This window comes from Phaethon aethereus (assembly GCF_964289735.1).
Source record: "Phaethon aethereus genome assembly, chromosome: 4".
In the NCBI taxonomy this organism is placed as follows: domain Eukaryota; kingdom Metazoa; phylum Chordata; class Aves; order Phaethontiformes; family Phaethontidae; genus Phaethon; species Phaethon aethereus.
Genome location: NC_138578.1, coordinates 73,529,193 through 73,673,371, shown reverse-complemented (window position 1 = coordinate 73,673,371; position 144,179 = coordinate 73,529,193). Strand labels below are relative to the sequence as shown.

Below are 144,179 nucleotides of genomic sequence, written 5' to 3'. Positions count from 1 at the left end.
AAATTTCAAAAGAATAGGATCACCTTACATATTTTTAAATAAAAATGAGGGATATATAGACCAGGGTCTACTCTGTCCCAAAGATAATCTGGGTGGTAACTTCTTGCCCCAGTAAACCAGTGGGGCTGCATTTCATTCTAAACGTAACTATGTCATTTCACTGCCTCAGCATTTCAAATAGAGAAGCAGCAGTAAGCTGCATTTTTTTCCAGAGATGACACTGAATGCAGTGTTTGATGAAATAAATCCCACACGACTTCTATTTTTTAAAGATGAAGTTTGTAAGAAATTAGTCCTGTGGTGTCATTCTAAGTGAATATTAAAACCTATTGGATTGTCCACTCTTCTTTATCATTTAGTAGAAAATTTTAGCAAAATATATCAAATTGTATTGATATGAGTTTGTCAGGGGTAGCTTGGAATAGATCTCAATTTTTCTAAATTGTGGAAATAGGCCCTCATTATTAGAAAAAAGTAGTAAAATTACCTCAGATGAGGAAATTGTTAGGGTAAAAAACGTACTTCTTGACACCATAGAACCTACATGAAAGAAAAGCCTTAGGAAAGCCCTAAATGCACAAAATTGGGCAAGGACTGGGGTAGAGCTTTCTTCTTCTTAGGTGTCAAAGCCAACAAAGCTTTAGACAAACAGCAATGAGAAGCCAGACTTCCTCAGTTCCAATGCTCATCAACCACCTCAAGCTACTTACCAGACATGAAAGAAAAAGAGAGGCCAAGAAGTCAGTGGAGGGAGTTACAAAATACTTGGTAGCACACAGCCTAAATTCTTTAATGACATTTTTAGTAAATGTTCTTGCTGCCAAATGCAGTTTGCTTCACCATCAGATCTGTCTCCATTAATAATGCGTAACTCCACTTCAAAATTATTCCTACAAAGCACTTTCTTAATAGCAGGCATTAGCTTCGTACATTGCTACAAAAGTCAGTAGAACTCGTTTTTTCTGAATGTATGGAGTTCTTTATCTGAACATTTGCAATTTAAAACATTGCTAAGAACTATGAGAATTCTTGACAGAAATCCATCCTGAGAGAGGTTAAAGTCAAATCACTGGAGACACTTTTCTATGATCCTGACCTGGGAAGAACGTTGCCCAATCTAGCCTATGATGGGAAAATATTTGAAACAGGGACAAATTTCTCATTGACCTCCTCTTCCCCCACTGAGCTCACATTCTTCACCTCCACTTCATAATTTTTCATAGAACCAGAAGAACAACATGGATTTTCTCCATATGTTTCTGCTCAACCTCTAGTTGCATTTGCAGAGAGGTTAACTTTCCAAATAAGAAGGGGCAAGAGTATAAGAATTCAGATGCTCAGAAGGTAGAAGGAGTACAAGGTCTGAAAAAAATGGAGATTTTCAAGAATACATTTTTCATGAGATTTCCTGGAGATCCTTCAACTGCTCCCCCAAAAAAGTGAAATATTTTTTCCTATCTTAATCATGTGTCACTTGATATCTACTTTCTGCTGAAATTATGTGACGTTTTGGAAATTAATAACTGTGAAGAAAAAAAAATGTGTGAGAAAAAAATAGACAAAAGGATTTGTTTCACCCACTCATTAACATCCCAGGAATGGTCTGTGACCCACCTTTGTTATCACTGTAAGCTAATACTAGTTATTATATATGTTAAATTGCAGATTAAATATTGTAGAATAAAACTTGGCTCCTACTGGGCATTTTAGAAGAATTTCTGTTTAAGCATCAGGTATTTATCTCTCTCTTTTTGCATCTCATTTATCTGCTAAACACTAAAAACATTAATAATGTGGTTATAATAACATCGTTATGTAAAAGGAACCAAGACGAGCACTAAGCTCAATCATGTGTAAAGTAAACAAACCGCAAACAGGCAGATGGCACATTTGGGACCTGACTCTGCCCTGTGAAGTCATTTACTGTTTTAAAACTGAAAGAGCAGTCTCTGCATGGTCTTCGTCACTGGTTTAGCAAAATCATTTTAAAACCACCTTTTTGCTCAAACTGGTACAACCCTGCTTGCAATGGCCATACTTCACAGGCTCTGTACATAAATTTATGAAGCACGGCTTTCAGATCTACGCTGATTTAACATTCAGGTAACTCCTTTACCTTTAATGTGTTTCCTTCCAATTCCCACCTGCAAGTCTGAGGGATAAGGAAGCCCGTTGCATTCATTTAATATTTTATTAATTGCATTTTAAGTCCACCGTATAACCACACACTGCTACTGGGAGGATGAAAGGAAACACTGTATTAAGATAATATTGATTCATTTAACCAGCATAAAATGAAGAAAAGGTCAAATTGGGGCAAAACTGGTGCAAGAAAACAAATCCCTGGCAGTTAACTGTTGTGATTCAGTTACCGGCAACTGCAGGAAGGGCAGGGGAAGAGACTCTCCAGTGCTCACTAAAGTGTGCCATTAGTCTGTTCTTTGGAGTCAACAGACTGCCTCGAGTTGGGTTTTGCCCCCTAGGCAATCATCACAATTAATTGGGCATGCAATTTGTCATAGACTAATTAAGTGACTTCTACTGCATTTATCACTGCTTGTAAAATGAAGGAGCTCATTCTGGCTTTTTATTCGTATCACAGGCAAGGCAGTTTAAAGCACATAGATACCTCACTTCCAGATGGGTACGCGGTTCCCAGCAGCTGAGTACCCTTGCACCCAGGAGGGAATGGCAGTCCACCCCAGTGGTCTGGGGCAGATGTGTTTGCATTAGCAAGAGTATTAGGCTGGTTTCTGCAGCAAAAGACCTTGATACACTTATGGATGTGGGGGGTGTGCCTGTGCATGCGTGCATGAGCAATTATCTCTACTCTCCACTGACTTTTGGTCAATCGCAACTGAAATTTGAGAAAGGGAGAAAGATCTCAAAAGAAACAAATCCTGCTAAGGCCACCACTGAGAAAGTGACTTTACAGAGAGTTTAGCCCTGCTTGGACGTGGGGGATCTTCTTGGGACTCTTCCTTGAGACACAAGTCAATAGGACACCAGACATCCTTGGTTCCTGTGCTCACAGTTATGTGTATTCACCACTGCTCCTCTGTGCTGTTATAACTTACTGCTGCCACCAAAATATTTGCTTTGAGCAGAAGCTCTGTTGTTTATTCCTACTGACATTGCTAGTTAAGCCAAGAGCATTCACATTTGGCTGCCTTTGCTGGTGCAACACATCCTACAACATTGAGCCAGTGTAGACATCCCGGTCTCCCCACCATTGTCTAAGGAAATAAGACCTGAGCCAACTCCTCGGCCCACCACTTCAAGGTCAATGTTGGTGTAGCCAGTCAGACAATTGAAAAGCTCCAGGGAACTGTGTACAATAGTTTTTATTATTCCAATGTTTAGCTGTGTGGAATTGTCTACAGAGGAATGAATTACATAAGGTGATGAAGGACGGAAGAATTTGAATCTAAATGATAAGAGGAAAAAAATTGTCCAGCATTGTTTCTGTAATTGGCATAAGAAAGCAATCACTTCTCCAGCAAGATAAGGCAGCTTAGCTACTTTATTTGATTATTAGGGCATCTTAGCAAGTATTTCTGTGTCCTCATAATGAGTACTCCCATATGCCCCAAAGGGTTGTGTGGTCTCTTCTCTTAGTCTGAACGCTGCAAGGTCGACTTTACACAGAGAAAATCAAGATTGCAAAAGCATTCCTCAAGATGAAGATATTTCCCATTTGGTCTTCAGCTGCTCATTGTATTTCCCACTCACTTAACCACAACATTTATTTTCATAAACCAAACTGCCAGGAGCATGCCTGCACCACCCTTTTGCATTTTTAACACAGACTAAAGAGAAGGAAACTGTCTTGTGCTATGCCAGTTTCAAATCTCTGTATTTACCTCCCCATTCAAACAGGTTTTCAGTCATCATTAAGGGTGGAGAATGTATTTAATGGTATAGCTATACTGCACATTACTATGTTGAGTCGTGATACGTTACCCAAGATACTGTTAAGCCAAGTACATATGAGCACTGGAAATTGTCTTACCATAGCCGCATTGAGCTCTTCAAAGCTTTTTTCCTCCTCATTTTTTGACATGCCACAAGTTTCTCCCTTTTGCAGCAGAACAGGAGCAAAGAGTCCCTGACCTTTACTCCACCACAAGATGTGTCCCTAAAGAAATATAAGACTTAAAGTTATCACACAGGCTAGTGTGATAAAGAAAAACTTTCTCACAGACCAATATGCAGTACCTGGTCCATGTCCACCCTTTGCCAAAATCCAATAGCCCATTCCTACCCAAGAAGACATTCAAACTTATGTTCAATGAGGGGCGAGTGGTCAGTTCCCAGAAGAGGAATTTCTGCATCACAGTTTCTGAAAGTTGTTCCTAGTCTTAGCAGTGGGGCTTAGCTTTATTTAGGTAGTAAATGACAACATCATCTTAATAAAGCTAAGAGCATTCAAATATCTGCAAAATATGGAAATCACTGCCTCAGAGTAGAATTGAAGCAAAGTACTTGACAAGAGTTTAACATAACGGTTGACATTAAATAGCTCATGAAGACATCTGCAACTATATAGTATGTTAAGGGATTATTTTAAAGGAGGTGCTGGTTTTTATACATCAGAACTGTGTGCCTTTATATAAGCTCACAACTTAAGATTTCCACCACTATCCATTACTGCATTTCTTCCTGTAACGGAGAATTTCTGAGAAATCCCTGAGCAGACAGGTCTTTCAGGGGAATGAATGTAGTGTATCACGTTTCTGTTGTTTCCCGTCAATGAAGTAGGCAAAGGCTGGATAAGGGTGGAGGGAGAAGCAGCAGGGGAAGCACTGCAGAGCAGTGTGGACCTGCCTGGGAGCATATATACTGCATGGGTGGTGTTACTGGACAACAACCTTTAAGGAAGTCACCCCTTCTACCTTAAAGTTATTCAAGCAATAGTGAGATGCACTTGAAATTGGAATTCAGTTCTGGATTTTGTAGAAAGTTACATGACTGTTCATGATTGTACCCACAAACTTGGCAGCTAAGGGCAGACATTTTAGGCCAGATGATTGTCCCAATCTCTAACAGATTTATTTACCTATCTCATGTTTCAATCTACAGTGGTCATCTTTGCGTAAAGAAAAGCTAAGCACAATAGCTGATACACCTTCAGGATTCTGTCATAGAGTATCTGCAAAAATAGCAACCATTATACCTCTGCTAAATGAAAATTTGGCTGTACAGACACTAGCCATGCAATGAAAAGATCGCATGCTCCTCTCACAACTCCTTCCTTGTCTCCTGAATATTTATATCTGTCAAGTCTCACACAAAATGTTTTTCTAATCAATCATTTAGGGTCTTTATAAGAAATTTGTAAACACACTCCCTGACTTGTAAAATATTCTGGACTCAGACCAAGTGCCAGTCTGCATGTTCGTAAAAAACATCACGGTAAGAGACTGGGATCCATTCTGTTTCATTTTTTTGTGATTGAACCAGACAGAGCTGTGCTCTCTTACCACTGCATATATGCTTCATACCAGCGACTGGGTTTTGGCAGAGTTTTTACATATAAACTTATATTTCTACATGATAAAGTGATATAAAAAGGATGTGCAACGGTCCTTGGTAGACTTTTCCAGTATCCTTTCAAGGGTGAGATCCTCAAGTAACACCTAACCCCTGGGTATTTGAAGACTACAGATTTCTTAGTTTTGCCAGTAAAGTTCTCCAGTAACCTACACACCTGCTTCTGTGTGTGCAAGAATTGTGCCAGAAATAGCCCCTATGTTGAAAAATATCTTATTCCCTACTTGGGATCCAGCCAGAGTTGGTATGAAGATGCTTGCATCTCTCTTGGTTTCAGCTTGGTTTCAGAGTTAATTTTCTTCATAGAAGCTAGTGTGAGGCTGTGTTTTGAATTTGGGATGAAAATGATGTTGATAACGTGCTGATGTTTTCAGTTGTTGCTAAGCAGTGAAGGGCTGTTCAGCTTGCCAACAAGGAGGTGGAGGGTGCACCGGGAGCTGGGAGGGGACACAGCTGGGACAGCTGACCCAGGCTGGCCAAAGAGATATTTCATACCATATGACGTCATGTTCAGTATATAAAGCTGGAGGAAGAAGAAAGAAGAGGAGGGACACACACATTTGGAGTTATGGCGTCTGTTTTCCTGAGTAACCGTTACACAGGATGGGGCCCTGCTTCCCTGGAGATGGCTGAACCCCCGCCTGCCCATGGGGAGTGGGGAATGAATTCCTTGCTTTGCTCTGCTTACGTGCGCTTCTTTTGCTTTACCTATTGAACTGTCTTTGTCTCAACCCATGAGTTCCCTCACTTTTACTCTTCCGATTCTCTCCCCCATCCCACTGTGGGGAAGTGAGCGAGCGGCTGCGTGGGGCTTAGTTGCCGGCTGCGGCTAAACCACGACAGTATCTGTCTTGGTTTCAGCCAGGATAGAGCTGGTTTTCTTCACAGAAGCTGGTGTGAGGCTGTGTTTTGAGTTTGGGATGAGAAACTGTTGATAACGTGCTGATGTTTTGGGTTGTCGCTAAGCAGTCAAGGACAGTCCAGCTTCTTGTGCTGGCCGGCCAGCGAGCAGGCTGGGGGTGCACGGGGAGCTGGGAGGGGACACAGCCGGGACAACTGTCCCAGGCTGGCCAGAGGGATATTCCATACCATATGATGTCATGCCCAGTACATAAACTGGAGTTGGCCGGGGGGTGGAAATCGCTGCTTGGGGGTGGGCTGTCGATCGCTGGGTGGTGAGCAATTTCTGTACTGGGCATCACTTGTTCTTGTACATTCCTTTGTCGGTATTATTATTGTTGTTATCATTGTTGTTTCCTTCTCTCTTTCTGTCCTATTAAACTGTGTTTATCTCAACCCATGAGTCTTTTCCCGATTCTCTCCCCCCTCCCACTGTGGGAGGGGGGAACGAGCGAGCGGCTGTGTGGTGCTTGGTTGCCGGCTGGGGCTAAACCACAACAGTATCTAAGGTCATCATCTCATAGCCAATGGGGAGATATACATGCAATATTGGGACAATCTATCCTATTTCAAAGCAGACATGAAGTAGACCTGTAGTTTAGATGGCTAATGACTTGAAAGTGCCTAATTCCCTGCATTAGCTATAAAGTAGAGCTATTATCTTGGTTGCATATATTTACATAAAAGTCTGGCAAGATGAAGCCCTCCACAGGTACTCCACCTCTTCACATGTCCAGTCTGGTAACTGTATTCAACACACTTCAATACCTCCTGAAAACAGAGAGCATAGGCATGATATAAGGTTCTGTCTCTTTGTCTTTTTTAATTGAAAACTTATTTATACAAAAAGCTTAAGAAATATCAAGTAGCTTACCCAGAATGTCTTAATGATCAGAATTAGATCAGATTAGTCCAGTTAGAAGGAAAATATGTGACCAGAGCACTTTTCATGGAGGGAAGAGCTGCAGATGTAGCAGCTACACTGTAAAGGTTGGGCTGTTGAAGACGGAGCTCTGCCTTCTCCAGCTGGGTTTTCAATGCAAGTTGCCACTGCCACTGGAGTTTTTCAGATGAGCAACATGAGTGCTGACTGGACCAAGCCTTTCAAGGGAGGTAGTCAGAAAAAAAAATCAAGCTTGTGAATGCCAGCACATACTGAAATAGGAGCTGTACCCCTGAGCATGACAGGACTGATGCTTTTGAACAAGCCAGCAAGTAGACATTTAAGTGAGCATTATTAAAATGAGAAGCAAAGTAACCAGCATACTTCTGGTTGCAGATTGCAGTTGCTGAGCAAGGGTTCTGAGATTTTAAAATTTGTATTTTCATTTTAGGCAATTCCTGTGCCTGAAATGAAATGGTGTTCTGGTCAGAAATGGATTTTCACATGTCCTCTACACGAATAGGACAAATGTATTGTTAGTGATTTTGACTGACTGCAGTGATTTATTTGCTAGAGACAGATTGATGTGTTCATTTTTTTAAGTAAGTTTTTCCTTTCTCCATTCCTTTCTTAACTTTATTGAAATAAATAGAAATTTTGTCAAAACAAACTTCTAATTTCCTGCTTACCTACTGGAGAACAGAAGTGTTGCCTAGAGCATGACATTAGCCCCACAACAATGTCATTTTATCTTGCCATGACTCTGTCTTGTGTTACCTTCCTGGAAAACCACTAAGCCTTACCGCTGCTTTAACCTGCTCAGGTCACACCTTTGATTTCATTAGCAATTCTGTTACTGAAGGTTTGCATCTTGTGAACTGTCTAAATTTGGTGTTTTACGTTAATAAAAGCAGCAGAACTGACTAAATCACTTTACAGCACTAATTTTTGGCAGAAAACACACATATTCATATTTTGGCCACATCAATGTTTCATTCAGTTTAGTTGATAAAAAATTAATGAAGAAAAATACTTAGGTTTTTTAACCCATCTCCTTTTGAAGTCTTTATTATTTGACTTGAAACAAGGTGTATTCATCATGTCTTAAAAAATCAGAACTAATTTAAACAAAAACAGTAGTATTTTTTTTGTTCCTAATGACTCAAATATCTTTTTGATAGCAACAGAAAATATTAAGTAGTATATTATATAACTTATAAGTCATTATTTTATTATATGTATTATATAAAAATACACCTACATGTATGTCTGTGTGCACATGTGTGTGTATATATGTATGGATGAGTGTGTGGGTGCATAAACTAAGAGATGTTCCAAATAAACATTCTGATTTTTGGAGTGCTGGTTTGTGACATTTTTAATTTAATAAATATAAAATCCTTTTCTGGTCTTGTTTTTAATTTAGAGGATTGTCCGTGTGGGTAAGAAAAAGAGTAAAACGCATTGTGGGTTAATAAAACTTGTGGCATTTCTGAAAACCTAAGGAGGAATCACATGACGGGCTCAGAGATGCAGAGACACCCGGGGACCTACCTCAGTGCTCTTCCGGCCCTGGCAGCAGGACACGATGCCTTCCCAGAGCTGAGCCTTGACAAGATGCTGTTTTATCAGTTCAGTTGAGCACTGCACAGACACAACCACCTTGCTTTGTTCTGCTCTCCCCAAAGTGTCGGTAACGTACCAGCTCAATTTAAGCATCTTCACTTGGGTAACGTAGTCGAGGCTGCGTTCAGAAGCACTTTGATGCATTGGATTTGTGAAACAAATGCAGCTACATCACACAACCTTCATCTGCCTAACTCGGGCCCTGCCTAGAGCTGCTAATGTCCAGAAAAAACTCCTATGAAGGCAAGGACTCCCTGCCATGACCTGTCCCACCTATCTGGGAGGATTAGCTGCCAGCCACAGGGAGCACGGCACGGAGGTGACCACTGGTCTGATCCAGACCAGTGTTTCCTGCGTTCCTCTCTACTGATCTGACTATCTCCACGGCAGGTAGCCCAGTTAGTCCAGCAAGAGTTTTACTGTGGATGCAGTCATATCACAGCAGAAGGGTATTTTTAGTTCTTCGCACAGGGAAATAGCTCTGCTAGCCTTTGGGCTAGTTCCTTCATTCCCCTTGGGTGGAAGCTGTGCCAGCCGAAGTATTCACCACCCTGCCACCCAAAAAGTCACCATGCCCCTGGTCTACTGATCACCTGCCCCGTCCTCTTATGGTCAAAATGAGCCAGCCTGGACAATGACTCTGTGCCAACTTGGTTTTTGTAAGAAAGATTTACATTTTTGCCTGAACAGGTTGATCAGAAGGGATGATAAAACAAGCCTTATCCATGACAATCCTTACCATTAGACGGATTTACTTCATACTAACTCCTGTACAGTCCAGTTTCTTAATTTCTCCTTGAAACTTGTAGTGTATTTATGATTAGATTGGGTATCACTTCCTCAGGACTGCACAGGAGATAAAATATTCTTCAAGGCTGAGTAGCAGTCATATCATCCAGTCCTCCAATACACAAGCTATTGGTTTGTCACCTTCTCCCTGGATTATATTAATGTAAAAAAATATGTTGCCTGTATTTCTTTCCTTGTACAAGTACGTCATCTGTCTCCCAGAGATTTACTCCTTCTATGGAGTAAAGGTTTTTGTTTGGCAGTCTGATTTTTTAGTAGATTTATGGACTATTTTATAACTACATTTGTGACTGACATTAAGGTCGGCTGAGACATACAAGGTATGACTTAATAATGTTCTTTTGAATACTGGGTTATATGGTTCAAATACATATTTAGCCGACATATTATTACAGACATAAAATGCTACTTAATGTCAGCCTAAGAGCTATGCTGTCTTATTTTTGTTTTAGTTAGCGGTACATTGCTTGCTACAATATATTGCTGCATAATTGTCTGTGATTTTTATCTATGAAACTTTATTTTCTGATGACAAATGTTATCTGTATTCCTGTTAAAGATGAATAAAGCAGTGAATTCTGAAGTCATTTTTTATTAATCTGACTTACATGGGTTTCACCAGTCTACTCATCGTTAATCATGTATTATTGCTATCATCTGCATTAGCTGTTACATGTGTAGGTTTTATAGGAAGTCACGTTTTAAAAGGGATCACTGCTATTGCACCTAAACTACTACCACTGTACAGCTGAGAAGAGTAGAATATAGTAAGCTGTGGATGTACTTGAATGAAGAATAACTCAGGGCTGTTTCAGCTAGCCTACTAGTCACTGATAGTCAAGCCAAAGTTAATGGAAATACATGTGAGAAGAGCTGCCATCGGTTTCCATTTGGTTGAAGAGGCCAAGAAGCCTTAAGACCCAGTCCTCACTTTATCAACACCTCTATGCATAGTCTTAAAAAATCCCTTAGCTTTTTCAACAGTTATTTGCTGAAAGGACAGCCAGCAACTTGGTAGGAGACACGTCAGTCCTGCTTATGTAGATTCACAAGCAAATTTTGTCCTCATCATTACAACACCTTTTTGTTTAAAGCCCTGATGCTTAGGGGAATTCAAAACCCATGTTAAATACCTGCTCATAATATAAAGGGCATATCATTCAGTGCAAAATTCATTGGAGCATGCAGACACTGTGTGGTGGGTTAACCCTGGCTGGCTGCCAAGTGACCACCATGCTGCTCTCTCGCTCCCCCTCCTCAGCAAGGCAGGGAAAGAAAATAGGACAAAAAAGTTTATGAGTCAAGATAAGGACATCAATTACCATCATAGGCAAAACAGATTTGACTTGGGGAAGATTAATTTAATTTGTTGCCAATTAAAAATAGGGTAAGATAGTCAGAAATAAAACCAAAGGTAAAACCACCTCCTCTCCACAGCCCTTCTCCCCAGGCTCAGCTTCACTCCTGACTCTTCTACCTCCTCCCCTCGAATGGCTCAGGGAGATGGGGAATGGGCGTTGTGGTCAGTCCATAACACTTCGTCTCTGATGCTCCTTCTCCTCATGCTGTTTCCTTGCTCCAGCGTGGGGTCCCTCCCATGGGAGACAGGCCTTCACAAACTGCTCCAGCATGGGTCCTTCCCATGGGGTACAGTCCATCAGGGAGAGACTGCTCCAGTGTGGGTCCTTAACGGGCTACAGGTCCTGCCTGAAATCCCCATCCTGCATGGGCTCCTCTCCATGGGCTGCAGCTCCTGCCAGGAGCTGCTCCTGTGTGGGATCTCCATGGGGTCACAGCTTCCTTCAGGGCACATCCACCCGCTCCATTGTTGGGTCCTCCCGGGTGCAGGTGGAGGTCTGCTCCACCACCATCCTCCATGGCCGCAGGGGCACAGCCGGCCTCCCCGTGGGCTTCCCCGGGGGCTGCCGGGGAACCTCTGCTCCGGCGCCTGGAGCCCTCCTGCCCCTCCTGCTCCTCCTACAATTTTCTCACTTCTCTCTCTCACAGCTGCTACATAGATTTTTACCCTTTTTAAAATATGTTATCATAGAGGTGCCACCAGCGTTGTTTTATTGCAAACAACCAGGAACAGCATTAACGCTAGGGAAGGGAGTCACAGATGAGGAGCAGGAGCACTCTTCTGTGGAGCTGAACTACCCCTCTGCAAAGTCAACAGCATAGAGGAGACCCCTGAGCGTGGGGCAGTGGCTGCCCCACGTGGGTAATGGGGCACAGAGCCTGGCTTGCCTGCTTGGGCTTAGCAGCAGAAGGAAGCAACAGGCAAAACTAATTTGGGATGTTCACACGATGCAGTGTGAAAAGGTCATGTTGGTTGCCCGAGTACAGGGCAGGCAGTGCTGTGCGTGCCAAGCAGCAAAGCTCAAATAGCTACGGCACGTCGCTCGCTGTAAGTGGGGAAACACAAAGCCTTCGGAGTCCAGCAGAGATTTAGAGCCTTTACTTGCTGAATTTCTGTGCCAAAAGTTACAATTATGTTCTTAAGTTCTTGTAAATTTACCCCTTAAACCGTTTGAGGTTTAATTTCTAATTATTGCAACACTGCTGTTTTTTTTATACACGTAGCTGTAGGATGAATGGTGGTGCCCAGCATATATTGCATAGCGTGTATTACATTGGATAGTCCGACGCTGCTCAGTGAATTTTTAATGACAAGTTAACAGCTTTTGCACTATGACAGGAAAACACTTTCCTTAAAACAGTAAAACAAATCTGATACTGTAATGTAAGACTTTTATGCAATTATTCAAAATAACAATTACTAATGAGGTAGAAAATAAGAACAAGCTTGTTTTTCACACACTAAATCACAGTTCCTAAAAGGTAAGGAATAGAAATTAGAAAGATCTTCCTCAGAATGTAGCTCGGTGCAAGCTGTAAAATGAAGTTTCCATCCTGCAGGAAAATGGTATTTTCAGATATGCTTCTGTGTCAATCATGAAAAGCTAAATATCCTGACTTCATCAGAAAGGAATTTCCCACTGCCTCTTTCTTGTAAATTTCACTGAATTACTATTTTTTAAACAAAAAAAAAATCCTAAAAAATGCTTAATCAGATCCAGCGTAGACCAATGCCAGTACTAATTGCATGAAAATAAAGAATATGCATCTTGTGGTAGAAAGAGAAAACTAAAAGGCATGCATGTGCATTATATTACTGAGTGCACAAAAATATTTAAATTCCATTTTGAAAGGAGAAAATTAAAAACAATATCAGCATCCACTATTACTATTTTTTTAACCCTGTTGTTAGAAGATGATATAACCCCTTAGAGAAATATTTAACTTCTAAGTCTCTTCTCCCATCATTTAAAATAATCTCTGATAACAAAGATGAGTTACAGACGTATACCCATGATTTTTTTTTTTGTTCTTGCCTCCTTTTGAAGTTAGGACCTATATACTGAAACTATAAATGTATTTCAAAGATATATATGTAAATCTATAAAAATACTTTAAAAATACTACATCCCTTTCCATAATCCAGCTCCACCATACACTGCAGTAGCAAGCACCTGCCAAAAATTCCTGTATTTACAAAATTATTTATTTGCCTGTTCAGTGATATGACCCCGCCTTGCCAGCTGGCTTTATGCACTATTCACATCTCTGGACGGGATGGGAAGGTGGTGTTACGCTTCCAAGTTCTGCCCATAAAGGCAGTCTGGGTCAGTCCTGGTGTTACAAGGAGGGGCTTACTGACGGTGTGCTGCAGAGGTGCTCAGCCTCTTCCCTTATACCACCATGGCCACGCTGACACCAGTGCCGCTGTACCGGTGTAACACGGGTGGTCCCTGGGAGCCAGGAGGGGCTGCCAAACTGGGGGGAAATCCCCCATCCATCGCACACTCATTTAAGCAGAGCTGGAACCAGAAACGACATGGCCACCAAAAAGCCCCTACAGAGAAGCCCTTTTTCTGGTGTCCCCCTGTGCGTGATGGGTGGCTGGATCAGCACACCTCCTTGCAGAGGTCTGGCTGCCCCATCAAGGAAGCTGACGTGAAGACCTTTGCCAGCACGACTTGAGACTACATGACGTCAGAAAAGACAAACATCAAACAGGTTCTCTCCTCCGACACGCTATGAAGACAAAGAGCAGAAGTATACTACAATCTTATATATACTATAAACTGTACTATATATTAACCTATACTATACTCCTTTTACATTGTGGTAGCTTCAAAAGACAGATCGTACGCAGTGAAGGCAGACAGTGTGAGAGTACCTCTGACAGGAGCTTTGTGAAAAGGTCTATCAGCTTCAGCTCAGGCTTCCATCCAAGCCGCCCAAACGCCTCCTTTCCCTGCTGTTCTTTGCCTCCTGACGCCTGAATCTTCAGTGCTTCGCTGCTGCGGGGGGATACCCACCCATCGCAGGGATCTCCCAGTCTGCCTGCAGGCATCACCGCAGAGACACACAGCCTTTTCTCATTTTGATGGCTGCTTTCGTAACGGTTAAAGACATCTCTGGCTTGTTTTTGAGTTGCAGTGCAATACTAGAGTGGTGGACGCAAAGAAATGGCACTGGCTTGGCAAACTGCTCGACAGCTGGTTTTCAGGACTTCAAAACAGACTGCAATATTGTTGTGGAGTGCTTCCCTTCAGCTGCTAAACTGAGGCATGAAAAGGAGAAGAACTGTATAAACACTATGAAAAATAATAGCAGGAAGAGCTTCTATTAGTAAGTGATTTTGACACTTAAATCTTTGTTTTCAGGCAATTAGTTTAAGACACCTTTCTCTTCTTTTCAATCTTTAGGAAAATAAAGATGCTCCTTCCTATACGTGGGTGGCCCAAGACTGGAACATCAGTTTGTTACAGGAGATGAAGATGTCAACAGCTGCAAACTTTTCTGCCTTTGTTTATTATTGTTATTTTTGATCTAAAAAGCTTTCATGAATGTAACAGACAGACTCAAATCTTCTTTGGTGTAATTCATGCACACTGCTTGTGATATTTTTTGTATGTGTTCTTGATTTTTTTCTGCCAAATGAATGAAAAAGAAATTGCAATATGACATAAGCAGAGCTTTCCCTTTGCTCTTTATGCTTGTAATGTTGTTAGTTAGATTTGCATGCTTTGACTTGTTGGGAAGATTCGTTGCTGGCAAAGTGATGAGGTCTGGACAGTTGGCAGGTCAGAACGTTTATTAACGTGATTGCTTTGTGGAGAAAATGTTTGGCTCCATGGTAGAGAAGATCCCCTCTGAAACGAATGTGGAGACTAGGAAATTAATTATTAAGGAGGATGTTACAAAAACATACATCAATACTGTTCAATATGTGGTTGGAAGGTAATTGAAAAAAAATTATGTAGACTCTGACTTAAAAGTAGAGGGAGTCTCATGAACGCACGCTGTAATTTCTGACAGCACCGTCTGGCTGCTGAACCTGTCAGCTCCAAAGCAGCCCTGGAAAAGGGCCAAGCCCCATCTGTAAGGCATGATGGAGACTGCCAGGGAACTTTGGTTGGTTTTCACTTCTTGCCTGCCTTACTTGTACTTCAGCTGTAGGAGGGCGTGTTTCACTGAAGCGATTCAATCCCTCTTCTTATTCAGAAAGTATTTAATACGCTCCTAACTTTATGTTCCATTAAACTCTGCACATGAGCATCTTCCAGGGAGGTGCATGAGAGAGCTGATCAGTGTGTTCATTTTCATATATTAATTACAGACTTGCCTACAGCTGATTAAATTTCACCACCACTTACAATCCTTTTAACTGTATTATAGTTGCCAGGTCGGTGGTTGGGTTTTTTTTTAAAACAAAACTAACTGATAATAAACACACATTTCTTCATTGAAATAAATATTGAAGAAGATTGATGTAATCCAGTCCAACATACAAATGCAAACCAATAGTTTATCTCCCATATAAATGTAGAACTGAATCTATATTAATGTCAAATAAAAATGGAAAGATGGTAGTAATTTTGGTTGCATTGTTATTTGGCTGGTTTTGACCAATCCATCCTTCCTTCCTTCCTTCCTTCCTTCCTTCCTTCCTTCCTTCCTTCCTTCCTTCCTTCCTTGTTTTTTTTAACCTCAAAGCACCAATAAAGATGTCCAAAATCCAATCTAAACTCAAATGGATTTTTGAGAGCCACACAGGGAATCCTGGAAGTCTTTTCCACCTCCAAGGAACTGAAAACTGAGAATTATATCTTTCAAAAAAATGAAATAGTTCCAGAAGACTGGGGCATACCTTTTCCCAAGAACCTCATAGTCGCTTCAATGCACTTTAATACATCCCATCTATACAGGCTGTTGCGTGTGAACTAGCAGAAGTCTGATCTTAACTTTCTCCCTGTTCGACACCTCTTTTTGTGGATGAGAGAGAGACACACAGGGAGGCTACTCTTGCTCTATCATACTGATTTCACATTAGTGGTATAGTGGTATAGAATACTAGTTTTCAAACTCTGTCAAATACAACACAACTTCACAATCTTGCCAGAAAATCATCTTTCCCAAGTCTTGACTGCCATCTGCAATTTTAACTCAGGACTCCAGGAAAGAAGTGCACAGTCATTCTGTTTTGCATTGCAGTGGCCTTGGGTTTACTGTGATTACCTGAAAAAAATTCTAAATAGCCCTGTGAGATTCTAGGAAACACTTGTAGAAAGCACCATTCTAAGTGTGCAAGATGTGTATAAAAAGAGCAGCTAATAGCCAGTCATGTGGCATACTGTTCGATTATTTTTACCACTGTTTTCACAGGATGGTGTCTTCAAAAAAAAATAACCATAGAAAGCAGTATTAATACCTATTACTGGAAATAAAGTCTGGAGGTGTATATCTTGCTTGCTTATCTTTGGCATATTTAGGATTCAGAGTTTCTTTAACTTGGCAAGCATGGGCAAGGAACACTTACCCATGTGCATGCAATACATTCACTCCCGTATAATTAATTTTGTTAATGCTATGAAATTCTTTTCTTTCATTTTTACATAGTCTCCAGACCTGAAGACATTCAAGCACATGAATAACAGATGCCTAACTTCAATCAGATTGCAACTGGGAATAAGGTACTTAGGCATGTGCAGCATCCAGCTGCAGAATTAAGATCGTTTATCTCTTGGGTTTTCTTAGGCAATCATCGTAGAGTAGTATAGAATCATAGAATACTTTGGGTTGGAAGGGACCTTAAAAGTCATCTAGTCCTGCAGTGAGCAGGGACATCTTCAACTAGATCAGGTTGCTCAGAGCCCCCTCCAACCTGACCTGGAATGTTTCCAGGGATGGGGCATCTACCACCTCTCTGGGCAACTGGTGCCAGGGTTTCACCACCCTCATTGTGAAAAATTTCTTCCTTAGATCTAGTCTAAATCTGCCCTCTTTTAGTTTAAAACCATTACTCCTTGTCCTATTGCAACAGGCCCTGCTAAAAGGTCTGCCCCCATCTTTCTTATAAGCCCCCTTTAAGTACTGGAAGGCTGCAATAAGGTCTCCCTGGAGCCTTCTCTTCTCCAGGCTGAACAACCCCCACTCTCTCAGCCTGTCCTCAGAGGAGAGGTGCACCATCCCTCTGATCAGTTTTGTGGCCTCCTCTGGACCCGCTCCAACAGGTCCATGTCTTTCCTGTGCTGAGGGGTCCAGAGCTGGATGCAGCACTGCAGGGGGGGTTTCACTAGAGCGGAGTAGAGGGGCAGAATCCCCTCCCTCGACCTGCTGGCCACACGGCTTTGGATGCAGCCCGGGACACGGTTGACCTTCTGGGCTGCGAGTGCACATTGCTGGCTGATGTCCAGCTTTTCACCCACCAGTACCCCCAAGTCCTTCTCGGCAGGGCTGCTCTTGATCCCTTCATCCCCCAGCCTGGACTGATGCCAGGGGTTGCCCTGACCCAGGTGCTGGACCCTGCACTTGGCCTGTTGAACCTCATGAGGTTCACACGGGCCCATTCCTTGAGCTTGTCCAGGTCCCTCTGGATGGCATCCCATCCCTCAAGGTCTGTCAGCTGCACCACTCAGTTTGGTGTCATCTGCAAACTTGCTGAGGGTGCACTCGATACCACTGTCTATGTCATTGATATTAAAGAGTACTGGTCCCAATATGGACCTCTGAGGGACACCACTCATCACCAATCTCCATCTGGACATTGAGCCATTGACCACTACCCTCTGGATGTGACCATCCAACCAATTCTTCATCCACCCAACAGTCCACTCCCCAAATCCATATCTCCCCAATTTAGAGGGAAGGGTTTGTGGGGGACCATGTCAAACGCCTTACAGAAATCCAGATAGATGACATCTGTAGCTCTTCTAGGTTGGTCAAGTAGGACTTGCCCTTGGTGAAACCATGATAGCTGTCTTGAATGACCTCCCTGTCTTCCATGTGCTTTAACATAGCTTCTAGGAGGATCTGTTCCATGATCTTCCCAGGCACAGAGGTGAGGCTGACAGGTCAGTAGTTCCCAGGGTACTCCTTGCTACCTTTTGTAAAAATGGGTGCAGTTTCCCTTTATTCCAGTCTCCAGGGACTTCACCTGACTACCAGGACTTTTCAAATATCATGGACAGCGGCCTAGCAACTACATCAGCCAATTCCCTCAGGACTCTGCAGTGCATCTTGTTGGGTCCCATAGACTTATGTATATTCAGGTTCCTCAGGTGGTTTCAAACCTGATCTTCTCTTACAGCGGGATGGACTTTGCTCCTCCAGTCCCCATCTTGCGGTCCATCCACTTGAGAGGTGTGGGAAGAGATACTGCCAGTGAAGACTGAGGCAAAGAATTTGTTGAGTACCACAGCCTTCTCCTCATCGGTGTTACCAGTTTTCCAGTCTTCCTCAGCAAGGGGGGTATGTTTTCTCTGACCTTCCTTTTCTGGCTGACATACCTGTAGAAGCCCTCTTGTTATTCTTTGCATCCTTTGCCCAGTTCAGCTCCAGCCATGCCATGGTCTGCTGTCATGGTTTAACCCCAGCCAACAACCAAGCCCCATGCAGCTGCTCGCTCACTCCCCCATGGTGAGATGGAGGAGAGAATCAGAAGAGTAAAAGTGAGGAAACTCATGGTTTGAGATTAAGACAGTTCAATAGGTAAAGCAAAAGCCGTGCACGCAAGCAAAGCAAAACAAGGAATTCATTCACCACTCCCCATGGGCAGGCAGGGGTTCAGCCATCTCCAGGGAAGCAGGGCTCCGTCACGCGTGACCGTTACTTGGCAAAACAGACACCATAACTCTGAATGTCCCTCCACCCCTTCCTTCTTCTTTACCCCAGCTTTATATACTGAGCGTGATGTCATATAGTATAGTTCTGCAGAACAGCCAAAGGATCAGGCCCAGCCAGCATGGGTTCATGAAAGGCAGGTCCTGCTTGACCGACCTGATCTCCTTCTATGACCAGGTGACCCGCCTAGTGGATGAGGGAAAGGCTGTGGACGTTGTCTACCTGGACTTTAGTAAAGCCTTTGACAGCGTCTCCCACAGCATTCTCCTGGAGAAACTGGCGGCTCGTGGCTTAGACGGGTTTACTCTTCGCTGGGTGAGGAACTGGCTGGATGGCCGAGCCCAGAGAGTTGTGGTGAACGGCGTTAAATCCGGCTGGCGGCCGGTCACGAGTGGTGTTCCCCAGGGCTCGGTTCTGGGACCAGTCTTGTTCAATATCTTTATAGATGATCTGGATGAGGGAATTGAGTGCTCCCTCAGTAAGTTTGCAGATGACACCAAGCTGAGTGGGAGTGTTGATCTGCTGGAGGGTAGGAGGGCTCTGCAGAGGGATCTGGACAGGCTGGATCGATGGGCAGAGGCCAACTGTATGAGGTTTAATAAGGCCAAGTGCAGGGTCCTGCACTTTGGCCACAACAACCCCATGCAATGCTACAGGCTTGGGGAGGAGTGGCTGGAGAGCAGCCTGGCGGAAAGGGACCTGGGGGTGCTGGTTGACAGCCGGCTGAATATGAGCCGGCAGTGTGCCCAGGTGGCCAAGAAGGCCAACAGCATCCTGGCCTGTATCAGGAATAGTGTGGCCAGCAGGAGTAGGGAAGTGATTGTGCCCCTGTACTCAGCACTGGTGAGGCCGCACCTTGAATACTGTGTTCAGTTTTGGGCCCCTCACTACAAGAAGGATGTTGAGGTGCTTGAGCGTGTCCAGAGAAGGGCAACGAAGCTGGTGAGGGGTCTGGAGCACAAGTCTTATGAGGAGCGGCTGAGGGAACTGGGGTTGTTTAGTCTGGAGAAGAGGAGGCTGAGGGGACACCTTATCGCTCTCTACAACTACCTGAAAGGGGGTTGTGGCGATGAGGGTGTTGGTCTCTTCTCCCAAGTAACTAGTGATAGGACAAGAGGAAATGGCCTCAAGTTGCGCCAGGGGAGGTTTAGATTGGATATTAGGAAAAATTTCTTCACTGAGAGAGTGGTCAGGCATTGGAACAGGCTGCCCAGGGAGGTGGTGGAGTCGCCATCCCTGGAAGTGTTCAAAAAACGTGTGGATGTGGCGCTTCAGGACATGGTTTAGGGGACATGATGGTTCTGGATTAATGGTTGGACTTGATGATCTTAAAGGTCCTTTCCAACCTAGTGATTCTGTGATTCTGTGAATATCTCTTTGGCCAGCCTGGGTCAGCTGTCCCAGCTGTGTCCCCTTCCAGCTCCCCGTGCACCCCCAGCCTGCTTGCTAGCAGGCCAGCACGAGAAGCTGGACTGTCCTTGACTACTTAGCAACAACACAAAACATCAGCACCTTATCAACATTTTCTTATCCCAAATCCAAAACATAGACTCACGCTAGCTTCTGTGAAGGAAATTAACTCCATCCTGGCTGAAAGCAGGACACCTTCCTAATCCCATCCCTACACAACTGGGCAGTATCCCTGTACTGTTCCAAGGATACCTCTCCCTGCTTCCACTGCATGTGCATTTCCTTCTTGTTCTTTAGTTTGACCATCAGGTCTTGACTCAGCCATGCCAGCCTTTTGCCTTCCTTTCCTGATTTCTTACACCTGGGGACTGAGAGCTCTTGCACTCTGTGGAAAACATCCTTAAAGATCTGCCAGCTCTGTTCTGCTCCCTTGTCCCTGAGGGCAATTTCCTAGGAGGTCCTATTGACTAACTCCCTGAAGAGCTGGAATTTTGCTCTCCTAAAATTCAGGGTCTTGACTTAACTTTTGGTCTGCCCCATATTCCTCAGGACTGCAAACTCCACCAGTGCATGATCACTGCAGCCCAGGCTGCCTCCAATCTTGACACTGCCAATTAGCTCACTTGCGTTGGTGAACAATAGGTCCAGTATCGCATCCCCTCTGATAGGGCTGTCTATTACCTGGCTTAAGAACTTATCCTCGATGTATTCCAGGAGTCTTCTGGATTGCCTACAGCTCACTGTGCTACTTTTCCAGCAGATGTTGGGTGGTTGAAGTCCCCCAGCAGGATGAGAGCCTGCAAGTGCAATGTGTCCTGTAGCTGGAGTGAGAAGCTTCGTTAATAGGCTACCCTTGATTGGGCAGCCTGTAGTAGACACCAACCACAAGGTTCCCTCTGTTGCCTCAGTCTCTGATTCTTACCCATAAGCTTTTGACCTGCTCATGGCTATTCCTCAGAGACAGCTCTTCACATTCTAACCATTTCTTGACGTAGAGGGCAATGCCTCTGCCCTTCCTTCCTCACCTGTCCCTTCTGAACAGCCTGTAGCCATCGATAGCTGCAGTCCCGTCGTGGGATTTGTCCCACCAAGTTTCAGTAATAGCAGCTAGGTCATAGCTTTCTAGCAGCACAGTGGTTTCCAGCTCCTCCTGTTTGTTGCCCATGCTGTGTGCATTGGTGTAGAGGAACTTCATCTGGCCTGTTGGCCGTGTCACCTTCTTAGAGGAACACCCCTTAATTCCTTTGAGGTATTTCACTGGTGTTTCCTTGTTGGCTCCAATTACCTCAGGAGCCCCTGGATCATCTCTGTCTCATCATCTTACCTAAGATGAGCAAAAAAGTTTTTAGAAATCAAAAGGCAATCCAGACAGCTAATTTATCAGCTCCTGCGGTAAGTACCTCAGCTCTAAACAATCACCTTATTCACACACTGGCATTTAGATGAGGAAACACTGTGAATATATAGAGTTCATTAACCAGTTCAAGCCAAAAGGAAGTGTGGGCCTATGTGTTTCATCAAAATTAAGGATATATGTTTGAATCCCCAAGAAACTCCATTACATCTGATGTCTGAGAGAGGACAGCATCTTGCAAGACTGCTATTCACCTAGCTTTACCCAACTGTCTTGGAAAAAAGTCATGATTTCTTTGGTGTCTACAAAGTCCATTAACAAGCACATGGACTCAAAACAGCACATGATGTTAACACCATAGTGTAATATGTCACATTTTAACCTAAATTCCTCAGGAATTATCTCATGTATTTTTCTACATCATAGGTTGTGTGTACTTTGAGCAGTAAAATATTTTTCAGTATTTTGCTGAAATAGATTAAAAATCTATTTGCTTAACAAATTAAAAACCTTTGAATTCTATTAACATCTAAATATGATAAAGACTGGATATTCAGACTCCTTGGAACAAAGCTTACTTTCCAATCATTTTTCTTGATTGGATGGGCCTACTCATGGAGGAAGGCTGTAAGGATTTAAAGTTTTTAATACGTATGTCTTCAAAGGTTAACTTCTGAAACTTTACTTGGGAAAATATGTTGTTATTTAATGACCCCTCATTGATACAGACCTGCTTATGAGCAACCTGTTCTACTGAACGTGCTTCTTATTCAGATGCAGATTTATTTCCAAATTCCTAATGATTTTTTTTTCTGTCTGAAATCAATGCTAATATCACATAATGGATTTTTAAAGAATCATTGTGAGCTGTATTAGAAGAGTTAATGAACTGAACATAATATGCTAAAATAATATAAAAAGAGGAAAAGCATTTTCTGAATGTTTCTGAAAGTTGTTTTTAGTATATAGTCATAAATGTGTTAAGACATGTACAAAAATGCATTAAAGGATCAGGAATAAATTTTTCTTGCAGGTACTTAGAACCTAATAAATAATAAATATGATGATTAACTACATGGGCAGAAAGTACAGAGCATTACCAAGAAAAAAACTACGTAAAACCTGGCCTTTGAACGGGGGTGCACCATTGTTTTTAATATATAAAAACACTTAAACACACTCAGTTGTGCGTGAAGAGAAAACAAAAGAAGTAAGCGCGCTTGAATTAACACCGTATTTTCAAATGAAACAGATTTAAATATTGCCAAGAGCAGTGAGGGTGTCTGGACTTGAGTGGAAGGGCAGCAGAGCGAGGTGAGCAGAGCACCGTGACGCTGTTCAATGCTGCTTGAGCAGCCACAGAGGTTTGTGCAGGTCTAGAGAGCTGAAGTAAGACCACCACCAGGGCTTCTCTCTGCCCGGCGGTGACCCCCCTCGAGCCTCGGGCTGCCCGTGTTGGGCCTGGGGGTCAAAAAGTTCCAGCGGGTCATATGGGTCATACATGTCTTCCATCGACCGGCGGAGGAGCTTGTTGGGCCAAGCCTCAACGGGTCGCAATACAAAGTCGACTCGCCCAGCCCGTTTCATCTTGGTGGGAAGGGTGACCCTCTTCATCACCCGGCTGTACCCCGCCGCTTGGGCGCTGATTATGTATGTCCCCGGGGGCAGGAGCCGCCAGTAGTCTCCATCAGCAGCTTAGGAAAGATAAAGACGCAACAAAACAAAACGGAGCTTAGTTTTTAGTCTTGCATCCTTTACAGTTACATACTCATATACACATGCATGCACAAGCATTTAAGGGGCAGGTTTTCAAAAGATCTCAGAGTCAGGGCGGCTCGGATTTTGAAAACAATTCAGGTACAAATGCTTGAATGACAAAAAGAGGCTCCACCTGTGAAAATCTGGCCTTTGGGAGCTAATGGAGTAAAATTCACATACAAAATGTCAGTAACTGCTGTGCCTGTATCACAGCAAAGGGAAGCTTTCCTTCATGCTGCTTTCCCAGGGGTAACAAGAAATAAGCCCAAAGAAATCAAATGAATGTATGTGAAACTTAAGAAAATGAAAGCAGAATCCAGGCTGTAAAATATATATATATACACACACACACACACACATATATATAGCATGTCTAAGGAGCTAAGAAATCCCTGCTTTTATTATATTACATTCAATTACTTTGCAGACATTATAGCACGTAAGACTATGAAGTCGGAGCTGCAGCTGGTATAAATTGCCATTAGTGTAAAATGGGTGTAAATTTCCTCCAGCTGAAGGTTAGAGCCTGCAGGCAAAAGCAGGGAATTTTTAAACAGAATATTTATCCTTCATTTTATATTTCCTTTATTTTGAATGGTAAGTTTCTCAACTCAGTTAATATTGGATTAATGCTGTTTTCTCATGGAATTCCTCAGTCTTTTTTAACATTGAAATTAAAAGACATTTTAATCATATGATATTCTTAACCCCACCTAACTCAAGAACAAATACTCCTTTTTCCTTCAGTGTAAACACATTTTTTATTTAATTCTTTAAAGGTCCACTGCCAATGGAAAGCCATTGTCTGTGAAGAAATTTGAAAAAGACTCTAATTCATGCCAGAGTCTCCTACCAGCCTCAAGAATCTGCATCATCTCCACTATTGTATCCCCTCTAATGTTAGTCTTTTTGAAAGCTGGAAAGCATCCACTACATTATAAACCATTCTGGTTTTCCGAATTGATTCAACAACTATCATTAGAGCAAAATGTTACCATTCACGTCTTCTATTTTGCACTCCTATGGTCTACCCTGTTCTCGCTGAAATCAATAATAAAATGAGAACATTAATTTCAGTGAGAGTCTAAAAGCTCAGAATTTTATGACTGTGAAAATTAACAGTTGCATATGCCTCAACACATGTTTACTAGCTAGCGACAGGTATAAAGTGAACATAATTCAACATTCTAGTTTTTTGCATTTGATATAGGTATTGACTAAAAATTGCATATATTTATGTTTTTCCACATGAAAAAAAAAAAAAGGATTGTGGGCCCTTCAATCACTGCACTTATTCCAGTTGTTAAAGTCAGTGTGGATCCTACTCTGATGTCTACACCTCATGCTCACAATATTTCAGCTAATTTGTTCTGTCAGGGCTCCGCACCTCCACATGCTGAGTTACAGCCCTTGAGCAGGGCTACTGCCATATTCCCCCAAACGTGAAACATAAAGGTGGATTTCTGAAACTCATTGAAGACTCATTGGCCTTGATAGACAGCACACGGTTCCAGGTGAAAGTTTTAATGGCAAGGACTATGTCATCCCAGAGACACGACAGACTCAACAACCAGTTTGTCAATGTCTTTTGCTATTCTAGAACCAAACCACAGCTGAGCCTTCAATTCTCCATTAAGGTGCCATTTCTGTCAAATATAACAGGACTTTTTCAGGTTAAGCTCTCAGTGCTTTCGCATTTTGAAAAAGCTCAAACTAAAAATATTACCTGTAGTGACATCATGCTGGATGCCCCTGACTGAAATACGAGCATTTTTTATTGGGTTGCCAAACTTATCAGACACAATTCCTTTTATCCCCCGATGAACCTGGCAAAGCAAAGCAAAGTTAGATGGGAGTCGTTTATTACATTACTCATCTTCTACAAGGAAACCCCTTTGGAGAGGAAACAACTTTCAAGAGGTTCAACCCATTATAGAGGCTCTCAAGGCACTAATGCCCCTACAGATCACAACCTCTATTTCAGGAGCTCCAAGGGGCTTGAGGGAAAGGGATAACTGAACAAGAGCTTTTTTGGGCTAGGTATGTGGCTCTGCATTGAGCGTCTCTTCTCTGCACAGGTCACTGGCACCTCATGATCTGACACAGTATTTAAAGACTGTTCTGAATGTCTGCCCTAGACCCAGAACCACAAAGAAATGAAAAGTTAGGGCTTTAAAAAACAATGACGCTCTAAACAAAGTGAGAAGGCATCACTGGTGCTATAAGTGAAGTTAATTCAGCATGAAGCAATGGCCCTTTAATCTATTCAAAGTGCAACACTAGAAGATGTGTGAAATAAATCAGAATCAAGCAGAATTATTAGCTTTCAGACAGCTGACAGTAGAATCAATTAATGCGGGTTGTATAAGGAAACCAGGTCTTTAGTATTAGTTGAAATATATAGTTTTCATTTTCTTTCACCACATCTAAAAGGATCCCGAAGTGCTTCGAGAAAAAGAACGAAAACTGAACAACTGTCCTGTGACAGACACACCGTTACTAATATAAAGTACAGCAGAAGCATAAGAATACAATAAGATGGATAATTCTATATTAGTATTCTTTGATTTAAAATCTTTAACACAATATTTGTGAATAATTCTCAAATACACTAATACAGATTACTCAATATATAATATTTAATAAAATTAGAAATTTGTTAATATTCTTATTAAATATCAGTGAATAGGAATAGGTGAGGGAATAGCTACTCATCATCGCTCTGCTGCCTACACTTAACTGCATGTCAGAATGTCATGATAGCAGTGTGTATAATATCCTTTTTCCCTTCTCTACAGGCACAGAACCCAGCTGCTTGAGCTGATGAGAAAGGTGCTTGATGACAAACTAAAGAGCGATGTGAATTCTGTCATACAAGGAGGTGCACAAACATCTCACTATATTTGAAGTTCAATGAAACAAAACAAAATAGGAAAAATCTAAGTATTTAAACATTAAACCCCTTAGGGTTCTTTTTTGCAACCTGCCGAAAAGAAAACATTTTCTATTGGAAATTCTATATGACCTTTAAAATGAAAAGTAATGCCATTTCAATTTTTCCCCTGAACTACTATGATGAGCTTGAGCTGTTCTTTACTTCACTTCCCCACACCCTGCTTTCTCTTCCTCTCATTTTTCTTTCCCCTTTATACTTTGTCACAAAAGAAGAATAGAAATACAGAAGAAAGCATCAAAACAATAAAAAAAATTATTTGCTTTTCTGTTGGAATATAGACATGTTTAAAAATAAATATTAAAACATCCACTTTTACAGTAATTCTTATTACAAAACTGGAAAAAAAAAGTCTAGTCTAATGGCAGAAGTTTTCTATTTAAGGTGAAGCAGTGTTGGCACTGCTCTTGTTAAATAGCTTTTCAGTACTGAGTGGAACTATTCACTGGAGGGTTTAGGAACTACTCAGTATAAGGACTTGAAAACTGTCCCTTCAGAACTATTATGATGAAGCACTGCAATTTGCTTTTCGGCATGGACTTGAGGATTTATCATATGGATAGAGGGTAAATCTGGTCAGAAGAGTCATCTCAGACCAAAATTTAATTTACAGTGTAGACATACTCAAAGTAGTATGACCTCATCCAACTTCAATAATAATTCTGCAATTACAACACAATAAAATAAAAATGATAAAATTGAAATTTCTTGAACAATGTTGATTTGTTTTATTTCAGTAAATATACTATTTTTTGTTTTGTCTCAAGTCTGTGCCACATAAGTTTGGGAGAGTGTTTTGATGCCAATCCTGATGGGGAGAAGAGATTGGTGTTTATGAAAATGAATTCTACTTCTGCGTGTTAAGCCAAGTAGATTTGTACACACACCAAACAGCCTGGTATATATCAGAATAAGAAAAGTTCCAATTGGTTATGGCAGACTTAATCCTTATCGGGAGTAATTCAGTCATCCTTATCTACAAAGTTGTTTTGCTTACTGTCCTGCATTTACTCAAAAAGCTTTTCCGGCATAGACTTCTACAGTATCTCACACTATAAAAATCTTTACATCTTGAAGACTTCAACTGCAATATATATGGATTTAACCCAGCTCCATTTGGATTCACTAAAACTCATTTTCATCAGACAGCTGTAAAATGAAATGAGTTTGGTGGTCTGTACTGTAGACTTTATTGAATGATAATACTTACCACAAGTAGCAAAAGGTTGCTTAGAAAGGCCATAAAAACACTCCTAACAATTTTAAATTACTGCGTACTCTATCAAAATAAGGCATGACAGAAAGCTAATCTACTAATGGCTGAGAGAAAGATGAGCAACTTCTGTTTCTGTGTTCACTTACTTATTGTCAGTGAGGTATTTGTTTTTGTTGAGCTTAAACTTATTATTAAAAATTACTTTTAAATGGCATGTTTTAATGCTCGCAGACATACAGTTGTTCCTTTAGAAGATCAGGCTTCAGACCTTTTTTAACTACTTTGGTCAAGAAATCAAGCTGAAAAGTGTGGAAACAGCATTTCTAGCAGGATACTTAGAACCTCCCCATTTCAGCTGAATCTAAATCTCCTGCTGCCATGCAGTAGGGTTTGGGCCACAAACGTGGAATATAGAAAGGAAAACGTTCCAAGAAGGTCTCTGAAAAGCAGATCGTGTTGGTTTATTCTTCAAGAGAAAGGCTGATCTTAAAGGTCTTTTCCAGCCTAAATGATTCTATGATTGTATGATTCATATTTTTCTGAATATATGTGTTTTCTCTAGCATTAGATTTTGGACAGTTGATTTATAAAGCATTTACAGACAATTCCCTTTTTCACTGTTTTCAAGGCCCTTACAGTTCTCAATCTCCATCCTCCTGCAACGTAGGCGAAGTATTTTCTGTGTGCCCTGTTAGACAAACTGAGATACTGGAGGCCCTGGTGGAACGTGATGGTTGATTCGATGCCATCTTGATAACTAACCCAGGAAACGGTAAAGAAATGAATATTGACAAATAATCAAGAAGAAAAACTGTAAGCACAAGGTCTGTAAAAGCAGAGCCATACCATTTCCATGTAATTCAGAAGGGCATCTCTGTTTTCATGCCAGATTGTAAACAGTTCTTCCTCCAAAGGAAACTTTTCGCATCCTACCTCCACAGTAACTTCAAAGCAATTTGTGTGAAGGTAATTAAAATCTGCCATACCTATAGGTTTAAAAAGAAAAAGGAGAGATCATGAGCAAGCCATCTAACCCTTAACTGGAGCTTTGCTGTTGCAGTCAGCGGAATGCAGTCCCTGTGGGCGTGGATTAATAGACTGTAGAGTGCATGGCCAATATATAAAAAGTATTTAAGAAATTCAGGATTCTACAACTAGTTTCAACTATGAATTAACTAATGACAATGACACTTCTTTCAGGTGAAAAAGCATAATTTTAAATTATTATTCACCTGACCAAGAAGTAGCGATAGAGAGATAAGGGTTGGTTAATCATGGTGATTGGATAATCGGCTGTATCAGAGGTGATTGCCAAGGGTCACCAGCAGAGAGATGACCTTTTGCCATTAGTATGTTCAAAACTGTTTCTGTACAAAAGACATTGGATATGATTTTCAGAAGAATGTTAGCCAAAGCTATTTAAACCTAATTCTCACTTGTGCCCCAAAGCTCTTGAAAGGCCTAGTTTCGACATAATTATTTGGGGATCTCGCTGAGTCCTATCTGAAAACGCAACTGAAGCACTGCTGAAAATTTTATGTACACTGATATTTCATCCATGCCAGTATTTCAGGAATCCTTAAGAAAGCTAAATACTATTATTGAAGAAATCAAATTAGCAACCTAAGCACAAATGAATGGGTTGTTTGTCTCTGTTGTAGTTTTCCCTGAAAATGAGTTTATTTAAACAGACTGAAAAAGCAACGCTTGCATGGCCTGCAAGACGGGTTCAAATTCATGCCGCTGAGGAATGAGAGCACAGCATTAAGCATTTATTTCTACATTTCAGATTTGAAAACTAGAATGATATTATATGCCATAACAAATTTGATCCTTGTATAACCTTAACTTCACAGGTCGTATCAGGGCTGAATACCTCCCATGGTATTTGAATATAAATATTACCAATGTACATTTTGCTACTTGAATCTCCTAGAAGTTACTTTTTACAGGGGTCTGACCTAAAGCAAATTGATATGAATGAAATTATTTCTTTCAAACTCTTGTGTCTCATAAAGGTCATATAGAGGTTTTACCTCACTTGATATGATGGTAAAGTGATTTTACCTCCAGTGAAGCTGTACCACTCAGCACCATTTATAATACCTCCGCGCTTTACAAAATTTCCACCGCAACGAAGTTCAGATCGGTCCGAGATGACTGGATGTGCATCTGCATAGGCTTTAGCCAGCAGCTTAAACATCTGTAACAAAAGGGTTTGAAATACATTTGCTTTTACAAACTGCAAACACTATCATTGCTGCTAGTAACTATTGCTGTTGTAAGCCCAGACAATGAGCCATCGTGCACCCTTGAGGCTGATGAAAGGGGTGAACCTCCATGCAAGCATATTCTGCCAGGAAATTTTCGCTTGTCTTTTTCTCCAAGGCCCTTCTGTGCAATCCAATATATTTAGCCAGAGATAACATTAAATACCAGTGTATTTTGTGATATTTGGCTTCAACCTATTACCGGGGGCAGGAGTAAAGGTCTTGTTTGATTGCACTTCAAGTCCCAGGTCTTAAAGTTTAAATTAGCTCTCCCCATTACGTTTTAGCTCTTGCTATTTTTAGTCTTTTAAAAATACCTACACCAGCCTCAGCCCAGCCAGATCTTCGCATTGGCCACTGCTGTTTAAAATAGACGGTGTTGATTTGCTTTGCACTTACCACTCACACAGGACAACCTGCCTGTTTGAGCTCAATGACAGTTGCTTCTTTGTGGGGCAGAAACCATTCCTAAAAAGTGAAGGGTAGGATGTGGTGATGGAGGATGTCACCACTGATTTCCTAGGAGTGATGAGGAGCAGAGGAGTCACCACTCAGAAAGGAAAAGTGACAGGTACATGTAGTGAAGACAGAAGAAACAGCAGTGATCTGCAGAAACCATTTATTTGAATCAGGTTCCTGCCGGTTTTCTCCAATGTTTATTCCAAATTTGCACAGAAATCCCCCCTTCTCCTTTTTGTCTATTTGAACCTCATCTACAAAAGCTATAATTTCAGATTTCAACATTGACATGACAGCAGTTATCAAATCCTACCAGGTCCTACTACTCAGCATCATGAGTCTCATTGCATGTTGCTTAAGACAAAACAACATGTGTAAAAAGCTGGGTGGCTAAAATCCTATTTTTAGAAGTGATCCTAAAACTTTATCCTTGATGTTGTCATCAAGGACAAAGACCAAAATGACCAAGCATATCACTTTGAACTAATGTTTATGAATGTTTCTAATAATCACAAAGCTGAGCCAATTATGGGATCAGGTGGGTGACCAAGGAAAGGTGGAGAGTGATATGTAAGTGTAAAGACAATTTACCAAAATACTTCTGATGACCAGACACTAAAAATTCTGACTTTATATATAATGTTTTTGCCTCTCACTTCACTTTCTATGTGTCTAAGTATTGCTCAGCCCAGACAATTAAGTCTCCTTCAAAGTTCTGCTAGAAAAAAATGAATGTTAATTAACTATGTTAAGAAGAACTCTTACTGCCAATAATTTCGGGCTAGGCCTGATATCTTTAATCTTTATGGGAATTTGGGTCCAGTTCTGAAACTTCTGTGGAAGATGTTTGCTAAAAGTTTAGAAGGTGCCTATGTGACTTAGGAGTGTGTTTCTCATCTTTCCCAAAGACATCTGCAGATGTTTTATTTCCAGTGACTAAGTGTTTCTTCTCTTGTTTCACACCAAGAGGCATAAGACTTTTGCCTGGCCACTGGTGCAAGTGAATGAAGATGGGTGGTAGTGGGAAGAGAAAGTGAGAAACCCAAAATCAAGTGAACTTGATTAAAAAAAAAAGTTAAACTTAAAAAAAAAAAAAGTTAAGATGTGCTCAAATAGCAATATATTTATTATCTCCTAGCAGCTAAGGTATGACTAGTCACGGACCTCAAAAAACCTTACGACATTTAGGTGTAATACAGTGGAACAAAAAGGGAAAAAACAGAGTTGTCCTTGACTTCGGAAGTGTGATGTTTCATTTGGTAAGATGGGCTCAGTGCTGTTACCTTGGCCAGCACTTTTACCCCACTGACTGTCACAGGTTGGGTTTTTAGAGGGACGGAAGGGAACATTTCCACTGACCAAGGGGAGTGAACTCGACTTGGTGTACACCCTTCTGCTCCTCTGAACACCGGCATCAATGCAGTTTCTTGTGTAACACAAAGCAACAAAAGTCTGCTAAAACATCTCCACAAACGCCAAAAAATGGGAAAGTTCTGGATTAGCTGAGCTGAACCAGATGTAAGAATATGAGTGTAAGGAATGGTGCAGCTTTGACACTCCAGCAGGTACCAGCCCAGGCTGCGACGCAAGTTAGAGAGGCTTGAAATCCGCAGTGTCTTGGAGCAGCTGCCGAGAGGATCCTCGTGTTACCACACATACACCGTGAGGGACATGGGGAGGTGGCAGCTCCCAGACGCGTTGTCAAACAGGGCAACGTGCTTTGAATGTACTTCACAGAACTTGACTTTTTAATTTCTGGCCATTGCATCTGCACTGCAGCATTTCACCCTGGGCTGCAGCCAAGGGGGCAAACTTGCCTCGTTTCCCCTTGCATGGCAAATTCGACAGGTCAGCGGTCAGAACAAGGGTTATGGCTAACGTATAGCAGCTAAAACAAGCTGCTGTATTTCAGGATGCAGGTTCCCCAGCAGCAGCAGCTGCAGATGACATTACTTAAATGCAGGCCACTTCACAGCTACAGGTTTTGTAACTTTCTGGGAAAAATTTAAAGTGATACTGATAGTGTTGTTAAAGGTTCCTATGCTGACTCATTTGAAAAATTAGCTGTATGTTTAAACAGATGTATGTTTAAATATATATAAATGTTTTTAAATAAATTAAATATATATAAATATAAATAAATTAAATATGTATAAACATACATGTCCCATGTATGTTTTAAACTTCCGAGATTGTAGCTAACTTCCCAGGCTTCGCAGCCACTGACTATGCAGCAGTCAGGCAGCGTCAGATCCTCTGCCTTACACCGTCGCAAACCAGGGATGCCATCAGGGCTTGCCCAGTTGTGTGCTGCGTTGGGATGGAGCGCTTTGTCCGTGTGACTGCATTGTTTCACTGAAAACACACATGCTGGCCCTGACGGGAGATGATGGAGGGACTGCGGTCCTCCCGTCCCACAGCTGAACTGTTTGATATGGCACACGTGGCCATATTCTTCCACCATCTACACGTAAATCAGGATACCCCTAGCCTGGGCGATGGGATCTAAGGCACAGGTTTATGATTTCCCCTAGTCCTCAGCAAGAGCTTCTGTGGCTTTCATTAAAACCCACCAGGTATTTCTTATATGGGCTTTTTACTGTGCAGTGCCTGGTTTATTTTACTGCTAAATCGTTGTCATACACGCATAGTCAGTAGGTATTGCACAGCTCAGAACAAATGGAATCATATAGAAAATGTTTAATAGTCATGAATACTTAAATATTTAATAGGTGCTGGTGAGAACTGTCACTTTAGAAGAAGTCAGCCCAGACGTATGCTCAAAGATAACGGATGTTTCAAGTCAAAGGTCAACTTCTGACTGTTTTCAACCATTGTTTGTTAGATAAAGAACCACTTTCTCTTAACAGTCCAGGGACATTATTAACATCAGTTAGAAGGCTGAAAAACTAGCTGTTCTCCTAGTGGGCATGTTGGCAATGAATACTAGATTGAGGAAACCAAAGGGAAATAGGAAAGATGGCAAAAAATTTCACAGAAGATTTACAGTGAGTCCCAAATGGGGAACTTTACAGGGACAGAGAAGGAAAAACCATTCCCATTCATCTGACCTGGAATAAATGTGACGAGGCTGCCACCATATGGCAGCCAGTCTTTTTTTTTCCTACAGATTTCAAAGGAAAATAACACTGCTGGCCAGGCTTGTTCCTTTTCTTTTGGAAATCACTGGTAAACATATCATAGCCTTCATCTTTTAAATAGTAAAAAACCTGGCTTTTCCTAACCTGTGAAATCATGTTTGGCCTCAGAAAACATGGGTAAATCTTTACAGAGCAAGTCGACTGTGTGCAAATGATCCTGTATTTTAAAGCACATTAAATAAGTGTATAAATTATATTATATATGTATATATACATGCATTACATATAAAAACATGTGATCTATTCTATATTTCATACATACATGCATACATATACACAGATCTATACAATCTAAAAAAATCAAAGTTTGTTACTTGTTAAAGGAAAAAGTTTCCACAGTTCCACACGTGGAAACCATACTGATACGCTCACCCTGCAAAACCAATATTACCTTCTCATCAGGTGTAGGGGAGAACATTTTTTCTTCCATAGGATGCCTTGAATAGTCATAAGGATAGGTGACAACCAGCTCACCCCCATGGAGGCTGGCAGAGAGCACAAATGGGATAGACCTCAACCACTTCATGACTGCTTTTGTCTCAGGGGCCACCTGAAATCCAGGAGAAAAAATCAGCTGTGAGTAGTCATGCAGCTCCGAAGGGATTTGGTCCTGGGCAGGATGAAGCCTGGTGGAGAAGGGAGTGTGTCAGAAAGGAGAATGCTGAGGTTCTTTGGCTTTTCCATCCCAAAAGTTAATGGGGGAAGAGCACCATTTTGCTCCAGGGAACAGATGAGACACACTGTTCACTGTGGAAAAACTGGAAAAAAAAGAGAAACTTTGAAAGGAGAACAACTTTTTATTACGGTGATTATTTTCAGCAGTTAAAAGTGATGATGGCAGCATTTTGGACTTGAAAAATCATGGCATTGTACCACTACTTGCAAACCAGACTCCTTATCTACTTTCATTTCTGAATCAGCGGGGTTGACTTTGGATGGATAAACTGGACTACAGGGATCAATTTGTAATTCTCAGCACTTGTTGGAAATAGATTGTCTCCTTTGCTCTCCTTTGGTCCAGGCTCCTCTGCAAATAAATGAAAACTAATGTATTTAATGCACAGCGATGACTGCAGTTTACCTGCAGCGAAATGCTGCAGGTAAGTCATGAAATTCGTCTTTCTGGCCGCCCGCGCTGGGTCACCGCGGCCGAGGCAGCGGGCAGCGGACCCCAGCGGCGCTCGGGCACCCGTCATCCCCCGGCGCGCAGGAGGCTCCTCCATCCCCTTCTTCCGAGGAGTAATTTCTCGGACCGGCTCCGGTGTTAGGTGATTCTTAGGGGTAACAGTGTCATCTGGTGGCCGGTCCCTGCAAGCCCAGACACACGCCAGTGTCCTTGGAGGAGGTGAGGTTCTTTTCCTCGCAGCTAGTGAAGATACCCAGGGGACAAATGGGTGCAGGCAGAGGCTGCTAATCCGGACTCTGCTTTGCACAAGTGCAGATATGCAGGTTTTAAAAAAATGAGCAAGATCTGTTACGACAAACTTAGCCCAGCATCTATATAGGGCTGCTAATACTGCGTATCACCTTTTGCTTTGATTCCATCAGCTGTGAGAAAATCAGCCAGCCAGCATCCCAGAGTGGCTAATAACTAGTAACGGTGAATCAAGTCAGCCATGTGCAGGAAAAAAACACACAAAAAAAACAACAAACAAACCGACCAGCCAAAAACCCTGAAGACCTACATATTAGGGTTGCAATAATAGTAATTCCTGTTTTCTTTGGATCAGTCCCTATTCTGCTGTTGGGAAATCACAGCTTTGGGGGTGCAGTTGGTAGCCCAAACTTAGGTGTGGAGCAGAGGGAAACACTGTGAAGCAAAGGTGCACCATGGATGTATCACAGATCCCAATAATGAGGTAGAAAGCAAAAGGTCTCAGGAAAAGGCATGTCTGTATACAGTTTTACCTGGAATGATTTAAGAAGATATCACCCTGCCTATTCCTGACCTAGACAGGAGGCTACCTCCCCTCAGATGCCATAGTTATTAACTAAGTCCTCCTAGTTTCTTTAAAACCTCCTCCAGGTTTCTTTAAAACACCATTCTGTAGCTGTTGAGCTGAACTAGTGCCTCCAGCCACTGCAGCTGTGCTACTTGAAAAGGCTGTACCTTGTGCTTAGGAAGAAATAGGAACCCGAGGGTTCCCACTGCTGTAAGGTGAATCATTAAATTGCTAGTTTGTGGTTAGCATACGAACACAAGTCAGACTGTGCCACTTGTCCTCAGGAGAAACAGGCCAGGTCCATTTTATCTGTCAACATAGTGGTAGCCACTGAACCTCTGTATTGTAGAACCTTTGAACCTCGGTATTATAAAGAGGCAACTTAAATGTAAGAGGAGATGTAACAGGTAAAGTCTGACCGACTCAGGAACACACTTTGAACACCAGAAACCTAACCAAGGGTTCTTGTATAATTGGGAAGATTACAACTAGAGTTTCCAGGAAGGTAATGACCTGAAATACATCTTTAAAAAGAGCAGATAAAGGGCACTCCAAAAGGAAAGGACAAATGCCCTGCACTTTTTGCAGTCTGACTCACCGCCTCACACAACACAGAGGTGGGAGGAGAAAACAGCCCACCAGGCTTTGTGACAAGGAACCTGGCAGCGTCTGAAGAACACTACCTGAAGCAGCAGAACAAAACCTGAAGTATTTGCTTTTCCAGTCTTTGTACAGTGCCCTGGCATGGTCTGATAACAATCTTTATCCCAAGGGAATTTGGGACTGAACAAGCCACTCTCAGCTGAACAGTGAAAGCGCTTTGTTCATCCTTTGAGTCCATCTCTTCTGAAGAGCAGAAGACCCCAGGTGACTTGTAAGGGGCTGCCTGCCCTACGGGCCCCTGCTTGGGGTTTCACGGGGGGGGCTGAGGAGCTGGCAACAAGCCTGCATCCTCCAAGCCCCGCAGCATCAGCACTCCCCAGGAGGATGCTGCCCCAAACTCTCAGCAGCTCCCTGCCCTGCCTGCAGCTGCGCCAGCTCCCGCTGCCCAGCCAGAGAGGGCATGCCTGACGCCAGAATCAGCCCTGCTTTCAAACAGGAGTCTCCGGCCTCGATAAGAAGATTTTTAAGTGCCATCTACGATTCTGTGAGCAAGGGTGAAATGCATAGTTTTAGTCAGAACGCTCCTAAGTTCAGTCCCTCCCCCTGATTAACCAACTTGCTCACTAGATACCTGCACAACCCACAGGACACCACTGTGTCACAGAGCCAACGTCTTATTGAAGCGAATGCGGTGGAAAATCGGGAGTTTCAATGTCACTATTTTTATCCTAATAGCATTTCAGTGACATCATGTACAATGATTAAGGTTTTGAAATGTGCACATCCTGGTTCAGCTCCACCGGATGATATCAGATGCTGCCTGTGTCACTCTGGCCTTTGACTATTCATAGATTTTTCCTTTAATGTGGGTTTTGTGGATTTTGATTTTTTTTTTTCCACCGGGGCCCTTGCTTTTTAGTCAGAGGAGATCAATTTTAAAGTATCCATCTCACAAGAACGATTTGGGGCACAATTAGAAAGCAGCTAAATTATTTCTGTGTATGTACAGGGACTGACCATTACCATTTTTAAACCTGAATCTCATTTCTGTCAATTATATTATGATTAGTCACTGTCTCCATGGCTTTCAAAGATTTCTTTTTTCTCTTTTAGAAGCAACCAGGCTCATTTTCCTGAAGACTATGCCAGCCTCCACTGGCACAGACCTCCAAATTCTGTTTGAATCAAGCCAATTTGACTGACTTAATTTCAGATGAAGCCTGAAGTCTCCCAGTCTGACCCCTCAGACCACTTATTACAATAATTCATAATAGCGGGGAACAAAAAGCACTGTACAGCAAGGGTTACAGGGAGGCAGGAGCTCTCCTGAGTTTATGGGAATGGCTGGGAGCTCGTTTTCCATTTTCTGATCTTTATACAATGCCCTCCAATACTCAGATAATTACTTTAATAAGGCAGGTAATAAACACTATTAAGTACATGAAAGCTGAGAAGCTGGTGTTGAAACATCCAATCTAATGCTTTCGCATGCACAAAGCTGGCTACTCTAAGAGCCATGGGTTCATCTGCCTGACAAAATTGAAGCTCGTTATGGGAGAGCTGATTTGGCTGCCCTGTGATGCCACCGGCGGAGGAGAGGGACTCGAGGCTGTGAGACTGCTTACTGCCAGGTCTCTGAACCATGTGGAACTGCAGTCGTCAAGGAGATTTTGTGGTGTCATCCAGGTCACAGGCAAATTGGTTCCCTCATTTGTTCTGTAAAGAACACAGATTTGGAGATGCTTTGGGTGTTGTTTAGGTCAGGACCCACATTGGGGTCAGGAGAGCATCCAGAGTTTCCCTGAGGTTTGGTGTTCCGAGGAATGAATCATTGAACCGTCGCCTTATTTCTTCTTCAAAAACAAGAAAAGGTTTGCAGGAGAAGGGATGTATTTATACCCCAGGGTCTGGACCCACCAAGGCAGAGCTCTGACAGAGGGTGGCTGTGTGCCAAGCTTCCTGGTCCCTTGCCTATGGTGACAGACACTCCACCGTGACTGGCACGCTGTATCTGGGGCAGAGCTGGCCACGGCAGTGGGGTAACTGTGGGAGAAATGTTAGGCTGTCTCCAGCCAGTCCTTTATAAACTGTTATGATGTTGCACAGCATCTATGAAAGCTAAATACATGGTTGTAAAAATGACTTCTGCAAGTGGCTGTCTACCATTGACCATCCCAAAGACCATCAGAAGGGCCAGGGCAGAAGCAGGACTTGGAGGAGGGAGCAGGGAGGCTAGAGCCAGAAAATCCAGAGTTATGGGGACTCTGGGCTGCACAGTGTGGGACAAGCTCACAGTTTGCACCAGCTACTGACACAAAGAGAAGCCAAAGATGTTTTTTCCTTCCTCCTGCACCTCTGCATGCAGAGAGAAAGTGGGCATATGGCTGGAGGGAGATTTCCATCCATTCCTTCATATCTCAAAGTCTGCTGCACAACCATTATGTCCAGTCTGAAAGGGCAAAAGCAGCTTTCCTGGATACCTCCATGGAAAACCAAAGCCATTTTCAATGACTTTTTTAGGCATGCCACGCACTCCTGTAGCTTGTCTGAATATAACTTAGTGGATGATACAGCGCATGAAAGAGCTCCCAGGAGGCTGGCACCCTCACTACTGATTCTGCAAAGGGCCATGCAACGAAAGGCCTCTGTCTGGTAAGTAAGATGTTACAGACACAATTTCGCTCATCAACCATACCTTTATGGACAGGCTGGTGGCTGTGCTTGGTGGCTGAGCTACACAACCTCAGCAAGAACTGAAGTCAGTGGTTGTGAGTTCACGTTCTGAAGACAGAAAACAAATCCTTGTAAACATCTGCCCAAGGAAAGCACGTACATGTATGTGGGTCAAAAAGCCTGGAAGATAACAGACCTGAAGTTGCATGGAATGGCCAACCTCGACAAGGTTGAGAGCAAGGCAATGCTTGCTCTCAAATCAGGAACCCAGTGAGAAGATGCGACCAAGAGAGATGGGCTCTGCAAGAGGGTTTGGAATAGCCAGTGACTCTCAGTAAGCTAGAAACATATAAATGTAGTGCAGCCAGCTCAGAGCTCACACCTGCAACACTCAGGTCCACTCTGCAAACAACATGGTTCCACACCAGGTATCTGCAAGGTTGGGCCTAACCTTCCTCCTGAGTCTTCAGTTGTTCATACATCATTCATGTGTTGAAGAAAACTTTCATTTTGATAGCTACACATGGTTCTTAGATGTACAGCCATGAAAACTATTATACACAAATGGGATGAACTAAAACTATTATCTCTCTAGACTTTTCTCCTAAGACCCCTTTCTTTTTCAGCTGTTTTCATTTGACCTCAGGCTCTGGTCTACATGCTCTCAACCCTTCTTTCCCATCTGAGGTTCTGCACTCTACTTGCATTTACCAGCTGACTGTTATCTCACATTATTCAGTAAAAACTTGGAAACTATTAAGCCTGTGATGTTAAACTCATGTAGAAATCTAGTGACATGAGCTGGGATCTCTATGATTACATGCATAGAATAGAATAAACTTCTTGAGCTTATTTATGTTGAAAATCAGTGGTCTAATACAATGTGCATTACTGAGCTTTTCACAGCCTTGCGTCCTCATATGCACATTAGCCTGAGAAAGTGAGATGCTTTTATCCAGATTTCACTACCGTGAGATGGGGTACCAAAACACTGGGGCAGCATCAGAGATGGCTTTGGGATTTAGACCTGGCCTCATATGAGATCACCTGCAGCAGAGTAGAAAATGGAAGTATTGTCTCTCAAATCTTCTGCTATTACACCAGCTGCTGAAACCATCCTGTTCCCATCTATTTGAGGCTTTGTGCTAGCAATAAAAATTGAATTAGAATAAAATGAGTTTAAAAGCAGAAGAAAAGTAGAGCTCCCGATATCAGAACTACTGATTTGGCGTCCTGTGTTTCTTCTTTTGAGGGGAACTAAGTTCCCAAGCAAGTTGCTAGCATCAGAGGCTGCCAGACTGCCAGCAACACAGGTAGGACAGAGCTTTGCATCCCTGGACATCACATAACACAAAGCGTAGTGACGATGAGTGCAAGACCTCGCAGTGCTGCCTCCATCCTGCTCCCCGGGGCTGGAGGCAGCAGCAACTCTCCCTTCCAGCACCACTGATGCCTGACAGGCTGTTTGCATTGCTCCAGCTGGTTACTGTCATTTATAAACACCCTTTTTGTGGAAAGCTGATGCCACGCAACTTCACATGAAGCCTTTGTATGTTTTCCAAGGCAGAAACCACTATTGCACCAAACCTGTGGAGGGTTTAGTGCAATGAGAGCCAAGTCCATAAAGTCTTTTAACATGCTACTGAAGTTTAAATCATGAATCATTACACACTTGTGACCCCTCCTAAAAGTAATTATTCTTCAACTAAAATAGCAAAATCCAAATTATCCACAAAATTTCCTCATGATTTGTGACACCTGCCTCTTTGGCCAGACCCACAGCAGGATTTTTCATGCCAGTTCTGAGCCTGTAAGGTTTATTCCTGCTTATAAAACCCGATTACCAGAAAATAACTTCAGATCAAGCAATCTCAGGTTCTTAATTCCTGAGTTGCTCTGTAGTATATGTGATTTATAAAATCGGTAATTCATACCTTACCCCACCAGTAGGATTGTGGAATGGGGATGTGGTCAAGGCGGGACCCCCGAATCCCAGCTCTTCTGTAAGCCTCAGATGTCAAATCAGGGAAATTTCTGTTCAGGTCCAAGTTCTGAGCTGTCTGTCGGCCGATGACCCATCCATTGTAACCAGCTCCCTAATTTGTAACATAGAAGCCAACCTCAGAATAACTTCCTGTCGCAAAATATCACTTTGTGGGAATTTTTTAAAATGCCATTTTAATCAAGGGGAAGTTTTAAAAGAAGTAAACGGAAAATGTCCATGCTGTTAAAAAACACACAGTTATTAATAACTTTTTATCCCCATGATCACGAACACACTCACTAGCATGCAGGAAGCATTTCACTCACTAGCGATGTGACGCATGTGAGGAACACAGCAGCTTCTTACTCAGCACAGAGCAGCATGCAGAGTGGGTTAGAGAAGGAGAAAAAGAAAATACAGCTGACGCTCCAAGACAAGATGAGGCAGAATGCAATAACCCCAGACTCATACAACAGAGAGAGCTCAGCTGAGCAATGCAGGAGAAGAAAGGTCCTATTTTCATGCTAATAGTGCTAGTGATAAAAGTGAGGTGAAAAGAAGAAGAACGTCAGAAGTTTTGCTTTCATAGGTCTCCTTCAGTCACCAGCTGATCTCTGAAAACTACCATCCATTATGAAAGCGTGGCAGTACAGAAAATATTCACATTTTATTATACCTGCTCTTCTAACAGAGGAAGAACATCTATTCCAGAGTATTAAACTACATTTCCTTATAAAATAATTTAACTGCAATTACAGTGACTCAGTGGGCATTTTGTTCTAGGACTGATAGCAGCTAGTGCTAAATGTGTGAAAAAGTAACACAGTCACTCCCACGTTATCGCATGCAGGCAGCAAAAATGACAAATGTGGCTCTGATTTCCTCTTAGCTCTGTTCGCATCATCTTTGGAAAGCAGCCTACCACCAAACCAGCCTGGGAGTCTGGCTGCCAATTATTAATGCTCCCTCCCACACCTGACACTCCCCTCCCAGTTTGTCCTTTCCCACGGGGAATTTTAGAAACATGAAACCCTGAACATTTCCTTATAAAAAGTCAATTACCTCTTCTGCAGCCAGTTCGTACCCATCAGGGTTGAGTGAAGGCAGGAGATGAATTCTGGTATTATTAATCAAAGTCTGGATGCGAGGGTTCCCGAGAAGATACTCCGAACACAGATACTGCGCGAGGTATATTAGCAGTTCTTTCCCCACAACTTCATTTCCATGCATATTGCCAATGTACTTAAACTCTGGCTTGACTGTGGAATATGAAGTAACGAGATGCTTTAATTTGATTATACCTGAATGGCTTCCAAAAGCAGAGTAACCCAAATAGCTTACCAATGAGTCAGAAATTATTGACATTAATTTAACATATACGTTCCTGTAAATAGCACACCAGTTCCAGGTGAATTTCCCTCCGTTACAAGTCAGTTCAGTGACAATTTAAATAGTGTGAAATAAAGCAAGTCCCTACTTTCAGGATGCCAAACCATAAGAGGTAATCATTGGTCTGAGCTTTTGCTGGACTCATCACTAATTGTGAACAAAGAATGTTGCAATCAAAAATGTCAAGCCATGGCTGGGAAGGAACAAAATACACCCCTGGCACTCTCACTTACCTTGGGCGGCTTCAATGCCTTATATTGTCACAGATCTTAGAAACAACCTGCAGGTGTGTAAGATATTACCCCTCTATTCGGAACAGAAAGTAGGTCATGCATAAAAAGTGTCTTTTAGGCTAAACAGCCTTGGAATAAGACTATTAGAGACATATAACTTCACAATTCCCCACAGTTACTCTCTCAATTTCCATCCATCCTTAGAGACTAATGGAAAGTAGAAAATTAATGCACTTTGGAGACATCTTTTCCAGTCTATCCCTTCACGTTCATCTTTGATCCCGGCCAGCCTCGAGCACGAGACACTGGAGGAGGGCTGGCACAGAGCTGTTATGCCAGCTTGTTCAAGCTGGCAAAGTCTCCAGCTCTAGAGATACTTCCACCCTCTTCTACGGCGTCCTAAGCAGCATGAAACAACAGATTTAGAAGGAAATTCTAGGTAATGTGTTAAACTACCATCTTTCTTTTATCATGCCATATCACAGTTTTAATTTAAAAGCCTGATTCATAGGCTTTGTGTTTTCTTGACAAATGGATTATCAGCTTAAAAAGACACCTGTAACTTCTTCTCTTTACACAAGCGAGGAAGGACGATAGGCCATATAGATATAGATAATGTAGATCTTTGCTGTGTTAAAGAAGTCTACTGGGATCTTGATCAAGTTTAAAGGCACCTCAAAATACCTCTACAGCACGCAAGGCAGCATGGCTGAGCGTAAACAAAGCTAACTCAAGTCTTCGCTGTCTTCTCTGCCTCCCCTGCAGCAGAGCACACAGTGGACACAGTAGCTTGGCCTGAGATGATAACTTCAATAAAGTATTAAGTCAGGTGATGCTGGAGCTAGTCTGATGAGAAGCAACCTGAGGTTCTTGGTAGGCAGCAATGGCCATAGCAGTCCACCAGATTTAGTCAGGTACTATATTTGAGCTCGGAGCTACTCCCCAAGAAAATCATCTGCATTTTGAAGAATTTAGAATGTTTAAAAATCTGGCCCTTGCTGTCTCAGTGATGAATCTACAAAACTGAGATCAGTACTGTTCCCCTTTGCAGAACACTTGTGAGAACTCATATCCTAAAGGTGTTCAGGTACTATGATAACATAAATTCCTGGTATTATTCACCTGTTTCACGGACAGGTATTGCACTGACCCAAATCTCTGATCAGGAGGATTGTTTTCTATGCTGCATTGATTTATTTTATGTCAATGTCATTCTGCATCTAAGGTCTTCTCACAAGCTGTACGTATTTTAGGATGTGAAGGACTATGTTTAGCCTAGGCACAGGCATTACTTGTAGGAAGTGTGTAGGGTTTGATGGGCCAGTGATAAATAAAAGGAGACTGAAGAAGTGGTAGATGATGGAGAGGGCAGGTCAAAAAAGGATAGAAAACTATCCAAACTTCTTTGTATGCTGGGCACAAATAAATAATAGCCATATCACTGCAACCAGGTACATGGTCATACATCTGGGAACAAGGAATGGTCATAAACTGAGGTCATAAAGTTAGGAAATTACAGCCAGACTATAATTGCTACAGTGAATCATCAGCTATCACTGTAATTCAGGAACACAAAGGAGGAGAAATGTTTTTGAAAAAATGCTTTTTACAGTTCAAGTGATATCCCATTAAAAAGACCTGTTTTCACTCACAGAATTTGGAGTTCCCTCAAGCAACCTGAACAACACTGATATAACTCACGCAGTTCATGGTGTCCAGGCTTGGTTGAAAACTCAATCACAAAAAGATCCTTCCCTTCAAAACTGCGACCTATGCTGTAAGTTGTTGCAATATGGGAGCATTTAGAAGCAGTCTTCTTCAACGTGCTCACCATTTGGGAATATGAATGATGTTTGAACTGAATAAAAGTTGCTGGCAAGTCTGAAGGCAAATCTTCTTCAAAATCTACTTCTCCTGCAAAAAAAAATTGTAACGCAGTGCTTAAAACCATGGTGCTCAGAGGACTGCATGAATGCCTGTACTTCTCCACAGAATATCTTTTTCAGTAGTAGAATTATAGAAAATACAGCCACAATCAAAATCTTTAATCTATATAGTACATCCTACACTGTTTATTGTGACATATTTTGTTTGCAAAACCATACCAATACATATGCACACAGAGAACTATTTTGTGAAACTTCTGGTTATAATTTGAACTCTGGCATGCTTAGCACATTTTAGTCACAAAACATACATATTTTTCCCTTTGAATCTGGTGGATCAAATTAATTTTTTATGAGATTCAGCTGTCTTCAGCTGTCTGAACCTCCTTCATCCAAACAAAAATCTGTGACAATCACTAATGAGATTATTTTAATGAGCTGTTAAGCTTGTCAAGCAGTCATGAATTCATGAGTGCATTAAAGTTTCAGTTTTTAAATAAAATATTTCAAATACACAGACAGCTATCACACAGGGCAGGGCTTATCTAAATGCACATTGGCAGTCCAAACATCTAGCTCTGAGCTGCCTGTCTTGATGCTCTTTGCATATGGGGGAGAGAAACAGGTGCTTCTTGAGCACAGTTTGATTAAGTGTTTGAAATAGGTGGAACAAAATGAACCACACCTTATAGGTGTCTACAAGAAGACAAGCTGAGATGACAAGCGGAGAGATTTAGTGCCATAGACATGTCAAGCTGAGTCAGATGAGACCCTTCCCATCCAGACAAGTAAGATGTGTCAGCAGAACTTCCTCCTTTACCTCGCAGCTTTGCCAGCGGGTCAAAACATCCCTCTTCTTCCCCCGCGAAAAAGCGGTCGCAGTCTAAGAAATAGGGCCAAGCCATGTCTATTGCATCAAAAGCAGGGAGGCAATTTTTTTTCAGGTTTTCGCAGACATGCCTGCAGGGCTTTATAACTTTGTCCTTTTCACACTGCGGGGCCAGCACCGAGCAGCCCAGGAGCCGCAGGTCGGGATTGCATTCTCCCTGGAGCAAGTTGTGCAGCACGCTGATGAGAATGTACTCAGAGCTGTACTCAATCACTTCTCGAGTCTTCTGATCCAGGAAATTAGGATACATCGTTTGAGTATAGGCAACATCAGTACAAGAACTTAAGGCGATGTCCACGCATTTTGCTATGAAAAGGACATGAACATGTGAAAACAACCTGGCTTCACTGACACTCTGAATATCTCAAAGACAACATAACAAACAACATGTCCAATGAACTTATGTTTTTTTTGTTCGCAGATAGACTGGAGGCAGTTTGCAATACTCTCGAATGAATTTGATATCTAAAACCACTTACAGAAAGATGATGGAAAGAATGCTTGGTCTTGAGATTGCAGACAGTTTAAAGCAAGTAGATGTCACTCAGAATTCAAATGATATCTGACAATGTGATGGAGCATCAGGGGTTATCTGTTTGATAAGCACTGCTCTTAAAATAAGATCTATTTTGTTAATTCAATACCTGAACAGCAATAAAAGGGCAAATCCCTGGCCAGAAAACACTGAAATAGCTTGGAAACCATCAAAATTAATAAAGCCTGGTTTCCAAAGGAAAGGCTGTCTTATAATTAAATCTTATCTGATTAAAATTAAGAATACAGTTTGAACTTACTAAACACCAGAGAATCCATAGGAGAGAAAAATCCTCTGTTGAGGTGTGAATTTGCTGGTGTCTAACGTAAGAAAACTCAGATTCCTGAATAAAATGTATTTGTGATGTCACTCTCTCCCCCGTCCTTGCCTTTTAGTATGGATTTACTGATGAGCTGTGAGGTCATATAGATTTTTTTTCTTTAGTGGGGAAGGTATCAGCAAGATATCTCTCTTCTTTGCTTGGCCCCACAAAATTTGTAAGACTTTAAATCTTTAGATCTCTAAAACCACAGCCCCTTTGTGAAGTTTGATTGAAATTGCCCAGAATGTTCAAAGGTTGTTCAGGGACTTGACTCACAGGCAACCATAAATGTGCTTACACATATATTCTCATAGACCTAATACACTTTAAGAAACCAGGTTAAGAGGTCTTAGGAAGCATAAATGTTGGGAATACCTTCAACTCACTCCGAGGTGAAAAGGGAGGAATAGAGAGACGTCTCTTCATAAAATTACTGGCTATTACAGTAATGGGCCTGTGTCTGAGCCTCCTCTTGCTAATGTCTCTGGCTGGTAACAAATACCATTGTCACAGCAGCAAAATCCTACCTTGTGTGAAAGAGATCATCTCTCTAGGAACAAGACCTACCATAGCACCAATATTAGAAAACTTGTCAGGAAATAATGGGGAAATACTTAAGGTTTTGAGATTCTCCAAGGACAGCAAGTGAAGTCATGTCATACCTTTCTGTACAGTTTGGCATTGACCTGCAAATAAAGAGGAAAAAATTAGCATTATGGGGCAGGTATCCATGTTACCTTGTCTTAGAAGTTGTCCAGTCTGGTAGCCCCACAGAGGCTGCTGCAACTCTATGTCCTGAGGTCCAGCCAAGGACAAGCTCGTATTCCTAATAGGAATGTGTCATATATAAACCGAAAGAGAAAACACAGGCAAACACAACCAGCACCAAAAGTGTCATCCTGTTCCCTTTCTGGTTAATCAGGATGAAAGACCACTGATGGAAAAGACGTACAGGTGGATCCCTCCAGTAGCTTGGCTTAGACACACTGGATCCCCCAGTAGCTAGGCTCAGTTTAGCCAGTGGCTGTCCCCTGGGTCCACTGATCTCCCACTTGCCTCATGAGCTGACACACATGTTAGTGTCTCTGGTAGCTGGGCCAGACCTAGGGTCTCACTGGTAGCCAAGCCCCAGACACCGTGGTCTTCCCAGTAGCTGGTTTGGACCTCCTGGTTCCTCCAGTCGACAGCTCTGAGACCTTCTGGTCTCTTCATTATGCAGCTCAGGATCACAGCAGCTCAAATACCCAGCTCCCAAGTCTTTTGTCCTGTCCACTGCTAGTCCAGCTTGGTGTTTGCTAGCAATTGCACCCACTGCCATACACACACAAGACACATGCACTCTGGTCCCTCCAGCTGCTGCACCCCAGACATGCAAGCCCCTCTGACCTGTGGTCTCACACCAGTCACTGGCATGTGGAGCCCCATATGTGCCCATCCACACACAAAAAAAGAGGGTACCTCACCCAGGCAAAGAATTGGGAATGGAGTTTACTAAAAAGACAGGGCAGACTTCAGGGATCAGGTGCAGGGCATGGCTGGACAAACACACTGACCAGCCAGTCTTTGATCCACTTTAAAAAGGAGGACTTGACAATACATCTGAAGCGTGGTTGTGCAAGAAATCAGGCCTGTGTTTGAGAAAGATGTTGAGCTGCCCAGCCCTGACAACCTGATAATATTTCTAGGCATGTTTAAAAACCTTGAGTTGGGTGCCTAGGAAATTTCAGTAATGAAAATACATGTCTTTAGTAATCTGGGTTAGTCCAAAAGTCCATGTGAGTCCTTCTGTACATACCAAGATGCCTTATGGATCTTCCCCTAACAAATGTATTGGTTCCACATAATGCTGTGCATATCTTTCTTGTAAAGCATTTAAGCCTTTGGTGGATATGAGGGGATGTATTTCTTCCCTATCCTACTTCATCCTATCTCTAGCAACTGCATTTTATAATCCTTTTAATAACATCTTAAAACTAATTATTTCCCTCCCCAACTACTCTCATGGGAAAGCTTTTCCAAAAGCTCTCTCCTCTAATGGCTAGAAATTGCCTTTTAATTTCCTGCCTAAAAGTATTCTGGCCAGTTTGTACTCATGTGTTGCTGTGCCAGCATTGTCCTTTAGCTTAAGTAGCTCTCCGCACTCCCTGGTGCATGCCTTCATCGTGTGTTTGCAGAGAGCAATCAGATCCCATTGGCTTCCTATTTACTAGATCAAATAAATCAAACCTCTTGATTTTGAAGGAACGTCATTTGATGACCCTGGAGAGGTCTTTTTTGCTCCTGTAGCCAATGATTCTACATTGCCCTTCCCTGATACCGGCAACTAAAGAAAAAGCTGGTACCAAGGTATCGGAGATGTTTTCACCAGTGCCTCATAGGAGCTAAGCTGTCACGTGCAAGCTTTTTAAATACCAATGGGTCTGTTTTCCTTGGGATGTATTGGGGATCTAGTTATGTTGCTATTTCTTCTAACTCTCACTGGCAGGGACAGGCATCTAGCTTCTTGCTAAGTGAATTGAGCATTTGTCCTCCTAAGACCAAATTCATTAAGTTTTCTTTTTTTTCTTACTAAGGAAAGTTTAAACTGCTTCTCCTGGCGTATTTGTTCAAATGTAATCATCTGCATATGTGTTGCTAATGAGTTGATCATTCTTTAGCCAAAATAAAGTCATTATAATGAGAACAAAATTAACCTTGGAATTTTTTATCTTGGAGGGAGACATTTAATTGGAAATGAGTCTGGTTCTATATCATGAATTGTCATTGATCCACATTATGTCATAAAATAAATGAGGGATCAGAACTAGCAGAAACAGCCCATCTCCAACACCAACAAGTTCTGGTAAGTAGCAAGCTGGAAGAAATTATATCCATACAAACTCCTTTCCTGGCTTGGTACATTATGCTAATAGCAATAATCAGTACCTGGTTCGTCAACAGTGCCTTCCGTTACAGGATTTCAGTGTTTCCCTTAGTTAGGCACAATCCCCTCAGTGAGTTAGTTATCAAGGTCAAGGCATTTCTAAAAAGGCTTCATCTCAGCCAGATACTGCATGTAGTTTTACATCTGGGGATAATTAAGGAATAGCATTTTGTACAGTGCTGGCTGAGAAACAGAAAGCAGTGAATGCTTGCTAGAAGAGCTCCAGCAATTAATCCTACTGATAAAATTGGATGTCACTTCCTCCCCAAATCTGGATAGTCTTATATCCCAATGCCATCACACCCACAACAACTTGTGAGACCTTGGACACAAGTCTGGAGCCAGCCAAATGTTCCATACAGAGGGGAAAACTTAGTGTGGATGGGACCGGCTTGAGTTCAGCCATGTCCCAAGAAGCAGAGTGACACTCTCTCTGGTTATCAGTCACCAGGGTCATTAGCAATGAATGCCCTTCATTACCTTGAAGGGTGGGTAAGAAATATGTGACACTTTTTTCTCCTCAGCACAAAATGACTGTATTGTAGCTATTATTTTAGACTAGAGGGTCGTGTGTGCTGAGAGCAGTTCTTCGTGGGTTCATTTGGGGAATAAGAATGGTCTTTCCACAACTGCTCACATCTCCTCAAAGGGAAGAGCCACGTTGCCTTTGCTGGCTCTGTGACCAAGCTACAAATGTCCTTTTTGTTTGTGTCTCTGACATGCATGGATTAAATAGTGAAACTGAGGCAGACAAAACCTTCCAGACTGCCATTACTGCAGAGTGCTATAGCCATCAGTCAGTTTGATACGTGGCACAAGCCTATTTCTCAGTGGTGTCTCAGTATTCTGCTTATTCAGCTGGAGCAAAAAGGTATTCTGGCAACAAGCTGGAACAAGCGAAGGAAACCAAAGGGAAAATGCAGCAGGCAGGGTCTGGGCATGATGCTGCTGCTTCCCTCTGCTCTGGCTCCCCGAGCAGCAGCAGTCTTGCTGCGTTTAGCAGATGCCTCTTTCTCCCCAGCTGGGCAGGAGAGGTGCCGGGAAGCAATGGATAGCTGATGGAAGAGACAGGCAGAACTTCGTTAAGTTTCCCTGAGTCATACGCAGTAGCTGCGTTCACAAGAGGACTGGGTTGTTTTGTGAGCAGGAGTAGATGGTAGCACAGGAGAGCTGAAGGCAGCTCTGGTTTCAGATTGCTACCTGGTTTCTATACTTTGTTATTTTTGCCATACTTATAGGGAGATACAATCTATTAATCTATTTATTGATCTATTAACATGGTTATTACCCATTAATGAAGACACTGAAGATGATAGATTTATTTTTTAAATAGGGAACCCAAATCCATATAAACCTTCTCCATGGCAGCTAAGTTTTTCATCTCGGTGTGTGATAAGCAAGGGTGATTCTTCAACAAAGGAGAAAGTTTTTCTACTACTTTTGGCCCAGGACATCCCTCAAAAACTCAGAGGTACCAAGACTCACTCATCGACTAGCAGCAAAGCTGACTCCTTTTCCTGGGTCCTAAACCTCAATCCAAGCCTAACCTTGGATCTAAGCCTCACATTTTTGCAGCATACCATGCTGTTTTCTCCCTGTCTCCCTCTGCGACAGACACCTATGCAGCTTCTTCTGCTGTCTGAGGCCAGCTCTGCCCAAACTGTAACATGTCTCCCCACCACACGTCCCTGCAAGCTGCCATATGATCCATACATCAGCCACAGCTCTGTCTGGTAAACACCCAGGAGTGAAACAGCTTGAGCTTCCACGTTATCAGGCATTAATATACATAAATGCAAAAGAGAAAAGGTCTGGTTTATACCAGACCCTGCTTTATACTGAGTCTTAAATGTGCTATGTGTGCTGATGTGGTGTTTGGACTTTCCCTATGTTTCCTAATGCCAATGCTGGTGTATGTTTTGGAGGGTGCGGCTCTTCAAGAGCCAAAGATAATTCTCCAGTATGCATACTTATACAAATAAGCGTGGATGCACGTAGCTGGCCAGAGCCTGCCTGCCTGTAGAGCGGGCGGCAGGAAACTCTCCCAGCCCAGCTCCCGAGCTGCAGCTGCATGCTCTGCTCCTGCAGCCCTGCACCCGCGGGTCTGGGTCTCTGCACCCAGAAATGACCAGCAAATCCCCATCCCCACATGTTACAGCTCCTTTTGTCAAAGCTCCGGCAATGCCAGAAGAGTTCAGCTGCTCCCTTTCTCTTTCTCGTAAGAGGAATGACAGGGAATGACACACAGAGAGTTTCTCAGGTCTCGAGATTAACTTGGCAGCCTTCAGTCGCTGCTTCTTTTGTGCTTGAAAGAGCCTAAACCTCTTCCATTTTTTGAGCAGAGGCTTCCGTGAGCTCAGAGGAAGACAGTGCCGCCTCCTCTCATAGTCCCATCCATGGACAGGTTGGTACAGAAGGATGTTTTTCTTCCTGACCAGAAGTGCCTTCTTCAATTTTTTATGTTTAGTTTTGTACTCTAGCTATTCCACCAGAGTTACAAAAGCCCTTTCGGTACCACAGCTTCTATTTAAGAGTATGGATAAAATAACTTATTGAAGAGGAGAAAAGCCATTTCAAGCTTTCTGAGCCCTCTCTATAATATACGCTTCTGGTTTTAATTTGCAAAGGCAAGCTTGCAAATCTACAATGCAGCACATACATATTTTACTGCCAAGCTTACATTTTTTCCCCTTGATGATTCAGCACTGAAAGAAGCAAGCTGCTGTGATTAACCCTAACCCAGACAATAGAGCTCAACAGCTACTTCCAGTGCCATGGCTTGGCAGCTTGCCTTTTTGAGAGCAAAGCCAACAGGAGACTTGAGGATATGGAATAAGCCCAAGGGCCGGTTTTAAATTCAACGTATCTAAATCATTCGGTGAGGTTTACACAATTGCATTGTTATGACCGACAGATTAAACAACTTAGATAATTTACCTTGTACAGACCAGCACAACCCCTACCAGCTTTCTGGGTTTCTTACAATACTGTTTTAAATTGGAAGACATATGCATTCATTTTAGTCTGCTTATCACCAAAACCTCTGCTTTTCTAAACAAGCATTTCAGTTTCTGATCATATTACTATTACTCTCCTTGTGGTTCTGAATGGTTCATCGAGCCAGTCTGTGCAATGATAACCTGCCTTGTAATGTTAAAGGGACAAAACTTAGTACCAGCGGTAACACACAAACACTGCTGGGCTGGACCACTGTGCAAAACGTCGCAACAGCACCTGCAAATGGCGAAGCACAGCCTGCCTCCGGAGCCAGCTCCCAGCCACAGCACAGGGGCAAGAGCAGGACAAGATCCATTATAGAATACTATAAAGGAACAGAATTTCCAGAAGGAAGGTGCAGGAGGAGTGGAGAAATATGGGGACTCATGGCAGAGGAATGAGGCAGCGAGTAGCTTGGCTAGAGGGAAAACGGTCGAGCGGAGAGCCCAGGAGAGCAGGCAGCTACGTATCTACGGCGTACATGCAGGGGCAGACGTGGAGATGATCCCCAGCCACAGAAAAAGAATTCCAGGAAAACTGGATGAGAGAGGAGAGATTGCAAAAAGCAGCCCTTGTGGTTAAATCCTTTTTCTGGATACGCCAAAGCTTTTGTGAGTAGAGAGCTGAATTCCTGTTACTAATCTTCCACTCCAGCACTTGCGGTAACTGCCCCGGGGGAGCGACGTGTTTGCCGACGGGCAGAAGCTATATGCGGGAGCCCGACGTGCGGGCCGTGAGACGAGCCCCATTTTAGCCCTGCTCCCTCACATGAAGAAGCCTGAAAGCACCTGAAAGAGATTAATGCCTAATCTGCCTTCACTTTGCAGAGCAAGATCACAGCAGGAAGATGCGAGCCAGAGTTTGTTATTAATCACCCTTCTTTCTAAGCCACCTGCTGCCTGGCATTCGGTTAAACACCCGTTTTTATTGAATTACTGAAGGTGTTCCCACAGCCGCGACACTGCAGTTGGCTCTTCCAGGACTGTTTCTCTCACAGGACTGGTCTGGGGCCTGCGAGAAGATGCTGAAGCTTTCCCACGGGTGACTGGAGTTCACGCAACCTGCAGACCACAGGTCAAAATCTGTGTGGATGCGCACCAAGACCTGCCACTCGGCAACGGCTCAAAGCCAGCCACGGTGGTGGCCAGTAATTCTGCCCTGTTTCTAATTGTCCAACTCCAACTCAAACAGGGACAAAGTTGTAGGAGCCTAAAAGAACTGTCGAAGAGTATTTCTGTCTGCCTGCCTGTCCCCACCGCCTGTCTCGGTGCCTCCAGTGACAGGATCCCTGGTGTCACCCCAGCTGTGTCTCTGGCCAGTAAGTGCTGCTCCAGGGAGTCCTCTCAGCTGAAAATCCTGAACAGAAGCATAATTCCCCCAAAAAACCCACTAAATGCCCTTTTTTGGCCTCAGCTGAGATCTTTTCCAAGGTGTGAGGGAAAAATTACCAATTGGGAAAACAAAACACAGCAAAGACTATGACAACAAAATGGCCCAGCAGTTGCCAAATTGGCTGAAGACTTGCTGGGCTGCACGTGTGGCTGGGCTGCTGCTGAACATGGATTCGCTGTGCACCAAAATGATCTGGAGACATACAGAGACCATCTCTGAGTGTCTGGTCACTGAAGGAAGGAAAAATCAGCTCAGACCTGGGGGATGCAGGCGTTAAAACAACAGCTGGGGTGAGAAGGTGGAATAGGTCAGGAAATCTCTGCAACTATCGTCTAAAGGATCAAATTTTTGTCAGGGTGACTAGGGAAGGGTGAAAACACTTACTAGGCTGCCAGTCTGGAGCTGTGATGCCTCCGTAGCTTTACTTTGTGACCATATACTCTTTATAGCTCAGCTCCCATTCTCTAAGGACGCAGTACTCTCTAAGTGCTTTGGCCAACAGCTTACCACAGAGTCAGAAGCTTACCAACTCTGTTGAATGCCACGGGACAGAAGATCATGCCTGAAAAATTAAGTTTTTAATCTTTGGTGCTACAACCCTTCCAAAATATTTGCCAAAACATCATTCCATCCTCTTTAAACACAGTCTGTGCAGCCTCCTAGCATAACTCTTGTCTTTTCATTAGTTTAGATGTATGAGAACTATTGTAATTAATATCCCATCTGGTTCTTTTGTAGGTAGCTCAGTTCTAGCCAAATGTGGAATTTTTGTGTTACAAAAGATTGACGGTTATTTCAACAGCCTTGACTTAAGTCTGTGCCTTAATCTCATATTGTCTCCTAGATAAGGGTGCCCTGTTTTAACACTGTAAAACTGAAATAGTGTCAATTAAATCGATGGAGTTACAACAGGATTAAAAAAAGGGATTGAAATATCAGTTTTATTTGTGCAATGGGCCTTAAACCTTAAGGCCTTAAAATCCATTGACCTGTGACAGCTGCATCCAACTGGGAGTGTGACTCTGTCCAAACAAGATTCAACAGTCATAAAAGCTCTGGATCATAAAAGCCCAACAAAGAGGCCAGGACATGGCCCACCAGCCTCAAACACCATGTTCACAACATGATAGGCAACTTCTGCACGGTACTTCCATGCTCAGCCCCACCTCAGAAAATGGCACCTGTGACATTTATCCAACATTTGGTCCAGGCTTGAGGTGAGGATGGCCCTTACATGGCCTGGGCAGCCCAAAATAGACCATGGTAGTTATCAACCAGCCAGCATCCCCAAACAACCACTGATTGTCTGTGTGAAGGGAAAGGCAACCAGGTCATCAGGCCGAGTCAGCATGCATTTATGAAAGGCAGGTCCTGCTTGACCAACCTGATCTCCTTCTATGACAAGGTGACCCTCTTAGTGGATGAGGGAAAGGCTGTGGATGTTGTCTACCTGGACTTTAGTAAAGCCTTTGAGATGGTTTCCCATGGCATTCTCCTGGGGAAACTGGCTGGTCCTGGCTTGGACAGGCATACTCTTTGCTGGGTAAAAACTTGGCTGGATGGCCAGACCCAAAGAGTTGTGGTGAACAGAGTTAAATCCAATTGGTGGCCGGTCACAAGCGGTGTTCCTCAGGACTCAGTACTGGGGCCAGTTCTCTTTAATATCTTTATTAATGATCTGGACAAGGGGATTGAGTGCTCCCTCAGTAAGTTTGCAGACAACACCAAGTTGGGAAGTCTTATGAGGGGCGGCTGAGGGAACCGGGGCTGCTTAGTCTGGAGAAGAGGAGGCTGAAGGGAAACCTTATCACTCTCTACAACTATCTGAAAGGGGGTTGTAAGCGAGGTGGGTGTTGGTCTCTTCTCCCAAGTAACAAGCAATAGGACAAGAGGAAACAGCCTCAAGTTGTGCTGGAGGAATTTAAATTGGATATTAGGCAAAATTTCTTCACTAAAAGGGTTGTCAAGCATTGGAACAGACTGCCCAGGGAAGTGGTTGCATCACCGTTCCTGGAGGTATTTAAAAGACATGTAGATGTGGCACTCAGGGACGTGGTTTAGTGGTGGACTTAGCAGTGCTAGGTTTATGGTTGGACTTCATGATCTTAAAGGTCTTTTCCAACCTAAACAATTCTATGATTCTAACTGTTAGTGTTACTAAGTCTCACTAAAATCCTAGATGTGCCTCAGGGCAATGGGGGTTTTGTTCAAGTTTTGACTTCTATGTATTTACACACCCACACTTTAAAAATGTCTGAACAAATATTCTGAAGAAAACTTTGCCTTCAGATTAAAATCATGCATAAACTATTTCAGCAGTAAAAGGATATACCTGTGTATTATAATTTCAATATAAACTTACTTTCCCCACGTAAGTGGCTGTTTCTGATCCCATTTCCCACATCAAAAGTAGCTGAAGATCAGTATTGCTAAAATAATAATTGTGTAGAAATACTAGAGTCAGTGGCAGGAATCCAGAGCAGCTCACATGACTCAGTGATGACAACCGGGTTTACGAGAGCTGGAATTTCTCATCTTGTGATTGTGCATGATGTAGACGCTAGTTCTGCATTTTTTTGTTTTGGCAAGACTTGGACACATCCATCTCGGGTGCAGCAGGAGAGATTCCTACTACAGCTTGGGCTTTCCCACACGTGATGGCACGGCACTGTGGCCACGCTCCATGCCTGCGCCTGCCCGTGCCAGTCCCAGAGGGATGAGGGGCCCAGCTGGCACCACTGGCCCTGGGGCGGAGGAGCAGACCCCAGCCCACTGCCAGGGCACCCGCTGCGGTCACACGTGAGAGCAGCAGTAGCTGGGGGGGCTCTGCCTGTGTGTGTGCACACACAGACATGGGTTTCACCAGGAAACAAGCATTAGAAATGTCCACAGCAGATTAACTAATAGACTCAGGTCCCATGAAGCTGGGGCCAGCGTGAAGCTCACGGAAGGAAATAGCTTTTCCCTTTTTCGCTTTCACTTAGCAAACACCATGGCACGCTGTGGAGATGGGAACGGCAGAGAAGGAGAGGTGTAGCATCTATATGTGAAGCCACTTTTTCTGTCAGGCTGACTTTCCAGAAGACAATCACTCTTAATACCATAGCTTAGAGAGGAGCCAGTGCCACAAAATCTGTTCTGGGCTCCAGAAGAAATACAGTACCTGTCCCCTGCATCCCACGCTGGTGGTTTCCCCTCCCCCCCCAGCTCTCTTCCTTGTACCTCCCCACTCCCTCCCATCTCCAGCAGTTAACCTCAGAGACCCTCAGGGTGGGGCAATGCCTGGCTGAGGAGCAGAGCGAGCCAGGGTGATGGGAGACGCCGGGGTGCTTGGGGGAGGAGGAGGCCCACAGGTGAGAAGGGTCCCAGCCAGGGCTACGTGGGGGGCAGCGCCCCAGCTGCTCTCCCACCTCCACAGCTCCAGACCGAAGATCCCCGGCCCTCAGCAGTGTACCCGAAACACCTTTCAAACGTTCGGACAGGGATCGAGGGTGGAGGAGGTTGGCAAAAAGGCTCGAGCATCCTTTTTGCCTCTAAACCCAGCCCGGCGTCTCCCCAGAGGCCGCCTGCACCGGCTGCGGAGCCCGCACGGTGGCACCACAGGCGGCGGCAGCGCCCGGCTCTCGCCTCCCCGCTCAGCCCCGGGGGTTCGCACCCACTCGTGCTCGGGCGTACCGCTGCCCCGGAGGTCCCCAGTAAAGCGCGCTCTGAACGCGAGTGGTCAGGGACGGTTTCACCGCTGTTACTTTGCAGCCTTCGCCTGAGCCCTGGTAGCATCTCAACGGCAGAGCTGGCCCCAGCTGCGAGGAAAATCGCCTGCTTTTACTATTTCAAGGCATGTGACTTCAGCCTGCTTCTACTTTGTTTTAATTTTTGCTGTCAGTGGTGGTAAAGTGCTGTATTTATCTAATTACCACTGGAACGCATCAGTCAGCAGCAGAGAAATAACACAACTCAGATAAAACAGGAACCTGTGCTATGAGCTCCCTCCACCAAAGGCTGGCCACCTTTCAGGGGAAACATACCGAGCTGTGCTTTTCTTACCCAAACTAGAGGCTAAGATGCCAGTGAAACTCGTTATGATCTGGAAGCGCTGCCTTGCACTGGGGCAACGTAGCATCTTGTCGCTGAGGAGATAGTGGCTCCCCAGGGATACTGGGCACGGTCGGGGACAAAGGAGCTCCCCTCTCTCAGCACCAGGGTTCCCAGCTGCTGCTCAAAAAGGTCCCCACAGTGTGTGTCATGCCCGTGCCATATTGTGGGGCTGGCTGACAGTAATCATCTCCTTATTTTACTAAACAGAAAAGCACAACGCATTTTGTAAGGATCTTGGTATCGTTAGCCATGTTTCATTTTGGTTTCTTATTTAAAAAGAAAAATGAGTCACAGCAGAGCAAATATCACCGAGAAGTCCAGGCAGCCTGCAGTAACCAGTTGCAGCCTTGCTGCGAGTCAGACAGCAACACTGGTTCCCACTGCCCTTCTCTCTCACACCAGCAGCTCCAGGCTGGTCTCCTCCTGCAGGACACCGCAGGCCTGGCCACTGAGATCCACAGAGATTTGCATAAGGGGTCCCAAAACGTGGAAGAGACTCCCACTGCTACAGCTGAAGACATAACCTACTGCCCTGGATGTTGAGAGGAGACCCCTGCAAGGCCTCCTCGGGAACATGTTCAGCACAAGTCCCATTTCTTTTCATGTGGGCTGACATGATCTTATCTCCCCTTGAGAAATCTGGCAGGTCTCTCAGTGTCCATGTTGCTACTTTATTCCCTGGTCCAACATCCCTCCAGTGCGAAGTGTGCCCTTTCCTCACACTGCACACCGAGTTGTGACGTTGGCAGCTCGCTTTCCCCACCACTAACCATCCCTCTATTCATCAGTCTAGTCCCACCACGTGCAAGGTGTATTTCCATTGCCTGTGATTCCTCAAGCCCTCCCCTAAAGACAGCACAGTTGCCAACACACACAAAACATTCTGCCACAGCAGAGTTATCCCTTGATGATGCCTACATTTGTGGTTGCCAGGATTAATATCCCTTGATGATCCCTACATTTGTGGTTGCCAGGATTAATACCCCTTGGCAAAACTTTGATCAGCTGGAACTGGAGCAGAATCATACCTCACAGAGAAAGGGAATGCTGCAAACCACACAGCCTCTCCCTGTAATTGGCTGTAAATAGTCTACAACTCTTCTCTTTGTGCAGCTTTATCCAAAAATAAAATCCCTTCAGGCTGCGGTAGACCTCACTTTGATGTTCGTGGGAATACGAACTCAAATGATATGCAGTACACGGCACATGGACTGCATTGTGTAGCAGTTCAATGCCAGTGACAGTTTACAGCTTATATTTAAGCACTGAAATATAGCTGAACTTCCTTGGGTAACATTAAGGTCATTTTCAGGTTAACTTATCCCTTCCTATATTCCCATAAAATAAATATTTTTCTGAATCATTTTGAGTTTGAACCCTCTGAAAATAGTTTTCCAGGAATAGACCTTGTCACTACACTGGAATTCACTGCTCTGTTGTCCCTACATAAATGAAATCTGAATTAAGCCCACATGATTAAAAACACCATGTGTTTTTAAAAGATACTGTTAATATTTTTTATTAATCAGATCGTTACTGAACCAAAAGCTTTCAATCCGTTCAGCAGCATGTTCCTATCTAACCTTTATTCTGATGGGTAAGTCTGCTTTTCCAGCCAGAAAAACTCATACAAATTCCATATTGCTTATAGCAAGCTAAAACACACCCTACAGCTGTCAGATCCTAATAAATCTTCTCATACTTTGGACTCAAAATAAGTGACCTAAAGCTAAATGTAAGGAGAAGATTTTTTTTTTCTTAAGTAGAAAAGCACATAGAAGGTCGAAAGTTCACCTTCTTGCAATCCGACTACCACATTCCTAGAAGGCAAGGCCAGAGATGGGGCAAATCCTCTGCGTTCCGCACGGCAGCAAAGGGGATCCTACCACCTGGGAACTCTGTAAATTGAAAGAAAGACACATCTGCACGTGGCCTTAAAAGGCAGCGATGGGGAAACTTTACATTGCCTTACATCACAGACTGGTTTTTCTGTTGCAGAGCCACACCACCGCCTGCCTTCCCATCCACGCTTCCCAAGCACAGCCCCAGTTTCACCACTGGCAGCCTGCAGATTTCCCAAGAGCCGATCCCCTCGTCTCTAGGGGAGAGTGACACCTCCTGCCTCCCTCGTCTCAGAGCTGGAGACCTTTACTCTGTTCACCTCCAAGAGAAGGAAGGGGAGAGGAAGGGTGGTTTTGGGGTGGTTAGCCTTACCTAGGGTCTCCTGGCCGGTCTCACAGCGGGGCGCCGGCTCGGTGGCCCTAAGCAGCCCGCCGAGGAGGAGCAGGAGCTTCAGGACCATGCTGGAGCCCCTCGTGCGGGCAGCAGAGTGATGTGGCACTCGCTGCCTGGTGGAGCGGCTCCGCGCTCAGAGCCTCCGCGCGGCTCTGGCTCTCCAAGCCGCAGAGGAAATCGGCGCGCTGCGAGGGCATGCCCACGTCTCACAGTATATGCAATCCAGGCGTCAGATTTCAGCGAGCATTTGAGCTTGGAAAGCACAAGGCTTTGAGACAGAGAGGGAGGAGGAAGGCGCTCCCCCTCCCCTCTGCCTTCCAGCCCTTTCCCTGTTGCAGCTTGGTTTACAGTTTCATAAACACTTTGAGCGCAGGGGGGTCCCTGCAGGGATGCGCCTGCCGGCTCCTCAGCCAAGGGTCCGACGCCTTCGGTCTTCACCCGGCAGTTTTCCTAAGGGGCATGGGAGCATCGTTAAAGCATGGCTCGGAGAAGCCGAGAGCGACTGCCTGGGGAGAGCAGGGGGAGAAGCAGCAGAAAAAAAGCAAACAATTGAAAGCAACTTTCCTCCCAAAGAATGGTATTTCATAACCCACTTAACTGCCAGTTTAAAACAAAACACGACAGTGTAGGGAGTCTAAGCCACGTTCTCTCCAGCACAGCGAGAATGGGAACCCTTAAAATAACCACCAGGATTCCCCTCGCATTTATTTAAGATCCAGTCTACAGAAACAAACTTGGTGGGATATCAGTCTTTTCTGTCTATTCTTAAAAAAACAAATAACTTCACAAAAATGTAGATAAGACCCCAGAAGAGCAATACAGCCTCTAACTGGATAGTCAATCTATATTAAGTTTGTCTTAAATTGTTTGGGGGTGTGGGTGGTTGGGTGTGGGTTTTTTTTTCTCCCAGGGAAGTATGGATTGTATGTTTTTATCCCTATGCAACAGGTATAGTGGAGAAGCTTGCCTTAGGTAAGATGTGGACTCCTCATTTCTTACCTACACATCAAAAAATATCCTGTATCACAGGAAAAGGATTTTTTCTTCAAAAAAATCTATACCAAAACAGACCAAAGCCGCCTATCTTTCCAGGCAGTGTGTGTTCCTTTGCGGACAGATACCTGCTTACGCGTGGGAGCAGAGAATCTGTCCTTGCAGTCGGAGCACGCTGGCCCCTGCTGATTGCTGTCAGAGAGGTTTGCAGGGAGCTATGGTGCTATATGATAATGTAATCAAATACATCCCCCTGTAGGGAAACACACAAAAGAGCCTGACAGGGCAGGAGGAAGCCATATGCGTCTCAAAAAGCAATCGGTGTCTCATCATATTTGAAAGAGGTTACACTGCTGGATGGATCGGGAAGCTCCGCAGTAAAGTACATCCTCTGCTGCCGGGCTCTGCAGGGGATGGTGGCTTTTCTTGCCTCCAGTATTTTCTACCAGATCTGGAAACTGCGGAGTCTGCCCTGGGACAAAACAGCACCAAAGCCCATCAGGGTTCAAAGAACAAACTTCTACAGAGAAGAATATTATTTAGCTACCTATTTTCTGCCCTGATCACACAGCAGCACGCCTGGACTCCCCCCCCAAAAAAAAAGGTACTAACATAGCTCTGAAAATGTGGTCTCCAAGGGCAGGAGTACTTCACCTTCTGCCCAGCTCCCCGCAGCCTGCGGTCGGTCGCTCTGAACACCAATCTGCCACCTTCGTACCTGACGTGCTCAGCTACAGCCGAGGGAGCGTCCCAGCCCAAGCCTTGCTGCGTGCCTGGGACACGCTTTTTGTGTTAAAGGGAAAAAGTGTGAGTTTCAGGCTGCCCGGATCTAGCATAAGTGATGAAGCTAAATTCTTTACGGCAAAACAGGCTGTGGAGATTATACCTACAAACAGAAGCTGACCCATGGTCCTTCGAAATGCTGCCTTGGAATATTCTGCAGCCCTTAAGCGTGTGGAGTAACATCTCTCCAATACATCCCAATGCTTTCTGAGGTGAGCTCTGCTGCAGAACTAATCCTTCAGAAATTGTAATCCAGTCAGCTTTCCTCTTTTATTGTTTTTCCCTTTCTTGCTGGCATTGTTGTTTCTGCCTATAATTTCTCATTTGGTTTCCCATCCTTCAGCCTAGTCACTATATCCTCGAGTGTCTCTTCCCCCACACCTCAGGCCACCAGTCCCAGTTTAGGTGCTGCATACTTTAAGATCACATATTTTAAAATACCAGCAAACTTAAGTCCACTTTACCAGTATCCCCCAGAACATTTTGCAAACTGCTGACGCCTGCTTTCAGCAGCTTTAGTAGCCCTACTGTGATACTTCACATTCATCCTATGCTCCATACTTTATCTCAAATACCAATGAGACAAAGTCCCACCACACTGGGAATACTGATTTGGTGTCATTTGGGAATGCCCAGTCATTATTTCCCTGCGTTAAAGGACTGTGATAGACATTATATCATTTATTGTTCTCAAGAATATTGTATCCATCTAATATTATTTGTATTATTTGTGCATTGATTTCCACCACACCATCCCCAGTTCAATGAGCTTTTGAGCCTTTATATCAATTAATCAGAATGAAATGGAGACCGTATTTTCTCTGCCTTGCATAAGGCAGTACAACCTAGTGATTAACTTGGATGAGCTCTGGAACAAAAAGAACATTGTGTCTCATCATCATAGCAATATGCTCAGCCTGATTAGCCTTGCCAAGGGTCAGGACTCCTTGGCCTCAGGTCAGGCCCTCCAGAACCAGAGCTACCACCTTTACACACAGGAGCAGACATGGTACCCTCACTCCTGTGGGTCACCTTGGGGTTCATCACATTGTCTAGGGCTGCAGAGTGTCTTTAAGGGGCCACCACCTCAGATGAGAGGAGCAGAGCTCTACCCACTCTTTGTGCTTCCAAGGCTGTATCCTGCCCCACACCGTAATCGTACACATCAGGCTGCCTAGGAGCCCTTTTAAGCTCTTGTCTTTCCCTTTTGATTTTTCTTTACTTCATCCTTAAAAGATGAAGAGGAATTATTGGGCTAGAGAAGAAACAGAGGCTTTTGGCATTGCTATCAGAGATTACCCATACCTGAGGTCTGCACATCTAGGTCTGTTCCAAACATGAGAAAGGGAGTTAGCCTGGCTCAGGGTTAGCTCATCCCCTGCAACACCTGGGGTATGGTGTGCCATATGGCCCCTATACAAACCAACATATGGCCAAGTAAGCTCTGCACAGGTATGCACAATGAAGGAGCGCTTGGTTCAGTAAGTTATCTGGTTAAGGACTATCCACTACAACAGAATAAACGAGTAGCAAGAAAAGTGATAAATTAAACCCACAGACACTCAGGAATTAACAAGCAGGTGATGAGTGAGACAGTAACAAGGACCAAAACGTGTTGGTCACTGACTGATGGGCCATTAAAGCAATGATTTGTGCACAGCCTTGAAGAGGGTCAACATGAACTATGTCTCTGATAAGAAATATAAAATGTAATTGTCGTTAGTATTGTGGGATATCAGAAGGGACTCTGGGGACTGTGCAAAACTTATTACGGCATGCTTAGGGGAAGGGGCAAAGGCAGGGAAAGGGAAGGACCAGAGCGGCTCAGGGAGGCACACGTGTCGCAAATCAGGGAGCAGGGGGATGAAGGGGACAGCTACATGCGGGCAGGCGGCCGGGCAGAGCGCTCCTCTGAGCCCTGTGCCTGGGCCCTGCAGTCCAGCCTGTTTTCATATTAAACCCTTTTTAAACACCCCCCCGCCCCATGTAACCTCCTTCTCTGACCTAGGTGTGAATGCCGAAAACTCAAAGTGCCAGCAACTGGAGAGACCAAGGTATAAGCTGCAGGATCTAAGCATCAGCAACTGGAGAGACCTGGATGAGTTTCTATACCCCAAGTGAATATAATCCCGTGTCCATGTGTGTGCATATGTAGTTTGTTAGCAAACTTCAGTCTGGATTAGCAGGCAAGAAGGAGAAGACTTGCATCTGGAAAGATTCAAGGTCTGAATCAGTGGCTGGGGAAGGGGCCCAGGGTGCAGACATTGACCAAGAGCTTATGCTGGTATTTGAGGGATCTGTGAATGTGAGCGTATGGTGAACCCAGAGAATGGGAGCATGTCTGCCTTCACTAGTGACCTTCAGTCCTGAACAGCCCGGAAAGGGCAACAGGACTGAGCTCTCTGTACTTACATTTATGTGAGCGCAGTTGGTAAAGACAGGGCTGCTCTGGCATCGTGCATGTGTATATATGTGTGTCACCGTGGGACTCGTCCTTGCTGCTGGCTGAACCTGCAGTTGGGAACAGCAGCAGCTGCACCCACAGGTCGGAGACAGGGAGGCTCCTGGGGGTCAGAGCACACCCCTGAAGGGGGACCCCCCAGGTCCCAGGTGCCTGGATCTGGCACTCACAAACATCACATCCTTAACAAGCTCCACGGCACAACTAAACAAAACCCTCAATTGCTGGCACCCAAAAATCTCTGAACTTCTTTGTTTCTCAGCTTCTACAGGCCTTTTTTATCCAAGAAGGATGTCTATTTGGTACCAAGATTTAAAAAAAATGTACAGCACAAGTAGGGTAGATGGGGGTCTAAGAATGACATTAAGGTAATTAGCAACAAAGGTGAATTTATCAGTTTGTCACCACCATGGTTGCATGCCATAAAGCATGGAGAACAGAAGGTCTACAAGAGTTATTTCATTTACTCTTACCTTAGATTGCCTATTCTTTTCCTCCTTTCCAAGGGGTTTGATCCCAAGCTTTATAGTGTGTCTTTCAGTCAAGCTTTGTCCTTTCCCTGGCCATGGTTGCCTCCTCTGGGTTCCCCTGTCGAGCCACAACCTTTCTGGGGTGGACAGTAATTCAGCTATTGCTTCTCCCACCCATACAGTATTTCCAGCCACCCAGCATTTTCACCCTGTTCGACTACTTTTCAGCCCATTATTAGTACTCTGTCACTCGTCCTTCTCATATATTTGTTGTGTGTTAACACTGACTGCATCAAATGGGTCTACTAGCAGGTATTGCACAGGTGCATGACCAAAACCAAAAAGCATTAAAAAGTGGCTAAGGAAGGAATAGCTGGGAATAGAGGGACTTCTCACCTCTGTCTTTTCATTTCTGGGCTTTAGGTTCATTTCTTGTAGGCTTTCCAGGGAGCTGACAGCAAGTTGTGTCTTAGGCTTAAATATGATATACTCACTCCAGTTCTAAAAGAGTCTTAAAAATAAACAAACAAATCCCAGAGTGATGAGCAGATGTAGCAGCATCAGCTCGGTTTAATCATTTGCACTTGAATCACTGCAATAAGGTTAAGTTAAATAATTTTACTAGTTCTTATCATGGACTACCTCTTCCCTGGTCAGACCTTTCTGTTAGCCTGCAGTCCACAGTACAGCAGCAATCCAGAAATCCTCAGACAGGACTAAATACCAAAACTGGTTTATGTCTTTGGCAGCTATATATTTAATCCCATAGGTGGGATTAAATACAGTACATTTAACTTGCATTCTCATGATCCTTACTACTGACAAAGAAATTTATTAGAGGGATATATCAGACTCAGACTGTTTTTCATTTTATTTTGACTCTGCTAAAAAGAAGCTGAACAATAAACAGAAGCAGTTCTGTCTAGATAACAGTTTTCTGAAGGACAAATAGACTGAGAGCAGATTAAAATTCTACTTAACAGCTTGTTTTTCTCTCCCCCACTAGGTGCTAGTGAAGCTGGTAGAATGGTGCGTGGCAGCACGTCACATCTGCTCCAGTACAGGCAGCAGGCATAGTTTTAGTACTTTACAGTAGTTTAAATTAATCCAGGAGATGTTTTCACCCGCACAGCAGAAACCAGTCCCCATCCTGCTTTTTCTTCCTCTTTCAGTTTCTGCAGAGCAGGGCAGAGGAGAGGATCTGCTCTCGGGACAGACAGGGAGTGAATTAGCAACTTCCTGCAAAGCAACAGCAACTTTCTTTAAAAAAAAAAAAAAACCCAACAAACAAACCCAAACTATTCTGCTTATCTTTGCAAGACTTTATACCCATATGCCCTGATTGTGCTTCATGCAACAGCAGAGACCTGAGAAAGGTCCACGAGGGCTTATCTTTCAGCTTCTACGTGCTAAGTTAAAGAGAGGAAAACACATTTGTTCTCTAAACAAATATTTCTAGTTCAAATTAACATGCATGTGGATAAGAGAAATAGCTAATTTACTGTAAAGATACACAGACTATTCTGAGCTCTGCATTTGGTAAGAGGAGCAGATATTTTGGGATGTTTTTCTTTGCCTTCTGGGACCATCTACATTATGTTTGGGGAGCCTTTTAACTTTCTCACAGAATTTTTTCAGCAGTGCTTTTCATCTCAACTATCAATTTGTTCCCCTAGTGACCCACAAGTCTAAATCACCTTTAGAAACTATCTAAGAACCAGAAATTCGATGGAGAGACTGAGAGTAAAGAAAAAGACCACAAAACCAAGGGTTTTCTTGTTTTCTCTACACTGTACCCTAAGAGTTTAACCTAGAATGGGTCATGGACTGCAATTTTCTACATGTCTCAAATACTTCACACATTCTGTGTAGCCTCTAACAGTTATTTATCATTATTGACAAGTCCATATTTGTACCAGCGCACTAGGGGAGGAGGAGTAATGTTCTGGTAGACCTCCCCAGGTCAAACAAGTCTAACCATGCTCCAAAAATTAATTTTCCTCTTACTGCTCCAAAATCGGATTTTATTTATTTTCTTTTTATTTCTGACATTTTGTCTTGTTTTGCCAATTTCTTTCCCCCAGTTTTTCCTAATACACCAGAAACAAAAGTGATGAACATGTGGGTTTTTTTCCAGCTATTAATATTAGGGTCACAGATATTTCTTTCCTCCCTAGTTAATTACAATAAATATAAATTAAAAAATTTGCATCATTTAAATTCAATACAAGTACTGCCAGTGATAATTAAATTCTGTTTTCATCTTCTGACTTGTCACAGATTAACTAAGTCAATGACCCACAAAATTAGTTCCTTATATCACTTCCAGGTCATCCACTGAACTGATCCTATCATAATGCAGAGGAATGCAATTAAAGCAGGAGAAGGCTTTGCCGTCCTAGTAAGATTCAACTGAATATATACCTTTCTTTTAGCATAAACTTCATGTGATCTCTGTGCTTGCGTGGGCTAATCAGTAAGAAATAAAGTCGCTCAGAAAGTTTCTTTTGATGACAGGAGAAAATGATGCGTAGTTAAAATTCAGCCATGATCAAAGGCACGAGCGATACAAAAAACTGGAAGGGAATCTGGCACCAGGTGGTAGAACAAGACAAAGGGACAACAGTAATACGATTCTATATCCAGGATGTACAAAATAACATGCACTTATCACCAAACCCTGATATAAGCATACAATATTATTTAAATTTAACCATTAAAAAGGCAGAACTGACATGAGGACCCTCTTATCCTCTCAAAGCCTCCCTCCTATTGTTCCCACATATAAAGTGGCAAAGCAGGATTACTGCTAAGGGGTTACTGGTAATGCATTTTGTGGTCTTAGTTGAAGACGAGGCTCCAAGGTGACTTTGCCTGACTCCCGTAAAGCAAGAAAAATAATACAAATAAGTTGGTGAATTATAGAACTAAATATATAATGGCTACAAGGAAAAATAAATGTGCTCAAAAAAGATCTGTGCTGAGAACTAAAGGTCTTTCTTTTCTTCTGATCGCAGATGGAGTATTAAAAATTAATATAAGCTCTACCAGAAAAGAACTTGACAGTCCTATTTTGAGACTCATTTCATCTCTTTTCCCTGTCTCACAGAACATTAATGCCAAAACATTCAAAAGAAGTCCTCTAGGGCTTGCTTTGCACATTCACAAAGGTGCTGGGAAGCATTTTGAGAAAGTGACTTTGAGTGCTTTAGTTTGTAGATACCTGATGGGGAAACACTTAACAGACCCCAGTTCCTTAAACACAGATCCTCAGCACTTTCCAAAAATATCAGGCTCCCCAAGGCTGACACTCTCCAGAAAATGGGTGTCAAAACCAGACAGCAAGGACCAGTAACCATTTTGGATGATATTGGCATGAGAGCTCTCAGGATTTCAACTTTGCTTTCAGAAATAAACTCCCAAGGCAAATCAAGACCTAAGCCTCACAAAGTCAGGAGAAACAGGCTGTTAAACTAATTAAAACTGGATGTTTTAAAAGGTATTTAGGCACTTTAAAATTACATAACAGTTTACTGAGAGTCTATGTCCAATTAAATATCTGGGCAGTGATAATTTTTAAATGTTTTAAGATTTGTTTTCTATCCAAGTCTTTAGAGTGGTATGGCCTAAGTTCCCTGTAAAAAGAGAGTCTTTTAACAGATATGGAATTTTAGTTCAGTTTTCATTTTTTTCTTTTATTCAAAGAATTTACAAACCATCAGTGCAAACTACAGAGAGAAAATATAAAACACTTGTAAGGTCCGTTTTTTCCAGACAGTCCTTGGAAGACATTCTCTCTAGCTTGTTGTATTCAGGTGAGCTCCACTTGCCATGCTCACACTGTCCTTTGAGGGCAATTCAGCACATCTTCAAAGACCAAAGGTGCTGGATAGGGATAGCAAAGGTGGAGAGACCAGGTTGGAGACCATCCTTGGGACCATGGAGGATGCCAGCATGTTCATCAGCATGATACCCAGCCCTACGTAGGCATTGCAAGCAGCCTGCAGGTTCTACAGAGAGCAAGCTGACTCAAGGCTGTTCTCCCAGCTTTATCGAAGTGTACATGGCCATGCCAGACATGTATGCAGCATCTCAGCTCCGTTAGTTATTTAAGAAAGTCATTAGTATCTAGATACGGACATCTATGTCAAGTGTAGTTTGTAACAATCGGGGCGGGGGAAGGTGTCATTGGTTCAGGGCAACCTCATGTGACTTGTTCCAGGGTTCAGCTGAAGTCCCACACAGCACTGCTACATGCCACTCTTCTGACACGTTGTTGTGCATCCAAGGACATTGAAAGCATGAGTGTTTTCATTTCAGAAAAAGCATTAACAAGTTGGAAGGGATTTGGAGAGAGGTAACAAATAGCATTGACTCATCATGAGAAATAATTTGAGCTATTGAATGTGGGTTTTTCTTGGCCAAATAATGATTAATTGGATATTCAGGAGCCGTCTACAAGTATTTCAAGTATGTAAGATACATCTGAAAAAATAAGTTGTATAGGACAGGCCTATGAAGGGTCAAGAAAGCAAGAACTGTGCAGAGAGGGAGAGTAAAGGAAAGGCTATTGGGTCTTAAACACCAGCCACAGGTTAAACTCTGGGAACAATACCAGCCGTGGGCTAATATCTGGGAACAGCTCCATGAGTTTGTCAAATCCTTCCCCCTACTTTTCAAAAGAGCCAGTATTTTGGACTAAAACCTCTGCCAGTGTAAATTCATCTAGTGGTACTGATATCATGATATTGTTCTGGTTAAAGATCCAATCCAGAACTGTGAAGTTTTGTACAGATGTGAGAAATGCCATATCATCCATACATCAAACTAAACTCTATGGGAGAGGTTTCTTCTCCACTCCTTCAGCCTACATGGCTTCAGAACAAGGCCCTTAGCATTTCAAAAGCTGTCGTTAGTAGTCCTTGCCACACTATTAGTTCCCTATGACAACAAGGGATTTGTATTTTTCTAATTTCCCTCAACTGTTCATTTCACTGAGTTATTCTCTGTTCTTTTACTGTGATTAGGGAACAAAAAAGAACTAGTAGGTCATCAAAAATATTAACTTTACTTGTCAAAATTTTAATTAGTCAGGGTCTTCCTTTAAACTACCACTGAACAGGATACCGTTGGAGCACAGATACTCAGAGAAATTCCTGCAGGAACTGAATATTTCCATTTTCCTACCAATTATTGTACTAGGCACAGCTCTCAATAGACCCTTCTTTCTCCTTGAAGTAAACTACATTGCACCAGGAGGCAAGTCTAACATCCAGCTTTCCTCTGAGAAAGATGTCAGCATGTCAAGAAACCTTGCTAGCTCAGAGCAAGCCATTTACATACTCCACCTTATGTTGGACCTGTTTAGCTTCAAGTTGCCAAGCAACAGCTACCCTCAAGACTCATCAAATCAATGCAGCAGCAGTATAGGAAATTGCAAGGCAAAAGGTCCTGGGATCCATTTATCTGCTTTTTTGCAGGTTCATATCATCATATCATGTACAATTGAAAGTCAGAAAGTGACTGACGCTAAGGGCCGAACCTGAGAGCGTCAGCTTTGGAATTAGAGTCTATGAGCTTCCCGGGCAATAACAGGCGTTTAGCCAATGCAGAAAAAGTCCAGAGAAACCCACTATGCATCCCCATTGGGTAGGCTGCATGTCTATCCAATCTCTCCTTCACTAGGCTTACTGGGACAGTAGGTAGGAAGTTTTCTTGAAGCTCCAAAAGTAAGAATTTTGTTTTTATGGAGAATTCGTGCTGAACACCTTCTTGACTCAGCCATAAATGGATACTTTATAGTCTTATATGAAAGGGAAAATAAGACAGTAGTGATATTACTCTTCTGTGTGCCACTGACTGCAGAGATTGGTAGGCTGTAATCCCAAGGGACAAGATAGATTCAGTAAGACTCTTAGTTTGATTCCTTTGCTTATTTTCATTGTTGAGCACAAAAAAAAAAGAGGGGGACAACTTGCTTTCTAGTTTAATTAATTTGCATGTTACAATCCTGCTGAGCTGCACAAAATTAAAAGCTGAAAAGACTGTGAGTGGAAAACTAAAAAACAACAAACCCCACAGAAAACCAAAACCACAGAAAAACATGTGAGAATGCCACCACAATAGCCTGAGGGAATGCATCAAGGAAAGGAGTCTGAATAACCTGGCTTTCAGGTGACAGGAGAAACCAGGGGACAGGTAGAGACTTCAAAAGATGATGGAGGTGGAGGATGCACGGGGATTGACTCAGCCCTCAGCAGTTGCAAAGGGAGCACAGACTAGCAGAGATGCAAAGAGCAAATATTGGTGTTCCTGTGTCTGTTCAGCTCTAAACTCAGAAATGAAAATAACTGAGTAGGTGGGAATTTACAAATAATATGAATAAACAGGATTTTTAAGAAGGAAGGAACAAACCCTGAATTTGAATGACTTCTCAGAACCCCTGTCGCAGTGTTCCTCTGGGTCTAGAAGAAAGGGGTTTATAAGTGCCAAATTAATTTTGTTGGAGTAACTGCGTCTGCTCAGCAAGCCCAGGTATCCATCAGAGATGACAGCAGGGATATACAGAGAGACATGAGAAAGCTTAGGGAAAAACAGGGCTCAGAGCTGTAAGTGACTGTCAGAGGACTGGAGTGCAACTTGCGCTACAGCCACACCGTCTGCATTTGCAGTCTGCTTAATATCTTTATGTTATCATTTGAATAAAAACTTACACCTCTCAGATTACATTTCCATGCAGTGCTACTAATGTGTTTTACTAGGATATATAAGAATCCAAGGATTTTTTTTTTTTTTTTTTAATGTGATTAATTCAGTGAATAGACTTCTTAACTGAGCTGGTCTTAAATGGTCTTTTGGAAGGATTTCTACAAATTCAGACTTGGACTCTTCTGATGAAAACCTTCAAGTAAAATCTTGGCTTACCTCCACTTGAAGTAAGTGAAGCAAGGATCTTACCCTTAACAGATTTTCCCCTTCAGTTATGCCTCTGCCCTCTAAGAAAATGACTGGGGTGTAACACAAATATAACATATAAGCAGCCCTTCATCAGGCTGATGGAGCAGGAGCATCATCACCACCTTTGTAACAAGAGCCCTACCCACTAAACTTCAGCATCATGTACGCTGAGTTCACACTCTTCCATACATAGCATCTCAAATTCTCATTTGTACAAAGAGCAGGACCGCTTTCTACCCATATTCCAGCCTGGACAAAGTGACATTCTCCAAGGGGAAGAGAGATCCCAGGCTGATATCTCACACCCAGAGAAGACCATTTAAGTTCCATCTAGAAAAACATAAAAAGGAGCTGTGGCTTCAACAAATGCAGCTGGGTTTTATGAGTAAGAGGTGTCTGTCACTGCTTTTTACATGGTACAGGTGTGGCAAGGTCCTCAGGATGGGAGAAGGAACATCTTGTTCTTGTACCCTAAATAGTTTTCTCCCAGAAATTCAGCTCCACTCTCAACTCTGAGGTGTCCCCAGCTATCGCGAGCAGCAGATTTTTATATGCCTGAGAACCTCTGAGCAACAGATCAAAAGACAGATTCAGGACGCAGGTGTTTGTCTTCCATTCCTAGGTATCTTCTGAACTGTGTTTCATGCAATTTGATCCTTTCTTGGCTCTGTGGTCTTTCATCTGTCTGTTCCTCGGGCCTCCTGAGAAAAGCAGTTCTAGTACCTCCCTGGCTTCCAGCAAGGTAGTAAAAATAAAAAGATAATGAAGTATTCAGACCACTCTGTGGAGAGCCCAAAGGTATTTTAAATACCTAAAGCAGGCTTCATCAGTAACAACAATAAAAGTCTGATTAGGTGAAAAGCCAGATTTCAAGCTGGAAGCCAGCCTGTTATGCACCCGTAAGGAGTGACCACCAGTCATTTGTAAAATAAAGGTCATGTATCACCAATCAACATTTTGTTTTACCATGAAAAAGGACAAATATGAAACAGAAGACCTAAAATATGTTTAAATATTCTTGTGAAGATGCACACACAAACCCAATCTCCAGTCCCATGCCATGGAGCAAGGGCACTGAGCAATTTATTGGGTTTCAATAAAACATTCTGAAAATGTGCCTCAGGGCTGACAGCTACAAGAAGAGAACAGAGTAGTTGGATATGTAAAGACAGGAATTATAGAAGTGAAAAGAGGTAGTAATGAGTCTGCCACTTAAGGTCAGGCTCCACTGAAATACAATTAGAGTTCTAAGCCTTGAGTTGAAAAAAAATTCAAACTGAGAAAGTGAGTTAAGTAAAGCTACTCTAGGGTTAGGCATGAGGAGCAGGGCTCTTCTTGGAAAACGTTTCACGATTTCAATCCATTTGGACTGAGATTCTGGTTTGGAAGCTTAAACACATGCTGGATAATTTGCTTAAATTTGCTGGATGCAAACCTGTATATGCCATGTGCAAACAGCAGGATGCAGTGAAGTGCATGAAACATGCACGACAAGTAACTTAGGTTATGTCCCAAAAGGGACGGTTTGGGGTTTTGTTTGGAGAGTTTTTACTGTCCCCAGTGGGCTGTTCAGCAGCTTGCACAGGCAATATGTGATAGTGGATTGGACTCAAATAAAGATGCTTCAATTATGCTTTATAACATTTCTGAAGGTATCTGGTTAAAAAAGTGGTGTGAGTGGACTGGAATCATCCGTAGTTCTCAACATGCAAAAAATACCTGTAAACTGTATGGAGACTATGACGTTTAACATAGATGCTTTGCAATATGTTTCCTTTGCACAGAGAAGGTGTAAGAAGCCCAGCTGAGAGCAACTCATGGTTTGTGCTTTGCTCACTTGCAAAAAAGGGCAGAAGCACCTCATTTGCATCATGCACCCTCACGTCCTGGCAAGGAAAACCTGCTGCTAAAGGGAGAAGAACCAGGGATATGCAGAAATGGGACCAGTCATCAGCCTGTGTCGCATCCAAAAGCCACAGGTAAAAGCAGCTCCAGCTCAGGGAAGGAGCTGGTTGCATATACAGTGCCAGGTGACATTTTGCTCTCCCAGGCTTCTGGCACCAAAAGATATTCATATATTCACCACCTTTCTTAAGGTCATCTCTGCTGTGTCTCCAGCTGAGCCGTTAAATATTAATCGGACGTGCTTTCCAAAAATAAAAAGCAGAACCTCTAATTTACTTGTGTAATTAACACCTCCCAGAAATCAGGTGTCCTCCTGAAGCAGACTGAACGAGCCATTTGCACTTCACAGTCCTGAAATATGTTATATGTTTTTAAGACAGACACACAGTTGCTTGTTCAAGTGCACATAATTATTTTGGGGAGAAAAAAAAAAGCCTTAAATAGAACAGAAAATATTCCCTCCAGGTGATGTAGTTAAACCTTCCCACTCACACAGGTTAGCTCTCAAGTTTTTTGTTGTTGTTGGTGGTGGTGGGTGGTTTTGTTTTTTAAGCACTTTACCTAGATGAGTTTGAACATCTTGTCACAGATCATTTTATTCAACAAGTCTCAATGATGTTAAATTTCTCAGAGGTCAAATTTTAACCCATAGTTATAAAAAGTACAATCTCTCTCTGGTTGTATAAGCGCACTTAGATTAAAGAACTTTGATTCTCACATGCTTAACCATATAATGAGCGTAACATTGCAATTAGCTCTGAAAATTAAGTTCAGTACCATCGTCACTCATGTTACGACAAGGTAAATATGTATTCAGTAATCACTGAGCTGAGCAGCTTATTTGCAAAAGTTTATTAGGTGCTAATTTACCCAGATGAATAACATGCCTGCTCTTCAGTGAGGCTAAGGAATTTGTGGAGTGAAAATCCACAGAACCCAAGGTCCTCATCGCTCGGCTGCCATCTAAGCTCAGAGACATACAAGTTTTCAGCATTGCACAACCCAAGAAAACTAGTTTTGGTTTTGCGTTTGGGCTGAAGCATATCCATCTTGTCAGGATTTAACAGGCTGGAATCCAGCTCATACCTAAACCTTTTGGGAATCTGTAGTCTAAGCGCTGCTTTGCCTTTATTGCCTCAGAAACTCTGCCTGACTGTCAGTCTCAGAGTTAACCAGCAATATAGGTGTTAGGCAAAAAAAAAAAAAAAAAATCCAACCAACAACCCAAAAACAAAGACCTTTTTTTCTTCGGAAGAGGTGACTTTCAGATAAATAAATGTCATGGCACTCACTTAGGAAATAGGGCATGCAGACTTGCTTCCCTCCTCTGTAAAGGCAGATTCAAAACTCCATCCTGGATCTCATCAGAACATATCCAAATCATCAGGTTTAGAAATATTTAGGTGGAGGTGTGTTAAGAAAAAAAATTGAAGTTGAATGTCTCCTGAGTTGCATGGACTAATTAAAGGTTTGTCGTGCTGCAGAGCTTATACTCTGACCGCGATTAAGGTCAGGGTGTCACCCAGGGAAGGTGCAGTTCCCAACTCCAGTCTCTGCAGGCAAAATGCAAGTTTGGAGAAGGGGAGAGGACTTTTTTTCTGAATTAGATTTCAACGAGGAGCTGAAGCTCCACAGCCCAGGAAATTATTCTGGGCCTTGCTGCTACTGCTCTGAGGATATTATGCTCTTGCATACTCTTTTAACAGCTTGACATCTTTTTCCCTAAGCAGTCACAGGTGGGTGACAGCTCCTTCTGCTGTAGGAAGTCATAGTATCAGGCCGTTCCTGCTGACCCTCGTGGCGTTTCCAACTCCACAACACACCTGCCAGGTATTTGCCAGTCTCTTGTCTCCTAGCAAAAGCCACTTCAGGCCATTGGGCAGGAAATACCGATAAAGTTTCCTGGAGTACAACCTTTGAGTTGGCAACGTGTGTCAATGGCAAGATGCCATTTTGGATATCACACTTCAGCTTTTTTGGAAATCTTCTGATCCAGACTAGACCCTACTGTCAGGACTGTGTATCCAATGTTTGTTTTATCTAAAATATCAGTAAGAGGGAATCCATGACCTTGCCACTTCTGGCGAATGCTCCCACCATGAAAGATATATGTTCTTACCTCCAGTATAGCACTAAATCCTTTGATCCCTTTTGCAGCACCCAAAAAACTGGGGAAAAGTATAGGTTCCCTCTACCTCCTCCTATCCCCTAACAACCCAGAGCATGGTGAATGAAGCACCAAGCTAAAAGGAGTTTTTCCTGCATCAGGAAGCTGGGGGAATGAAACTGGGACCTCTCACGGAATGCTTCTTGCTCGGTTAGAAGAGTAGAGCAAGCCCTTCTCTTGTGGGGAGCGGAGAGGTGTGGTGAGAAGGGAGAAAAAAAAATTTACCCGCAGAACTGACTGTGCATACTAACCAGAGGAAGATGCCTTCTGGTGATGCTAAACAAGGCACTTGAACTGCCTTGCAAATCAAGACTGAGAGGACTACAGGTGTCCTCGCCCTTCCTTAGTTTCTGCTCACAATGGAACAATAGTAATAACAAAGAGTCAGTAAATAAGATTAAAATGCCTGTTTCTCTCCATCTGTACAGTAATTTTATTTTGTCTTTATGTTTGGATCATACCATAGACCTTAGCTTCCTAATTCTCTATGGATATTAAATCTAAAAGATGACCTGCAACACTCAGTACAGGCTCAAAATCTTTTACTTTTTTTCCCATTTAGACCTGAGCACCTCTGGAAATGTTCAATCCTTTGTGAGGTTGAGTGGTATTGTAAAGTGTGTGCATGACAACACCCTCAACTGACATGAACAAGCTTCATTAATTAACTTAATAGCAGATGTAGCAGTTTAACTATGGTCTGGTTTATACCTTTAAAATGTGGCTTATAGCTTAATAGTTTTAGAAGTTTATTAGCATAATAGCTTTCAAGTTTATTATTTTTATTTCCTCTACTCTTTTCTTGGTATTAAGGTAGAAAAAAAACCAAAGCAAAGCTTTATTTCATTTGTAGGTCTTAGAGGTGACAAGTTAATACTCTTAACTATATGTAACATATGCCTTTCTTAAAGTGAGCACCATTTTGTTTAGGAAACCAAAGGTAAGCTAACAATTGTAGGTATTATTAAACTCATGTTTATTCACATATAAATGCTGTAGTCTATCAAAACTTTTTGGCACAAAACCAACTGAAAAATAACTGAGAATCTAGCATCCCTCCTAGCCCCCACAAGAAATCTGGTGCTTATGTTGCAGCTGAATTAAAAGACTGGAGCATCAGGTTTTGCAGTGGCATGGCAGAGGGGGGAGGCATGTGGAGGCAGACAGAAAGACAGTAAAACTGGAAAGATTCCATAGACAACTTTTTTTTCTGAAATACTGTATTTACACAAAATTGGAGAGAGTACAAATACTTTACTAAGAAGACAAAACCATTATAGTACATTCAATTTAAACACAGGCAGAACTATAGATGCAAAACACAGAGGCCTAAGGTACTTGCATGGCAAAAAAGACCCAACCCCAAAACTATCAGAAAGGCCTCGGAGATTAAAAGCAGGAGATAAGAGAACATTGTATTTGTTAGGCAGCATCACCTTTCCTTGACTTCAACGGGATTGCAAGAAGGCGCTCTCATTCCTCATTGTGGATGGTGGGAAAAACCCTCTGGAAGTGCTGCCTGCTCAACACTGATTTCACAAAACAGTGAAACATGTACTTAATTTTCAACTTGGGAACGAAGATGTTTTCCTTCAAAGAAAATTATATTTGTGCCTAATCACATGCTTATATGTATAGTTTGACCAGGAATAGCCTTCTCAATGCTTAATAGGGTCAAGTCCATTGTTACATAAAAAATAAGTGTTCTTTACTGTCTTCTTTCTTTTTTTTTCTTAAAATATATTTTAGAATTGCTTTAATTTTCCCTTTATGTACTCAATTAGAAAATAGTAGCTTATTGAACGCCATAGAATATTTTGATTCATGTCTTATATAATCAAAGGAATATTGTTCAAAAATAATTCCCACATTTTTCCAAAGCCTGCTTAGATCTAAAAATAAATAAAAGAGAAAAATACATATACTAATAAAGCAGCTTTGTGTTTCTGGGCATTTGGCAGCAGGTCCCTTATAATATCTCTCAGATATCTCTTGGTACAAGTTAAAATCACCAGATTAATTGATCATTATAAAAGAAAAGATTGTACAATATTATTACAATACACCAAATATAGCCGATGCGTGAAATATTTTACACATTATATATCCCTTGAAAAGAATTAATATATTTTAGCCTGTTCTTCAAAAACAGATAGCTTCTGAAGTAATATATCTTAAACACAGTGGTATCTGTCACTTCTACTGTCTAATTTTTTTTTTCTGAATAAAAGCATGTTTGAATAGGTCTACTAGCTCAGTGATGGAACTACGGTGCTATTTAACTAAATTCCGTACATGTCCTTGTTACTGTTGCTGCAGTTATTGTAATCGCATACCACTGAAGTGCTAAATATTAGTAGCTCAGATATGTGGACTTTGGTTATGCTTGATAGAATACTGGCATATCAAATATAAGTACCAATTCCTAAAGGCTATGTTACAATCATGATGCCTAGTAATAAATAATAATAATAACAATCTCAGATTCAAAGTGCTGACCCATATCACTCACTTGAGGCACCAATACAATAAATCAATCTATTAAAAGACTTATTTGTAATGTTCGAAACTAACAGAGCAGATCGAGGGCTGCCAAGTTACGTGGGCAGCACTGAGGGCTCTGAACCTCTCATTCCAACCTGGGGATTCCCATGGTCCCAGAAGACACTGGTATATCACATCTGATGTGGGATGCTCCAAAACATACCAAGTCTTCAGACATGAAATATTAAAAGCACTCTAAGCTTCTCTAAAGACTCTAAAGGCTCTCTTAATACCCCTCAAGCCTACTTCATTCACTCAGGGACAAGGCTTTGCCATATATTGTATGTGGCTGCAGACCAGGGAGGAGCCTTTCATGGAAGTCCACAATGATACGCAGCACATTAGTGCAGCTTTCACGCCCTGGGGACACTGTCACCACAAGAGGGAAAAGGCAGCTTTCCAGCAGCAGCAAACACCTGTCTTGCTCAAAGGGGAATGCTTTTCGTGTTGTTAGTTTGTTCTGTGCAAGCAGTAATCGTTTTCAGTGTCGAGAGAGCTGTTGTACCCCGACGATGGATACAGGTCCCTCTTAAGTATCCTATTGACGATGTTGATCAGAACTTTTTTGTACTGTTGACGTAAAAGTGAGTAAACAAATGGATCTGATGCAGCCTTACTGTAGGTGAGGCACTTGCTTATAATTCCCCAGTAGTAATTTATGGTAACAAAAGGAAGGAGCTCTATCAACCTGTTAAACATTAAAGAGAGATGGAAACACTTGAGTATTATATTCACACTGAGCCCAGTGCTCAACTCATGCTTCATGAAACATTAAAGTAACACTTATTTTCTTACAGTACACAGTCCCTGCAGGAGAAGGGCCCTTTACTTACTTAATTCTTGGGTTCAATAAAGGCAAAGGGAACTTTCCTAGCAAGGCCACTGGGAAACAACCATCATTCCCTCTATGGAAAGAGAGAACAAGTGTGTTTTCAATGTTAATGCTCCTATACATGAGAGATAAGAAAATGCTGCACTTCATTGCTCACTTTCTGAATTTAGAGAGTTGTGCTGATAAGTGGTCAAAACCTTAGTGACATAATTGACTACCCCTCTCCCATGGCAAGCTTGAGATAGGCACATGTGACTTGGGGCATCCAGGCTCACCCAACTCAGTTGCCCAAGTACAGCTGTCTAGTGACACTTGAGACATTTGCGCATAATCCACTTGGCATCAGGCTGCTGGTCCTGGAAGTTGTATGACAATCTCTGTAAAGCTTTTGGATACTATGCAGCATCTCAAATGACACCAGAAGCCTGGTCTAGATCACTGAATCCACACCCTCTGATACAGAACAGTGACCCTGAATTACACCACTGCTGTGAATTATCACATATGCAAAGACAATTCATGTTAGACCATTGTAGTATGAAGAACAACACAGCAGTACCTCAGAGGGATTTGGGTGGCACCTGCTATCCCGTAGTATTGCTTAGAAGCACAACTGCATCTACTTACCTGCGAAAGCTTCTGCGTGCACTTGGCTGACCGCTACTTTGGCCAAAGAAAACAAGGAGACAACAATTTTATCATCATTATGTGACCAGCCAGCTGTCTCCAAACCTGTGTCTCCTGGTCTGTGCTTCACGGATGATTAGTGGCCTCAGCACCTCAGTTGAGATGAGTGTATTAATCATGGGGGGAGAAGTTGCAACTAAGTTAAACAATTTTTCCACAGAAGTGAGAGCAAATTTTCAGATTATTCCAGCAAATGTCTGGCATAAAGCTCATCTGCAGTGGGCAAACTCCTCAGGAAGGAACAGGGTGAAAAGGTTTTTGTTATCTTTACATCTTTTGTGAAACCTTTTGCAGGAGCAAGAACATACTATTTTGCTATATTCATTCCAGAAGAAAAAAAAAAAATAGTGTGAGATAAAAAAGCCCTTTTCTTTACCCTGAAACATCACTGTTTGAAGATGTAAGATCAGAAGTTTTCTCACGGCTTGAAGAACCTTTTGGCCTCTTTCCAAAATGCAGAGCTTCCAACTTGCACGGTGTTGACTTTTGAAGCTGTTCTAGTCCCTCCACATAGAAAAGCTGACTTACCACCACTAGGACTGAACATTGCAACAAGTGGTTGAACTCTGACAGGAAAATTTCTCATTTGTATGTGTAAAAGTGAAATAATTCCTATGGCAAGTGCATTTAAAAAACAGATTACTTCCGTTTAGAAGCTGCGTGGAAAAAATTCCACTGAATTCAAAACAGAGAGTGCAGGAAGACACAAAATGCGAGGAATAAATAAAGGCATCAGACAAAAAATGTGAGAAATAAATAAATGTACGATAAATGACAGTTGCTGCATGGTTGCTTAGGTTTATCCCATCCTGTATATCATCCTAATACAAGAAATATATATGTGATATTTACACAATTGATGTTTTTATAAAGACACTAAGAAGACTAAGGTATCTTTCAATCACGAAAATAGATGTATTCCCTTTAATGTATTATGGGCCCAAACAGAAGAAAAATTACACAGATTTTAATAAGATAAAGTGCCTGGCCGAATCAAGTCAGCCTTAGAAATATCCATCTGAATGCATCTTTAGTACCATTTTCTTGTTTTCAGTGCTTTTACAGAAAAGATGAAATTCATCTGTCGGCTCTTAGTGAACAGACGAATACATTGCTAATGATCATAATCTCATTCACATTTCTGAAACGAGGAGCAAATACTGAACTCATCACACAACCTGAGTCACCAGGCCAAAGAGCAAGAAAACAAAGTAGGAGATGTCTCACATTGCCTCCATCAAGATTGCTTTCTGTGCTACCCCCACCAAAACAAGAATGGGGGAAGAACGGAGAAATGGGCATGGCAAGTCCTCCAACCTCACCTCCACCATCACCTTTTATCTAATGCTGCCTGGACACTTGCCATTGGGGCAAAGAGAACCTTGAGGATGTCCTCCCCAAATACTTCCCATTTTGCTGTCACTGAACCACCTCGGTCCTTGTGACTGAGGCAGACGTTGTACCTTAACACACACATTTATATACACTAAGCCTCAGTCTTCTCTCTGTTGACACAGCGAAGTACCAGTTTGTCACACACAGAAAATGCACCATCTCACATTTGTGGAATGCAAGGTCTGAAGAAGGAAGTCGCTTTTATTTTAGAAGTTTGTGAGAAATATCTCCACCCTGAAAAATGTGGCAATGCTGGAATTTGCTGAGCTTGGTTATGTTCAGATGGAAGAGAAGATAGCAAAATGCACTTTGCTCAGTATAATTATGTCCTGATTATGGCAAAAGTGAGTAGAAAATGACTCAGAATGTACTGAACAGTGATCAATTAACCTTTTAACTCTGTGATGTAATGTTAATATTTGTAATAATCCTTTCAACTGCAGGAAAAAAATGCAGTTATCCAGGCAATCAGTCAGGAATCCCTTTCAACATCTAAATGGGAACTGAAAGAAATGTCATTCTAAAGGTTAAAAACCATGTCATTTTTTGTGCACTGGCCTCAATCTGTCCCACTACCCATGTAAGAAAAGGGCAACGACAGTGATCGTAAGTGGCCTATATATATGTGGCTGTGTAAGATCAATACACTAAAGCTGGCCAATTGCTGTAAGCTGGTGTGGCTGCAGACCCGGGGAGCTTGGCAGCAACACTGAGGAAGTCCTCACCAGAGTGGTTTTGCAAACACTAGTGCACCGTCCTCGACAGAAGTCAGTTCTCTTCAAGTGTGTCTTGAATACACTGTGAAGTGGGAAATATTTTAAAGAATCACTAGTGAAAGATGTAGCCCATTTCAGTTTAGAGATGAAAGGCTAAATCCTGACATGCTGCAATTCAGTGGAGTTATGTTGACTTCCAGCTCACTGATTTATGCAAGATTTAAAAATAATAACCATATGTTGTATAAAAACTATGCAAGTATGGAATGAGACTGATACATGACTATTAAAAAAGGGGCAAACCACCAGGGTGAATGCCAATGATTCTGACCAGTTGAAGAGCATGATGTTGCCTATACATTTTATTATTGGTTTTCCTGGGAGGGAACTTTCACACCTCATCACAAGGCCATGCTGCACCATAAGCAATATATTTACAGACATTAATGTTTCCAGACACAAAGCTTATCTGACAAGTTATCAGCCTGGATGAATTTAAATTATGTCACCTCAGCTTCCAATAGCAGCAATTTGGCCTTATGCCTTTAAAAGAAAAAAAAAAGACCTGAGCTAATCAGGAAATGCTGGCTGCTTTCCTCTCTATTGCTCAGCTTGTGCTAATAAAGGGTGGCGAGTCTTTTAAACTGCTTTCATCTCCCACTGGCATGTAATTAATTCCTGGTACTTGTCCTAAAAGCCTCTTACTCTTGGCAGAGGCACCCAGAACGGGCTGCAATGAGGAAAGGAGAGCCAGGGCTGCCGAGGCTTCCCCCAGCGGGCTGGGCGTGCGGGCAGGGTCAGCCCCAGGTCTCCATCAGGCTCTGGGACCCCAAAATTAGCTGTAGTCCGCGCCCCCCCCCGGCACCTGCGCATCAGAGGGCATACCGGACCTGGGAAGTCCCCCACCCCAACAGACGATACTAACCTGGTGATAATGTAAGGACCAAAACAGATCACGAACGACCCTATAAAAATACTGATTTTCTTAGTAGCCCGCTGCCGCCTCCGTTTCTGCTCATTAAGACAGCGCTGCTTCACACTGCAAGGGGAAAGAGCAGTCGGTGGGTTAAGGCAAGAAGCGAGGACGCGAGATGTGAGCCCAGGGGAGAGGGGAAGGACCCGCTCCCGGCCCTTGCCCCGAGGGAGAGCAAGGCAGGGCAGCCCCGGCCCCGGGGGAGGGCAGGGCAGCCCCGGTCCCGCGGAGCCTGGGGACGATGGCACTCGCCAAAGCAGCGGCTCGCTGCGAAAGGGAACTCGGGTAAGTGGGAGCACCCGGCGAGAGGGACTAGCATTTAAACAAAGCAGGCTACAAATGCACAAACTATCGTCTTCTGGCACTATAAGCGGCGTCTGAAACTAGAGGCAGAAGGGATCGCCGGGCGGCCGCGGCAGGCAGGAGCGCAGGAAAGGGTGCTGGGGAGGCAGGACATCCTCTCCGCCCGCGTATCTACCGCAAGCGCCCCGGGACTGTGAATACGAACACGCACTCATTACCTGGGGTGGATATCCACCAGCAAAACCAGAGTCTGCATGGTGATAATGTCTATCCGCTTGCAGTGGAACCGGGCAACTTTCAACACCTTTAAATAGGTGAAACACAAGATCACCAGCGACAGCATGAAACTGGTGGAGTGAAAGACGATGGTGAACACTGTAAACCTTCTCCGCTCCGTCTCTTCCTTCAGGTGCAAGGTGCAAGAGGCATAAACGCTGCTGTAATCTACCCACGAGTAAAACAAGGATACCAAGGGGAACGTGAGAGAGTGGAGCCAGGAGTAGCCCATCAGTATCACAGCGTCCTTATACCGCATCTTGCTGGTGTAGCTTAAGGGGAACACCACGGCAATCCATTTGTCGATGCTGAGCGCTGCCATGCTCAGCATCGTGTTGGAAGTCAGGAAAGTTTCCAGGAAACCCACCGCTTTGCAGACGCAGCCCCCGAGGGGTTGCTGGTTCCTCAGGATCCCCAGCAGGGTAAAAGGCATGTTCAGGACGGTGAGGAGCAGGTTGCAAAAGGATAAGTTCACCAGGAAAACCCCGGCGACCTGCTTGCGGATCTCCGTACTGTAGACGAAGCATAGCAGCACCAGGAGGTTGGAGAGCAAGGAGACAACCAGCACCAGCACGAGGAGCAGCGCCAGCAGCCCGCCTGCCAAGTCCATCTCTCAGCGGGTCGCCTGGAGCGGGCGAGGGCGGGAGGAAGGGGGCATCCGAGCCGGCACCGCAGCCTCGCCTGCCGCCGCCCGCGGCCGCCCGCGCATGTTGCCGGCGGGGGCCGGGGGAGCGGGGAGCAGAGCCGGGGTCAGCGGGTGTAGGGAGAGGAGCAGAGGCAGGGGAGCCGAGCCGAAGGTGCCGAGAGAGGGGCGAGCGGAGCGGGGCTGGGTGGTCGGGGCAGAGGACCCGCGGCGGAGCAGGGCCGGGGGTTCCTGATAGCGGTGCCAGGCAGTGGGAGAGAGGGGTCCGGGACGAGTGGGGCCGGAGCCGAGGGTATGGGCGCCGGGTCACCCGGGAATCGGAGCCGGCGCTAGAAGGTCCGGGGCGCCCGGGGACCGGTGCCGGGGCAGCGGGGCGGGGGGCAGCGGGGCGGCGGTAGCGGGGCGGGGGCAGCCGGGGCCGGGGCGGGGGGCGCGGTGCTCGCTGCGCGCTGTCCGCGGTGCTGAAGCGGGCGCTGCCCCGACGGCCGCGCCGCCCTCGCCCCAAGCCGCGCTCGGCGGTGCCCGCCGCGCCGGCGGCCTCCCCGTGGCCCGCCGCGGGTCCCCGCTCCGCCGGGCGCACGGCCTCCTTCAGGCACTGAGCATCTTCCCCCGGTGCCCAGCCCCTGAAATACTCCAGCCGCGGAGCCTCCCGCGGCGACTCATGCGCAGACGAGCCGCTGCGAGGCACAGGCTCAGCCGGGGATGGCGGAGTGGGTCTGATCCACGCTCGGACAGCAGGCGGGAGCAACGGGAAGCCCAACTTTCCACTGATGCGCAGCTCAGGAAGGGTCAGACCTGGCAACAAGTTGCCAGTAGTTTAATCACTGTGGTCAGGCACCCCCTGAGCGCAGCCCCCTGCCCATCCAGCATTCCTGGAGCCTGTCGAAAAGCTAGCGCCTTGGAAGGTTCCCCCCCTCAAAGGGATTACTTGCCCTTTTCCCCCTTTTTATTTCACAGCGGCTAGAGGAGCTATGGGTGCTCTGTGGGTATTCTCAATGTCCCCATCGGCCAGCAATGATGGATGTTGGTTGTTTAGAGACTTCACTTTGGCCTCTTGGCCTCACACTTTTAAAGCCCCAGCTGGCTGAACAAGTGCCCACATTAAGGTGGTGCTGGCACATTCTGCAGGAAACTAAAGTCTCTCTCTTACCATTTTCCATTTACACTGTTAACGTGGCAGTGCGATGGTAAGAAAAGTTCTTTCTCTTTTCACATTATGGCAAAAGCTGAAAAGAGAGACATTAAAGAGGCCAGAAATTCTCCCTCTGCACTTGTCAGGAATGTGGATCACATGGCTAATTCCCAAAGATGCCACAAATCTTTGCCTTAGATTAAAAAAAAAAAAATAGAAAAGAAAAAAAGGAGGAGTAAATTTTGGTGCATCAAAACACTGGTACAGAAAAAAGCTGCCATGTCTGATCACTGTCACATTTTACAGTTGATTGCCAGAACTGACATGAAGAAAAAGGAGAAGAAAAGGTAGCTTTCCTGCTATCCAAAATGACTATTAACATCCTAAGGAAATGTTGTATTGTATATATTGTTCCTACAACGTAGCCTTGTCACGCAAGTGTGACCATTGTGTGAATAACTACACATAAAACTGCTTGCAAGAGCCTGAAGGCAATGTTTGGGGTTTCTTTTTTTCTTTTTTCTTTTTTCTTTTTCCTACAGCAGTTACAATTTTTGGATCAAACCCTAATTGAAAAGCTTGCTATGGTAAGTTATACGTCTTAAGGAAAGAGCAAAGCAACAAGACGTGAGATGTGTTATTTGGAAGAGAACCAGTGCTGTATTATTCTTCAGGATGGAAAGAAAACAAATGTTTTCTTTGATCAGAAAACTGTCATTTCCAAAGTTAAAAAAGCACAGATACATTTGACAGCGCTTATGCTTGACAAACAAAAATCCAATATATATCTGTGTAAGCATTTGAGAAAAATAATCTATAAAAGCATGGCAATCCCAGTTCTCTCAGAGTTCAGTTGTGGCATTTCTATCATCAGGGAACCAACACTGCAGAGCCAAACACTGCACAGAGGGTTGGGAAGAACTGAATCGTCATGGGAGAAGCTGGCTGTATCCATGCAGAGCAGAGGTTCTGCAATTACTCCCTCTCTCACAGCAGCAATTCTTAAGGTTCCTGCTAGTCAAAACCCATCTATGAGCTACCTTTCATTTAATAGTATCACAAGGTTATGGAGCTTTTATGTTAGCCCTCTGGGATTAGAGGCTGTCTGTGTAGTGATGTCAGGTGGGGTAGATGCTATTTTATATCATCACAGAAACAACCTAGATGTGCTGTTCTCTTACTGTGATAGCTACTTGAGAAGCTATTTCCTGTTGGATCCAGACAGAAGGCAACTTCTGTCTCTTTCTTCCTCTGCACTGCAAATACACACATCATTTCTCTCATACAGTCTCTTCAAATTAAGAATTGATTGTTTCTGAAAACTAAGGGAGAAAGAACACATCAAAATAAGACAAAGAAAAAAAGAAGTTGCAAGTAGCAGAAATCTAGGAAAAAAAAAATTCTGCTTTTTCACATACACAGTGAGTTGTATGGTCCCCTGCAACAGTATCCTGGTCTCAAAGAACCAAGTAGGGATGACGTTGTTAGATTCCCCCTTTGTTTTCAGTTCGCTTTGTCAATGTGACAAATTAAGCATATGCGTAACTTCTTGTGGGATATGGGTCCTCTGCTGACTCCTTCCCATTTACAGGCAGGAACCCATAACACTTCATACCAGCCACCTTTCAGTCTGATGTTCAAATGCCCATTTACAGCTTACAAGGCTGAAAACAGTCACCGGTGTGAGACCAGAAGGCTTGAACTTGCCACTGTGGATTTGCAAAAGTAGGCATCTGCCACCTTAGCCCCTGCAAACATATACACTTATGCTACCTTTTTGCATATAAGCAACCATACATAAACCACTGCAAATGCTCACAATGGTCATACTAAACACACATATTTTCTCAATCAGGATCTTACAGTATTTACTTTCATAGTCAAGGATGTTGTCGTGATTGAAACTGGGGACTGTGGAGACTGCTGCAATACAAATAAGAAAAGGGAAAAAAAAGGAGGTGCTTGTCATTAATTATCATTTAATGGACATAGACTATTCAGGAGAGATTAGGTAAATATTTGAGACTTTTATTATAGTAGCTGCATCATTCATTAAATCTACACATTCATTTGTTTTAAATACTGACCACAGCTTATTGGATTTAATGGTTAATGGATTGTATTTATTGGAAAGGAATAGGGGACAACTCAAATTCCCTTTTAGTTTCACTCCAGGAGAGATGTGCCATGCAAATTTCAATGTAGATCACAACTGGGCATAATTCAGCTCTAATCAATGTATTCTGCAATGACTAGGAACACATTTAATTTGGTTCTAATTTTAAGAACCATGAAAGAAGGAGGTCTCAAACAAATTATATGAAATAATTTGCAAGTACAGAGAAAAGCAACCCTTTCCCTCAGATTCTCTTATAATAGGTGAAGAGAGGGATATTAAATTATATGAACCAATACGGGGGGAAATGGAATGAGTCATGGAACTGATGTTGAGAACAAAGCTTTTCACTTCTAGGCCACTTGCTAAAATGTGACCGATTTCAAAAGTGAGCAAGAATGATTAATACCCATGAGATTTTTCAGTATGCTCTGTAAAGAGCTCTGGTAATCATAGTTCCCGACAAACACATGGAATTATCTTCTTACCACCACAATGGCAGCAGGCATGTTATTGTTGTCATGTTAGTTTTAGTTAATGAAGCTTTAGCTAAAGTCCTTCAGTCCATCAAGAATCAGCAGCAACTTAATTTTTTTTTACTGCCTCATTATTTTTTATTCCCTCTTTCTTTTCAGGGTCCTGCTTTATTATGATTTGAACTGTAGGGTTTTTGAGCAAGCAGGGCGTTCCCACCTGCTAGACTAACACAGCTTTTATTCTTTCTGGAACAATAAGACAAATAAGCAAATAGACAGTAGTAACATAATAACTGAAATGCTGTTAGTCTCTTCAGAAAAGATGCAAGACCTGACTCATCAGTCTAATACAATTCTGCAACACTGTTCCCATGGCAGAATTCCAGTGGGCATCTTTGCCACCTGTGGAACAGCTTTTTCATAAAGGTCTTCCTAAAATGGAATAAAGCCAAACTGAAGGTCTACACATTCTTCCTCTAGACCCTACTTTGCAGGGAAAAAAATTGGAGCAGTAAAAAGCATGTGTATTTATCATAACTACCTGGGAAAGGAGAAGAACAAAAGAAATATGAAGTTCAACCATGCAGTACTTCTGCCAACTGAAATTACTTCAAAATTGCTTAAATATTGTAATGAAGAATCTCATAGTTCAACAGATAATCTTGCGGTTGTATTAAAACTACACACTTGCAAAAATCTTTCCATTCATGTTTGCCTTCATGCAAACTAGACATATTCCTACAGTCTAAAAAAATTCAAGCAGAGAATATTTGATTTTGGAGGATGGAACTGAGGTTTGAAGAAACAGGTAAAAATACCAAAAGAATAACTGGTGAGACCACACCTTGAATACTGTGTTGAGTTTTGGGCCCCTCACTACAAGAAAGAGGTTGAGGTGCTGGAGTGTATCCAAAAAGGGCAATGAAGCTGATGAAGGGTCTAGAGCATAAGTCTTATGAGAAGCAGCAGAGGAAAATGGGGTTGTTTAGCCTGGAGAAAAGGAGGCTGAGGGGAGATCTTATCACTCTCTACAACTACCTGAAAGGAGGTTGTGGTGACTTAGGTGTCAGCCTCTTTTCCCAAGCAACAAATGATAGGACAAGACCAAACAGCCTCAAGTTGTGCCAGGGGAATTTAAAGTGGATATTAGGAAACTTTCTTCACTGAAAGGGTTGTCAAGCATTGGAACAGGCTGCCCAGGGAAGTGGTTGAGGCACTGTTCCTGGAGGTATTTAAAAGACATGTAGATGTGGCACTCAGGGACATGGTTTAGTGGTGGGCTTGACAGTCTTAGTTTTACAGTTGGACTTGATGATCTTAAGGGTCTTTTCCAACCTAGATGATTCTATGATTCTATTCTTGATGTTTCTTAATGGAAATGGAAGTGCACAGGTATTGGAGGATGAAAGGAAAACAGTAAAATATTCACAGAATTCCAAACAGTTTCAGCTGAGACAGAATTCTAAACATGGATATGTATGGATATGTGCCAATGCTTCCTCTTTCTCCCACCAATGCATTTTGTCTTCCTCTTTCACAATACAAGTCAACAGGTGCAGGTAGAACCAGCATTCTAGATCACAACATTCAGCTTCAGAATAAAGCTGACCAGATTTTCCTAGAGTACAATGCAGAAATGTGAATGCAGAAATAGGCTATTCTACTGAGCAGCAAAATATATTGATTTCAGCAAAGTTTGTGTCAGGAAGTAAACAAACACTAACTAGCTTTTACACCCAACAGCTTTACAGCTATAATGCAGGTCTGAAATATTAATGGAGGAATACTGTTCCCTCGAGCAAATGGCACAAGACCTTTAATCTTTGTCTTCTATAACTCAGTGTCAAGTTCTTCAAAATACCTGGACTATGCCAGTGCTTTCCTCAGACTAGTTCTACAACAGAGTTACTCCTGATTTAATGGAATATTCAGGACTTGGGACATAATCACAACTTTTCAAAGGTAGAATTCTCCTGCAGTCTTGAGAAAAAATAAAATGGTGAGTGGATTCCTACTAAATCCCAATGTAAGAGTGTATGGAGCCTCCTTCCATTTTCATCTATTTTGTCCACTTCTCAAGGCTTTGGTATATTGACAGATTTCAACCTGACAGGAATGAAGATTAAAGTGCGTTTTTCTTGCTATTTTTCCAGTGCCTCACAAACACAGTGGTTCATACTAGCAGTGCTGTACTAACACCAGCTTGTTATAAAACTTATCAAAGCTGCAGGCATGTGGATGAAATTCCCAGGAGTCTTTTACTGGCATTTTCAACAAATGTGACAATGTTTAACACTCCCAGGAGCCAGCAAACATTAAATGGCATTTTTCAGAAACTGCTGAGGCAATTTATTTACTGTTGCAATGAAGTTCCAGGAGCCAACATATGAAAAAACCAGCACATGTTCTTCAGCTGTACTGTAGAAATTCTCCTTTTCCTGCCTTACTTGCTCAAAATCCCCCCCACATCTTACACAGATGGTTTGATTCTGCTTTCCTTGAGTCAATGCCTTAAAGATAAGTCCCTTAAAGCCACTGGGAAAACCAACATGGTGGAAATGAAAGCAATCAAATATAAGGCTGCAGAAGCTCTATGAAGCTTCTACGATGGGGGCCATTTTGGTTAAAGTTATTTATTATGCAGAGCACTCTCAGCAAGCACGTCAAGAAAAAAATTAACCCCACCTTGTGCAGTGGAAAGACTGATCAGGCAGAGATCGCGGCTGAGCTGCTCAGGGGCAGAGATGCACAAAGCCCTTTGGAAGGCTGTAGAGGAAGGAGGGCACGCACACAGCCGAGAGCTCTTTCCTAAGGTGTTTGCTCGGGAGCGGTTTAAACAGACGCTGAATCAAAGGAACAGAGAGCGCTGGGCTTGTGGGGTGGACAAGTCGCCGTGGGTTGAACTCAGACGTGACCGGAGCAGCCGCAGCGTGGCAAATTGCTCTGGCATTACGGGCAGTGTCTCTTGGCTCTGCAAATCCCCTCCTACGGGACGGACAACTCATCTCCTCATGGACGTACAGCAGACCTGCTGCCACAATTCAGGGCTACAGCCCTGTGTAGTACAGAGTTGACCCTGCTTCCCCTGCCCCAGCCCTTTAACCTTCACGCATGAATCTTTCTGCGGCAGGTTCCTCTTTGGATACCTTAAGCAATAGTTTGCCTTTCCCTAAGCTATCACTGCAGAGAGGGTTCTTCACACCCCCGCTAACAGGTACAGCTTCTATTGGGGAAAGTGATCAACTGGCACCATCTGCTTTGAGGAATAAATAGCAAGATATTTTCTACACCAATTCTGTAATATCTAGGTACTGTCCTCCCATCACACCCATCGCTTTCCCCTGCCTACCCACCCCTCCACGCACGCCCACCCCCATCCGTGGGAACATGTTCTTGCAGCAAGAGCTCCAGCTCAGAAGCGACTCCACTCTAAGGAATGGAATTGGCAGGTAATAAATAGGCCTGTACTATGCAGCTTTCATAAAAACGATCTCCAGGGCTAAGACATTTAAATGTGAACACAGGTTATTGTGCGTGCACAGCTATCTCAGAGTCTCTATTATCACGCACCTTTCACTGCCTCTTTCCCTGAGTGTATTAAAAAAAACCCCACAACACCAACGTCACCTCCCCGCCCTCCTTTCATTAGGGTAAAGAAAGAAAATCAAGGAACTGCCAGGACAAAATTGACACTGTATAATGCAAACTCTGCACACTGGCATGGCAGGGGTTCCCACAGTAAGTGACGTTGCTTAGGAACAATAACATGTAGCCCCAAATCATCCTCTCCAGTTGTGCAGGAAGAGAGACTCAGTCTCCCTCCCAAAGCATAGAAGTGAAGAATATCACAAGCCTCCATAGGTCTCACTCTCACCCTTACCTGGAATGGACTTTCATCTGGAGAACATGGGACAACTTAGTCCCCAGTTCTGCCAGGAACCCTGCTGCAAAGAAATGCTGCCAGTCACGACCTTCAGAAACGCATAGGAGTGGGGAAGCAAAGCACAAGCTGGGGATGATGGCCCTCTAAAGCCATTCCCCTCACCCAGCTCCACACCTACCTTTGCCCACCTATGTAGAAGGCCACAGGAAGGGCTCTCTTCCCCAGTCCTCTACAGTGGAGTAACCTCGCCCTGAGGTCTCCAGTGCCTGTGGGCGCAGGGGCTTGTGTAACCCGTGGACTGGACTCTTCCTTGTTTCCCACATAACATTTTTGCATGTCGCTTCCTCAAACCTTGGTCCTGAGGGAGGATGGTGGGCATGCATGTTTTTCACCGGTAGTGAAAGAAGAAATGCCAGCCGTTCCTTCTCTCCACAAGGGTTCTGGGAGATTATCTACAGCTGAAGCTCTCTGTTGAACCTGCTTAGGCAAAGCCACACAACAATACCAGAAAACTTACATGTTCTCTGCCTGACCTTCACTCAGGAGCCCAGTGCAAATCGGTTATTCCCAGAACAACATTTTTTCCTGCTTATGCTGATGAGGTCCTTTGAGTTTTGTAACCTTTGTGATTTCTTTGGAGGTGTGTTACAAATTATTAATTTATTCTGAATTCTGAATTCTTATTTTTAATAATTATGTTCCTTTTTTTGCCTCTTAAGGTCATTTAGGGTTTTGTCTCTTTCCTGGGTAATTGTTTTCATTAACATAGCAGTAGTCTTGGAAACAGCTAAGGAGAGCTTTGCACCCACCATCTAGATTTATGCAATGAGTTGAGCAAGTAAAAACACACTGGTCTGTTGTCATACACAGAGCAGTTCTGGGCAACTGGTGTCTAGAGCTGCTGTGAGCTCTCCCTGCTACTCCAGTACAGGCCCAGCTGCTGGTACTTTTGACATAGCAACTTCAAAAAAAAAAAAAAAAAGGAAAAGATATCTGAAAAATGCCTTTATTCCTCACACAAACGAAAAAAAAAAGTGCCAGGAGTTGGGAAAACCCCCTCACTAGCTAGGATAATTCAGGTATAAGTCTAGGATAGGAAAACCTTGGATTTAAATCTGCCCAACTAAAACAATCTGAAGCAAAAAAGTCCGCCTTGTTTTAACCCAAACAGGGGTCTGAGCCTGCAGCAGAGACCAGTAACCAAATTACTGGGCAACAGAAGGCAGCCATTTCTTGTCTATGGTTTAGTGAAACATTTGGAAAATTTTAATTTTGTTCTGACATTGAAGAAAAACAGATTTAACATCTTGAAATGTCTCTCAAAATTGCTTTTTGTCCATTCCTGATGAGCAGCCATCAGCCTGTACCCTCCTTATCTTGTATTTTTTTATCCATCCTTACCCAAACTCCCACTCCTCTCAGTTACTTGCACAATTTGCTGTGTCCCATCTCATATTTACATCATCAAATCTATGTGCAGAAGAGATGCAGATCGCTGACACAGTGTCTGCCTATAAGGTGCCACCCTGCTAGGTGGCATTGACCTTATACGTTACCCTTATAGAAACAGCAAATAATTATACATCTCAATACTATTCAAGCAACATGTGAAAAGTGCAAATTCCTTAAAAATCATCTTCTATGAGCATGAGATATTGTCATCTTTGGTCATGTGCCTGATCTTTCAAGGTCAGTGATGGGAAGGAGGTACCATACTGGGTGGCAAATGTGCCAGGTCAGTGCGGACGGTTTTTGGTTGGAGTGGGGATAAGCGCGCTGCACCCCGCTTGCTGGAGCTCAATGATCAGCCTTTGAGCGCTGCACTGGGTGGAGGGCAGGGATGGACCTCAAACGTGAGTCATGGTGGACTAGGAGTAAACTCCATGGAGTACAGGCTCTGCTGCAGAACAGTAATCACCAACCATGACAATATATCGACATAAGTGATTGCTGGCCTCAGTAGCCAGGACACTTATGAGCAGCATTTCTCATTGTTTATGAAGGGTTCTATCTAGTAAAAATGTGCAAGGAACAGCTCTTTAAGCTCATTTTACAAATACCTGCATGTTCTCTGAGATTATGTATGTGCTATTCCTTTCCAATTATATTGCATAATTGTATTTGAATTATAGAATCATAGAATCTTTGGGTTGGAAAACTAGGTGTTTGCTAACTTTAAATGGGTTTATGCATAACAGCTTAAAAGACAGAATTGCCTTGAAAGTTGTGTTGTTTTTTAAAATTAGCTAATGGTAAAAGTCAATAATCAAGGTATATTAAGAGGATTTATAGATCACAAAAACCAAATAAAGGAAAGAGCTGTGATAATTTATTCTGACATTCTGTCAAAAATGGCTATGATATTATCTTGTTTGGATAACAGCATAAATAAAAATTCAATCTTGATGACAAAAGAAGCCTTATGCAGGGAATGTATGGCAGGTGATGTACCAAATTTGTACTGGCTGATCTCACTATTGAAAAAGGTATGGCTCATTTCTGAGTTGTATGTGTTCAGCTTTAGCTTCAGCTGGGAGATGGTTTATACATTTCTTCACCAGATTGAAGAGTCGGTTACCTAAATTCTGCTACTGTAAAGCAACAGATTAAGTTCACCAATTTCCAGTCCTGAATTTGAACCTTCTCCAGCTGAACATGTGTCTTGCACAGTGGAAATCATGATGAAGCACAGATGTGCTCACAATAGGTAATACCCACCACACCGATTATGGAGGTACTCTGTTGTATGCGGAAGGCTTATATTAAACAACGTCATGCTATGGCAACAGATACAGCTGATTTCAAAGTTACCTGAAAATCCTTGTTACAGTACTTTGTTCCCAAGTTCAGAGGCCTCTTTCTTATCAATATAAACTAAATTAAATGGCCCTACAGGTATGATTTTACACTGGCTGTTTTAAAGCATATACTGTAGAGTACTTTCTCTTTAACTGAGTGATCTGGACCACTCTAGGCTATAGATCTCTCCTCTTCATTGTTACTCATCTCTATTTTCTTTTTGAGCTGAAGCTTTTATCAGTGATCTTATGTTATCTCCCAAGTTCCTGATCAAAGTATTAAATATCGCGGACCAAAACCAATTTCCCATGGTATTCTCTAAGAAACACAATAATCTGATGGTATTTCTCAACTTAAAATTGCCTTTTATGTAAATTGATTTTTATAACTAGGTCACAAATAAAAACTGACAACCTTATTCCATTGTTGTAGAAAAAAAATACTTCTATGAAAGTAATGTTTGAAATCTGGCCATTTCTACATTCAGAATCTCCAAATGATGTTTTTGAATACGTGACACACAGGACAGTTCTGCAGGCTATGAGGAGCAATCTTGTAACAGAAACAAGGGTTGCAATCTCATAAAACAATGTGTGCTGTTTTATAAGACCAGCATTTTTAAGATAATGTTAGTGGCTGCTGGCGGCTTGGGAGGCTTCCTGATCTGCATGCTTCATTCCGGTTCCTTCTGGAATGTGGTACAAAACTGTTTTGCATATTTTAATCAGATGAAATTCCTGATGATTCCAGGTAACAGCGAAACAATACGCAGATCTGAGGGTGGTGTTTCCCCCTCCCCATCAGGCAGGCGGTCAGCTCATACCCATTCCCTTTTCGTATTCCAAGCTCAGCTGGCTGTGCAGCTTTCCAGCTCTGCTGAAGCCTTGTTTCCTGGTTCCCAAAGGCACTCAGGCAGATTAAACTGGAGTGACTAAGCATGTACCTTACTTTTCCAAATGGGTCTACAGGCAGGGACAAACCATCATTGCTGGTTAAACTGATAGTCCTTTCCTCTGGTTTAAGTAGCAAAAAAATAACATGAAAACAAAATAATGAAAAAAAAATGTTTATAATCAAAATGCTGAATGTGGAAGAAGAATCTGGGTTAACTGGGAAAAAGAATATCTAAGTAATCCAGTTTAAGGTTATTTGGTTTAGTTGCTTTTTTGTATTTTATTTATCTTTCTGCAATTTGGTTTATACTTTTTTTTCCTAGTGCTGTCCTCTGTCCTTGGATGATACAAGTAACAGGGAAAAAAACAACCAACAATCAGAATTTTAAGTCTTTTTTCCCCTCTGGGAATGTATATATCTGGCCACAATGAAAATAAACCGCGGCATCCCAGCATCTAGTTCTGTCATCATTGATTGCCTTTAATTATTCTCAAGTTATAGGATTAGTGCTGGAAAGCAAGGGGTGTCATATTCAGAGTTCTCTTCAGCTGCCTAAGCATTAATGGACGGTGATTAACAAGAAAACCTCTCTGCTTTGCCAGTCCGGGCTGAAAGCAAATTGGTTACTTGGCCAGTGCATGTGTTTATTATCCACATATCTAAAAAAGTGAGTAGAAGTAGCAATGTAGCTGTATAAGTGATGTTGCATTAATTAGTGGACTAACCTAGACACTCTTTTTTGCTTTGTTCAGATTAAAGTTCAGTTTCAAAACTGATTCACAACCATTTTGTCAAGCCGAATACATTACAGGCCTGTTTGGTATGAAACCGTAACCAAATACCCAAACACGGACTGGTAAGTGCTGTTCTCTATTAACCAGCTGCTTGAGAGTTGGGTGGAGGATGGGGCAGCAAACACTCAGAAGATAACAAATAAGTCCATGATAGATCAAGATAGTCAATAGGTTGTAGCATTTCTCACTACCTTAGGTTGGAGCCCACTTGGAGCATTCCCTTCATGACAACGGAAGCGATAAGCCATTCACCACAAAGACTCACATTTTAACAGATCAAACCTACGTTTTCTCCCCTCTTTTGAATGTGAAGCAGAAGCTCCCCCCAACACCTGTCAGTAAGAGCTTACATTACAACACCTACGAGTACATGACCGCCTGCCAGCTTTTAATTCGATTTTTTGATGGTAAAAGGCTGCATCCTTTGTAGCCGCTATAGAACTCCCAAGATACAGCTGTAACAGGTTTTTGCATGTGGTGCAAAAATGGGACTACAAATGGTTAATGGGAGTACAAATATAGAGAGTGTCATTTATTATGTCATCATGCTGTAGAGTTACCAGTTATCAATGGGACCCATTTATTTATGCAATATTATTCTTTAGTAAATAACTCCTCTTTCATTGAAGAGGAACTCAGATTTATTACAAGCTGAAGATCTAGCATTTGGGAGGTTCCTGTGAAACAACTGACACATCCTAAGTTTGTGTCAGAATAATACTACAGTGAAATGATTGTAGAATGACTCTTAATTTACCTGTTCCTCAGTCCAGGGACTGTGTTTGTCTTTGTGTTTGCAAAATACACATTTTGAAGGCTAAGGAAATTCTCAACAGTATGAAAAATGTCCATTTTTACACTTAGGTTTGCCAGTGGATTTCAGTGAGCCTGTAATGGAATATAATGTCTTTAAATATTTTCAAGGAGGAAATATTAAAACTTCATTTTTTAGAAAATTCTGCAGGTTTGGCTGTCTTCCTTGCAGTCAAGCACAGTTCAGTATTTTGTTTGTTTCTTTTACTTCTCTGAATTTCCTTGGATGTGTTTCGGGTAATATAGAGAATGCAGTCTTTAGGAAGGATATAGTCATCTTGGGGCTATACAGAAAAGGCATCTGTGTTACTCATTGTATTTCTGCAATGCCAAGAGGTGGCTCAGAGCTTCACTACACAAACTGCTGTTCCACCACACAACACAGTCATTTGATTTTTTTATGTTCCATAGGAGAAAGACGACAATTTCAAGTAATAATAGTAAAATAATCCTGATCAGCATGGTTAGTAGCTAACATCAGAATAAAATTAGTCCATTACATCCTGACTTTGTGTACACATTCTGAAGTCACTGCCTTATTTTGTTTTGCAGTATTATTCATATTTCAAAGTTTTGTATAATGCATTTCTCAATTATTGTCAATAAACCATTACACTTTTCCAGTCTTTTGCCTGTTGTTGCATTTTTTATTGTTAGGTTCCTTGGGTGTGGTTTTTTTTGCTGTTATTGTGCCCCCCCCCCCCCCCCCAATCTTGTTTCTAGAGCCTTGGCCCTGTATTTCTACTCTTTTAGGGACTTTTGATCCCTAGACCTCAAAAAGATTAATAAACCTCTGCAAAGCTGTATATACTTCAGTCTTTGCAGATTTGGATTTCTCTTTTCAGCTAATATTGAATACGTTTATACCCATAATATAATGAGATTTGATTAGTTGCAGTCCCTACAGTATATGCCACTTATACATCTTTAACACTGTAGAAGGAGGACTCTTTATCATTGCCACATGTTTACAATCTGTCAGGCAGTTTTCAGCCCACATGAGTATGCTGCTATCCAAGCCAGTCTGAATTAATTTAGCAGTAAGATTTCATGAAACACAGTGCCAAGTGCTTTACTGAACTCTAAATATGTAGCATCCTCAATTTTCCCTTCACACATTTGTATTAGAATGGGTGGTGAGGGAAATTTTCAGAGACGTGCATATTTAAGCATGGAAGCCATTAACTTTCACTTACACTTTCACTTTGATTTACAAAGGCATTTAGGGACCCAGTTTCCATTGATGTCCTGTTGTGACTTGGAAAAAATCATGCTTGCATCAAAAAAAGAAACCGCATCTCTTGAAGCAAGGGTTAGTCTTCCTAACCTTTCTCTATTCAGTGCCTTTCCAGCTACGCTATAAAAAGAAAACAGACTATTTATCAAATCCTGGAATCATTTCAACCCAAAATAATGTCTCATATCCTCTTTGGAAGAAAAGTAACCATTCCTGATGGATTTTTTTTTTCCCTCATCTGCTGTGCAAACAGGTAATAATCAGTAGGCTCAGAGTGTTGGAAAAAAAAATCTCATCAAAGGTGCTTTTGTCTCTCATCTGTAGTACCAGAGAAGATTGTCATAACTCCAGTGGGCCCTGCAGGGAAGCAAACTGCACAGTAGTCTTCCAGGACTGGTGTGTCAGTGGGGCATATGCTTCACGGGTGATTTTGAACAGCATGAGTCAAAACAGCGTAAAGATAACGAACTAATCTCCTGAGAAGAGAGTGCGTGTAAGGTCAGCGCCCTGACTGGGCACAATTATTTGGCTGAGAACCGCTGCTGTTATTGCCTGAAGAGACCAAAAAGAAAAGGGTTTAGCAAGAGTAACTTTTAAACCACTCTGGTTCTTAAAATGACTAACTAATCCCATGCAGTGCTTCATTATCAGCGTGCAATTCAAGTAATGGACTTCGCTTACAAATTCACCAAGATCCCTCTGCACCGCTCTGGCAGCATGAAGAGGGTGGGCTTTGAACTAAAGGTAGAAGTAATCATTTTATACCTCTTTAACTTCCCAGAGCAGCAGAAAGAGGTTTTGACATAAATGAGAAGCAACACCCTGTTTCACACTATCTTGGTTAGGAGAGAAAATATTGTGGAGGTACGAGTGGTGACTATAGATTCAGGTGGAGACCTGGGGGTCCTGATGGGCACCAAGCTGAACATGAGCCAACAATGTGCTCTTGCTGCAAAGGCAGCAAATGATATCCTGGGCTGCATTGGACAAAGCATTGCCAGCAGGTCAAGGGAGGTGATCCTCCCCCTCTACTCAGTGCTGGTGAGGCCACACCTGGAGTGCTGTGTCCAGTTCCAGGATCCCCAGTGCAAGAGAGACATAGGCAAGCTGGAAAGAGTCCAACAAAGGGCCACAAAGATGTTTGTCGTGGTTTAGCCCCAGCCGGCAACTAAGCACCACGCAGCCGCTCGCTCACTCCCCCTCCCACAGTAGGGTGGGGGAGAGAATTAGGAAAAAAACCTCGTGGGTTCAGATAAACACAGTTTAATAGGACAGAAAGAAAGAAGGGAACAACAATGATAATACCAACAAAGGAATGTACAAGAACAAGTGATGCCCAATACAGCAATTGCTCACCACCCCGCGATCGACAGCCCGTCCCCGAGCAGCGATTTCCGCCCCCCGGCCAACTCCAGTTTATGTACTGGGCATGACGTCGGATGGTAGGGAATATCTCTTTGGCCAGCCTGGGTCAGCTGTCCCGGCTGTGTCCCCTCCCAGCTCCCCGTGCACCCCCAGCCTGCTCGCTGGCAGGCCAGCACAAGAAGCTGGACTGTCCTTGACTGCTCAGCAGCAACCCAAAACATCAGCACATTATCAACAGTTCCTCATCCCAAATCCAAAACACAGTCTCACACTAGCTTCTGTGAAGAAAACCAGCTCTATCCTGGCTGAAACCAGGACAATGTTGAAGGGACTGGAGCATCCTCTGTGAGGAAAGGCTGAGAGAGCTGGGACTGTTTAGCCTGGAGAGAAGGTGGCTCAGGGGACCTTATTAATGTATATACATACCTGACAGGAGGGTGTAAAGAGGATGAAGCCAGGCTCTTTTTCATGGTGCACAGTGACAGGACAAGAGGCAACAGGAACAAGCCGAAACACAGGAAACTCCCTCTGAATATCATGAAACATTTTTTTATTGTGAGAGTGTGAGTACTGGCAGAGATTGCCCAGTGAGGTTGTAGAGTCTCCATCTTTGGAGATAGTCAAAAGCTGTCTGGACATGGTCCTGGGCAATTTTCTCTAGGTGGACCTGCTTGAGCAGGGGAGTTGGACCAGATGATCTCCAGAGGTCCTTTCCAACCTCAACCATCCTGTGATTCTGTGACTCTGCGACCACTAGAAATTATCAATACACTAAACCATAGTTGTTGGCAGGACTGTGTCTGTTTTGATAAGATTTTCAAGCAAGAAGGTCATCAAGGTTTTCTATCTTTAGCTTTCCTAAGTAGAAAGATCAGCCTCTTCCCACTCTGCTGGGACTGAGCTCCCAGGTAGGATGAGAGAGATCTTTAAACTTCTGTTCTGCCCAATTAAGGTCAAGGTTTTATCCCATATTTCACTTATGTGTCCTGATTGCCACTACAGGTGAAGTTCTCTTCCTTCACTTTCCCTTAAAAAAACCGCACAAATAACAACATTTATTTTCAAGGCACATCAGAATGGAGACAAAGGTTGAAACCTCAATTTATGCTTGTGAGATGTTTGTTCCTTGGTGTCCTGGTTTCAGCCAGGATAGAGCTGGTTTTCTTCACAGAAGCTGGTGTGAGGCTGTGTTTTGGATTTGGGTTGAGAAACTGTTGATAATGTGCTGATGTTTTGAGTTGTCACTAAGCAGTCAAGGATAGTCCAGCTTCTCGTGCTAGCCGGCCAGCGAGCAGGCTGGGGGTGCACGGGGAGCTGGGAGGGGACACAGCCGGGACAGCTGACCCAGACTGGCCAAAGAGATATTCCCTACCATACGACGTCATGCCCAGTACATAAACTGGAGTTGGCCGGGGGGCGGAAATCGCTGCTCGGGGACGGGCTGTCGATCGCTGGGTGGTGAGCAATTGCTGTATTGGGCATCACTTGTTCTTGTACATTCCTTTGTTGGTATTATCATTGTTGTTTCTTTCTCTCTTTCTGTCCTATTAAACTGTTTTTATCTGAACCCACGAGGTTTTTCCTAATTCTCTCCCCCGTCCCACTGTGGGAGGGGGAGTGAGTGAGCAGCTGCGTGGTGCTTAGTTGCCGGCTGGGGCTAAACCATGACACTTGGTCAACTGTATTAATGATCTATAATTAGAGGCATTGTGCTCTCCATTTACAGGAGGATCCTTATCTGTTTGATATGATAGTTGCTGTTGGATTTAGTCTCCATGTTTAGTAAGGTAACTTTTCATTGCATTTTTTCCATGGATTTTTTCCTTGACACTATTTAATAATCCTTGTATTTCAGCGTTATATGTTTTCTCACATCTCTCTGAGATGTGTCCTCATTTTTATCAAATTCCTTACGCTGCATTTCTCCAGCTTAACAAAACCCACAATTTTGTGTGAAACTTCCAAATGCTGGATTTTAGCTTTTACCAGGAATGGACCCAACGTTGGGATTAAACCCAAAAAAACGCCCAAAGTCATTGATAGAGTTAGTATATATGAAACTGAATTTCATGAGAAGTCAGTGGACTTGACATGTCTCAGTAAAGCACATCTTTCTGATACCTTTTTAAGGTAGAATTTCCGAAATGTCCTCATTCATGTCCGCATAGATAAAGGCGTGTCCTAGAGGAAACACCGGGTCACTAGTTTAACTGTGTGCTTCAGCAGTGTAAACAAGGCACAGAAGACACTATTTCCTGTAGAAATAGTATTGATGACTACATCTGAGAGAAATGGAAAAAATAAATAAACAAAAAAGTGGAACAGAGTAGTCATAACAGACAAAACACTGCTTGAACAAGGTTATTATACTGGTTCTGGCAACTTCTATAATAGACTGCACTGGGCAGGGAGCCTTACGTTTGCCCATTAGTCCTTCTTTTCAAACCAGATGTCCTTCCAGTAACAGGACTTTCCCTTGGGTCAGACTGCCAGGCATAGCAGGTTACTGGGGTTTTGCATTGCTGTGTGGTATGAAAAAGGACCTGCTCACTGAAGTTGTTCTCCTGGTTATATTCACCTAACAAATTTCCTGTTGTTGCAGGCATCTAGGACACTGGTGACGACCTTGATGCCTCTTCCTGTGCTACACTGTGTTTTTATGACTTTTGGCCTTTCATGTCAGGTAAAACTGTGTATTTATGGAGCCTCTTGGGCATCCACTTCATGCATATGATGGCCAGTGGCCTCAGGGGTGCATAGATGGTACATGACATAAACCTCAACAGAACAGCATTCATTCATCTCAGTGCTGATGATCCCATCCACATTACTCACAAATTCTTGACCTTTCAGCCACCTAGTATTCACTGTGTCACTTAGGTGTTTCTTGGTCTCCATGAAAAAAGTTTTTTAAGTTCTCCTATATACACTATCCTCACAGGTCTAGACTCTCCTGTCTAATTCTTTGTCCATTTTTCCTTGCATCATCCACCCAGAAAAGTATTGCCTGCATTGAAAACATATACTTTTTTATAATTCAGGTCTTTTTCACTTTTATTTCTCCCTTTCTATCTATTATTCTTGCTGTAATATTAAGCATACCCTTCTGTGTCTGACCAACTTTTGACATCATGGGTTTCTATTAGCTGTGCACAGATTGAAAGTTTTAGAGCAGCTAGAAGACATTGGCAAGAATCATGCATACTTAAAAATAATAATACCAGTCTTTTAAAATCAACTGTTTGAAAATGGACATATGAACAGAGAAAATAAATATCTACAACTATAATGTTCCTGCTGCTCTAATTTGACATTTCCCCCCTCCCCCCCAATCAGTACCAATTTTCTATTCCTTACACCAGATTTGAATCGTTTGTTCTTTCCTCATATATTCATCTTAAAAGCTCTTAGGTTTTTCTTGGTAATGCCAAAGCATGTCAGTCTGAGCATGTGCAAACAGACCCGAGCTGGTTGGATATAAACCCATGGTAGCTGCAGAGCTTGGTGCTGCGCCTAAGGACGTAAGGAAGCACAATTTTGCTCCCAACAGTGCAGGGAAGTATGGCTGTGCTGACTGACCTACAGTCTATGGCAGAGTTACCTTCTGCTTGTCTTTCCGCAGTGGTGACATTAATTTAGGTTATCTCTTCTTACTCTCTTTAATAGAACTAGTAGGAATGTAACTATGGTCAAGACTTCGCTTTCATTTTTGGTTGAAACCGGTTAAAGCAAGTTATTAGATGGGAAGTGAGAGACAAGTTTTTTTTTTTAGGAAAATTTTCCTTAGGAAATCATGTAAAATATTAAGAAAAAAAAAGTCAGGTAAAATGCCAGGAGTAGGGAATATACATTGTTTTGAACATCCTCAAGAAATATTCGTATTTTCTATTTTTTTTTCTTCCATTCCCTGGTCTGGAGAAGGAACTGTGAAATTTGTCAGAGCCAGGAAAAAGTGTGGGCAGGGAGGAGGAAGGAAATAATGACCCCCATGTGAATATCTTCCAGATATGGCCATCCTGAATGCTTTTGAAAAGTGCATTTTGCCTTGCCTAGTGAACTTGCATTTAAACAGAAATCGAAACCCCTTTTTCCTCCCACAAGCCAGGCTGCTGCCCTGCCTCCCGCCCACAGAGCGCCCGAGCGCAGAGCATCCCCAGCCCTGCCGCGGCAGTGCTGCAGCCCTCAGGGCATCCCCCTCCAGACATTAAGGGCACAGCTTGACTTACTCTTTAAGACAGATGTTAGCAATTGCTCTGGGATGTTGTAAAGCTTGTCCCTGGTATTGAAAACAGGAGCTTGTCTCACCCATGCTTTCGGCGATGGGCAGCCAGGCAACGTGTAGGAGGCGAAGCATCTAATTTGGGTGCTAAGGGAAGAAAAGCCAAAGACCAGGAGAAGAGGAAAAGCACGTTGTCAACGGGGAATAATGAGTCTATCTATTAAATTGATACTATGTAAGGTGACCAAAGGTGACAGAATCTGGATTAATTAAGAGAGAAATCACAAAATTTTTTATCAGTCGGACAGCCACCAAGTTAGCAACTATAAAGTCCCAAGTATGCTAACATTTACACTGGGAGCAGGTCACTTGCCAGTTCAGGAAGCAGCATTTTCCCATTTCTGAAAATGCCAAGAAACACATGGCCACAACATCATGCTGAGAAGTCCTTTACAGTTACACAGATTCATACATTTGACTAATTTCATAGCACATTTCCTGTCCTCCTTATAACGCACTTCCCCTGCCCCCACCTTCAGTCAATTGCCTTCTTTTTTTCCTTAGGTCACTGGTATATAAGGGCTCTGGTGCACATCCAAAGCCTCACCTCCGTAGAGTGGTGTGAATTGAAGATCCTCTGCTTCCCTTCCTTCTCACAGAGATTTTCACTTTTGATTTTTTTCACTCCTTGACATTACACATTTTCAGGCACATGACCGCAGAGACACACAAACCTCCTGATAGCTGTTATTAACTTCTGTCTCTACTATATTAGAAGAAACTCCATAGCTCAGAAGAAATAATTTTTTTCGATGTATAACTATTAAATATTTTTTTTAATGTGGTTCAAATTTCTTTCCCCCACCTTTTTTGCGGAAAGTATCTGGTTAAGAAGCTGCGGGCAGCTTTTCCCTGTCTTAGGCTAACTGCCTGCAAAATCTTACTGAAATAGCTCTCCCTTTTTCTTAGACACTGACTCCAGTCTGGGAGCAAACACAGGGCTCACAAACATACCCCCCATACCACCCATGCCTTTACCCTCAGGATACACACTGGGTTGCAGCTTGGGGGGTCTCAGGACCCACAGTACTTTCCCAGACGCAAGATCTAAGTTTGCGACTCCCACCGTTGGATCCTTTGTTTTGTCAGCTGTGCAGAGTTTCTCCCCACTGCTAAGACTCCTGGAGAAGGCATCTGGAGGGCCATCAGGTTGTCTTTGTTTATCTTGATTCCCCAGGCAGCTGTTTAAAGACACAGTTTAAATTCCAGAATAAACTGGCTAGTGGGGTTATGGGACTCACTGTAAATATATATATGTATATGTAGGTTGTAAATATATGGATGTGTGTGTGTATGCGTATGTTTTTGTATATGTATATCCTACAGAGTTCCTGAAGTTTCCCATTTCCAGAAGGTGGACATTATATTCATTTCATAGACAGAGAGGGGAACTAAAAGTAAAGGAAACAGTCAAACAAAAGGAAATCTGGAAGCTGGGACATCCCTGTGGCAGGCCCAGGGGCAAGAAGCACAGCTTCCAATCTTGGATGCTAACTTCCTTAGGGAACAGATGCCACTGCTTAGGTATTTTCTGCAGCCTACTGGAGATAGCATCCAAGGAGTGGACCATTGCCCATGACTCCTCACCCTTCCCTTGTGAGGACTTAGAGTTGAAAAGGTCAGATTCAGACCTGGATCTTGACCATTTTAGAAAAATAATTGAAATTGTCAATTCATCCAATTCCCGGCAGGAATGCTCCCCAGTCCCCCTGTACTGGAAAATTAAAAGGCAAAAGCTCTGCCTTTTTTTCCCCCAAGCTGTGCAAGGAAAAAAAAATATATTAAAATTGGTTCTAGATAATGTTTGCAAACCTATTACAAAAAAGGAAGAGGAAAAACTAGATCATGTGTACAGCATTAGCGTAAATTCAAGAAAAGATAAAGTTAATGCTTCTAATTAAATCAGATATACAACCTGGTCTCTATTTCCTGACTTTGAAAGTGAAAACACAAGCTAATCTTATCGTACAGAGCTGTCTTCATTATCACAGGTTTGCAAATATTGAGCTGAAGCAAGACAAAAAGGAGTATCTAAAAATACACATCCACCATTTTCCTCTTCAATCACAAAAATTCCCATTCTTAAGAGCAAGTTTAAACAAAGTGTACAACAGATTCATTTATTTTTATTTATTTTAGTTTTAAAATTTAAAGAAACTGTAAATGATTAATTTGGAAATCAGCCCCAAGCTGTTCTATAAATATGTTTATATTAGTGCCTCAATAGTTCTTATAACAAACCTCAATACACTTCACAGAGTTGAAACATGTTGAAACAAGAACTGAAAATTTCAGGAAATTTTTCAAAATGTGATAAAATTAAGTATGGACCTCTTTTGCTCATGATTATTTTACAGAAACATTAAATGAAAAATATGATATTTTTATTTCTTAAAAAAACCCTTGTGCTTGAATTACAGTAAACCATAATATGTGAATACAAACACACAAATGTATGAATTTCCAATAGAATGTTCAAAACCATTTTCAAGAGTGTACAATCTGTTTTATAACTGCAGTGTCTTATAACTTGCTTCATATGCTACATATCTGACAACAGAGGAAAAAATCCAAAGAATATCAAGAATCATTGAGAGAAGTTGTGCTTTTTAAGAGAGGACATTTTTTGAGCAATAAAAAACAGGTAAGCAGTTCCACTTGGCTTTAGTCAAAATGTATTGTTCTAAAGAGCTATATCTGAGTCCTTGATATAAATACACCCTTTTCTTCATCTCTGTCCTGGCAGAGATTTAGCATATTATACGACCCAGGAGTGTATGGGGAAGAACTGCTTTTATCACTCAGCAGCATGCCGGTAGCTATAAGTTGTTAGCAATAAGTGATGCAATTAAGTGTTTCTTGGAGTGATCTTCATACATAATTATGGTTCCATTTTGAACCTCACGTCACTAATAACACTGTACTTGCTCTGTAATTAAGTGACTACCTTGTATTTCTGATGTAGTCATGAGCTGTACAGCAAGAACAAGTTTCTCCACAGCACTGTAAAAAGCCATCTCTCACTGAGACACAGTAGACAGCATCTAGACAATACAAAACATATTTTAAATACTGTTTCCAGAGTTAGCAGCAATCAGAACAACTTTTTTGTCCCAGTAGTACAATTACATTTCAAACTTGAACATCTTGTCAATTTTCAACAAACATTTTAATTGCAGCACTCAACCTTCCAATACTTCTCAAGTGCACAGAGTGGTACTTATTATTTATTATATACATCATAGTGGGCCCTACAGAGAGACCTCAGCAACCTGCTGAGGAAACAGCTACTCACACAGAGCATCAAAGACCCTGTACCTCTTATGGTGGGACATGACCAGGTGGGACCTAGTACGTAAGGAGCAGACCCGTAGGATTTATATACATATGACGTATTATTCACAGTTGCCCAAGGCATTTGTTAGATTATAGTATTTCCAACAAAAAAGCCAACAATCGATTAGTCTGAGAAGGACAAAGATGTCAGAGGGTGTATTTTTGTGTAGAAAGCACCTGAGTTTCATAATAGGGTCTTTGCTTCTTTCTGAGAAGAGTAAGGGAGACCTTCATTTTGCTACAAAAAGTTGATTGACAAGAATGTGTTTTCCCAACAGATAAAGATTTGGGGTTTTTTCCAGTGCCAAACCCGTTCAATTGCCCATCTCAAAAATTGTTGCAGCCTCATATTCCTCCCCATGCCCAGCAATTCCTCAGCAGGGCACCATCCTCCACACCTCATCCCGCACCCGGAGGAGATGCATCAGCGACCAGCGACCACTCAGGAGAGCTGAATGACCCAGAGCAGACCCATCTGTCAACATGAATGACTGGAAAAAAGTGTTCCCCAAGAAATGTCTGAGGCAGGGGAACTTCTCTTTGGCACTAACCCTGTTAAGACATCCGCTCCTGAGCTGAGGAGATCTGCTGCAGGCAGACGATGTGTGCTTCTGCAGCGGGAGCACACCTTTCATCTTGTGATCTTCATCTCCTCCCCTGCGTTATACAGAGCCCAGTGGTGGTCACTGTGACCTGTGACTGCCCGGAGGGAAAAGTGTGTCTCTCTTCATTTATATTGTCTGCCTCAGCTGTGTGCCTCAGCCCTGAATCTGAATGCAGTTTTTGTAGGTACCATAAACATTAATAAAGGCAGTGAATATGAGGACAGAGTGCTGCTCTGTGAGTAATTATAGGTTTTTCAAATAACGTAATTTCCTAGTTAACATTAGAAAAGTGACTGAGAATTGCTATAAATGTAAACATATGGATGTGGGTGCCTCTTTCCTGATATCAGCATTTTCCTGAAAGCAATTTAAATGAGAGAAGTGCAAAAGGAATTTATTTTTAGAGTGTGCTTTCCATAAGTGTTTATAGGGCTGAATGAACTAATACAGAAAAGTTTTCAGAATAGAGAGTGCAATCACCTTAAAATGCACGCTAATATGAATTTTACATAAATCTCACAGCTCCATATTAACACAAACACTTTACAAAATACTGAGCTGAATGGCAGAGCAGTATTTGGACCTTTCCAATTTATTCTTTGTAACCTGAACACTGACTTTTTTGTGGGTCTGTCGATTAGACCTTCACAGAAGAATTTCAAATGGCACAGTAGATGCAATGACATTCCGGTGCCTGTTTGAGGTGAAAGAACAGATGAAGAGCTTTGCTGTGACCATATACAATTTTACTTTCCCCTAAGCTGTCTCCATTTCTGCTCTGACCGCAAAGCCCGTGTTGCAGATTCCGGTGTATTTGCACAAACGCACTTTAATCAATGGACTAAAAGTGGGAAGAGCTCACACGCCCCACCACCAGCTTGGCTGTGATATCCCTTCACCTGGGGAAAGCATTAGTCTCTTTGCGCTTGGGCATATAGAGTGAAGGAAAGAAGGGCAGTGATGTCTTAGATCCAGAGCTCAGAGATACTAGCTGGAACCATAAATATAAATGCACCTTAGAATATAAATTGCCAGAACCGTAGCTTATACAGATTTTCCCACAGAACAACACGTGGGGGGGGTTGTCCTTGTGAGGAGGGTGGCCTTAGTTTGATACCATGTGGATTTATTTCGTTTCACCAAGAAAGTTCTTATGGTTGAACACTGACTTTAGGAAAACCCTAAAGGCCTGAAGGAAGAGTTTTGCAAATGGAAGGGGTACAAAATAATACCCTGGGGACAGCCTGCGATGGGGGAAATCTGACCATTGAACTTGTGTTACATATGGAGGTTGACTTATTGGAACAAACAAAACCACAATTTTGAAACAGCTTCATCCTACTAATAGTTCACATTGCATGAACAGAGTTCAGGCATTACCAAGAACATTTACTTCGATTTCAGTAAGTTTGGGATCAAATCTTTCACATCCTTATCAGACCTGTTGAGAAATCAGGCTGACAGTAAACTCCCCAGAAAGATTACAATGCCTTAGACTTGGCTTAAAGATGAATCTTTTTTTTTAATCCATGGGCTCCAAATGACAAGATTGTACCAAAATTCACCAAAATAACAGACTTACAAGCAGTAACCTCAGGTGCTTCTGGAGTCAAAGGAATATTTTTGCCTTTCTTGGTCATTAACCTTCTTTGACAACAGTGATCAGCATCAGGTTTAAGTCCCACTGTAAAGCTTTTTTCACTAAAACCTAGGAAGTAAAAAAGAAAAGGGTGACTGGCTTATTAGGAACAGTTATGAGTAATAGGAATGTACAGTGGCTAATAGCAGTTTTGCTATTAAGAGAAAAGAGAAACAAAGTCCACCCACTTGCTGAGGATGAATGTGTTGATGCTGTAATAGAGACAAGCTGCACGTGGCAAATCAAAATTTACATTTCAGGATGCAGAGATTGCATCAGGGAAGCTGGAGAGGAAACTGGTGTCAGACCCCTGTTCAGAAGCCCACTGGGTTCCTATGGCCTGGCTTCCCTTCAGCGTTTAGGATCTTCAAAGGAAAGCTCAAATGGAGAAAGCCTTACTGGTTTCCAAACACCTCCTTTGAGGGCTTCCATCTTATCTGCCCAGGTGAAATCCGTGTGGGATGCTGTCAGCCAAGCCAATGTCTCTTAGCAGGAAGCTGACTGCTAGGCAGAGGGAAGACTGAATAAGCCACTTGGTGTATTGGCAGCTCGTAAAGCCAGGGTGAAATTAGAGTCATCGCAAACCAGGCTGTTCTCATGCTGAAGGGAGAATAGAAAAGGTCTCTTTCTGGTGACCCCTTCAGGTAAGTTAAGCTTCCTTTTGGGGGATGCAGAATCTGGATCCTGAGTCTGAAAATGAATACTGTGGGTTTGGTGGCATATTGTGCGACAGCAACACAGAAGACTGGAGGCTACAAGGCCATACCAACAAGACTAATAAAATTAACAAAAGGCCCTTCAAAAGATACAACAGACAGGGAGCCCATCTAATGCTCTTTCACACCACTCAGCTGTCCTCAGTCTCAGTTCTGAGCTGTGCCAGAAGGTCATGGAGGCAAAGCTGGTATTCTCAACTCCTGATTTTGGACAAGCCCAGCCCTTCCTGGCGGGCGGACATCTCCAGGAGAAGATTCAGAGCGTGTAGGTTAGGCAATCATTGGGCTGTTAAACGAGGTGCTCTGAATCATGCTCTGCAGGAACGTACCTTTCTCTCTTCTCCACCTGCACAGCCTAGATTCCTAATTAAGCTACAGTGAATATCAACCTGAATACGAACAGACTACTTACTGTTAGGCAATCACGAGCTGGGATTTATTCCTTTAGAGTTTACTGTAAAATCCGGGAAAATAAAGCCTGCTCCTGAAGATACCAGTATATGACCCCAGGCATCCAAGAGGCTTTTTTGACTTCACTGTAATGACTTATATGTATGAAGTGTCTATAGAACTAGTGTTTCAGCTGAAGTTATAAAAATACTTCACAACCAACAAAATACGACTGCTGCTTTTTTTCCAGATAATAGCATTCATCAAAATCCCCAAGCAAGACGTATAACTCAATCTGTTAACCCAAAAGAACATTGGACTGCTAGGGTGTTTGTGGGTTTTTATTTTCTGATAAAATTGTCTTTTTTCTTTCTTCCATACAGTTGTAATGAACTAGACATTGTCCTGGAATGAAAAGAAATCCAGTTCTATTATTTCATACTCAGTTCATCCAGTTCATCCGGTCATCACCTGTTTCTCTCCTCTTTTTGTCTTTTTTTGAGGATCTGTACTCTCTGTGCATATGCACAGCAAGTTTTCCTGGGATGCTCACCAATGAGTAACTTTATTTACAGCAGAAACAGCCAGACAGAGAGACTCACGTTGAGATCGGGCGTAGGCAAGCTTTCTCGGCAGGAACTTGGCATGGCTGCCTCACTCAGAAGCATGAGCTTCATCAGCATTTGTTTATATTTGAGGCACAAATATATTTTTCAGTTCCTGAATTCCTGCTTTCTAGTGTACTTTAATAAACTGTAAAACTAAACGAAGCCAACACAAGATGATTACAAAAATAAAATTAAAACCAATGTGTATCCTGTCAAGCATCCGCTTGTAGTGCAAAGGGCCCCTACATTTATTCTGTGCAGTCCATGGGAACTCTGGCCTCTATAGGAAGAAAATTTAAAGAATGACAGAGAGATTTTTGATTAGAGAATGGCTGGTAGAAATTATGATTGCTTGAACGGTGCATGTTTTAAAGGGACAAACACCATGATGCGCTTTTCTAGGACATTCAGTTGCAGTGAGGTTGCTCTGTCTCAAATTGCAGCAGTCAAGGAAAGGTTTTGAATCTCTTTTACTTCTGTGTCAGTGAGTCTGAACACACTGGATGACCACAGGGAAAAATCTCTTTTTGTAACCGGGGAAGGCCATGATGGAAGTCCAGATTGTGCTTTTAATCTTGTCTGGGAGAAGGGAGCGGCACGCTGTCCACTGTCCCTCAGAGAGCAACTGGTAGGCTCCAGCTCAAGCACCTACCACTGCTGGCAAGCGTGCTGGGGTGGTGCGTCCCCCCAGCTCAAGCAATCACTACCAGTGGTGGTCATGACGGCTTCATCCAGCTTATGTTGGACTTCGGGGGAGAGGGACAGTAACATGGTAACCAAGTGCTGTCTGGAACAGTGACCCAGATGTCTTGCTGGTATGCAAGTATGCCTATAAGTCAATCATCTTACTCCATAAATAGTGGACAGCCCAGAGCCTGCTGAGCTCTCCTGACAGCGGGCTGCATGCCAGGATCTCCCCTTGAGTAGGGACACCTCTCAAGGTTACTCCTCGAGGCTGAGAGATTCGTTGCCACAACAGATCCTTGATCTTACCAATGGCTAATGGCATGCTAAACTTTGAAATCGTAGCTAAGTGATATACAGGATTGATTGCACATATATAATCCTTTAGACATAAACCGTTTACAAAGTCTGGGACTAGGACTGGATCCAGCCGCACCTAGAGTCCTCTCTGAGAAGGAGGTTAGAAAGCAAGGGGATCCTCTCTGAACCTCATGACTCAATGGGAGGGTCTCCCTGACATTTCTGGCTGACCCTGTCCTCTATGCAGTAAATAATCCAGTGTACTTTGCCGTGTAATCTTCTTAAACCACTGTCACGTTTACTATCAAACTTTGTTAAACCACTGTTTTATAGCAATAAACATATTGTTGCTTCTCTCTTGCAAGTGCAGTGCATCGCTCTATCTGTGACACATGCCCACACTTAAATGCATCAATCCTCCTTATCTTAAAAAATTAAAGACCAGTCGTTTCTGTAGTTTCTTCTAGTTTCTCATATCTTATAGCTTCCAGTTTTTACCAAGTCAATTAAAAAGCAGGATTAGAGACTTCCATTTGCCCTGGAGGTGCTCAGGGCCCCTGTGCCAGCTCTTCTGAGAAACCCACCTGAGTCTGGCATAAACACGTGGGGAAGCCAGCCCTCCTTTTGGCTTGCCAACAGAATGAGTTGATGGTGTATAGTGGCTGATTGGAGAGGTTTAATGTATTTATTGCTGAAGTGGACTTTATGCCAATTTGTTTGGTTTTGCATGTTTATTCTGTGAGCTTCACTGAGGGAAGGTTAGTGCTCGGTAGCTGGAGATCATGTGTTATGTGATCCCAAATAGCTTATTATAATTCTTAACACTTAATTCTTAATCTAACACTATATGGGCTCGTATTTCTTTAGAGAGAAATTAAACCCAGTGGACTACTCAAATTTCAAGGGAAGAGGAACAAATTGGTATATTAAAACTTGCCCTTTTATTTTAGCGTCTCGGGTGAGTCTACAGCAGGAGAACATCTATTTGCCATTTGCTTCCAAGCAGGAGGCAAGTGAAATTGTATAGGAATGTTGCTTTACTGTATTTTGATGTAGGTTTTTAAAATGCTATGGAAGTGCCTTATGCTGTGAGATTTCCATCATACGATGTGGTTGGTATCTCAAGAAAACCAAGAAAATAAATTTTCCAGTCTTGCACGAGCTGTGTGATCCAGCAGGGTAGGAGTAAGTATTTACATGCAAAACAGATGATGCCCCAAAATCTCCGGCGAGGGTCTGTCAGATGCTGGACGGCACCTAAGCTGCCTTTTCAGCATCGCTGCTATCCGGAGGTTGAGCGCTGTGGCAGCTCTTTCCTACCCCTCCCCACAGGCGTGGGGCACAGCCAGGAACATCCTCCAACACCGCGTTGCGGTTGCTCCCTCCTTAAAACCCAGCCAGGAACAGTAAAATACAGCGAGATCTGGAGGCCAAGGGGGGTGGGAGCTGAATCAATGTGTTTTTCCTCGGCTTTCTGTCGGGACTGAGCCGGAGCGTGGAGGGGGCTGTGAGGCTGCTCGCTGGGCGAGGCAGTGGCAGCGCGGTGACGCAGGCACACCGCTTCTGTCGGCCTGAACGCAGCGGCAGAAAATCCACCTTGGAAATAACTTGGAAGAGAAACTTACTGAAGGACTCTTAGTGTTTTGTACTCACATGGACGACAAGTTATAAAGCCGTTTTCCACTTCTTTCCCCTCATGGCTATTTTATGGCACAGCATCCATAGAGAGACTGGAAATACCCCTCCCTGTAAGCGTACCTTTCCTCTGGCCATTCCGGGAGGCTGCAGCTGTGGGTTTTTTCTTTCTTCAGACTGAAGAAGAACAATAAATGTACATATCTTCTGTAAGAGATACTGCCATTAGACAGCTATAGACAACAACAAAAAAGGCATCATCGGGAAAAAACCCCATGAAAAAGCCCAGCCCTTCCTTAGTTCTTCCAAACAACTGACAAGGGTTACTACTTGCATGGCAGGGAGCTCAGCAGGGATTACCGGTGGCTGAAGACCCCACTCAAGCTAGGATCTGAAGAAATAAAGGATTTCAGTGACCTTCCTATCATCAGTTTTTTATACTATCTAAATTCAGGCAGCTTCTTACCAGCTGCATGGGAATTTTGGACCATCCGGAGGATTTCTGTAAACTATATAAATAATTTGTAAATTATATGTGTGTGTATGCAAATTGCATGCATAAAGATGTTACCTACTTAAATCTGGATTTTAGATGCTCTCTATGGACTAGGTACTTAAAGTCAAGGTACTGCAATACTTTGATTTTACCCTTAATCCAATGCACAATTCCATTTACCCATGAAATGTAATAACCAAAGATAAGTGAAGCATAATGATGTTTATGAAAACAAGCAGTCCCTCTAGGCTGCATGGAGTATTCTATGTAGAAATTTTTGTCCTCATCAAAAAAAATCTAATAAAAATCAGCAACAGTGGAATGAGTTCCTCCACTGCTCTTCCTCTTACTCAGCAGGAAAAATGCGCTGGGAGGAAAAAGGTGAGAGTTTTTGCCTGACAAAACATTTTCCAGCTGTCAGGCACAATGAGAAGTATTATTTATATACAGGTTATAATGTATAGACAGAGTGAATGAACATTTCAAAGTTGAAAACTTTGGAGCGGAAGTAATGAGTTAGTCATATGGGTTTGCAAAAGGCTTAGTAAATACAGTCTTCATTTTTCCAGCCCAGTTTATACATTCAGCTTTTAATATTAGGATCAAGATTAGATCTCTTTCTCTGCAAAATAAAGCCTCTGTTGTCTGTGAGCTTGATACAGGAATTACTTGCTAGTGTTCTGTTGCCTGCATTTTATTTTTGGTTTTTTTCATGCAGGAAATCAGAGTAGGTGATCACAATGGTCCTGCCAAGTTTAAGATATGAATAGAAAGGAACAGATCCGACATTATAATGGAATTTCTTTTTTTTTTTAACTTGAAAGGCAAAGAAATGCAAATTCAAACCTAGGACAGCACAACATTTAATGTCTGAGCACCTAACTCTCTTACATCCTAGTTAACTTTTTCCTGTAATTTTAAAATAAATTGGTACCAGTTTTTGCACTTAATAATTTTCTCACATAATAATTTATTTCTTCTAAACAAAAGAATGCCTACATTGAAACAAACCACTGCAAAATAATCAGACAGATTTTTCATTAAATGACATTAGGGTTCTCTATACAGCAGTAGACATTTTTGGACTCAGGAGTGTTAAAGGTGCAGGTTGGGACCCCAGGGACACGTGCCTTCTGTGTCAGCTGGAGTGTCACCATAGAATAGTGGCCAAAGTGGCTTTCAGTGAAGGTGTCATTCAAGAAAAGTGCTTCTCACTGCCTGTGGCAAATTACAGCCTTTTTTCAAGATATTAACTAAAGGGAGCCCGCTCTTGTTGGTCAGTGCAACTAGTTCAACAACTGACTGGGACATGACTCTTCCCTAGGAACTTCACTGGGGACTAGACTTCCAGACTTTATTTTCCTACTAAATCTAATTAATCACTTGCTAATTACTCTAGCAATTTTTTTAACTGGACATATAAGCACCACTGATCCAAACATTAAAAGGAACAACCCTAGTAAAGGCTACAATTCATTCCTTTTTCCTCTACTGATGCCTTTTTCTGTCAAACTCACGTTGGCTTCAGTATATTCTGCAAACGGAGACTTGTAGAAGTGCACTGGTAATGGGAACAAGTGAAGAATAATTTAAAGAAATGAACAACAAATTTTAGAGTGTTTCTGTTGGTGAAGGATGAAATGGAAGCAATAAGTAGAACAAATGAAGACATGCAACAAACGAAATGGAAGCTGAACATGTCAGCTACAGAGTCCATTAAAGCATGAAGGGGGTTGTACATTATTTTAAATAATGAATGTAGACATGTCTGACCTGCATATAATTGACAGCATCATTACCAAATAAAATCCAAATATTAACCTATTTTTTTTTTTTTCTTTCTCTAGAAAGCTCCTGAATTAGCTACTCACTTCTAAGATGTGAAGTAAGGACAAAGATTAAATAAGTCAATACCACAGGATCTTTTCTTACAAAAAAATAGGAAAGTGACAACCAGGGACAGACAGGTGCAAAGGCTCACATTTTGATTCATACATTTTCTGTAGCAGGATTACACCTCTGAATCAATACTCCTGAAATTCTGAGTCAGATTTACAAAGTTGCTTGGTTTGGTGCACGCTTTGCACTGTCCTCCCAAGCTCTAGCAGAGACCGCTGGAAAACACAACAAACAGTACAGAGGTGTTGACATTTCTTCTGATAGACATTGTCACTGACAGATACACCGTTTGGCTGAAAGTAATAAGTAATTTTAGAGATGCTATTGTTCATATTATGGATAATGTTAATCTATTAAACTTGAAAGAAAATATAGAATTAGCTGGTTGGTGACTATTTGTGGGGGTTTTTTTGTTTCTTCTTCATTTATAGTAATGGTAAACTTGTTTCTAGTTTATAATCAGCTTTTAATCAATGTGCCTGTAAAGTTGGCATTGGAAGAATTTAAAAATAGCCAAGGCTTTAAATAACGCTAAGAATATTGATTTAATAATGGATGAAGTGGTATTAATTGTAGTCATAATCTACCTTGCTGTCTAGGGGCAGTTCCAAAAGAAGAAAGGAGGCAAGCTGAAAGAAATACATGGTGAGAGGAAGAGTCAGCAAACCACAGGAAAATCCCTCCCCAATCCTCTCCTGTGTGATGCTGAGCAGCTTTCACTCCTGCCGCCGTCAAGTGGTGCAGAGCCTCCTGTCACCTGATGGCAAAACACTTGTCAGGCCACCTTGTGTGGCTGGACTGCTGCTGGCCAGTGTTGGACAGTAAATTTAAATATCACCAATGTCATCAACTGTAATGGGTCTTGCCATAGGTTCTTGCTTCCATTGATTTTAGAATGATAGGTGATCTTGAAGGTCCTTTCCAATCTTAACGATCCCGTGATTCCGTGATTCCGTGTCAGACTTCCTGCCCTACAAAGCAAACTTCATTATCTACAGCTGCCACTGTTCCCTGGCACTCCGTGAGTTACAAATTTCTGGACTGAAGCCTACTGGTTGGATAGGTCAGGAATTTGTATTTGAAAGTTGTTATACGATGTTGAAAACCCTTTACATCCTCTGGCAAGTAGAAGCAGAGAGACTGGTTGTTCAGCTCATCTTTTTGAGTTACATGCCCAGTGCAGGTCTTCCTGCAGGTGCAGGGGAAAGGATATGATGATCTTTATGGTCCTTTTTGTTACTAAGCTCTTATGTTCTCAGAAGAAAGCGAAATCAGATTTCTCTCCCATGGACTCTTAATAGGTAGTAGGAAGTACTAGTAGAAGGCACTGTCAGATTAACATGGTGATTCTGTGATTGTGTGATTAACAGACAGAAACTTGGTACCCAAGGTGCAGAAGAAGGTAGAAGAATCAGAAGCAACCCACCATGGCAGAAAAGCATTTATGGGAGGGCAGACAGGAACGGTGCAGAGGGACTGAGTATAGAAAAAAAAAGTTAAAATTATACTTTTCTTAAGAAATGTTCCAGCACTTTATCCTAAAAATATTCAAGAATAATTATATACAATTCCAGTTGCTGTAGTTGCTACAACTTACTGCATGATTACAAAGTGGTGAGTCTACAGGTTTTGTATTTATTAAGATACTATCTGCAGTATAACAAGTTTGGAAATATCTGACTAATAGCAGCTTTGCAAGATGTCAAAATGACCTTGCCACGTCTGCTTACTTATTTGTTCTTCCACTTTGAAAATGCCACTTCATTAGAGAGATGTTTATGGTTTTTATATGTAGTCAATGAGCTTCTACAATCCAAATCACAGTCTAAAGCACGTTCATGGCACCCTTCATGCCAAGCTCCATAGAATTTACGTAATAAATTTCAGCAATGACATCATCACTTCGCTGGTGTTGTGCATCCTGAGAAAAGCTCTGAAGTACGTTGTGTTTTATTCATAGGAATTCAGAAAAGGTCAAATTTACTTGTTCAACATTGAAAACTTTTGATTCCCAGCATGTTTCTTTACCTGCAAATTTAGAATCTACTTTTCACTGCATATTGAGCAAACAGAGTCCAAGTTGAAAAAAACCCTACCAAAACCCAAAAAACAGCTGAAGACTTAACATGCCATATGGAGGTTTTATCCACAGTTTTCATGGAGCATGAGTCTCAAAGAGAGACTGTGACAAAAAGCTGCTACCTGAGCCAATGAACAGGCAAACTAATTTGGGGATGATGGACTCTCCTGCTTTCTCAAATAATTAACGTTAATCTTATTCTAACATCTGTTCACAACTCACTGACTCCCGGAAAGACCTCATTTCTTCATCTTTATGAAAAATACCCAAAACGACTTTAAATTCCTGTCCTATGACAGAGAATTTCCACCCTTTCTTCTTCCTGGCATCTTAGGGATACTTGTCACTCTAGTCACCAGCAATATTTTTCAAAGTTATATTCATGTTCTGAATGCTGACTTTAGACTTTCACCAAAACCACCTTAACAGAGCACGTTTTTTTGCTGAAACAGGATGAGAATAGATAAGATCTCTCAGCAGTTTGAGGCAGCTCACCTAACCTTCCAGTGTATCTATAATTCAGCACACTGCAAGATAAGATGAATTTTGACAAATAAAAATAAATAATGCATGCTTTCAGGGAAAAGGAAGTGTAGGGAACAAGGAACAGCATGCTTATGAAAAAATTAACCGAAGGGAAAAAAAGGCGGAAAGATTGTTTACAAAATATAAGAAGATACTGAATTGTGTAAGTTCAGAATACTCAAAATAACCTATTCATTGCACAGTAATTGGGGTAGTTCCTACTACATTTTAAAAAAAAATTATGTTAGCAATAGTAAGAAATGGTATTTAGTGAAAATTTGATCCTTGCCTCTAGCTGGTGCAAAATTCAGCCTGAAATTGCTACCAAAGAATCTGAGATAAACTGATCCTTTTGCACTCTCCCAGCATGTTTCTGACTGCTGGTCAAAAGCCAAATGTGCTAAATTCTTACCATTAAACACCAAATTAATTCCAGATAAACACCAAAATAGACGCATTATCTTAAAAAAAGCACTACTCAGTGTTCAGAATTTAAACTGTTGCTAATATACAAGAAATTAAGCTGATTCGTCTTTTGTGGAACTCTTTGACTACTATTTTACCTGTTTTCTATGAAAACTCTCAACATAATGTATGTGACTTTTAAACTTTAGTTGCATATTCAGTTGCCTATTATTATTCAACATGAATGCAGAGGTACTCAAATGGGAAATCAACACCTGCTAGTGTGGTTGTTTATATATATGTAGTTTATAGTCTAATGTGGATAGAAGAATAGTTCAAGGATACCAGTCAACATTGTCAGATGTAGACATATTTTTCATATTTCATTTCCTGAATCAAAGTAAACACGTGGTTAAGATTTTATAGGGATCTATCTACACTGCATATAACAAATTGGAAAGACCTGATTTCAAGTAAGTGGAAAGGATAAGGAAAATCAAATAGTTTATGCATGAAGACTGGTAAATTAGATCAGGAATCTATGCATTCAGAAAGACATAACTAAGGAAGAAATATAACATATAATATATTTCAGATGGGAGGGCAAAAGCAGACAGAGTATGGATGTAAAAAGACAAAGTAAGCCTAAATGAAAAGTGCAGATGGCAGGATGAAAATCACCTGAAGCAATAATAAAGGAAGCTGTGGAGTTCCTTGTCACAGAGGAGCTATTAGGACTGCTAAAATTTTGTCTTCGTTCAAGAGGAGACCTTACAAATTCATTGAAGAAAACTGCATTAATAGGTCTTAAGAAAAAAAAGACAATGTAAACCACTGGAACTGCAGAGTAGCCTGCAGCAATATCACTGCAACTCTGTCTTGTTCTGATATAATTTTCTTTGGTGCGTGGAAAGGACCTAGAAAATGTGACCACTAGACCCGAATTTAATGTGAAAGGCAGAAAAGGCAGTTCTAGGCGTGATATGACTCAGGCAGAACATTTTGGATAGATTTGAAGTCCATGCCCTAGAAAAGGTGTTTTAGTCCATACCTGGAGAACGGGAAGGTGTCAACAGGCAAGATCTAAGGCACAGACAGGGAGAGGAACAACTGGATTTTGAAGGTAAAGTAAACCTTAGTGGGGACTGAGGAGACCCTGAATATGCACGATGCTTTTAGATACTACATGTGCATTTGCAATGACTAAATAGCTGTAATAGTTGCTCCCCAAGGTGGCAAACTCGGGGAAACAAAATGGAGCTACTATGTATATAATAAACACAGTGGCACTCAAGACAGTAGAAAAGACAGGAAAGGGACTGGAATTTGAAGTGGTTTTTTTCTCTATTACACACCAGATGATTAAAAATAAACTCATTTTAGCGAGGTAAAATACCAATGTGCATTGCAGAATGGGTTCTAGATTCTATTCATAAGACAGCAGTTAGAGCAATAACTATTCTTTACATTGCTTTGTGAAGACATGCCTTTATGTTTATGGACCCATTTTATCCAAAATGAGATTGAATTGAAGAAGAATCAGCCAGTGACCAATTCCTTCAATTTTGTGTCCAAGCTATGCGTTAGTTGTTAGATCTGTGCAATGAAGTGCAACTGGCTGTTCCTTCCCTCTGGCCACTTGAATTATTAATTGCTGTTTATCTCTGAATTTGTCACTCCTTGGAGGATTTCACTAAAGAAAATGACACAATGAGAGCAAATACTTGAGATACCATGTCCTCCACTTCCAGGCCTGTTATTCAGACACATCTGTTCACACAATAATGTAATTTCAATGGCATTAAGCTTTGTATCAGAACAGCTTTACAGCTATGTATCTCTATGAAAATAGCAATTCAGAGGCATGACACAAAATTGATTAAGCTATAAAGAATGTACATTGTAGGGGCAAATTTCAGAAGAGCATGAAACAAAATGAATGATTGGGTATTTTAAAGTTCAACACTTCAAATCCTTCAATAATCCATTGGTATCTGAGGGACAATTTAGACACTTCTTAGATTTAAAACCCCACTTTTCTTTAGGTCTGAAAGCTGAGCTCCTGGAAAAATGTGGTTCCGTTTGAAAACTCAGGCCCATTGTATGCAGACCTCTCTTCATGTTATGAGTACCCGATTTAATATTTCAAAAGGAATAGTCTTTTAACACACATTATTTTCCAGTGTTGAATTCATGTTTATTTGTACCAACCATGAGAAGATTAACATGATGTAATGACAGAGTGCAGAAATAATGAAATGTTGTTTATTTGCCAAGCCATTACAGAAAAATCTATTGCCATCCAAGAAGTAAATATAATTTCACGTAAAGTTTCCCCCAATGTAATAGCAAAATGAAAAGTAAGATGATTCCAGCTTCAAAAATATTTTCTTATTCAAGAATCATAATAAACCAGAGCAGTTCATCTCTGTTTTACACATAACAGATGATACATTTTAAAAGTACAAGGCACTAATTTCATTGTTATATATGAAACAGAAAATACCAGTTTCTGTGTTCACAAAGAAAACATTCCCCAAGAAAATTTACTAGAAATGCAGTCAGAAAAACTCTCATTCACTTCCTTGAGACCCTAAGAACAATTATGTAAAATACAGGATCATAATTTGCTTTATATTCCCCTGGCCCAGCAATACAGTTGTTTCACTGCAATCCACAGGTTGTTAAAACAGCCACATGACTCTCAGCACTGAAATAATCCAAGCTCCATGGTAGCTTCATGACAACACATCATATTTTTTGCAGTTCAGCAAGAACTTGCCTGTTCAAGAACCCTAGGAGATAGTTACTAATTGAGTCTTACTCACTGCCTGGTAATTTAAAGATAGACTTATATCTGACCACTTCTTAGACATGTTTATCTTAGCTCCAGCTTGGGCTAAGAAGAAACAATTGACATAGATGATCTGACACAATGTCAGATCTGTGTCCCTGTTGTACGAGAACCTCATCTTCCAACATCGTTACCTTCCTCAAACTTGATTGTTTTCCACCTTTTGAAATTTTGCCCATGTTAGAAAATATCAAATGAACACAAATCAGGAGAATTTTGTCTTTCCACTCAACATCTCCATAATATCTTTAGGGATCCAGGTCAGCCTGGTTAAACCTTTGCTACTGGGATTCATCAGCATGCGTAGCCATATGATACCACCATACTGGGAAACAACTACCATTACTTCTCCTCCCAAACCCAGTCAACTCTCCCGCCTGTCTGCAATACTATTCTTCAAAGGACACCAATTCAAACAACTGCAGAAAACCAGCTCCTGCTTTTGAAACTAAAAACAGAGCCAAAATTCCCACTCCCCTTAGGAAGCTTTCATCTTTATTTATTTTTTTCTAAAGAAAACAATGTGGAATCATAGACACATTAAGGCTGCAAAGGATCTCCAGAGGTCTAGTTCATCTCCTCCTCAAAACAGAGCTCACTTCAAACTTTCATCAGCGTAGGGCAGTACTAGCTGTCCCCCTCTTTGCTGAATACATTGTCAGTGCCTCTGGTGTCACTAAGATTTTAGGACTACAAAGCACAGACCTGGGAGAAATCTTCTTGGTCAGTATATACAGTTCCCCACCACTGCAGAAAACAAGCACATAAACAGATTCAGAAGTGCCTGAGGCTCCATTTGGAATCCAGTTTGGTTCTTGCCTCCAGTATTTTTGCTGGAAAATCACTCCAGAGTCACACTATTACAAACTTTTTTTAATATTAATCATTAATGCAATCATAGACCACATCTACCCATTAGTACCTACATTGCCATCGGCTTAAAAAGTCTTTTCCTTCCCACAACTGCCATTTACTGCATGTATAGGCTGCCTGTCTCTCCTTAATGTACCTATAGAAGACAACAATATCCTCTCTCAAGTTTTACATACTCATATTGGTAGGAGAGATAAGGGAGGACCTTGAGTCATAAAATAGTTATGCATTACCCTTACAAGTAACATTGACTTAAATATCAACTAAAGGCCTCTCTCTGAAGAAGAACGATCTAAATTAACATAGCCATCCATGTACCACCTGCGCGGGATGGAAGGGAGGTCAGTACAGTCACAACCCATTAGGAAAGACATTGAGAGAAGCAGACCCTGGACGGTTTCGTGACCTTCAGCTGTGGGAAGAGACTTGTGCTTTGCTGCAGCTGAGCCCAGCTGTGGAGCTGAGAGGCTTCAGTTGTGCTGGCTGCAGAGACAGAGATGGCAGAATATCTGCGCGAGACACATTTGAAACTGCCTTTAAAATTAAACTGGTCCCAAAAACCATATGAACCATTCCGTTCTCCTCTGTTTTCATTCACTTTCAAACCATTGTGAATTAAACTGAAATACAACACTTTTGTAGACCATAGCATGGCTATAATGGCATTTCCCAGTGCACTAGTTCAGCTCTGCCAAATAAAAAAGCCCCTGGAGCATAAAGATAGGGGATCGTGTATAAGGGGGGGCATCTGAAACAGCTCCTGGGGAGAGGGCACTCAGCATTTTAAAATGTGTGTAAAGGAACCAGCTTTATGAGAAATTCTGATACAGTGCAAACCAGGGGGCCTGATCAAAGGTAAGTACTTTCACCACTCAAGCACAGAAGAAATCAAGCAATATACCATGAAAGAACAAATGGCTTGTAACATTCGAAGGTTAGCTGTACAGCAGTTTTCACGGACAGAAATACATTGAAGGAACTACTTGACAATTTCAGATGTTGATGCGTATGAAGGAAGGAAGATGAAAAAATAAGAAAACAACAAGAGTTTTAATGAAATGGGGAATGCAGTAGTGTCTTTTGACTTAATCTGATTACAAAACATGTGAAAGAAGAAATAAGACAAGCGTGTAATGTATTGATTAAGTTAAAGGAACAAAAAATTGTTTAAGATCAGACACTCTGCTCTGCTAGAGTGTTGCGACTAACAAGAATGTAAAAGAGGCAGTTATTTAGATCCAGGTTTCCCTCAGAGAACTCAATTGCCAAAATTGACCTCTGAAATGACCCAAATATGCCACAATCAACTCTTGGGTTTATGGTCTATAGTTTCTGAACAAGAGAGTCATGGAAGATAAGTCACTGAGCAGACATATAAAGTACCCAATATTAATTGCTCACTTCAGAGAAAGCCCACCAGGGATCTGAAGTCTGGTCCTGAGAATCAGGGAATATAAGTGTCTTCCCTCCATATTTCCAACTCTACTATAAGGTTAATGCAGTAAGCCATGGACTAGACTCTCCACTAAATATACTGATGGGGGATTGACTTTTCGTCTCTGTGTGTGTGTGAAAGAAATAAGCTGAACTAGTCTGTAACTAATGAATAAAAACAATCAATCATAGCTTAGAAAAGAGGACATTACCACAGAAAGAACCATCATGGGAAGGGTAGAATAAATTTTTTATTTTTAATTTGATCTCAGCACTATCTTGAAAATGAACAATGCTTTCTTTATCACTTATGTCATTTTTTTTATGGGCAGAGTGAAGGCAACACCCAAATGGAAACAAATTTTGTGCTTCCAGTTTGTTCAATGAAAATCAAGAGGAACAAATTCATTTTCAGTATTCTTATTTACCGCGCTGCTAAGTGAAACACAGAAGTTGAGTGTTTCATTCTCCAAAGCACAGAACAGCATCCTGTTGGCTGGAATTGGCTGAAGCAATTTCAGAACAACTAATGATGCTTATAAGACTCCAGCAAAGATAGCTATAGCACTGAAACACTCTATAAAGCCAAAGACCGTGTCTATCTTTAAAAAGAGCAGCAAAGAAAGTATTGATTAGTCAACTATTTCTTAGCAAGGAAACAAGGAGCATATAACACAGAGTTGTTAAGTATAACCTTTTTTGACTCTACTAAAGAAAAATTTTTCTTGTGGGTGGAAAGACAAAGTAGCTATTGCATATTTAGGCTTTGGTAAGTCTATTAACTTTATCTTAGGACAGACTCCCAGTTATCTCAATGAAAATGCTAAAAAAGAGTTTGGCTACTCATTTTCAGTGAGTAATTAATTGGATTCACTGACAAAGTTGAAAGACTCATTAAGCAGGGTTCTCCAAAAGTCTGCACAATATTTCAATTTATAATCTGGATGATAGATGTATTAAAAATGCAGACAATACAAAGCTAGAAATGACTGTGCATAGGCTGTGGGATGGGATAACAGCTTAATAATGATCCTGACAAGTTGGAGGCATGGGCCAAAACTGGGATGAAATTCAATGTGTGTGAAATTCAACAAGTGCAAGAGTAATCAAGCGGACAGGATGGGGAATTTGTGTAGCTGTTTTGTGGAAACTTCATTCAGAAATAGAGTGCAGAAAGAGAGGAACTCCAGAGAGAAGCAATGACACTAACAGAAGTCTGGAAAATATTGTGTCTTGGTTGCATGCAAGGAAGGGTTGAATGAATCAAAGTTGTTGGAAGGCTGATGGGGAACTTTACACTATCTGAGTTCACAAAGACTCTTCAATATCTTGCAAGACAGTTTTCAAGTCCCTTTTGCAAAAAGAGAAAGTTTTAAATTTTTCTTCATATCTGCAGTAGATAAGACAAAGAATATTTAGACAAGACACTAGGAAAACTCTTAATTACAAGCTCTGACTCACAAGGAATTTCAATTCACTGCTTGTGGAAGTCACAGAGTTTCCACCCAGGAGGTAATTTTAAAGGTTAAGCAAACTTCTGTAAAGAGTGATAAATGCCTTGTTGATCCTGTCTTTACATTGGGAATGGATTAAATGACCTTTCCATATCATTTTCAGCCTTGTTAACCACAGTTTAAAGTGTCAGTTGTGAACATCCTGAGTATTTGCCAGAATATGTTCTGCTCTTAAAGAATATTCAGTTCTTTGATGGACCAGCTGTAAATTGAGTAAAATGTCATTCACCGGGGTAAGAACAGTATACGGATCTTCTCATTCCCATATTTTGGGAGTCATTTCAAAGTTACCAAAACGTCAAAACCAGTGTGGCTGTAATAACATGCCTCATGGTAACCACTCCCAGGAACTCTCCTGCAAGGTAGCTTACATGCTTTGAATCATAGAACCATAGAGTCATTTAGGTTGGAAAACACCCTTAAGATCATTGAGTCCAACTGTAAACTTTGAAAGGCAAGTTATTCCAAGTTTCCTCATATTTTTCAAAATAAATAAAAGCATGCAAGTAGCCAAGTTCCACGGGGCAGCTGATACTTTTTAAGTAAGTGCACAACCTATCTTGCAGTAATTTATTCATGTAGCCATAACCCTGTGCTCAGTGGAGATACAAGGTAATGAATTCAAGACTCACACAGACTAAATAATTAATTTGACTTGTAATACCATACTGAACTCTTTAACATGCAACTGGACAACTATCAGAAACTGCACAGAAATGTACAGCAGAGGCAAGGAGCACTCAAGCAAGCCTACCTCTGGGTCACCCTGACCAGGGGTCACCGACCCGTTTCCACTACTGCTATGCACCGCTATTGCACGGTTATCTGAAAACTGCCCTCATACACTCTCAGTCAAAAAAGGTATTTTTCTTTCTCCAAAAAAAGAGTAGCAACAAAACACTCTGTACCTATGAGAAAAGCAACTTTACAAGAGGACTTGGTGGTAATAGCATGAGGTGTTGCTGGGTCACATCTGAGGTATATTGCTGTAAAACCACTCTTCTAGTCTATTTTTTTTTCTTCATTATTTCACTTCTTCCTTTGAACATTCTGTATCTCCATCTCATTTGAATATTTTCAAATAATTGATCTCAGTTTGTCAGATGCAGTCTTTTCCCAGCATAAGTGGCTTCTCTGGTCACATAGGGTATTTTAGTACTTTTTGTTATATTTGCATACTGTATGTATTACAAGGAATTTCATCTAATGACAGTGACAAGCTACACATGAGATTCAGAGCCTTATCTAGTATGTTTACATGCTGGTAAGAATCACTCAGGTTTCAATATGTGCCCAAATTAAATAACACAAAATCCCTTCAAAACTTGTGGGACTTCTTGTTGGGTAAGGCATGAGACAGTAAGAGTATCATAAAAATATTAGAGTCATTCATATAATATATTGCTTTCCTATAAAGTGACTATGTGTACTACCTTAAAAAAAACATCTGAGAAACTTAGCAAGTATGTTTTCTTATTTTGTTCAAAAGGATTTTTTATTGCAAGGAAGAGGCCCTCAGAATGATAAGGACTCAATACAGAACCGACATACTGCCTAGAAAGTAGCCAGGCTTTCATATGTAAATTCTCTGGTGTGTTTTGATTTTTACTTTTAAAAAGTGTATTGTTCCGTGTACAGCATAAATATTTTTGGAATAGTTGCATAACATTGAATTTGGCCTTGGTGAATTTTTCTTTGGTTGCCTGATATACTATTGCTTAATTTCAGTTCTTCTGAAATGACAGATTCATAAATGCCCAAAGGCCTTTCTACATTAACTAGTTAATATGAGCTGTCACCATGATTAATGAATGAGGGTTTTTTAAAAAAATTGAATGAGGGTTTTTTCATTACCAGTCTTCATGACAGGAGCCTGACATGAGAGTACTAAAAGTTGCATAAGAAGAGGAAGAAGAAAATTTCAAAAATTTGTAGGATTAAGATAAACCAGAAAGAAAGAAATACATAAAGAAAAATTGCAAGACAGTGGATTACAGTGTGAGATACGCTTGGGTTTATTCTAAAATATTGGAGTAATTTTTGACAGTAGATTAAAAAAATGCTGAAAAACGAGTATAAAATTGGTTGTGGACAACCGGCAACAAGGTAGAAATGCACTTTCAGCTATAATTATCAGCCATGCTTATTTAAAGATGACTGGAGGAAACAAGAAAACAAGTGTCCATGGAGGATGCTGTGTTGGAAGGTGCTAATGGCTGACATCAGAAGAGTCAAAGACCTAAAAGTAAGGTATGTAAGTCTAAGACGGAAAAAGCAGGCTACAAGCTAAAACATTTTCAAACTCAGAACAAGCAGCCAGCCCACTCTTAGTTAGTTAGTTAGTTAGTTAGTAGCAGATGTGGACAGGAGGACTGACTGTGGAAGGCAATATTACTGCAAAAGTGTAGCTAAACCAGGGTTCGTAAAAAAGACTTCAGTGGTTCCAAGCACAGGAACTAGGGCTTGTTATTATTTGAGGCAAAAAGTCAGTAAAAGAGTCACTATGGGCAGAGGTAGATATAATGGAGGAGTAGAATGGCCAGATGTGTCCGGTCCCCCGACATACACGGAGGTGTAGTGCAGCAGCTCTGCACTAGAAGTAGAAGCTGTTGTACAATTTCTGCCGTCCACCTGCCATGACCCTCTTAAACGTGCAGCCCACATCAAATACAGAGAGATCACAAAGAGTATGCCAACTTCTAACTTCTGTCTTCTCAACCGCCATCATAAATAGCTTTGTAATACCTTCCTTGCTTAGCTCCAACCACTGAGGCGTTGTAGGGGTACAGAAGATGGGACTATCTGACAGTCTTTTCTTGAACTCCTCACTAAAAAGCTCTTTGCCTCACATGGCTTCATATCGATTGGAGGCAAAGGCAATGTGCTTTGCAAAGTCATGCTGCTGATGAAGAAAAAGCCAAGACAATGAGGAGTTATTAGAGTAATGATCAGAACTTATAGGAACGACCCTGGGAAAGTCCAAAACCCCAGCTCTCTCCTCCTCTCTGGTTACTCAATTCTACAAAAAATTGCTGTAACTCCATTTTCTTTGAGACATCAAATCAGGCTGAAATCAGTCACTGGTTTTAGCACATTCTTGGCAAGAGGACAGATATCTCAGAGGCTGCTTCTGTAGGAGACTACAAGAGCAGACTCCTTTCAATGATCACTTGGGACATGAGAATAATTCTGGACAATTGAGTTTCTTCCCCAGCAGTGGCAGAGTAATGGAGATGTTCAGGTTCCCTGAAAGGGAGGAAACTACCAAACACTTATGAGAAATACCCTCAACTAACCTAAACCTCCTCCTCTTTTTTTTGACAGAAACTGTTTTTCTTCCTTTCTTTCCTTTGAAAACTCATCTTTATATACTACATGGGTTCTCTCTTCATTTCTCACTGTCATCTACCCTACCCAGGTACTGCAGCCTGTGCTTTCCCTCCCTCTCCACCAGTGTCATCTCCTGCTCCTCAAGATCTTTCCACCCTCAAGATCTTTCCACCCGTGTGACACCTGCTTCAATGGCATAGCTTCACTATGGCAGCACCACTTTGCTAGTGGCAGAGAATAAAAAGTTCCTCACCATCATGGGAAAAGGCAACATTTCTCCAGCTCCGTGCTAGAAATTTTTGTGGGAGGGAAAAGCAGCAGCTCACTCTTCCTCCAGCACACCATGACTGTCATCTGGGACCACAAGAAAAGAAAGTTGAAGAGAAGCCACTCAGGCTGACTCTGAGGTGTTTACTCTTTTCAGCAGTGATTTGCACAGAAGAAAAATTATCAAAAAGTTAATGACACTTTGACACTGAAATGACTTTATTTCAAGTATGCAATACAAGATTTCCTAGAAATGTGGAATTATGCTTTTTAAAATGGCCCAGACCTTTTCAGGATTTCCAAAGGCATTGCAAGTCATTCTGCTTCAGAAGGAAAACAAGTTTCCAAGTGACAGAATTTCCTATGAAACAGAAATTCAGTTTAAATTGTGCTCTTACTGCTGTCCTCACTAACAACAGCTTCGAAAGTACAGCGGTATCTGGTGGTAACGATCTAAGGGAAGTGAGAGAGATTTCCCCATTTGATGGTCTCATCCACAAAAAATGTCTTCCTTTTGAGTTAAAAAATAAAGTCTTAAAGCAATCTTAAAAATGGCTCCAGAACGATAATTAAAAGCAACACATGTTATTTTCATGCTGCTTAGTCACCTAAGTCAGAAAAAGCCTAAAAATAAATCCGATTGCAATGATTACTGAAAGTAAAGGCCAAGAGAGAGTGAGGTGAGTGAATTACCACCTTTTTGCAGAAGTAAACTCCCTGGAAACCATAATAAGCAATCATGGCTCTGTAAGGGTACTTATTTGTCCACTTGCATAATGTATTTACGGCAGCTTTTAAAATACAGAGGACCAATTTGTATCTGTACTGCCTGAGGTGTACGATTTCAAAAACACATGTGTGGGAAGGCAGCTAAGGCATTAAAAAGACTAGTTGTATGTCATTTTTAAATTCAAATGTTTATAGACATGGTTCTGCTTAAAAAGATCAGCTCAGATCCCATGTTCTGCGGGTTTTAACTTGTGTCTATGAAAGAAGTGCTTTAACTCCTTTCTCACAGAGGCGGCAGAAGTGTGTTCAGTAGTCATCCTTCATTGATGCCTCCTGCTGTGGTATGGCAACACCCATCCCAGTTCCTGTCCTCATCGACGGTTAGGCGCTCTCTCCGTTTTTTAACACTCGCAGCAGTGTGGGACCCGGTTGCCAGCGCATGCCAACGGTTGCAGTAGTAGGAAAGGCCACTTCCTTGCTCTACCAGTAGCCCCAGAGGCTTGCTACGACACAGCAGAGCAGCACTGGGCTATGAGCCTTACACAGGTAAGGTAACACACCCGCCTTCCGGATGCAAAGCAGACGTGCCAGATGCAGTGCTCTCCCTACGGCCTCTTCTTCTGACCACGGCAACATGATCAACAGGGAGCACTGGGAAATAAATTTAGTATATTAATGGTTCATTTCTTTGATGAGGTGTTATTGAGAAAGCAACTTTATGGGGAGACTTGGGAGAGAGCTAAAATTATTTTAGTTCAGGGACCAACCACCAAATTCCGTGGTTTACAAGCCAAGATGCTGCTGGGTCGAGGAAACCTGTGGGTGCTGAGAGCCGCACACCTGCAAGTGCAGCCAAGGGCCCTATGAAATTCACAGTTTTGTTGTCCTTGTGTCCTTGACCTAAAGCAGGAGTAAAGCTCCTGCTTTAAGGCTTGTTATACTGGCTTCCCATCAGCATGATGGTCTGCCCCTTCACCATTTGGAAAGGTCCTGTAAGGGCCCAGAGACCACCCATGCCCTCCTGGGGTTTGGCTGCTGGGGCTTGGGGCCAGCTTGGTGACACTGCAGCCTGCCCAGCTGGGGTCCCCCTTGGCTCCCAGCCCATGCTGACCCCTCACAGTGTTATGTAAAAGGATCTCCACCTTTATGTAAACATATTTACTTATTTCTCCCCTTTAAATAACTGGATAGCATGCCTTGCTCTGCAGTGGAACAGTAACCATACTGCCCATTGAGTAGTGTTTGCCTTCAGACAGCTCAGAGACTTAGGCATTACAAAAGGACATGAAAGAAAACCAAGGCAGGCTTAGAGCAATAGACAGAGACACAGCCAAGCTTATAATGAACAAAACAATGTTGGTTGGCAAAAGATTATATTCTACCTTCACCTCAGTGAACAGTCTTGTCCCAGTGGAAGGACAAGCTGAGGAATCACAGAAATAGTTCTGGCAACTTGCCTTGGTCTAGTTCTCAAGAAAACTTGGGTAAAAAATTATCTCACCCAGGAGGTGGCCTGTGGTGTTGGTTTCAGTGTAGATCTATTTTGTTCACTGCTGATATCTTTATACACTGAGAATGAGAAAAAAAATTCTGACTAAAGTCAATCCTGTTGTTTATCCAGGGGTTCTCTAATACACATGTCCATCTTAATGAGTAGGTTACTTTTAGACATCAATTATTTCTGCTTCTTTCCCATTAGACAGTGCCTGGTGTTTGAAATGATGTTTCTTTTACCAGTGCTTGTCATTCTCATTTAGTCTAGAGTAGCTGAAAAATAAGTATTCAATTCCCACTTCCTTCCTTTGCAGAATTTGCAGTAATAACCTGGAATTACAGTTCAATATCAAATCTTTTTCAGCAGATGGCTTTCAGCAAATAAATACACTCAACTTGCCAAGCTTTTTCCTGAAGAACAAAAGCTACCCACATCAAATCAGAATTTTAGGAGTTTTCAATTTCACATGGTGGTCTATATTTTGTTCACGAATCATAAAGTGTAATGAGATGTGAACTCTTATTTCTTCAAATTTACATGATGTCTTTCATATCATGTGCAGACTTGAGGTAAGAGGTAGAAGCAAACAGAACGTGAATGGACCAACCTTAGCACCAATTTTTACAGCACCTAGTCTCTTGTGTTATGACATGTTATGAAACGATAATAAGCTCCTCTCTACCTTGCCCCACTTTATACTAAAGATTTGTCTGTCTTTGAGAAATATAAAAGTGTTTTAGGAGCTTTTTAAGGGCAACAGAAAATCCAAATGCCCTTAAAACACACACAAATTAACTGTGGAAAGAAATATTTTCTTACATCCACTGCATGAGACTGATGTATCAAAACCAAACCAAAACAAAAAAAATCACCCAAGACCATGCCATAGTACCAGTAAGATCTATAAGGCATCAGCTAAAAGCACAGTGTAATTCAGTGTTTGGCAGCTGAAAGTGAAGTTCAGAAAACTCAAGGCAGAAATGAGGATTGGAGATTTTCAAGTGAGGTTAATTACCTATTAAAACAAGTCAACATGGGACTGGAAATTCTCCATCTCCCAACTGGCTTTTAGTTCTGGTCTCTTTACATTGCAAAAACATTCCGGTACTTCCTTACAAGTGAGTCTCCGCATACTTCTCTGTAGTGGTTGCCTGCCACCACAGCAACATGTGGGACTTTTCTGTCTGAGTATATTCAAGTTCACGTTCAGATTTTTGTGTTTACCCAGACCACAATAAATTCCCAAACCTTCTGCACATCTGCTTCCCTCACCACCATCCCCAGGCTCTCTTCCGTTTCCTAGGACCACCTACAAAATCACTTACACACTCCTTAGACCATGATGAACACCCACTCGTTTGGCAAAACATCAAAACAACTATCTACCTTGACAGTTACTTATTTTCTCTTTCAGGCCTGCTTCGTTCCACTGTGCACTAGTCCCTGCTGAGCAGATATCCGGTCTCGCTGGTGAGTTTTCTCCTTCCTCAGCTCCACTTTTGCTCTTTCTGTCTCGTCATCTTCTCTGTGGCTCCTTTTGTTTCATAAGCTCTACCTCCAGGGATTCTGTGCTACATCTTTGAGAACTACAAGAGGAGATGTCCCTTAACTTCCAGCAAAAGGTCTTGCTAGAAGACAGAGAAACTGTGAACATAGAAAATCCTTTAATTTGATAGTAATGTGAATAATTCTCTAGGGTTTAATCGTTCTCTTAAAATGTCTATCAGCACTTGCCCAGAGCTAAACAAGAATGTGGACACAGCATTAGTACCTGAGAAAATGCGTTCTGTGAAATTCTGTATTAGGCCTGCAGAACATCTCCTTTTACAAAAAATAGGTAATGAGTATTGAAATCTGGAGTGACAAAAAAAAAGATTGTTCTCTGTACCTGATTTTACTTGATTTTTAACCAATTATGGAAGTATGTTGGTCATTCTATAACCCAATATCATAAGACTTTCTCCTTTAGCTGTATCTTATAAAAATTTTACTTTTTTGGGATATACATTTTGATATACATCATATGAATATTCACCTTACCACACCACACAGAGCCTATGCTGCAGCTGCAGAGGTGTAAGTGTGTTGGGCTGGGCACAATCAGCAGCCAAGTCTCAGGCTCCCCCTCGGCTCGGAGCTGCAGACATCGCCTCGCGTGTTCCTTTCTTGCTGAAGAGCAGGAAGGCTCTTGCTGAAGGCAAGAAGGCTCACGAGGGTGTGTCATGTTGGTGAGATTGCACATGCACAGCTCTGAGAGACAAACTCATCAGTTCTTGTACTTGAGTATGAGTTTCCATTCGTTTTTAACAAGCACACGTCTTCATGTCAGAGGGGATGTTTTTCTTCAGAAGGCAAGCCGGAATTATTCTGGGCAACACAACCTGGAAAAATGTTTCCAAAAGCAATCAGATCTATGAACTTACTAGTACTAAAATTTCTGCCAGCTGTAAACAAGTTGGAGATATATATATCTGAGAGACCTTTTTAATAGGAGTTTTTACATATTGGACCCATAATTTGGAGGGGAGGGGGGAGGTTTAAAGCACCAAATAACCTAAACATTTGAGCATGTGATCAAATGCAGTGCACAGAGTAATATTCTGGCTTCAAATGGCTCCATCCCTAGAAGGTCCTGTAGCTCTAGTACAGATGAATGTTGGGCTAGTTCCTGCGCTGCTCCATAGACCTGCTCTCATTTTCACCAGCAGGAACAAGGGGTCAAGCTGCAACCAAGGGTTGGAATGGCTCAGGGTTTCTCCACACAGATGTCCTTCCCTCTCACCTGACCTGACCTGACTCGACCTGACCTCACCTGACCTGACCTCACCTCACCTTGCCTTCTGGCACCGAGAGAGGAAGAAAGCACCTCCCTGACCCGTGTAAACATCAGACACCTTCTCTCCTGAGGTGGCCTTTCCTGAGCTACTGCGCAGGGGAGTGTCACTGCTGTCACCCAGGTATACAGCCATCATGCTCAGGTCAGATATTAGTTGTGCAGAAGATACCTGGAGTTCAAAGATATTATTACACACAAAACAGGTTCCATATGAACAATTATCTCGGATCTCTTCAGCTGTAAATGTGGACAACCGTGGCTGGCACAGGGACTGATGCTCACTGGATGTGATCCAGCTCTGCTCTGGAAGTGACAGACCTGAGACAGTGGCATGGTGCTCAAGACAAAACACACCCAGTGCTCACATGGTGATGCAGCATCCGGATGATGTGGAAACCACACTGATGGACCTATAGAGCATCCTCTGGATTTAGAGAGAGCAAACTTTCACCTTTCTGGTCCGTGTTCTGCTTTAGAAATCTAAAAAAACCTTGATCCCACAGCAGGCACGTCTAGAGGTATAGTATCAAAGTTAACTGTCACGGATACATTTTTAAGAGATGTGTGTGATAACTCTTAAGAGCCATTGGTGTCCAGAACTGTTGTCAAGGTAATGTCCATGAAAGAAAAATAAAAACTGTGGATTAATCATTTTTGATGGAAAGAAATCTCAGCAGCGGAGTTGTGAGGACTTGGCAAAGGACACCTCTTGTCTCCACCTCCTTTTCATCTTCCTCTGAGAAGATCAAAACAATATTTAAGAACAGAAATGGGAGAAAATGTTCCACAGCTAAGGCACCAGCACTCAACCTCATTTTATCCAGTGCTGTAACCTTTGTCTTCCAGTTTTGCACTAGGATCTTAATCTTTGACACCAGTTCTTGATTTTGCACTTACTCCCCACCCCACAAAAACCCATCCACTGAACCCAGTCAGTGGTTTCTGCTGGGCACAAGAGCACAAGGTAACCCTGGTTAGTTTGCTGCTTCTGTGTGATTCACTGTCAGATTGAAAAATCAGTTTTCCCTTTTTAAGAGTGATGGTGTCAACTCCTGCCAGTACCTGGTGACTAGGCTCTGTATCTCTCAGCTGGCAAAGGGAAGCAGGATAGTGACCTCTCTCCCTGCACCTTGGCTAAATAACCAGCAATGCTAGAGAAAGTTTGTTTTTCAAGAGAGAAGTCCTTGGAGACTCATGACAAGCAGTTGGGTGGGGTATAACTTGTTCATGTTATATTTCTTTCCTAACTGATACAACACCTCTTTGGAAAGAACCTGGACCTTATTAAAATGAATTGGGAAAGACGGGAAGGAAAAGTGGAGACTGAAGAGGAAAATCTGCAGCTTTATTTTAAGACATTCACAGAGAAAACATAGGATTGTGATGTCAATTAAAATAATCAAAAGATATTTAAATAGAAGAAAGGAGTCTGCAGCCAAAGAGGAGAAACAGGGAAAGGGGCAGGCTTGTGAGGATTTATTTCGCATAGGAAACAATTCCACATTTTATTTTTAATACAGTTGTTTCTACACTATTTCTAGGCTTTTTCTTCCAGGGATTTACCAAAGAGTTTTGATGTTCAAGGCTTGTTTTGAAGCTCTCTGCACTGCAGTTTGCTGTTACAGATCCTGGGGACTGACAGATGCTCTGATCCTTCTTGGTGCGGTGCCAAGAATGGCAGCAGGTAGTGAACTACACTGCGTGCCGCCAGCCCATATGGCATGTCCACACTTTAATTAGTTCTCAGGAGTCAGTCCTCCTGAGCCCACCCATTTTTTGCTTTCATTGACTACTGCCTCATCTCATTAATCAAGATTCACTTCTGCAAACTTCTGGTAAAGCCAGTTAACAGACCTGTAGCAAGTAAACCTAGAAATGTGGCTTTTTGTAGCACTGAAATTCAAAACTTAAAGGTCTGCAAAGCAAGGGTGGCTTCCTAACTTTTACAGTTTACACTGGAGACTGAACTGCTGGCTTAGAAAATGATCATGCAACATTGATGATGAAACTTGAATAACTGACAGAGAGACTCAGGTCTCTCCTCCCAGGCATGTTCTTTCTCTCCATCCTCACTGGTGTTAGTTGGTGCAGACTCAGTTCCTGCCATAGTACCTTGATCTGATATTTGGAAGTATGTCCCTCTTATCCAGCAAGACTCTGGGAAGAGAGGAGCAGTAACTGGTCATTTCACTCTCTCCAGACAAAAGCAGTGAGAGCTACAAAAAAAAATTATTAGATTTATCAGCTCCTTTTCAGTGACTCTGTTTTAAATGTATCCAACTAGAATGCAATTCCCATTATCTGCCTTAAACTGAAAAGGCCCTGTCAGACGTCTTCCAGGTACTCGGTGCTCATATTTTTCTTTATGCTTGTTGATTATTTCAAGACACACACCTGTCCCTTAGGAATTTCATGCAGCCAAGGTCATCCTTTGCCTTTCACATCAAACTTTTGGCCTAGCGTGTTCTTGCCCTTTCTAAGCCCCTGGGAAGCTCCCTCTCCCTATCTCAGGTTTTGTAATATGTTTCTAAATAAGCCATTCTTCGACTTGCAAACTTTGATCCTGCCTGCTATGCACTTGGTTTTGTTTTTACCTGACCTTGATTGCTATCATTTGGAGGCAGAAGAGGAGCTTGGCCAAGCCTTGGACACATAGTTTATATACAGTAATAAATAAGCAGATGAAATGATAAGCAAATAAGGAACATATATTTTTTATTACTAGAGCTCCTTTTAGTGCTTGAAAAAAACCCTTTCTCCTCAGAGCTTGAATCAGTTGCCTAAAATAGATTTTGAGGATCAGCTGGGATGCCTTAGGCTATCCCAACTAACTTCCAGCTCCAACTCAGCATGCCTGCGTCTCCTACAGGTTCTGAGGCTATTCTGCCAGCCCTGTGCACATCTCTGCTCACTCTCATGCTCTCAGCATCCTGCATGGCATTGGGTGCCTCTGTGAGGGGATGTGACCTGGTACCCTCATGTCTTCAAATGCACTTCTCATATATTTTTTCTTTTTCTCTGTTTTCATCCCTACACCCTCAGTATCACCTCTGCTTTCCTCTAGTCTAATCTCGCTGGTAAGGTGATGATTACGGAGGTCTCCCATGCCACAAGCCAGCCTGTGACGGGGGGCTCAGGGAGCCCACCTGCAGGATGCTCTCTTGCAGAAAGCTGATGAGGAAGAGGAAGAGGTCTTGTCTGACAGCACCTCACTCGAAGAGGGGTGCATCCGTCCTACAGTGCTGTTCCTGGGCAACAGCAGATAGGCACACCCTTAGCAGGGGCATGAGGGGGCTGTAAACCAGCTCTCCCTCCCCGCCGAGATCCAGCCGCGGCACCACTGTGGGGGCAGGAAGAACCCACGGTGCAGCACCACAGCTTCTCTTCGGCTCCCTCCCCTCAGCAGGTCCCTCACCCGCAGGACTGTCCCCCTCCTGCCCGCAGCGCCAGGCTGCAGTGCTGCTCCTGCTGTGACAGCTTGACTATGGGGTCTGGAGAAAAGCATTTGAATTACCATCACTGTTATTAATCACTTACTTAATTTAGATTACTTTCCCTAATGATGCCAGGTTTTACATGCTTTCCTGTGTTGGGAGAGTGTTATGCGGAAGGAATCGGTCACTGTGAGTGCTCTCATGCAAAACACTTTGTCCTAAACACTGTGATCCATGTTTCACAAGAGATAAGTTTCACTTGAAGACAGCTGTATTGCAAAAAGGCAGACAATGAAGAACACTGTGAATACATTAGAAAAAATGAACGAAATTACCGTGTTCGCTCCTCTTTCTCTTTTGCTTAATCCTAAATAGGACATTCATTCTGATCTTACTTTCTGAAGTATCAGACTTACAACAGCTTTTGGGTGTAAACTTCGAACAAAAATCTAGCCGACGTTGACTCTGAGTCAGTGACCAGGCACATCTGCTGACTATGTCTCCATCTGACATGAATGAATGAACTGTTACCAGGAGTTTATTCTGCAGACTCTGCATCAGCCTTTCTCAGGTCCTGATCCAAATTCTTGGATCCTCCTAAGTTATTGGAAAATATTCTGTCAGCTACAATAGATATTTGATTGGGTTATCAATGAAGAAAAATGGCTATCTGCTTGGATTAAGGAGATAAACAGTCTCTGCAATATTTGTTTCAGAGAATGAATCAAAGAAAATACAGCTTTCAGCTGAGATGTTTATGTCTGTCTTATGCATCAGCAGACTTGATCATAGTGGAACTTTAATGAGGTATTTGTGCAGAGCAGTTGAAGTTGGCTAATTACAGACTTTTCTAGGAGCATCTTTTGTTCCCAGTGGGACCTGGCTTATTTTCAGGGTAGACTGGCTGGAAAGAAAGGATTAGTTTACCTGTCTCTATTACTGAAAGCTAGCATGACTGAAGGCAGTAGACAGTGCCCCTTTGTACTTGCTGAGAAAATTCTCTCCAATTATGCATTAAGCTCAACTTAATTCTTTAATTGTCAGACACTCTGAATGTGTTTGATTGAAGTTCAGCAATAAGGAGAGATGCAGCTGGCAGAAGTTTGTTGGCTCACTGAAATTTAGAAAAAAAATATACTTCTGTTATTCTCAGGCAAGAGAACTTGCAAGTTTTATCTGAGTAGATTATGCCATTCCATGTCTTCAGAAATAAAGAAGACGTCATGGGCTGAAGACACCATGGTGATGCAACTTCCTTTCCTATGTACAAGCAAAATGTTGACCATTTTATAAGCCACTAATTTTGCTGTAAGTACAATAATTAGGCTGAATAACTGAGTAAGGCACCCACAAGAGAAGCTCCTGAGCATGGAGTTGGGTAGCTGAACTCTATATTGTATGTGGAAGAAATGACATGCTCTGAAAGAGCATTCAAAGTGCCCATCAACCCAAAAAAAGGAAGCCACTAACAGCTTACAAGAGGGAATGGTGTGCAAGTCAAATTTCATTGAATACTGAGTACTTTGTGTGCAATGGCCATTCTTCCATCAAAATGTTGGCCTTACCCTGACAAGTCTAGGAACCTATTTTGGGAAGAAGAGAAGAGAGGTCTTACCACTTGGTTTGCTCTAAGGACTCAGGTTTTTCATCCGAGAGGGGGCACCATCACCATCCATGTTTCCAAGGAAAGTTGCTGCAGCTAGACTCCATAAAGGACTGGACTCTATGCATGGCTGATCAGACTCGTCTGGGAACAAGTGAAGAAAATCACAGTGTAGGTCTACGGGTTGCAGTTCTCTGATGGGCAAAGATACTGGCTTAGAATAAGCTAGATTAGATAAAACTGGGGAAGCATCATAGCTGTATTAACTTAAAAAATCCATCCAGACAAACCACGTCTGCTTCTTAGGAAGTGTGGCTAGCTAGGGTAGAGCAGTACTGTTAAGTGGATGGAGCTCATCAAGCATCTAGGCTTGCTCAGCAGCCCTTTGGGCATTTCTGTGTGCCCCTGCCCTGTACTACATCAACATTTTCTGAAGGACACAGGCTCAGCTAGAGCTGTTCTGGGCACACACACAAGCAGAATTATGGGTTTCAGGAGAGCATTACAACCAGATAGGTTTGGCAGCAGGTGGATACCATAGCTTCAATTCTGCTTAAACCGTGCTTTTAATATTTATGTCCTGTGTAAGATTTAGCATGGGATCTTGGAATTTTAAGTCCATGTGTTTGATCTAGCTAAGTCCCCTCCCCTCAGCAGTGATCGTCAAAAGAAGCTGTGATACTTCTGCTAGAAAGTAGCAAGAAAAAGTGATTGCCAGAATATTTTTTAAAAATGGATTCTGCAGCTATTACAAATTAATGTAGATTTAAATTAAAATTTACCACCCCATACTAGCAGGAATAGGAGCTGAACTATTGTTCATAAGTTTTGAATGTCTGACACTTTGCAATCAAGTCTGATGTTTGCAATGTATAAGCATGATACTGCAACTTTTGTCTTTGCCACTGTGGAGGAAGGAGATGGATGAGAAGATATAGATTCAAATCTCCATGGACGTATATGCATTGAAGAATGAGCAGAGCAGCTCAGCAGAAGGACCAGGAACTATCCAGAGATTAAATACGGCAATTACCAGACATGTTCACCGGCTATTTTTGAAGCTCTGTGGGAATATCCGATAGCAGCCATTTAGCCTGACACATCACTCTCTGTCTTTTCCTGTCAGTTCAACTAGTCAAAGCACAATGGAAAGTTTATAAATGTTTGAGTTAAAAATATCTCTAGCTTAAGGGATGCAAGACGGGGATGTGTGTCTGGTCCGAGGACTGAGATGCGATACCTACACCACACTCGAGCAATACAAGTGTTATTTGGGTTTCTCCTACTAGGGCATCCGTTCACTAAGTGTACTTTCACCCTTCACTACGAGGAGGAGTTTCCCGTATTTGGAAAACATATTCCATGTTTGCCAACTGCACAGGCTTCTACAAACACACCTGGGAGTCAGTCACAAGCTATAGCATGGTTGCTGCACCACAGATAGGATTAATAAGAGATTAACTAAAAAAGGTGATACCTGTATATCTGGAGGAATATATGCACACTTAATTTCATTTTGTATTAGATTTTTCTCTAAAACAATTCATAAGAAGTTTCTTTTAAGTTAGGATATGGAAACCAGCCTAACATACATATCTACGCTCTTACAAGTCTTCCTTGCTCTGTGAAGTTTGTCTTCCAGATTGAGTTCCTGTCCTTCATGAGGGAGTAACATTTTCTGGTTTTATACAAGCTTTTAGTTGTCAGATATTCATAACTGTAACAATTAAAAAATGTCCATCCCATACCAATAGGAACTGTAGAAGCAGATTTACAAGTACTCAGAGTTGAACTCCTAGAAACCTGAACTGCTGCTTATGCATCTTACTTTCGATACACTGCAACATTAAACTGTGTCTGCCATTGCCTGTGGGAAAGATATGGGTTGGAGAACTTGGAGTAAAATCTTTTTGCCCCAGACCATGTCCCAGCCTTCACTCTTTCTGGCCAACCACTAGCAAAGTGAATTAATAACCCATCGAAGGCTGTTCCACAGAAGTATGGCAGAAGTATGCTTTCATGATTTCTTCAGCGTTACCAGCCTGCACCTTCAATAGAAAAGACTGGGGGGGTTGAAAGAAATGAATAAGGAAGATATCTTTCTATGAAACACAAGATACAACATGGCAACAACATTCTTATCAAATACTCTATGTGTAGCAAAGTAGATTGTATTGACCATTGTATTTTACTTTCTCTTTCCAAAGGCACCATACCCAGAATTACAGGACAGTCTGCTCTGAAGGCTTATAAAAAGACATGTCCTTCAATTTTGTAAAAAGTATGGTATCTTAAAATGACCTGAAACAGTAATTTCAGAACAAACCTCTACATAAATTCAAACTCATAATTGTTCTCAATGGGATTGAGTAAAGGCAGAAAAAAAAAAAAAAATAGTTTCAGGCCATGGCCCAACGGGCTTCAAAGTCTTCACTGCCTCTTGGTCTGTTCAAGGAAGACAGTTCAGACTGTACATATCTAAATCTGAGTGTCTAAAAATAGGTATCATGGTGTCTATGTTTCTGCTGTAATCAATATTAACTCTAGCTAGTGATCCCAATGAGCTACTTGGCTCATCATGATCCACATTGGTGGATCACATGCAGTTGTCTCAACAAGATCAATGTACCCTCAAAATATCCCAGTTCTCTCCCTTTTACTAGTTTCCAGTCAAAGTAACTTATTTAACTCTGTGGAATTTACTTCCAGTGTTGTCATTTTGAATCAGAAGAGCACCAGTTAAACTGCTTTACACTGAAAACCTTATTATAATCAGTTCACAATCTACTAATTCTTATGAGTATCATTCATCGAGAACTGTGCAGACTGGTGTAATGGTAAAAAGTCATGAAATTCCTAGTATTGGCATAGATTGCACAATGGTAATGAACCCTAAGCACCAATTACTATAAAAAAAAACACTGAACAGAAAATTATGTTAACGATAATGAAAGAAATCAGAAAGCTTGGAGGCAACTACTGTGTTTCAATCAGCCTGCAAAACAATATAGCATTAGATCATCAGTACATTATTTCTGATCCACTGAATGAAAGCTGAGATCTGCTCAATTATTAAACTGACAGACATGTTTTCATAAACAGCAACATACTTTTGCAAAGGCCCCTAGCTCATGTGGAAAGAATAGTAATATCCTATTTTGCAGCCAGAAGTAAGAAAAGAAATTCCCTATGTACTGGCTTTCAGTATTCCTCTGAGGAGACCTAGAAACATCCATCTCCTCTTGACAAGTGATAGTAGGCTGTACAGAGAAAAATAATCAGTAAGCATATTTTCATTGCCACAGATGTCAGAAAACACTCTCTGCTAGACTTGATAGAAAACCAAATTCTAAAAACAAGAGTCTTCATCTGACAATGCTCAGTCCCCAGCAGGACTTTCCACTGTAGAAAGCAGTAGTTGTAATGTCCCAACCATTTATTTCCAGTTCATATGGAGTACTAAGGGATCTCAGAGATAACCAGGAACAACATAGGTACTGATTTAATATTCAATATTTTAATTGTTCCCGGAAGCGGATTAGGAAGCCGATGTCACTGACTTATGCGATATAGTCTTTACATTGAACAGAAGTACATTTAAATTCAGATAAATTAAGAGCTGCGTGGCAGATTACCGAATTAGGGAGAGCAGTTGGGCTTATATCGCCTGCTATATTGCCACGCCGTGTGTACACTCACATCAAGCTCTCCCTGTAGCAAGCACCTCCTCCAACATTCATTATGTCTTGTAACATGTTTGTCACTTGTCTGTTCACTCAGTCAGTCCCAGCAGGAGAAATATTTGCAGTAGCGTGTCTTCTGTAACAATCCAGCTGGTGTTTAGAGTCAGCAGACCACTTTTTCCCTTTGCTGCAGAGAGTTCAGTTGTGCGCAGGTGAAATTCGGCTCACCCAAATATAGTCCACAGAAAGAAATAAGCGCTGCTGGGTAAGATTTGGCTACACTATTTTAGGCATTGACCTCAGGATGAGAAGTTTTCTGCCATCAAGCACCTATTTCTCTTCACTGACGGTACACTGAGCCTGTGATGACTCATTCAGATGTAGGAGGCTAAATCTGGTCTGATGAATCCTGCCTGGAGCGTCTTGAAGGTAAGGGCAAGACCTTGAACTGGAGGCAACCTCTTATGAAAAGCTAATGTAAAAAGCAAATGTGCATAGCTGGTCACACTGCTGAGGAGGTAAACTACATTAGGACTGAGGCACTTACCTGCTATTAGTGGGTTTTAAAACATCCCTGATACAAAACGTTCTGTGATTCAGAAATACCTGAGCTTGTTCCTGCTACATTTAATCTCGTTCTGGTGTATATTTCTGTCCAAGTTGGTGTTACACATTGCTAAGTGGGAAGCTTGAGGCTTCAGTGATTAACAAGGACTTGTTTAAATCTGATAGCTTCTGATAAAGACAAATTTCATTAATTTAAAAGGCAACATCTCTTCCTAAATAACAGCGTATGTAGACAAGACGTAGACGGGAGAGCACGTCATTGAACTGCAGCTACGTAGCAGATAGAGACTTTAGCTGCCTGATAAATTTATCCGATTGGGACATCTTCCAGCATCTCATTTGTAATAACCTATATCAAGATTTCCATGGAAATCTTTCTTATATATTGGACAATGAACAACTACACGTTGCAGAGTATTTATCAAACTATTATCTTAAAATACATTCATGCACCTATTCCAATATTGTTGTTTGGTTTTTGTTTGTTTGGTTGTTTGTTTTTTAAATCAGAAATCTTTTGGCTGCCATTCTATATAACTACAACAATGTCTTTCATTTCTGCCAATTTTTCCCAAATGCTTTTACGTAGACTGTGACATTCTCAGCACTCATCAAGGCTGCTACTAGTGCTAGCAATCAGAGCTGTCTGTAGACAAGATATTCAAAAGACAAATTTCTTCCACAGATAACTAAAAAGTATCTCAG

The 144,179-nt window shown here is 42.2% G+C and overlaps 2 protein-coding genes across 2 annotated transcripts; both read right to left on the bottom strand.

Moving 5' to 3' along the window:
* Positions 1-23,050: 23,050 nt before the first annotated feature.
* CPZ (carboxypeptidase Z) lies at positions 23,051-59,711 on the bottom strand (the record flags this gene model as incomplete). Its single annotated transcript, XM_081999175.1, has 11 exons — positions 23,051-23,422; positions 25,213-25,312; positions 28,502-28,641; positions 29,723-29,858; positions 33,937-34,095; positions 40,699-40,860; positions 41,811-42,007; positions 44,072-44,284; positions 45,077-45,451; positions 46,665-46,688; positions 59,624-59,711. 11 exons carry the CDS (start codon positions 59,709-59,711, stop codon positions 23,067-23,069), a joined length of 1,950 nt encoding a protein of 649 aa, XP_081855301.1. The 3' UTR covers positions 23,051-23,066.
* An 18,663-nt stretch (positions 59,712-78,374) lies between these two features.
* Positions 78,375-83,857, bottom strand: GPR78 (G protein-coupled receptor 78; the record flags this gene model as incomplete). Its single annotated transcript, XM_081999798.1, has 3 exons — positions 83,049-83,857; positions 82,480-82,593; positions 78,375-78,612 (listed from the first exon to the last, which is right to left on the bottom strand). The coding sequence occupies exons 1-3, from the start codon at positions 83,714-83,716 to the stop codon at positions 78,375-78,377; spliced, it is 1,020 nt and encodes a 339-aa protein (XP_081855924.1). The 5' UTR covers positions 83,717-83,857.
* Positions 83,858-144,179: the final 60,322 nt, after the last annotated feature.